Source organism: Anolis carolinensis, chromosome 4 (assembly GCF_035594765.1).
Source record: "Anolis carolinensis isolate JA03-04 chromosome 4, rAnoCar3.1.pri, whole genome shotgun sequence".
Lineage (NCBI taxonomy): Eukaryota > Metazoa > Chordata > Lepidosauria > Squamata > Dactyloidae > Anolis > Anolis carolinensis.
In genome coordinates, this window is record NC_085844.1 from 30,883,932 (window position 1) to 31,021,326 (window position 137,395).

Consider the following 137,395-nt stretch of genomic DNA (forward strand, 5'->3'; position numbering starts at 1 on the left):
AAGCATGCTCTCTTTCCGTTTCTACTAAATGAAATCACCTTTTTTCTGAGTATCATTTTCACCCACTTTCTAAATGTATAACAAGCTCTATGTCATGTGCAAGTTCAGGGGTGGGTCTGGAGAGAAACTACTCTTTTAATTTGTGTCCTTTATATTATATTGCTATAGTCGCCATTTCAAGCCACACCTTGCTGTAAAAAGACTAGTTAATGTTTGATCCAAAGTCTTGAAAGTTTCTAAGGAACTGCAAAGAGAGACAGGGCTTGTCACTACCAACAACGTGAGCAGGTGTTAGAGATATATTTCAGAACCATTTGGACTTTTTTCTGCTAGAGGTAAGAGAGGCTTTTTCTATCATTTCTTTAGAAGATTTAAACAGCTTCTGGGCTTTGTTTTCGCATATTTTCATCAGACATGTTGAATAAACTTCCCCATGCTTATTAAAAAACAAGGTACCTTTTAACATTTGCTTTCTCCAAGATCAGAAGCCAAATTCTTTGTCTGAATCAGGAAACCTTTCACACTACAAAATTATAGTGCTATGATTCCATTTTTACTCATATGATTCAGCCTAAGGAATTCTGTAATTTATGGTTTAGAGAAGACATTTAGGACTTCATCACATGGGCAATTTCACCCATCCTATAACACTTTCACCACAGTTTGGGGACAGAGCCTCTTGGATCCCATCAAACAATATAGAGCTGCTTCTGGTAGGGCTCCGTCTCCTAACTGTGCTGAATTTTTTTTTTTCGTGTCAGGAGCAACCTGAGTTGCTTCTAGAGTGAGAGAATTGGCCATCTGCAAGGACATTGCCCAGGGGACGCCCGGATGTTTTGATGTTTTCACCATCTTTGTGGGAGGCTTCTCTCATGTCCCCGCATGGAGCTGGAGCTGATAGAGGGAGCTCATCCACGCTCTCCCCGGGTGGGATTCAAACCTGGCAGCCTTCAGGTCAGCAACCCAACCTTCAAGTCACAAGGCTTTTATCCCCTAGGCCACTGGAGGCTCCTGTACTGTGCTGAATGCAACCCACGAAGAGGCAAGGAGAACACAGGAGAAAACAGTACAGTAGAGTCTCACTTATCCAACATAAACAGGCCGGTAGAACGTTGGATAAGCGAATATGTTAGATAATAAGGAGAGATTAAGAAAAAGCCTATTAAACATCAAAATAGGTTATGATTTTACAAATTAAGCACCAAAACATCATGTTATACAACAAATTTGACAGAAAAAGTAGTTCATTACACATTAATGTTATGTAGTAATTACTGTATTTACAAATTTAACACCAAAATATCACGATATATTGAAAACATTGACTACAAAAATGCGTTGGATAATCCCAAATGTTGGATAAGTGAGTGTTGGATAAATGAGACTCTACTGTATTTACATTATGTATCTCCACGCCCTCACAATGGATGAGATCTGTAGTAGAGCCATAATAAATAACTATTACAGAACTTGTGAAACATTCCCAGTCACATCCCTCCTTGTGTTACCATTTTCTTTTCACCATTTCAGCAGCGCTTTCCCCTGGTCCCACCATTCCTATTTCCTTTTTTGTTTTACTTCTAGCTTAATCAACTTCCTTCTCCATTCATAGATTTCCCTCAACATGCTATGTCTAGTTTCTGTTCCTTGTATCATATAGAAATGAAAACCAAGCTGTTGTGTTGCATAAATCCAAAGTTGCCTTTGAGCTGAGACAAGAAACTTCCTCTTCTGAAGGAAGCCTTTCCTCATCGGAGGAGGAGGGATGTTCAGATCCAATCAGTTTGTTTGCTGTGGGTTGGGTGAACCTTACAAAGGAAGGCCTCCGAGAATTGTACCTGATGTACGTCATTCCCCCTTGAATAGCAAATCTTATGGTTTGGTTTAGTGCCTTTCTGTGTAATTTTTTTCATTCTAACAAGAAAAAGGGGGAACCACATCCTTGTCAGGAAATGTGGTATGACCGTTTGGAGGACTGAATTACTTATTTGCATGAATATTTGACTCAGCTCTTAAGAGAGAGCTTAACTTTTTCTCTACTCAAACCTTTTGTGATGACATTTATAGGACATAAAAGAGAAGGCTTAAAGATGTTTAAGTTATATGGAGCCCACATACTGTGTCTTCTCCTTCTACTTCAGCAGGTAAGTCATACAAACCCTTCTCTCATATTTTAGGTATCCGATAGACAGGTCCTTAATATGTGTATGTATGTATGTATATATATGATGCTATTCCATCCTTTCTCAATGCGGCTCAGTGAATGATGGGATTTGTAGTTGACACATCTGGGAGAGATTCCAGGTTGGGGGAAGGCTACTTTATTTTCCATATATGCAGTGACAATTACAGCAGTTAGGAAGAAAAGAATATTATACTGCATTTTTGGTTCCATTTATTTAGACCATTTCTAATCAAATACTGGCAGGAAAATCAGTTCATATCCAACATGAGAAGTAAATACTGAAATCAGTTTGAGATTTGGCCTTTCTAAACTTGAGTTTGTTAGCATAGGGAAATTTCCCAGTGTTTCTTCAATGAAGGTAATTGTTAAAGTTGCTTGCTGTACTATACATAGCTTCCATCAAAAAGTTTCTTAGATCTCGTAAAATAAATGCTTTCTAGGTGTTTAGGAAAATGTGGACTTTGCCTCAAATGAATTCTTATTTTGACAGTTACACCTATGGATCACACAAATCCATGTTGAAGTTAGTTGTGAGACTCTGCAGTTTAAGCTAAATGAAATTTGTTTGTGCCAAATAAAATGTGTTAGCTTTTCACAAGTTGCCATTGCTTTCTGCTACGATAGAGTAACATGGCTACCCATCTCCCACACGGAAAAGATTTCATATCATTTGTGAGATAGTGAGCAATTGCTCACTTTCTCTCTGTACTTTGTCTGTTCTGTGGAATTTTTTAAAAGTAAAAAGATAATTTTATCTTAGAAATGTTTATTAATGTCTGGAGCTGGTGCATATTAGCTCAAGAGTGCCTGAATTTCCGACTAATAAACAGTTTGAACCTAACAACACAGAATAGCATGTCGCCATTTTGTAAACCTTTTGTTAAGGGTTTTCAAAAGTGTCTGGAGGCCACACATCCTCCTGCTTGCTTTGCTGACATGATTATCTAGCTATGGAAAGTGTGTGTGTTGAAGGAGAAACAGTAATAAAATCATGTTATTCTGCTGGAAATGCAAGTGTTTGGGAAAAGAGGCCTGCAAAAGGATTGTGCCAAGAACAGAATTGAACAAAATTTCTTTTCAAGTGACAACACCTAGATTTCCCCTGCTATCATGGGTCGTAATGGTGGGAGAAATTTGGAATATGTTCTCAAAAAATAAGTTTTCTAAACTGTTTCTTAGAATATTGATATTCAGTTCAGGCCTATGCTGGTTACTTGAAGAGGCTTCCAGTTTTATTCCTTCCAACGTTTTAGAGAGGAAAAATATGGGATATGTTATTTTCATTTAGAGCCCTGTTTCAAAGATACTGCTTAAATCAGTGCTTCCCAACCTTTGGGCCTCCAGGTGTTTTGGTCTTCAACTCCCAGAAATCCTAGCCAGTTTACCAGCTGTTAGGAACTGTGGGAGCTGAAGTCCAAAACATCTGGAGGCCCAAAGGTTGGGAACCACTGGCTTAAATGATATTGACCAAATGCAGGGCTTGTTTCCCCCTTTGTCTTTGGTTTGAAGGGAGGGACATGGAGTAAAATGTCCTCTGATCTATATTTGTCAGGGTGCCCTACTGGACTTAGCTGGTTCTGGTGGCAGTATACTGAACAGCACTGGGCAGCTGGTCTAGCGGGCATTTTAATTTCCCGGATGCCCCAAGTTAAAATCTAACATTTAAAGAATTGTGTATTATTGCAACACTTCCCCTGAAAGCATGGAGTTAATTTACAACATGTGGAGTAAGGCAAGCTCATGCTAAGTCAAAGGACGTCTCTTGCCTCTTAATGTAATGTTTCTAATTTTGTACTAACTGCGTCATCTAATTTGGGCAACAGAGCCATACGAAGCTTGGCAAAATTAAGCTTTTGGACCATAGCTCATAGCTTCCCATTATTGGCTGGATGATTCTGGAGCGGAATAGTTTGTTGCGGTTAACTGTCTTCAAATTGACACAAGACAATATGATTTTAGATAGTTTTGCTATGTAGCCTACCGGCTCCATTCTTACGACGTAGAACTACTTCCGGCGGGTCTCCGTTGCAAAACTATAGAGGATCCGACGTATGCTGCTGTGGCAGTAACACAGGAAGCATCCCATGTTCAATTGGAATTGAGCATTTTAAAGGTGGCTAAAAATAGTAAAGGGCCAATTGGAACTATATTAGCCAAATGAGGACAGAAGGAGGGTATGACAGTCCATTCAACAAAGGACAACAAAGTGTAAGCTATTAAAGTCAGAAAGGAGATGTTTGTGGATTTTTCAGTCCCAGGAGGCAAATTAATTTAGTTGGCTTTGGGGTCTATCCATCTTGACCTGGGCAAACTGTGGGGTGTATGTCCTGTTCTGCTTCAAGTAAAAAATGTATCGGTCCAGTCCTGTAAAAAACTGGTATAAGTTTGTAACTTGTTTTGACACAAATTTCATACGTTCCCCAGATATAGGGATAGTGTTTCATCAAGAAAACATAGATTGCCTCTGGTCAATAGGGACATATCCATTTTCCAGAAAAAGAAAAGCTGTCTAGATGATAAGTCGAGTGATGAGTGGAAAATATGTTGATTTGAACAGAAATCACAAAGGTTAAGTGAGTAGGAACTTGGCAAAGCTATTGGCTTTAAACACAGATGAGAAGTGTTTTCTTGCTGAGTTCTGCATTACATGAATTGAAACTGTTACTGTACTTGTGTTCTGGAATACAAGCAAAAATGGGCAGAGCTAGAGCTAGACTGGAATCCATAGAAATTCTGGTAGTGCAGCCCTCCTATGAGAGCCAGTCTGATGTAATGGTTTGAATATTGGCCTAGGATTCGGGAGACCAGGGTTTGATTCCCCAGTTGACTATGGAAATCTACTGGGTGACCTTGGACAAGCCCCACTCTCTCAGCCTCAAGGCAAGGCAGGCACATCTGTTCTGAACAAGTCTTACTATATACATACCCCATGATAGGTTTGCCTTAGGATCTCTATTAGTCAGAGACAAGGTAAAGGTTATGTAAAGGTTTTTCCCTGACAAGGGAAAAACCTTGTCTAGTCGTGTCTGACTCTGGGTGTTGGTGCCCATCTCCATTTCTAACCCAAAGAGCCGGCATTGTCCATAGATGCCTCTAAGGTCATGTGGCTGGCATGACTGCATGGAGAGCCGCTACCTTCCCGCTGAAGCAATACCTATTGATCTACTCACATTTGCATGTTTCCGAACTGCTAGGTTGGCAGAATCTGGGGCTACTAGTGGGAGCTCACCCCATTCCCTGGATTCGAACCGCTGACCTTTTGGTCAGCAAGTACAGCAGCTCAGTGGTTGAACCCACTGCACCATGAGGGCTCCAGTCAGAAACAAAGACACACACAAATAATCAAGCCTCCTATATAGGAACTGTTTTCTATAGAAAGTCTTCCATGTAGGCAGAACTCTCCAGACATTATCATCATCACCATTATCATCATCATCATCATCATCATCATCATCATCATCATCATCATTATGTTTATTTATATTCCACTTTTTCACTCCATACGGAGAGAAAACAAGCAAACAAACCCTTTACATAGAAAAGCTTCTACATGATTAATGAATGTGTTGATTTAGAATTCCCATTCTCATATATTTAGGTTGAAATCACATATTATCTTGAGTGTGGTTAATTTTTTATTCTTTTCCCAGTGCTTGCCTTTAAAAAATTATTGGTGATCCTAAGATCTGTATCTAAATCGCATTTTGCCCCATTGGAACCAAACATGACATGACTGTTAAGGAACCCTTTATTTGAAGTGTCCTCTGTCTGAAGTATGTATTTAGCACTGTGATTAATGATTTCAATAGAGTCACTTCCGCAAATCTTTTGAGTTACAACAACATAGCTTAGTCTGTAGGAATATATAAGGGGTCTTGGTTTGGGTCAAAGACCTATTTGAACTGACCCATTAGAGGGCCATCCTATTTCCTGCAGTGGCAATGCTTCGAGAAAGTCCACCAGCAAGAGGTGAAAAAAGAGGGAAATAAGCACCCCTTTCTTGCACTATGCAATCGGTGGCCTGCTTCTTCTGAATATACTAATTCTATTTGGCCTGTTAGGACTAGTAGCTATTGTCAGTGATACCAGCATGATCCATGTGTGCCTTTGGGGTGGGGATATCTGAATTTTTGCATGTTGACGTTTGACAAATCCACAGCTCCGAAAAAACAACCATTTATTGCATAGGGTGTTACTATGAAACAATGCAAATAAAACACTCCATCTATACTAATATAAATCATATAATTTCCTCTAGCACTGAATGCTGGAGAGCTTGGCAAAATTCCTTTTTGACACTATCTCCCAGAATCCTTCAGTTAGCCTGGCCATACAAGATCATGAGATCTCAGGTACTAGTAGCAGCTAACAACCATATCAGGGGATCAGTTAATCCATTCCAGGCTTTAATCTGAACTTTATAAATGCTATCTAAAGTGCTTAATTTTATTTCTCAAGTATGTTCAGCAACACTGACAATTCCTTTAAGGTCTAGACCAGTGGTTCCCACACTTTGATTCTACAGGTATTTTGAACTGAAGTTCCTAGAATTATTGACTATTGGTCAAGGTGACTTGGACAAATGATAATGTATTATTTATACCAATGATTCCCAAATGCTAGATTCCCAAACCTCCAGGTGATCTGGACTTTAACTCCTAGAAGTCCCAGTTGCCTTGTCAGGGATTCTTCTGGAAGAACAGAGCTTGGGAAACACTGATACATATTCTCTTATAACATAATTAGAAAATGGCACTCACTGATATCAGTAAAGTAACTCAGTTCCTGCTGATTATGTCATTTTTGAATTGCAAATCTCTCCCAATTTTATTATTGAATACTAGCAAAGCTAAAAGTAACCAAGTAAGTTGTAATATCTTACTTCCAAGCTCGGGGAACAACTGCTTAACTACAAATGTAATAAGCAATAGAGAGAACTATTATTTCTTACTGTTGCATTACATAATTATTCACAAGGGTCTTTTGCTTTCTCCCATGGAATTAACCTGTAAATTAAGGGATAAAAGAACTAAAACTGTTTTGATGGTAGCTGCATTATTTCAGATATTAATACAATTTGTAATATATTTGTGGAAGTGTGTATTTAGTGGATTGCACACAAAAACTCACCGGACTTACAATATAGAATAAAGGAATTGATCTGTGATTTGAGATTCACCAAGGAGCTGAGTAAGCAATTTGTGATGACCTTTTAGAGAGGGCTTCAAATTTATACCATTATCATATGGGATTGTTGTATGTATTTCGGGCTGTGTGGCCATGTTCCAGAAGTATTCTCTCCTGACGTTTCGCCCACATCTATGGCAGGCATCCTCAGAGGTTGTGAGGTATATGAGGATGCCTGCCATAGATGTGGGCGAAACGTCAGGAGAGAATACTTCTGGAACATGGCCACACAGCCCGAAATACATACAACCCTGTGATCCCAGCCATGAAAGCCTTCGAAAACACATCATATGGGATATTTTTAATTGTTCCCAATTAGTCTTTTAATTTATAGTATTTTCCTGGATTATTGTTTGTTTTCAACTTTAATTATACTCATTAAGCAATCTTAATTTGTAAGAATATCTTTAGTTAATTGTAAGGTGATTTGCAAGGAATCATGCTGGATTAGTATATGTGGTAGATCCATGAATTTTGATGTCAGGATCATCCACTTGCTGTAAAGCATATGAATCCATGATTCTGTATAGCCAAAGATTTTATTGACAGACTGTTGAAATTATCCTTGGAGCAGCTGCAAAACTGCCAAGGCAATAAGGAAAGAGGAAGACCCACCCTCCCTTGCCATTTCATTAAATAATGATTCACGAGGCTTTCAGACATTTTATAGTGCACATAAAACAGTGGCAGTTGGCAGGAAAGGATCTTTACCATAGTCTAAGAATTAAACTTTGAACCTGAGATTACCGTTGAAGGATTAGACTTTGGTCTTTCCAAACAGGAGAGACTTCTCCTTAAGATATGGTTAAGATAGAACCTCTTTAAACACAATCTTTGGCTAAAGAAAAGATAGGTAACTGTGCAAAACTCTCATTCTCTTTGGACGTTTTCACATGGAGCTTCTTCCTCATCGTAAGACATTTCATCTCCATTTCAAGGACGAAAAGGCACGGAGCCCATCACATGAGGTTGCCTACTTCTGGCCGTCATCTGTTGTCCTTCATCCTTGAAAATGGAGGTGAAGCGTGCTGAAAGGAGGGAGTTTAGAACAGGGGAGAGAAATTTGTTCTGAGCTCCCAGTGTGCACCAGAACCATCACTAACACTGAAGCCCGTGGTGAACTGTTTCAGTGACGTGAACAAATGGGTGTTCCTCACCATTTTGCTTTCACTACATTTTCTCCTTAATAGTAATCTAGGCTCTAAATTGTGCTCTTGCTGGCTTTTAAGCATAACACTGTTCTAATGGAGGGAAGGAAAGCCTAGCAGGAGGGGATCATGGCAAAGGGGTTTAAAATCATACGGGTCTAATGAAGGGAAGCAATGCCTTGCAAGAGGGGATCGTTGCAAAGGGGTTTATAATTATACTGGAGGGAAGGAAGGCATGGGAAAGACTTGTCATGGCAAAGGGGTTTAAAATTCTCCTCCTTCCCCCCCCTCCCCAAATGAGATGAGGTCCATAATAATCTTGGCTTTCGATATTGAAATTTTCCCTGATTTTAAAAAATGTAATACGGAGAGGGCGGAGAAAAAGATTCTCTGTGTGATGGCTGGAACGTGAGCAACAATGGGGGGGAAACTGAAAGGGAAAACATGTATGATGGGAAGATAGAACTTGAAACGGGACAATTGGGGATCAAAAAGTATAATTCCCTTCTCTATTATTTATTTATTTACAGTATTTATATTTCACCCTTCTCAACCCGAAGGAGATTCAGGGTGGATCACAGAACATACATATATGACAAACATTCAATACCATTTATAGACAGACAATTGAACATAGATAGAGGTATATATAGGTTTTTTCCCCATCTTCAGCTTCTTGGAGGCTTGTGCTTGGTTTTGGCTATGGGGGGTGCTGTCGCTCTATCTCCCTGCCAAAGAGCTTTGTTCATAACTTCCTCTTTTAGATTGAATCACCGGCATTTCCTTATGGGTGTCTTAATACATCCCCACTTTTAAGCAGTCCCTAGTTATTTATTCACATTTTGCTTTCAAACCTCTAGGTAGGCAGAAGCTGGGCTAAAGGTCAGGAGCTCACCCTGACGCAGGTTTCACACTGTCAACCTCTAGACCAGGGGTCCCCAAACTACGGCCCGCGGGCCAGATGCGGCCCGCCAGAGCCATTTATCCGGCCCGCGCATGCACATTTCTCTCCTCCCCGGCCCACACGCACCTTTCCCGCCGCCGCCAAGGAAGGTGCACATGGGGCAAGTAAAAGGCCAGCGCCTTTCCTCCCTCGCCCCGTGGGCAGCTTTCCTGCCGCTGCTGCCGAGGAAGACAGCGGGAAAGGTGTGTGCTGGTCGAGAGAGAGAAAGGCACACGTCTTTTCCTAGCCCCGTGGGTAGCTTGCTGCTGCCAAGGAAGATGCACACAGGGCAAGAAAAAGGCCTGCGCCTTTCCTCCCTCGCCCCATGGGCAGTTTTCCCACTGCCGCTGCCGAGGAAGACGCACATAGGGTGAGTAAAAGGCATGCACCTTTCCTCCCTCGCCCCACGGGCAGCTTTCCCGCCGCCGCCACCGAGGAGGGCAGCGGGAAAGGTGCGTGCTGGGCGAGAGAGGAGAGAAAGGCGCACGCCTTTTCCTCGCCCCGTGGGCAGCTTTCCTGCTGCTGCCGCCAAGGAAGATGCACAGGGGTGAGTAAAAGGCTTGGACCTTTCCTCCCTCGCCCCGTGGGCAGCTTTCCCACCGCTGCCACTAAGGAAGGCAGTGGGAAAGGTGCATGCTGGGAGAGAGAGGAGAGAAAGGTGCAAGCCTTTTCCTCGCCCCGCCGGCAGCTTTCCCGCTGCTGCCGCCGAGGAAGATACACACAGGGTGAGTAAAAGGCCTTCGCCTTTCCTCCCTTGCCCTGTGGCCAGCTTTCCCGCCCCTGCCACTGAGGAATGCAGCGGGAAAGGTGCGTGCCGGGCGAGCGAGGAGAGAAAGGCGCACGCCTTTTCCTCACCTCGCATGCACCTCCCCCTCCCGCCGCTGCCGAGGAGACAAGCAGGGAGACAAGGCAAGACAAGCAGGGAGTCCGCATGTGCCTCTCTCCCTCGTCAGTCATTCCAATGTGAATAACTGAAAGAATACTCTGCAGCCCTGTTGTGGATTCATTTTTCTTGAAGGCTAGCAATCTCTTCCAACGGTGATTATTGTTGTTGTTGTTGTTGGTCAGGGGTTCTTTATGTTTTGGTGCACAAAAGCAGAAGGGGGGTTGGACTAGATGGCTGAAGGAGTCTCTTCCAACCATGTTTATTACATTATTATTATTATTATTATTATTATTATTATTATTATTATTATTATTATTGGATGGCTATCTGTCAGGGGTGCTTTGATTATGGTGTGGACAAAAACAGAAGGGGGTTGGAGTAGATGGCCCAAGGGGTCTCTTCCAACCCTCCTTATTATTTTTATGATGATGATGATGATTATTATTATTATTATTATTATTAACATTGAGGCTGTATTTGTTCGTTTTTGTTTGTTTTTTACTTGAAAATAAGATATATGCAGTGTGCATAGGAATTTGTTCATAGTTTAAAAAAAAAACCCTATAATCCGGCCCTCCAATGGTCTGAGGGACCGTGAACTGGCCCCCTGTTTAAAAAGTTTGGGGACCCCTGCTCTAGACTAACAAGATTTATTGCAGCTGGTGGTTTAACTCGCTGTGCTAAAGCCCGGCCCATTCTCTAGACAGACAGTCCCCCACATCTCTCAAGGTCCATGTGATGAGGTCCTTTGGCTCATTTTGAACAAAGCAAGTGCCCTGAATTTTCACAGGAACTTAAGCCACAATGTTAAGAGAGGAGATGGAGCAAATAAACTAGTGGACACACATTTGGAGTGACCAAACAAAAATAAGAAACCATTGTCTTGGTCTACAAGTAATATTATACCCTTCAACTATCCCAATTTCACTATGACAATCCAAATCAATCAATTGTTGTCCCATTTTCACCTGCATTTTGAATGACCCTGCTTCTTTCTTCTCTTTTCTCTTAATCCTTAGCTTACTTCTATCCTGCAAACTGGGAAAAGGGAAAAAAGTAATTTGTATTGTGTTCACTCAGTGGGGAAGAGGACAAGTTGGGTAAAAGGCAAAAAAAAATGCTGCAACATCTCTTAGCTTCTGTGTTCTTTCTCGTTGATAACTTTAGTCATCATCATCATCATCATCATCATTATTATTATTAAATATTCAGTGTATAAAATAACAAAAAAGAAAAAAGGAAAACAAGAAAGGGGGGAGATGGGGTTATTGTTAATAGATTATTTCTTCATAGTAGTTACAAGGATAATATAAAATACATTTTTCTATATCTACTATAGTAATGGAGGGAGTGACCATATTTTAATTTTGTTTGCATATGTATGTCCCATCTGCACTGACCATTCAATGCAGTTTCAAGATAGCTTCAAACTGTGCTGACTAAACAATGAATGCCCACAAGAAAGAAAGCCCTTACTGCCCATCATTGCTCTGGGGCTTGCGTACCCTTTGGATCTCAAATTGGTTCCAGGATTTCTTATGTAATCACTTGCACAGCAAAATCACTTTCTTCAGTACCGGTATAAAACTGACTTTAGTGGTAATTGTAGATCTGCCCCCAGTTTTCATCTGGAGAATGTGGGAGAGCATGTAATGTTTAGGAGCCCTGGTGGCGAAGTATGTTAAAGCACTGAGCTGCTGAACTTGCAGACCGAAAGGTCACAGGTTCAAATCCCGTGACTGGAGTGAGCACCCGCTGTTAGCTCCAGCTTCTGCCAACCTAGCAGTTTGAAAACATGCCAATGTGAGTAGATCAATAGGTACCGCTCCGGTGGGAAGGTAACGGCGTTCCATGCAGTCATGCTGGCCACATGACCTTGGAGGTGTCTACGGACAACGCCGGCTCTTCGGCTTAGAAATGGAGATGAGCACCAATCTCCAGAGTCAGACATGACTGGACGTAACCTCAGGGGAAACCTTTACCTTATCTATGTAATGTTTAAACACTGGCCTGATGATTGGGCCATAGAGTCCACGTGAATAACTTTGATTCTTTAAATGTCATTTATAAAGCAAGCAACTGATAGTTGGTGCCCACAGCATGAAGTGGAAGCTATCTCGAGCCATGGTTTCACATTTCATTCTAGAGAGAAAATATAGCTTTCCTGAATAGAATATATTTTTAGATTAATTTCCGTACTATTTACTGATGTATAGATGTGCAGTCAGCTATAGTATTTCTGCTTGAATCACAGTGAATTTTGTGCAAATTTGTAAGTGTTTTGAGGTTCTGAGAACAAATGTGGACTCCAAATGTCTGGATGCAGCCTCCAGGATCTCAAAGATACTGCTGCAGATGTGAATGTAGAAATATTCACTGTGATTTAACAGAAATGCATTATAACTGACTACAGCAGTGAAGACAGTGAGAATCCACACTGCCAGTTATTGCATCGTGATACCACTTTAAGTACCATCACTCCTTCCTACAGAATCTTGGGTTTTGTAATTTGGTGAGGCACATAGAATTGTCTACTATAGAGCATGAATGGTGTCGTTCAACAGAGTCCAAAGTTGCCCAACAAACTAAAAATCCCAAGTTTCCATAGGATGGAGCCATAGCAGTTAAGGTAGAATTATAACATTATAGTTGTGCAGGGCAACACGCAGGTATTTCTTTAGTTTTAAACTGATCTTAAACATACATGAACATCTTAAACTGACCTTGGTAACATTTTGAGGTTAGTCTTACATCTTCATGTTGTACTTCCTTTGAGGCTGCACAGGAAGTTCTTTAACTTTTCACTGACCTTGACCACAAAACACGAAATCAATAGTAGTTCTCTATATAGGAGCGTATATAGATGACCTTAAACTGACCTTAAGAACTTTTTGAGGTTAGTCTTACATCTTAATTTTGTTCTTTCTTTTTTAAAAACGAATTGTTCTTTAGTTCTGTGCTATTTTTGTCCGATTCAATGCTCTGTGTCTGAACATAGATTCAAACTACTGTACTTACAAATTTTGTTTAATAATGTATCAGATGTTTTCTTCTATTTTGCAACGTGTAATCATTATACTGGAACCGCAGTGGCGCAATGGATTAAACCCTTGTGCCAGCTATACTGCAGACCTGAAGGTTAGGTTGCTGACCTGAAAGTTGCCGGTTTAAATCCGTGAGGCTGAGTGAGCTCCCATCTGTCAGCTCTAGCTTGTGGGAGCATGGGAGAAGCCTCCCAATAGGATGGTAACACATCCGGGCATCCCCTGGGCAATGTCTCTGTAGACGGCCAATTCTCTCACAGCAGAAGCGAATTGCAGTATGTTCTCAAGTCACTTCTGACATGATAAAAAAAAATCATTATACTCTGTTATTGGTTCCTAGACAATTCCCTCTTCCATCCACACATAATTGTTCTCATGGAAATAGCAGCAGAAGACTTATTTTCATTTTAAGGAAGTTTATCAAATAATGGAAAAGGAGTTTCTGAACATTTTAGTAGCTTAGCATGTTTGTGTGTTTTATTAAGTTTTGTTTATTTGTATGTATGTTTCATACATAACTGAAATGTATGGCAGGATTGTTTGTGTATGTTTACTTTTAAAAAGTGTTGTTTACATTGTACAGGTGGAGACAGGATTACTTCTTATTTCTATTTTAAATTGTACAAGTTGAATTTGTTATTCTTTTTTGCTGTGTTCCCTTTGAAGAAATCGGTGAAATTTTCCAAAGAACAGTACTGGGAAAATTGCAAAATATTTTGTTTTATTTATTTATTATAAAATATGTGCAAACATTATAATTGTCTGGTATTTATTTCATTATTTCCACCACTGTTTTTGTCTTCATTTTTGTCTGAGGCGGGAAAGGAAAGGGCCTGAGGCTGTTACAAATTGTGTGAGTTATGGGAGTTGAAGTCCAAATGCCTGTGCTAAACACTCACAATAAACAATATAATATAGCTATTTACCAATCAAATTTTAAAAATTCTAGAAACCAAAATCAGAAGTAGCATCACGACAATATAACAATTATCTTTAACTTTCAATTTTAAGCTGTTCATGTGACTGGTGGAAGCATACCATTGAAATCATTACCAGATCCTCCACATGCCTCTATAGTCACCTTACAGTGGAAGCATACCATAGGATGCACAACCACTGTGCTCAGTCACTCTGCCTCAGAAGAACGGCTTGATATGGGGTCGAGCCCACTTTTGAAGTTTTTCTAAAGACAATATCTAAAAATGAAAGTTTCTTTCATAAACATGGAAAATGTTCCCTTTTCTTTATTCATTACATTTTTCATCCTGCTGTTGCACTGAAAGGCATCTAGCAAACATCACTAAAAGCAAATTAAACAATGGGACTACCAAGGCCAGTGCAAACATCCATAGACAGGAAAAGAGTTTAAAATCCAAAAGGAAGGTTAAGAATTGCTGCAAGGCGGTCGGTACACCAAATATGTAATCCAGTTAAGCAGTCTGAAAAAATACCATCATTGATGCTAGCAAAACTTGTTAGGATGTCCAAGACGGCGGGAGAGCAAGCCAGTGCAATTAACTGCAATGAATCACTCTGACCAGGAGGTCATGAGTTCGAGCCCTGCTCGGAGCCTATGTTTGTTTGTCTTTGTTCTATGTTAAAAGGCATTGAATGTTTGCCTATATGTGTAATGTGATCCGCCCTGAGTCCCCTTTGGGGTGAGAAGGGCGAAATATAAATGCTGCAAATAAATAAATAAATAAATAAATAAATACCATACTTCCATCATCTAATCCCCAAGTAGAACATCTACCAAGGTGATCAAAACAGTTCTTGTCCTATATCCTGATCCAAATCTTCTTGAGACTAGTGAGAAAAAGATCACTAGAAAATTGACTTATTTCAGAATAAAGTAGCATATTTATTTATTTTCATCATTTCTATCCTGCCCTTCTCACCCGAAGGGACTCAGGGCGGCTTACAAAACTGGCAGAATTCGATGCCAATATACAACAATACAAAAGAATAAAACATAAGCAATTAAAATAAAACATAAGCATAGGCTTGGCATAAGAAATAACACTATCTGTGACTCTTATCACTAGATCTTAAAAGTCATTTTCTATGTGGTTTTCTGTCAGCAGGGCAGTAGAGCACATGCATTCTTTTTTTAAGCTTCTCTTTTCAATTTCTCTTATCACTAAGGGAGCGGCTATAGCATACTAAGTGAGGAACCAACCTTTGAACAGTATAGGAAAGCACTGCATTTTCATGAACTTGAGTCAGCCACCCATAAAAGATATCATTAGGGAAGTTTTTATGGGACAATGTATTGTAGTGATACTATGAGGCATTACTGCCATACCGCTGTACAGTCATCCTTCCACATTTGCGATTTTGACGTTTGTGGATTTGATTATGCACATATTTGATTTTAAAAGTTTGCTCTAGGTGAAACTCGATGAGCATTTTCCTTCAATCATAATGGAGGATCTAGAGATTATCACTAAGGGATGTTCTTCTATAGCAGTGGTTCCCAACCTTTGGTCCTCCAGGTGTTTTGGACTTCAACTTCCAGAAATCCCAGCCAGCTTACCAGCTGTTAGGAACTGTGGGAGCTGAAGTCCAAAAAACCTGGAGGCCCAAAGGTTGGGAATCACCGTTCTAGACATTTTCACTTTCATGGGGTGTGGGTCCTGTGCTCCTAATCCCAGTGAATGTGATGATCCAGTAATCTCAAAAAGATGGGACAAAGAGCTATTTCAGTAATCACAACGGTAACCTTTTTTCAATACGCTATACAACAGCACTTAGAACAACTGACTGCAGAATTGGCCAGAAGAGAATTGTCCATGTCTTAATCCTACTGTAGCATATGCATGTTGTTGAGCTATCTAGAAACGATGATTACAGGGATATCAATTTTACTTTATATGGAAGTGGAAAGTTGCCATGAAAGTTCAACATCAGGGCCCATCTACCATGAATGTGATTTTTTAACTCAAAAAATTCAAATCCATAATTGGCATCTCTTGATGGTTTTGTCTTGGCTTGCTTCAAACATAAATATTCACAACCGTTAGTCTTAATCATCTCTCTCCCTTTCTCTTCTTTCCTGAAGGTTGATTGCCAAGCTAATGACAAAGTACAGATAGATGGACCTCTGGAAAACAAGGATTTTTTTGTTAAAGAAGGTTCTCAAGGAGGGATGATGTTATATCGGGTAATTTGACTCTTCAATTTCAAATGACCCAAAATTGAACATGACTGAAGAAAATAAAAATGGGCTATTCCTTGGCTTTTTGGCTAAGGTCAAGAATAGCATAGGAAATGAACGTTCATATCACAGGTTCTCAAATAAATTAAAAACTACTAAGGATGTGGGGAGGGGATATGTAAGCAAAAATATAAGTTCTGATTTCTTTCTTTTTTTTCTCCTGGACTAGTTTATATTTCAACCTCCTGTTGTCAGCTTGAGACTGACTGGCGACACAGATGGCATCATAGAAATCGTATCGGATGGAGTTCTGTATCTTAACAAGGCTCTAGATTGGGAAACCAAAAAGGTCCACAAGTTGCAGGTAAAACAAAGATATAAGTATGTTAGTCCACGTGGAAAATAGTATTTGAAGTTCCTCTTCAGTAAAGAGCTAGTTTTATTCCTGTGAACAACAAATTTTGGAATGGAAAAAATGGGAACATTGCACCTTTAGCTGTATGGTTCATGGGATGGGAGTGGTAGTTGGTGGTGGAGAGGTGTGTGGGAGGAAGCTAAGTCAAATCCAAGAGTATCACCTTATGAATTAAGAATCAACAGAGTTAACGAGAAAAAGAAGGCACTTAAGAAGGAACCCTTATTATTTGTCTCTTTGTGCAAAACATGATTACACATTTCTCCATTCCGACAATAAGTAAATCAGGGAAGCCCTGCTAGACTACATCCAGGATTCTGCTTTCTTTCCAAAATGGCTAAAGTTTTGCTAATAATGAATCCAGAAACAGGAAAGAAGACAATCCTCCCTTGCTAAGACAAGTCCCAGAAATTGGTGTTTAGTGCAATATTGCTTCTGGACAGTAGAAGTTCTATTTAACTGTCACCACTAACACAGATTGGAGAAGTTACTGTTTGAAATGACAGTTCCCAGGATCCCTACCCAGCACTGCTGCTCATCATCTCTGAATATTAACAACAGTTAATAGCCATAGGTGATATTAATTGTTGTGCTGTTGTGTGACTTCAAGTCTTTTATGACCTATAGTAAGACTTGTTCAGTGGGAAGTTGCCTTTGTTTTGCTTTGAGTCTGAAAGAATATAACTTCCACAAGGCCATTGGTGAGTTTCAATGACCAAGTGTGGATTCAGACCCTGCTTTTCAGAGTTACCCTCCATTCAAACCACTACACTGCACTGACTCTTGGAACTTCAATACCAATTCCTAAAAAGCTTTGATGGCATCATTAACAACTTTAAAATAGCCAAGTATACTTCTCATGCTATCTAATGTCTTCAAGAGATTCATTTCACCATATTCAGACATTTGTAGAGCATAATGCCTGATCTCTGCCTCTCTATCCTTGCCACACATTTTCCATGGTCCCTTTTTTTGGGCATTGCCTCCACTGACCAATAATAAAGTAAGAATATTGCTTTATCACTTGTAAAATATCCAAGTAACTAAAAACCAATAAACATACAAGCTCAAATGTATATGAGGCAATGACTTTTGGCTATGTCTTTCTTTTCATATCATTTTTTCTTCCTCTCCTCATTAGTTGGAAGGCCTGAATGCAAGTGGGCAGAAAGTGCAAGGCCCATATTTTATCAATATATATGTGGAGGATATCAATGACAATCCGCCTACATTTGAGAAGAACAACTACACTGGAACAGTTAGACAAAACTCTCGCCCAGGTATTTATTTCCATACCTATCAGCATTTCAGCTTAAATTGCTAAGTATTTAAGCTTTCTAGAGCAATCTCCCAGTTCTTGTGGCTTCCAACCCATCCTGCCTAGTTTCTGTACACAATTGTTAGGGATAATGAGAGTTTGAAATGGACTGCATTCAGAAGACTATGAACCTATCACTCACCCCACCCCAATCCTAGAGACTTGGGATGATTAACAAACATGTCTTTACATTAATTGAAAATAGCAGTCTTCATGGTGTTTCCATGTTGTATTTTCAAGAGACCTGGCAGCATAAATATTGAAAGGCTGAAAAAACTGAATGTTTCAGTGATGTTTCTAGTGTAGTAAAAACTTCACTAGCTGGTGGCTTCCATGTTAGTGAGATGAAGTGTCCACTCAACTTGCACTCTGAGCTTTCAATCAGCTATCCAGGGTGCTGAAACCTATCTGTCAAATAGGTTCAGCAACTTGGAAAGCTCTTTTAAAGTTCAGATTAAAGCCTGGAGCAGATTTATGGCTTAATTGTTATGGGAATTACATAATTGAGAGCAGGATACATCTTCACCACACCATCTTGACACCAGACTAGATGTTGAGAAAGTGTATCACCTTCTGTTCTTCTCTCTTGTTATCACAGTGAGATTTCTTCAAATATGCTTTGTAATTAGACATGTGAATTAAATCCATGTTTAGTTCCTCATAATTAATACACAGAAAAGGACTCTAAACGCAAAATAAAATGATTTGCTCTGAGGAACGGATCTTTTCAATCATGTATAGAACCTTGTCTTCAAGATATGACAACTTTTACCAACCCTCTCAAAGTTGGACATCCTATTGTTCTGAAGCAGTAGGTTTAGATATTTCAAACAGGAAACTATGGGTTTTATTTCAGGCAAACTGGCATTGGTGATACTCCCTATCATATGACACCATGTGCATCCTGCTGCCAGTCTTCCTGACCCCTGTGAGTCTCTCATCCATAGCTGTTAATGGATAAAACCTATCAATAGCTCCCAATCCTATAACGTTCCCATCATCTACTTTGATATTATGGGTGCCATCTGCTTCTGTGCCAGTATTGCCAGCAATAAAGTCATATCAAGAGGTTGGATTCTCCCCCTCTTCCAGAACTATTTCTAAGCTTTCCTTTATTTTATTTTTTTAGTTTTTAAATCTGGAATTGTGCAATTGCACTAAAAATAAAAATATTTTAAAAATAAGGAATAGCTATAGTGTGGGAGGGTGTGCAGAAGCATAATTGCGGAACCACAAATTGACAAATTAGCATAATTGGGCTACTAAAAAGAGGTGTGATATTGAGGTTTTTCAACACTATAGCTGCTATGAACAACAATGTGATTGTAGTGGAATAGCATATTTGTGTGATAAAGTCCTTTTACTTGTTCTTACTCATCTTCTAGCAAAGGACAACAACTTCTGTTTCTATTACTGTAATATATTTTAATGTGCTTTTTTGAATCCAAACAGGAAAACCCTTCATGTATATCAAAGCTATCGACCTTGATGATCCCAACACCCTAAATGGACAACTGAGCTACAGGCTCCGTAACCATTTCCCTAACCCCTTCCAGGAGATGCTTTTTCAGGTGGACAATGTCACAGGAGCAATCTCCACAACCAAAGCTGGTAGGTAAATCTACTCTTGATGGTCTCCAAGTTCAAAGTAACTAAGCAGCCTGTCTTGAAAAGCTTAAGCTAATATTAATTAATCATTTGAGTCTGTGCTTATTCTAGCATCTATGCTCTCCAGGTTTGCACCATAAACAGCAGCATTGCAAAACATGTCCAAACCTGCTTCTTGAACTCTTAGTAAAACCTAAACTTGTAAAATTCAATTTTAAAAAGAAATTATAGCTCCCAGAATCTGGAATTCAGTTGGGGATTTTTTAGAGCTATAGTTCATTTTAAAAAACTCTTCAGACATAATGAACTTTTGAGCCCTGCCCTCCTTGATTTTATGAGTTGCCAGGAGTGAAACTAAGAGAGTTGAGTGATATGAGTTTCTGAATTCTCTTTGACCAAAGATATGGTCTCAGCAGATCTCAAGATGGGAAGCTTTTTAGTCCTCCAATAGAGAATTTCCAGCTCACTTCAAATGCTCTGTTCTTGGGCAAGATTGTTTAATTGTAAAGTGGCTTTTCAGATCCAGCTCTTTCTAGATGATTGGTTTAAATCCATTTTAGTTTGGCTTGAGTTCGAGAGGATCAGAGCTGAAAACTGGACCAGCCAAAGGTATTTCTACTGGACAGATTTGGTTTTCCTCGAACCCTCAGCAGTGTTTGAGTCGATTGATAAGGATATATCTCTAGGATACCTGTTTGATCCAGGCTATTTGGCTAACCGCAACCCCTTGTATGAACATGCTCGGGCCCTGAGATGTTCAGGAGAGGCCCTTCTCTTGGTCCCACCTTCATCTCAAGCTTGGCTGGAGGGAACAAGAGAGCGGGCCTTCCTTCTCAGTGGATGCCCCTCAACTTGGGAACTCCCTGCCCAGGGAAGCCAGACTGGCCACCTCTCTGCTACCCTTCTGACAGCAAACTAAAACCTTTTTATTCAGACAGGCTTTTAAAGATAAAGATTTTAAGATCAAGTCAGGGAGTGCTGTGGTTTTTAACTTTGAATATATTTTGATGGTGTTTAACTGGGAATTTTTTTTGGTACTAATGCATTTATGTTAAGCTGCTTTGAGTCTGATTTTGGACACAAATAAGTCTACTTTTCAGTTTGACTCAGGGAGTCTGACCTGTTGCTTGGAGGCAACAATGGACTAATTGCAAGCAAGCAAGCTGAGATTTAATTCTGACACATCACAATTGTTCCTGGTCAACTAAAATTGTGACCAAAGGATAAAGGAGGAATAACCTCTAGGTGTACCTGGATAGTCTGCCAGAATGTATTAATAGTGCATTAAACATTTTATATACTGTATATAAATTTAGGATTTCAGGGCAGTGTGTAGGTAAGGCCATATAACAGGGGTCCTCAAACTTTTTAAGTGGAGGGCCGGTTCATGGTCCCTCAGAATGTTGAGGGGCCGAATTATCATTTGGAAAAAAAATGAACAAATTCCTATGCACACTACACATATCTTATTTGTAGTGTAAACGCCCCCCCCCCAAACAACAACAATTTATTTATTTATTTGCTACATTTATACCCCATCCTCTCTCACCCCGAAGGGGACTCAGAGCGCCTTACAAGTTGTATGTACATACAATATATTACATTATTAGCATAGTACAATATTAGCATTATATATTAATATATTGTATTATACCACTATACCGTAATATTATTAGTAATATTACATTTCATATATAATATATAATATATATTATTTTATTATTATATTATACAATATTATTATATTGTATTATTATTATTATTATTATTATTATTATTATTATTATTATCCACCCTGAGTCTCCTATTGGGTGACAAGGGCGGGGGTGGAAATACTGTAATAAATAAATAAATAAGTTATTATCAATATTATATGTATACACAATATATTATATTATTACCATAGCACAATATTAGTAAATGAAAGAACAATACAATATTTAAAAATAAAAACAGTTTTAACCAACATACTGTAAATCTTTCAGGATTTCAATGGGAAGTGTGGGCCTGCTTCTGGCCAATGAGATAGTCAAGTTAAGTAGGATTTTTGTTGTTGTGTGCCTTCAAGTCATTTCAGACTTTGGGCGAGCCTGAGCCTAAGTCTAAAACTGAGGGCGGGGGCCAGGTAAATGACCTTGGAGGGCCGCATCTGGCCCCCGGGCCTTAGTTTGGGGACCCCTGCCATATAAGAACATCACATTACATCACATATGATGTACGTCTAGATTAAAACTGTAAATCATCAACATCATTTATTTACTTTAAAGTACTATCACTAAATGGCACTTTGTAAGTTAAAAAAAAGTGAAACTAGTTCCTGTCTTCAAGCTTTCAATCTAATTAGGACATGACACAAAAGGAAAAAGGAGTAGCGGTGTGGGATGGGATTAAGTCTAGAAGATACTGCCTCTTCTTTTCTATTTCCAAAGCTAGGACAGTGGCAGATGGGACGGAGGGCCTCTTGTCTGCTTAATCCTAGACATGGTGGAGCTGCGCTTGCCTCTTCTTCTCTACCTATGAAGCCCAGGCAGTGGCAGTTGGAATGGAGGGGGGGGGGGGGAGAGAGAAAAATAAACAGAATAAAAAACATATCCCTGTTCAGTATCCACAAGAAGTTAAGATGTTTGAGATGAGTCCGAGAGGAGGAAACTGAGAATATTTAGCAATTTCCAGGAGGCAATGAGTGGGGAATGGTTTTTGCTCCTTCTCTCTTAGCTATATTAACAAGGAAGTCAATGTTGTGTTTATATGGGAAAATTACTTTTTTGGACTATGGCTGAACTTGGCTTCCTGATTTAGGCTGTTCAGGCTCTGTAGCTGAATATGGCCAAGCGAATGTTACATCTGTTAACATTTTGTTGGATTTGTTTGATTTCTAGGACACCAATATTTAGATCCAGCACAAGAAAGAGAATATGTCCTAGATGTGGAAGTCTATGATATGGCAGGACAATCGATCAATGCCTTCTCTGCTTCCACTGATGTGAGAGTCACGGTGCTAGAAAACCTCTGGAAATCTCCAGGACTAGTAAAGATCAAGGAGAACTCTACAGAGCCTCATCCCATCAGCATTGCTCAGGTAAAATCTTGAAATTACCAAGAAGAAATCAAGAGCCCAATTCTTATTGTCAATTTTCTCCGCTTTCTGCAAGGTCTGTTTATTGCAGTATCATAATGAGACCTTGAGAAAATTGACTGGATTGTTTCAGAAAACATTGAACATTGATTTATTTAGTTCCCAAGCCAAAAACCCAACACCAAGAAAGAGATACCATGAAGGCAGATCCTTCCATTTATATGTATTTTTTCAACTTACTCTTCTTTAAAATGTCAGGTGCAATGGAATTATCCAGGTGCATATTATGAAATCTCATCCAAGGAGACGCCTTCTGTTAAATTGCCTTTTATGGTTGACAACAATGGAACTATCTATGTAACTGAACCTTTGGACAGAGAAAAAAAAGAAAGTGTAAGTATGTGGGAAAGGAATGAGAAAATGTTATAAAAACTGAGGAAACAAAATGTTTGTAATGAAGTATTGTTATTGTCACTCTACACTATGCAGAATATACATTGGCAATTAATGTTGCTGTTGATGTTGTTGTCATGTGCCTTCAAGTTATTTCTGACTATGACAACCTTGAAGTGGTTTTCATGATCAAGTTTGTTCAGAGGAGGTTTGCCATTGCCTTCCTAGGAGGCTGAGGGAATGTGAGCTGGGAACTTTTCAGAATTTGTGTCATTTTACATTTGCATCATTTATTATTATTATTATTATTATTATTATTATTATTATTATTATTATTATTATTACTATTTTACATTTGCATCATTTTGGGGGATTGAATCATAGCTGGACATGTAGATGATTCCTGTTAGAAATGTCAGTGTTCATAAGCTGTCCAGAGACAAAATCACTTAGCAGGAACTTAGTACTGCCAGCATAGTATTGTGCTTTGAGCAATGGATTATGATTCTGGAGACAGGGACCTCATCCCATGATGGGGGGAAAACGGGGGAATTGTCTCCTTACCACAGTGTTTTATTCCATCCCATTTATAAGGGAAATTGATAATACAGTAGAGTCTCACTTATCCAACATAAACGGGCTGGCAGAATGTTGGATAAGCGAATATGTTGGATAATAAGGAGGCATTAAGGAAAAGCCTATTAAACATCAAATTAGGTCATGATTTTACAAATGAAGCACCAAAACATCATGTTAGAAAACAAATTTGACAGAAAAAGTAGTTAAATACGTAGTAATGCTATGTAGTAATTACTGTATTTATGAATTTAGCACCAAAATATCACGATATATTGAAAGCATTGACTACAAAAATGTGTTGGATAATCCAAAACGTTGGATAAGCGAGTGTTGGATAAGTGAGACTCTACTGTATATTCACTTCCATCACATATGATGTACTTTTGTCCATTTCTACTGTAATTCTCTGCATTCTGAGCTATCACTCGGGCAAGTGTAGCCCCTGCCCATCCCGGAAACTTCACAATTGTGGAAGTCCGAAATCTAGGCCTAAAAGGGGGGGAATATAGCCACAGAAAAGTGGTGATATATCAAAATTGCGCAATTCCTGAAGAAAACATTATTTAAAAAATTATGCAAACATTTTATGCAAGAGAATTACTTGTAAGAAAAGGTATGTCAAGGCTCATTTCGATACTGCCTACTGGAACACCCACTCTTTAACTTCATTGCAGCGATCTAACATGGTGGAATACGACTTTTAACTTTAATAATTTTAGATTTTGTTTCATTCTTATTATAGCTTGTTTGTTAGCCAAGATGCAGCTTAAATTTTTCAGAAGTCCATCTGTCATTTTTAGAACAGACAGTTTTGGCAATTCTGCCAGTGTCATTTCACCAAGCTATTCTCCAGTGTCTAAGTATGAGTAAGCATTTTCATGTGAAGAGATTGACTTCTGATTGGGCATGATAAGATTGTCCTGTTCATTAATTTTCACGAGCACTACACTATCTAATTACAATATTCCTTTTACAGTATTCGTTTTATGTATATGCAAAAGAGGAAGGCATCTCACTGTCATATCCAGTGACTGTTAATGTCACTGTGGAAGACATTAATGACAATCCACCTGTTTGTAACAAAGCTTTGACTAAATTCGAAGTTCAGGAGAATGAAGTTGCAGGTAAGAAAACACGACACCAGATAAGTTTTAATGCACATCTTCCTTGGAAATACTTTGGATTTGAAGATTTGTATCGCAAATGCATGTTTTACTCAAGATTTCACATAATACATGTGCCCTTTGTCTGTGTCAGTCTGTGTCAGCATGTTTTACTCAAGATTTCACATAATACATGTGCCCTTTGTCTGTGTCAGCCTGTGAAATTACTTTATTATTTTTTTTACTACAGCTTTTAAAATCTCAGTAGTCATACTGGCTGTTGAGTTTTAAGAGTTGAACTTAAGATTTCACATGATACATGTGTCCTTTGTCTTTCTCTGTGTCAGTCCAGAGCCTGCGAAAGTTACTTTAATTTTTTTCGAACTACAACTTTAAGAATCTCAGTAGCCATATCGGCTGTTGAGCTTTAAGAGTTAGAAGCCTTCACAAAAATTTGTATCCATCTTTGCATGTGTTGATTCTAATATATGTGGGTAATGTTGCTTAACAACGTTTTGAATATTATTTTTATATCCTTTGTCTAATATGCATATTTTTGTACAGCTTTTAATATTGGTAACTGTTCTGCAGAATTTAGGAAACTGCAGAAAAGTCTAATGGCACTTGGTTAGTGCATTGCTTCATTACTTGCAAATTAGATTAGTTCCCATTAGGTGAGGAAATAAAAATCTTTCTCATCCTTTTAGGCATGTTGATTCTAGTACATTCATTGTGTTGCTATTTGAGAACAAGTAGATTTCAACTTATGGCAACATTATGACCTCCAAGATCCCTGATCATCAACTGTTCTGGTCAGATTTTGGAAACTTGGAACTATGACTTCCTTACTTGAATCAATCTTCTTGTTATGCAATCTTTCTCTTTTCCTAATGCCTTCATCCAATGAGTCACATCATTTTATGATATGTCATAATTATGACAACTTTATTGTAATCATTTTTGCTCGTAGTGATTTCAAGCTTGATTTTGTCTAAGACCCATTCATTTTCTCAGTCTATGGTATCTCTAGAGCTTTTATTTCAGTACCACATTTCAATTCAATTAATTTTCTTCCTGTCAGATTTCTTCATTGTCCAAGTTTTACAACCATGCACCAAAATCAGAAATACTACATCTTTGCCTGCTATTTCCAGGTTTTTAAAAATCTTAAACCCTAAACTGCTTAGGGTATGTCTAAGGGACAATCTATCTTAGGAGTCTATCTAGATGCTGAAATATCCAAAAGATGTCTTTTAGAAAGTATCTGGAATTGTGTTGCTGAAGGCTTTCATGGCCAGAATCAATGGTTTGCTGTGAGCTTTCCGGGCTGTATGGCCATACAGCCCGGAAAATTCACAGCATTCCAGTATCTGGAATAGCTTGCCATTGCTATACTTAAATCCTGTTCTGCCCAATGCCTTCTGTGTTTCACCCCAGACTATGAAATGTGGAATTCCACATGGTTGTTGTGAACTGTTCCTATTCTTGCACTATTGGGAATGGTATGAAGATACATCTCCTCAAATAGGCCAGTGTTAATGAGTGCATTATTTCAATGATTTTGCAGTGATAATTTGAATTGTTGTATTATTTAATATGTTTTAAACGATATTAGATTCCTTAAAATATAATTTCATTGGTTATAATCTTTAAAGCCCTATAAAGCTCAAGTCCATGTTATCCAATGGATCCATAAGAGATTACCTATATTTTGAGATAATATATGGAAAGCATCTCAGCACCCTCATAGATACACCTGGCAGGAACATGGGAGAGGTTTCTTGTTGGCTGCTCCCAGGCATTGGATCTCCCTAACAAGAAAAGTTACATTGGTACTTTTCTAGCTATAATTCCATGGGCAGGATTTTCATTTTGGTAGGACTTTGAAGACTGACTGCACAAGGGGACTGGGCCTTGCAGAATTGTGTTTTACTGCCTTTTGTTTATTTGTTGCATTTAATGGCTTTTAAAAATAGTTTTAATTTATGTCTAGTTTAATGACATTTTTAACTTTGTGCTTGGTAGAGTTTATGGTTTTAGCTTTGTTGAGCCTCAGAGTGGGAAATAAAGCAGACTGTTGTTGTTGTTATTATTTCATCATTGTTATCAGACTGTCCTTTACCTTTAGCTATCTTGCCTCCCTGATTAGTTGCGTAGGATTGTTCACTGGAATAGTTTTCCTTATTTGATTTCCTATTATCTCATGTTTATGTGCTGGTTGACTAACTTCAACTTCCTTTGTTGCCACCAGGGAATTACATAGGAACGTTTCAGGCCTCAGATGCGGACAAGGAAGGCACAATTAACTCCAGGCTTCACTATGACATTGTGTATCAGAACCCCAAAATCCCTGTGGATAAACTTTTCCGCATTGACTTCGGAACTGGAAATATCAACATACTCCAAAGTGCATTAAACCGGCAGGAGGCCTCTAACTATTCTTTGAAGGTGGAAGTGACAGATCAAGGTCAGCATCTACTTATCAAATTATTATTCCATTTTCCCCAGTCTTTTTAAGGATTTAGAACAGTGGTTCCCAAACTTATTTGGCCTACCGCCCCCTTTTCAGAAAAAATATTACTCAGCACCCCCTGAAAGGGGGCGTGGCTCAGAGGGGTGGGTGTGGCTCCTGCTGAAGAGACCGGGCTGAGCCTCTCCTCTAGGGGAGGGGCAGGGCCACAAATGGGCGGCCAGGCCTGGGATGGGCGGAGTTACAAGCTCTGAGGCAGGGCTGAGCTTCTATCCCTGTCTTGCGGTGCCTGCCAGGACACAGGGGGCGTGGCTAGAGGAGGGGGCGGGGCCTCTTCCCAAGTGCCTGATGGGGCTGAACCTCTATACCCCACCCCCGTGTTCTAACAAGCACCTCAGGGGAGGTATACAGAGGCTCAGCCCTGTCTTGTGTTCTTGGGAAGAGGCCCCACCCCTAGCCCCACCCTTTAGTCCTAAAAGGCCTCTCAGGAGAGGTATAGAGGCAAAGCCCTATCTCGGGCTCTTGGAAGGAGGCTCCGCCCCCTTCCCTAGCTCCGCCCTCTGTGTCTCAACAAGCGCCTCAGGAGAGGTATAGATCCTCAGCCCTGTCTCGGGCTCTTGGGAAGAGCCACGCCCACTCCTCTAGCTCCACCCCCTGTGTGTCCTAACAGGCGCCTCAGGTGCTCAGCCCTGTCTTTGGCACTTGGGAAGAGGCCCCGCCCCTGGCCCCGCCCCCTTGTCCTAATAGGTGCCATCACCACCCCCCTGGATCACTCCAGTGCCCACCAGGGGGCGGTAGTGCCCACTTTGGGAATCACTGATTTAGAACAAGAGTGAGTGACACAAAGCAGATGACCCAACCTGATTTTGTGCTCCTTCTTTAGGCAGAGGAGCTGCATTGTTGCTCTGGGTGAAAGCAAAGAAGTGCCTCCCTTTGCCATCTGCCAAATATTAGCTGCAATACAATTAGAGGCATCCCTTGGCAGATCCAAGGTGGAGAAATGTACCCCCCTCAATTGGAAGGCGATGTATCTACTCCAGATTTTGAAAACAAAAACAAAAACCCTATCTACAGGATAATGGAAAGAGGGCCTGTATATGTAGAAAGAACAATTCGCTATCCTGGTTGTAGGGACATTTCAAAACCAATACAAGGGCAATAGGCCAGCCCAAGGCTCACAACATAATGTATTGGAGTCTGCATTTTTTAAAATGGGGTTTATTCTACCAGTCTTTATTCTACCAGTCCTAGAGACAGGGCAGTCACAAACTATCATAGGATCTACCAGAGCCTAACTTGAATGTCTATAACAGGCATGTTTCAAACTCCGACCCTCCAGGTGTTTTGGATTTCAACTCCCACAATTCCTAACAGCCGGTAGGCTGTTAGGAATTGTGGAAGTTGAAGTTCAAAATACCTGGAGGGCTGAAGTTTGCTCATGCCTGGTCTATAAACATCTTTCACATTACATCTTAAAACTGAGCAGCTTGTATCCATCTATACTATAGTAACAGACTTTAGAGATACTGAAGGTTGCATGGGAGACATATCATAGCAATGTGTCCCAATCCAGGATCGCTACACAATATATATGGAGATGTTGAATGCTGTAAAACATTCTATGCATACTAATTATTATGATGTCAGTACAACTGTCATATCCATAAGGGATACATTTCTGGAATTTATGTGACCATTTAAAATTGTAGATAATAAAAACATTATTTTTTATGTGATGAACAATGGTGTCACTAAAAAGAGGGTGTAACTTGAATAGGAGACCCTACATAAATAAGTGAAACAGGATAAATGCAACAGTATAGATTGGTTTCGTGGATACAGAAGTCTTCTTGTGTTTGTATTCTTAATAGTTGATTTATGATTAGGTGTGTGGACATATGTCAGTCTTGATTGCATTTCTCATAAGCCTATCTGCATTCTTTGCCTATCTCATATTTCTGAAACTGATTTTTTCCCTTTTGCCAAAGAAATATGTGTGCATTTAGTACATATTTTCCTGAAGGTATTGATTATGTATTTCCCCTATTGGCTAAAATGTATTTGTACACATTTTTAAAATTTACACATATTTAGTCACGCATATATTTCAAAGATAGGCATGATTTGGGCACAATTTTATTTCCTGATATGCACAACAAGGGTTACAAGTGCTGATTTCTGAGGCATGAGGAACTTTGTCCGGTTGCCAGACTCAGGATGTATGAGGTGGATATTTTCATGGGGACATATGGACCTAATACATTTGTCTCTCTTTGCCCCCATTTGCCAGTATGTCATTTAAAGCCTGTTTGATTGAAATGTTTGAGAACCATTATTTTCCAGAGAATGACTTACAGTTGTCAACATTTTATTATCTTCTCCATAGTGTTCAAAACAGTTTGTGATGTACTAATAAATGTCATTGACATCAATGATCAGATCCCAATCTTTGAGAAATCAGATGTGAGTAACCTTTTACTATGTATACTTGTATTTTATCTTTTCTTTTATGAGGAATATGGGTGGGAAAAGTAATACTCCAGTGTTGGCTGAAGTATTCTGGAAGTTGTACTCCAAAAATCAAGTGACTAACGTGACTCATATGACTAATATATTCCTAAACGTAGAGTTTGAAAAAATTATTTCCCTGGACTTTGTTGTTAACTGTCATGAAGTTCAATTCAGCTTAAAGTGTCCCTTTGAATGAGGCACCTTCACATCACCCTGCTTGGGCCTTGCTGATTCACTGTGCAATTTGTCTGAAAACAGTATGGAAAAATCCTCCAAATAGAAAACAAATGAGAACATCCCCCTTCTATCCATACAATTACAATCCTACATTTTTCTCCTAGTCCTTCTCACAATGGAGATAGGAAGTAAAACAATATGGTTTCCATTTGCCATCTGCAAAGGAAAATAGAATAATTTCAGTTTATGAGGTGGCCATTCAGTCATGTCGGCCACATGACCTTGGAGGCTTCTACGGACAACTCTTCAGCTTAGAAATGGAGATGAGCACTAGCCCCCAGAGTTGGGCACGACTACACTTAATGTCAGGGGAAAACCTTTACCTTTACCTATGAGGTGGGAGAGATCTGCAGCCCATGAAAGGTGGGGGGTTGTCCCTGCTCCCCATGCAGTTCTCTGTCCTTATCCTGGATACTTAAAGGGGGGGGTGTACATTTTTGTAGTCTATTTTATTCCTCTTGCAGCTATTGACACCAAGTCTCTATGCACAATATCCATTTCATGATACTAGTGGTTCTTAAACCCTTTACACTTCTGGATTTTAGATTCCCAGAGCTCTGACCATTGGCTCTGCTGGCTGATGCTTCTGCGAGTTGAAATCCAAAACATGTGGACAAGTGATGTTTGAGAACAACAGCATAAAATGGAGCAAAATAAATCCATCGTCATATACATGACCATTCCTTCATTTCTTTTGTTTTTATTAAAATATTTTTTCTTTCTCTTGACAGTATGGAGATGTAACTCTTCCAGAAGACAGACGAGTTGGAACTGTAATATTGGAAATTCAAGCCACTGATGGAGACGAACCATTTACTGGAAGCTCTCAAATTATTTATACAGTCACGAATGGAGACCCAAATAACACTTTTTCTATACGAACAGATCCAAAAACAAACAGAGGATATGTGACAATTAATAAGGTAAATAAATTTTGTTTCTCTCCCCCACCCTGTTTCATAATGAGTAAAAAGGCTTAATTACCATTGGAGGCCCACATGGTAAGTATGGATTATGAACTTTTAGGAATAATCTCCAGACTTGCTTCTTGAAAAGATAAGCAGATAATTGAATATGCCCGGAGTGAGAAGAGATTGAATTGCACTCTGGACCAGTGTTTCTCAGTCTTTTTTTCACCACATACCCCCTTTTAAATACCTTTTGTGACCATGGACTGCCAAAACTTAACTCAAGATTTAAGGCACTAGCCTGTAGCAAATAATTATTTCCATTTTCCCGTGAACTTCCTTCAAATTTAGAGAGAAGGGGATATAAGGTAATTTGTTAATACCCTTATTATAATATTTTGTTTATAATATTTCATTTAAAATAATATCAATACTAATACTAGTTAGTAATGTGATAATAATGGTAGTGATAGCAGAATAATGGCAACAGTAACAGAAATAACTATAACAATAATAATTAATTACACTACTACTACTTCTAATGGTACATTTCCCACCCAGCTACTCTCATATCCAATTTCCACCTTTGATTGTGTTTCATTGAGGCAATAGGTTAAAAAAGATAAATTTTCCAAAATAAGCATAGAAAATTAAGATTTCTTCCATTTCCCTTTCCAGCTTGCTTTCATTCATTCACTTGTTCATTTATTCAGATTTAACTGCAAAAAATTTGTAACATTTCTTCAATCCTTTATGGACCCTGTTTGACGACATCATGGCCACCCAGGGTCCCTTTATTTATTTTTTGTCAAAAGTGTAAACAAGTATAAAACTTTACCAGTTTATTATTATTTTTTAATGATGGTTTAATTTGTGTAATGTTAAATGTCAATGATGTTTGTTTTATTGCTGAATGTATTTTATCTTGTTTATTGTTGAATTTAGGCTTGGCCCCATGTTAGCCGCCCCAAGTCCCTGCGGAGAGATGGAGGCGGGGTACAAAAATAAAGTTATTATTATTATTATTATTATTATTATTATTATTATTATTATTATTATTATAAAACTGATAAAATAGAAGAAACACAAGTAGATAAATAATTTTAGACCAAAAACAGGCAACAGAAACCACATTCTCTATAGCTTTAAACAGGTCTTCCTCTCAAGAAACTTTAAAAAATTGCAGTTGGAGATTCATGACACAGCTTCTCCTTTCCCTTCTTTCTTAGGTTCTTGATTTTGAAACAACTCCAATGTATTACCTGGACATTGGTGCCACAAATCCTGAACCTCTTGTCCTTGGAACACAATATAACTCAAGTTCTTTTACTAAGCTGAGAGTGGCTGTTACAGATGTGGATGAAGTACCTGTTTTCCTCCAAAAAACATACACAGTTGAAATGCTTGAAAATGTTACCTTTGGTACCTTTGTGATGACAGCAAGAGCCTATGATCCCGAGGGAGCCCAGATAAAGTAAGCACACCGTCCCCTTTCTGTTTTCAGATTTATCAAGATTAAATGAGACTAGACTTTAGCCTCATTGGCAAGGTGCTGTAAAGTTTGATGTTATTTGGATAAGAGCATACCGGAGAGTCAAAATATCATTGCAATGATTGTTTCAATTGCAAATACAGGCAGTCCTCGAGTTATAGACATCTGACTTACATCCGAGTCATAGTTAAAAATGGGGTGAGACAACAAGAAGTGAAAAGAAATCTACCTGTAGGAAGGGAAATTCACAGGCTGCTGGGGGCTGGGATGGAGGGTGGAAGACATATTGACTGATGTCTTTTTTAGGATTTTGAAAAAAAAATTGCTTCTTGTGGAAACAAGGATTGGTGAGAAAGTCTCAGTGGAGACACCTTTCCCCCATAATAACTCTTTCAGGAGTGAATTTCTCTTCTGAGAGGTAGATCTCTCTCACTTTCTGTTGTCTCACCTCCTTTCTTAACTATGAGTCATTTGTATGTCAAATGTCTATAACTTGGGGACTGCCTTATTATTATTTTTTTCTTAGGTTTTAGAATTTTTTTCAATATGAGAAAGGAAATAAAATGTAGTAAAATAACAAGTACAGCAATGAGCTACATGTGTATCTATGTAGGCACTGTCTGTAACTACTTCCAGGGAGGCTTTCTTGCAAACTGTATATGTCAAGTGCTTTTAAAAGTAATATCCTCACTCTGTTCTTATATCTCGGTGGTCTTTAGGTACTCCCTGAAAAACAACAACAGAAACTGGCTACGAATCGATCCTCTCAGTGGCTCAATATATACTGCAGCCCTAATGGATCGGGAAACTGAAAGTCCCTACGTGGTCCAGATTGTGGCGACTGAACAAAGTGAGTGAAGAAAACTCTCTTGTAGTCATTGCAGTTTTCAAGTGGGTCTGTGGCAAAATGTCTTCTGATGTGTCCCCTTTTACAATGCTCCTCCTTGAGTCTCCTTCTCATATGTGCATGGTAACAATGTCAGGAAACTGCGGCTGTCATTTTAAATTTTCTACAATGCACCAATGTGTTGCTACATAATACATCTGGGAGAAGGAAAGTAAAGTAGAAGCTTGCAAGTTATGACGGATATGGTTCAGTCATAATGTTGGTCAGTTGACTCTACTTAGGCATCAAATCCTGGGTATGTGATACTAGGCTTGGCTTTTTCTGCATCTAGGTGGGCCTCTAGCTAGGACTGGACCATTACCTGCAATCATCACCAATGGTTGTGTTGGATGGGACTATTGGGAATTGCAGGGTCGCAAGTAGCTCAGTCCTGACTTTCATAAATATTTGGGTATTCATAATTCCCAGAAAAGAGAAATCTCATGCTCTGAAGATGTCTTGGATATAGCGGGAAATATGGATAAGCCCAAATCCCCTTCTCTTGGTCTCTTCTTGAATAACAACTAACAAATGCTAACAACAAACTAACTAACTAACTAACAAACTAACTAACAAATAACAAACTAACACAGCCCGAAAGACATACAACAACCCTGTGATTCTGGCCATGAAAGCCTTCGACAACAAAATGTGTTAACCATTTCTTTCATTGTGAAAAGATTGGCTTATGCTGTGGTATGATATAATTGCTGCTCCTAAATGCAGCCGCTTATTCCCACAAAAATGGTGGGAGCAAGAAAAATGGATAGGTCTAACCATCTCTGATTATGAGTCCTGTAATGTTGTTTTGTCCTCTGTTTCACATCTGCAGCGAGAGCATCTAAGAGCTCCATGGCACAGCTGACACTGAACCTGAAAGATGTGAATGATAATCCTCCACAGCTAGAGAAGGACTCTGTGTTCTTCTGCCACCCTCTCCAAGGAAACCAGAAAGCAAAAATAGATGTTCATGATCCAGATATTTATTCATATATTCCAAAATTTAGTTATGTCCTCTTGGGTGACAACACAGTACAGAATAACTGGAATGTCTCTAAAGACGGTAAGGTGTTTTTGTGTGTGTGTGTGGCTAGAAACACTAGAGAGCCAGCATGGTATAGTGGTTTGAATCTTGGACTAAAGAAAAAAATGCATATACACTGTAGAATTAATGTGGTTTGACTCCCATGGCTGAATGCTATGGAATTCTGGGGTTTGTGGTTTGATGAGACATCAGCACTCTTTGGAAGAAAAAGCTAAAGACCTCATAAGACTACAATTCCTGTGAATCTGCAGTATTGAGCCATGACAGTTGAAGTGGTGTCAAACTGCATTAACTCTACAGTGTAGAGCAGTGGTTCTCAACCTGTGGATCCCCAGGTGTTTTGACCTATAACTCCCAGAAATCCCAGCCAGTTTACCAGCTGTTAGGATTTCAGAGGGTTGAAGGCCAAAACATCTGGGGACCCACAGGTTGAGAACAACTGGTATAGAGGCATCCTAGGACACTGGGAGACCAAGGTTCAAATTCGTACTCAGCCATGGAAGCCTACAAGGTGACAAGTCACACTCTATAGAGCTCAGAGGAAACAAATAGTATATTTCCTCTGAACAAACTGCCAACAAAACCCCATGATAGTTTTGCCTTGGTGTTGTTATTGTCAGAAATGACTTGAAGGTGCACCAAACAAAGAACAAGCCAAATGCACTCTCCAGATAGATATTTCTATTACAAAATGCTGTTCTTTAGCTTCCTTGGAGATCTTGTCCTGAATGAATTATTTATTTTTCCTTTAAAACTTTGCCATAGGGTCACATGTAAATCTAGGCATAATATCATGGGACTCTCATTGAAAATGTCAAAAACCCAAGTGATCCATTCAGACCTATGGTAAAATGAATATGTCCTTCCTCCAGCAGCCTGTTCTACAGGCCAGATTAGGCATGAGCAAACTTCGGCCCTCCAGGTGTTTTGGACTACAACTCCCACAATTCCTAACAGCCGGTAGGCTGTTAGGAATTGTGGGAGTTGTAGTCCAAAACACCTGGAGGGCCGAAGTTTGCCCATGCCTGGGCTACATACTAAAAATCTTGGGATTTAAAGTTGTGTGCACATAAAGTCTTCTGCTACAGAGCTTCAGTGCTATAATTTAGGGATGAGAGCTTTCTAGCAGAGAATTCTGAGTATTCAATAAATTACAAATTCCAGGATCCTGTACTATAAAGCCATTGCAATCACAGGGTAATTTTGCAGTGTGGCCATTTATTTAAGAATTAAACCTGTTTGGTTGAAACCAAGAGTACAATGAAGAACTGCACATTTGCTTGTATTGTGTCAAAAGAGCAAAAGCTGTATATCATCATCCCCTCTTCCTCCTCCTCCACTCCTCCTCATTTGTATTATTTTTATCAGCCCTGTAGTCATTTTTCTGTTTAAAATTCTTGCTTAACCTTTCCACTGTTTGGACTGACAGGCCTGCATGCATACATTTCTCCGAAAAACATTAATCTTGAAGAAAAAGACTATGATATACCGATAAAAATTAATGACAATGGACGACCACCAATGGAAGGAGTTGTCTATCTGAAAGGTAGAGTGAAATTCATATTCATGCTTTTCAAATATTTTCTTTTTTATATACATAATAGAGTGGGTTTTTTTGTTTTGTTTATGATTCCTCTAAATTGTGCTGTTTGTCCTACAGTGAAGGTATGCCGGTGTGTAGAAGGAAGATGCTTCATACCAACGGATCCTTCTCCATTTCCAACAGTGGCAACAGCAATTGGGATCCTGGTTGCTGTACTGATAGTTATTGGTGAGTGGCTATTTTAAATGGATTGCACAGGCTGCACAGGCATTAATAATTGGATTGATGAATAGACAGACACAGCAAACACAGTGAACAGGATTTAGGTCTGAATTGTGCATAGATGAGAAAGCATTGGAATTAGATATCCATTAGATATTTAATTCCACACTGAATGTTGACTGGAAAACAAAAGGTACTTTGACTACTAAAAATATTGCTGTTGGCTTGTTTCTGTATATAACAATGTCATCTAACATTTGCTCTAATTGAAATAGAAAACTAAGACAAACTTTGTAAAGCCTGCCTGCCTAGTAGTTTGAAGAAGACTCTTGGTTGCTTCGAATAACTAAGTATATGACTTTGGATAAGCTTATCTTTCATGTTTGCCTGCTTTGAATAGCTCTTTCTTTTCAGCCAGCAAAAGAGATGGCAAGGAGTATGGTAATGAGGCTTAAACGATTAGCTGGTAGTGAGATGGGTGGGTAATACACCTTTGATTACATTGCATACTTGTTTTACTAAGTTCAATAATATTTGTTCTAGGAGTGCTCCCCAGATGTTGTTGGGTGATACATCTCAGGATCCCCCACTATTGGCTAAGCTGGCTAAGGTTGATGGGTGCTCAGACCAAAAGCATTCAGAGATCCATATGTTATTTACCCTACCTTGAACTATGCTGAGCAGCAGCAACTTTCCAAGTTTTCAAACAGGGGTCCTTTCCAGCTCTACTTGCAGATGCTGATGTTTGCATGTGAATCTTTGGTATGACCTCCAAAAGTTTAAGACCTGTAACTTTGTAGGCAAAGCATATGCACTGTTAGAAAAAGGAACCAATTGAATATCACCCTGGATGTTTGGGATCTGAATACATGCCCGTCTTTTATGGTCCCACCATTCTTGCTTTTATAGCAAACTGCCATTAAGTAAAAGTTCTAGATCTCTTTTTGATTGTGAAGCCCCATCTACACTGACCATTTAATGCAGATTGAACTGCATTATATGGTCAGTGTAAACATATATGATGCACTTTAACTGCATTGAGCTGCATTATCTGAGTCTACACTGAACATATAATGCGGCTCAATCTGCATATCAGTGTAGATGAGGCCTAGTCCCATAGGAACTTGAACCAGGAGCTCCACGAAAGATGAAACAAACCCATCAGCTTAACCCACCTGAGAAAACAAGAAGAGGAAGCTGGGGTGGTATTTTAAGAATAAACAAAATAGCTGCTAAAGAAGAATGGGGAGGAGAGTGGCAGGCTGTCATATTGTGCGTGTGCTCTTTTGCCATTTTAAAATATAAATGGCACATGACAGCAGCTATAAACAAAAAGTGGGAAAAGAAGGCAAACAGTAAAAATCTGAGGCCACAGAATTGGACCTAGGACACTTCGATTCAGGTCACTGCATAGCATGAACAACATCTGGCTTCCAGTGAATTAATGAGCCTACAATACCTACAAGCTGAGGATAAAACAATACAGTGTCATCCCAGGTAACCATCTTCAGAGGAAGTGTGAGGTATACATTTACCAAGTTAACACAAATTCACCATAGTTCCAGCATTCATCAATGACAATTTCAGAGGTTTCCAGAAAAGCTTTGAGGGGAAGGCTCCATGATTCAAAATGTGATATACAGGAGCCCCCGATTGCGCAATGGGTTAAATCCTTGTTTTGGCAGGACTGCTGACTGAAAGGTTCAAATCCAGGGAGCGGGATAAGCTCCCATCTTTCAGCTCCAGCTTCCCATGCGAGAACATGAGAGAAGCCCCCCACAGGATGGTAAAACATCTGGGCGTCCCCTGGGCAACGTCCTTGTTGTTGTTTATTCGTTCAGTTGCTTCTGATTCTTCATGACCTCATGGACCAGCCCATGCCAGAGAACCATCCTTGCATACGGCCAATTATCTCACACCAGAAGTGACTTGCAGTTTCACAAGTCATTCCTGACATCACAAAAAAAAATCTCTATATCCACAGGGGATAGATTCTTAGACTTGGTGTAGGTATATGAAACCATGGATGTTAGCAAACTCTATTGAAATGAAGAACTTCCGGCCCAGGAATACCCATAGAGATGTTCTGGACGACCCAGAAAATGACTAAAGATTACATATTTTGTCAGATCAATAAAATACCTGTCCTGTAGATATGGAGAACATACTGTATTCTATAAACACCACCAATAGCAAGTCAAGGCATGGCAATTTTTAGTACAATGTGTTCAAAACACATGTGTTAAGCTTGTATTTGCAAGCCTTTATCCAGTTTCATCAAGATTTTATCTATTTTGCTGTCCTTGTGAATTTCATCTTTGTAGAGTCAGAAGCCTAGGAAGCTGCCTTAAACAAAGCGAGAATAAGAGTTGCTTTTTGGTGACAACTCCCAGAATCCTAGCATTTTTAGTTTTTCTAACACTGCTTGGGATTTCCAGGAATTGGACCAGGGACCTTCGTTTTCAAAGCATGTGCTCTGTTCCTGAACTATGGCCCTTTCTCTATAAGCCCAACAATATGATGAGCTCAATAAAAATTTATTATGTTTTTTTCTAAACAAAGCATAACTATAAGACTAGATTTCACTGTGCTGAGTCTGACAGGAAGACAAGAGGGAACTTAAACAAACTCAACTCATTTTTTTTCCAAAACAAGACAGAATCCTTTTCCAAAACAAGATAGATTTTTTGAAAATAAATGTAAACACTGACGGAGCCAGGATGACTGACCAGCTGAGGAATATGACTCTCAAATGTGTAAATAAAGATACATAAATATTCGGAGCACTGTGATTCTTGAAAAATTGTTGAAAGCAGCACGAGTTCACCATAACTTGGTTTTACAGAGGAGTAACAGCAAGAAATCTTGAATTAAACCAAGCAAATCAATTTACAAAGGGAATAAGGAAACTATAAGAAATGCTGTGATCAAAAAAAGAAAAGAAAATTCATATAATAATTATACAATGCCAATTCTAGCAAAGGAAGGGGAAAATAAGAGTTATAATGAAATAAACCTAGAATTATAGTGTGTTCTTCTTTGGCCAAGAGATGAAGCAATTATGTAGACTTTGGGAAAAGCAGAGAGATTGAGATACAGTAGAGTCTCACTTATCCAACACTCGCTTATCCAACGTTCTGGATTATCCAACACATTTTTGTAGTCAATGTTTTCAATACATCGTGATATTTTGGTGCTAAATTCGTAAATACAGTAATTACTGCATAGCATTACTGCGTATTGAACTACTTTTTCTGTCAAATTTGTTGTATAACATGATGTTTTGGTGCTTAATTTGTAAAATCATAACCTAATTTGATGTTTAATAGGCTTTTCCTTAATCCCTCCTTATTATCCAACATATTCACTTATCCAACGTTCTGCCGGCCCGTTTATGTTGGATAAGTGAGACTCTACTGTAGATGGCTAGGGAGACAGGTCAAAGCATCCCACATTGAGGTGAAAGCTATCATCCACCATACTTCTATAAGAACCTTATCACATTGGGATATAGTCCATTTCTGAGATTCTTTGAACATGATTCCAAATGGATTCTATCACATGATGTTTGTCCCACTCTGTCGATAATCCATTAGAATTTGTCTGCCAAACATCACAAAAGTGGAGTTTTTGGATTTACTATGTTTTTATATGTTGCTGAGCCACTGTTTTTACATGTGATCAGAAATTCAGTATGCATTCCATTAGCTAAAATCTTCCAAGAATGGTAGTTCGAGACATTTTGAGGTTTTTTCACTGTGCAATATTAGGGAAAAAAATTTAAACTGTGATGTAGGGAGGTATTTGAGCGGATTGGGAGGAGGCAGCCTTCCATGATGTCATGCGTCAAAATGCAGTAGTTTCAAATGGTAAGAATTGTAATAACTGAATATGATGGGGAGAGTATGAATCCGATCTCATGCAATATGTGTCCAGTCCTTAAAAGTACAGGATGCATACTGATATGAATGAATTATATCCCAATGGGATAAGGTCCTAAGGATATAGAAGTAGAGTCACTTTTTATGCCTCTATTTCCTTGATGTGAGCTTTATTGGAGTATTTTGGGCAATTTTACTTTGAATTCAAAAGACTTGATCAATATCACACTGTTAATGATTTATTTGGTCCATGGTGGTGCAGTGGGTTAAATCGCTAGACTGCTGAACTCATTGACCAAAAGGTTGGCAGTTCGAATCCAGGGAGCAGGGTAAGCTTCTGCTGTTAGGCCCAGCTCCTGCCAACCTAGCAGTTCGAAAACATGCAAATTTGAGTAGATCAATAGGTACCATTTCGGTGGGAAGGCAACGGCGCTCCATGCAGTCATGCCGGCCACATGACCTTGGAGGTGTCTACTGACAATGCCAGTTCTTTGGCTTAGAAATGGAGATGAGCACCAACCCCCAGAGTCAGACATGACTGGACTTAATATCAGGGGGAAACCTTTATCTTTACTAATGATATATTTATTACTTACAGTTATATCTCAACTTTCCTTAAAGGAATAGGCATATCATTAATCCACATTTTACCTTTACAATGGGAGCATCTACACCAGGGGTCCCCAAACTTTTTAATCCGAAGGCCGGTCCACAATCCTTCAGACTGTTGAGGGGCCGGATTATCATTTGAAAAAAAAAAATACAAAGAAATTCCGATGCACACTGCACATGTCTTTTTTGTAGTGCAAAAACAAGAACAATGAAAGAACAATACAATATTTAAAAATAAAAACAATTTTAACCCAACATAAATTTATCAGGATTTCAATGGGAAGTGTGCTCCTGCTTCTGGCCAATGAGATAGTCAAGTTAATTAGGATTGCTGCTGTTGTTGTTGTTGTTGTTGTTGTTGTGTGCCTTCAAGTCATTTCAGACTTTGGGAGAGCCTAAGTCTAAAATATATTTATTTATTATTTATTTATTTACTGCATTTATTTACTACATTTGTATCACAGCCTTCTCACCCCAAAGGGGACTCAGAGTGGCTTACAAATTATATGTACATGCAATATATTATATTATTAGCATAGCACAATATTAGCATTATATATTACTATATTGAACTATACCACTATACTGTAATATTATTAGTAATATTATATGTAATATAGAGTATATAATTAATATTATTATATGGTATTATTATTAGTGTTATATTGTATTAGCATTATATATTACTATATTGAACTATACCACTATACTGTAATATTATTAGTAATATTATATGTAAAATAGAATATATAATTAATATTATTATATGGTATTATTATTTGTGTTATATTGTATTACATTATAATATTATTATCAATATTATATGTATATACAATATATTATATTATAAAACTGAGGGCGGGGGCCAGGTAAATGACCTTGGAGGGCCGCATCCGGCCCCCGGGCCTTAGTTTGGGGACCCCTGATCTACACTGTAGAGTTAATGCAGTTTGACACCCCTTTAGCTACCATGACTCAATACTGTGGAACCCTGAGTGGTTAAGGTGGAAAAGGAAGGGACCTGAGGCCAGGAATTATGGGAGTTTATTTATTTATTACAATATTTATATCCCGCCCTTCTCACCCAACAGGGGACTCAGGGCAGCTTACAATAAAACGCATATATAAAAATTATACAGTGCAATATAAATCAGTTAAAATTATTATTAACTTACATCAGTATTCATAAAACACATTATAAAATACAGGTAGGCATTGAAGTCCAAATCCACAGAAGTTTGCCCATGCCTGCACCAAAATATTTTCTTGCTCAGTACTCCAGAAAACAAGTTTTAGTTGTCCTCACATTAAATAAGGCAAACATATCACCATGGCAGGGACTGTAATTTACTAGTTTCTGGAAACATGCGTTGCCTACAAGAGGATTTCAGGCTCATCACAATGTGTTACCATTTAAAGGGTCAGGTAAATAGTAAAGGGAAGGAACTCTGCCAGAGAATCTGAATAGTTGCTGCCAGCCAGAACAGACAAAACTGTGCCAGGGAACAAAATATTCTGAGCTGAGATAAACTAGATTTCTACGCAACTAGGAAAATTGTCAATGAGTCCTTCCAGACAGGCCATATATCCCAGGATCTGATCCCAAGTTTTCTGCTTTAACCTGGATTATATGAGTCCCTACTGCCAGATAATTTGGGATAAACAGAAAACCTGGGACCAGATCCTGAAATATAGGGCCTGTCTGGAAAGCCCCATATCACCAATAGACAGAACATGAAAGGATAAGGAACACTTCTAAACTTAACTGATTTGGTATGTATTGTATGTAGCAGTTCAGGATATGTTGAACAAGATCTCTTAAAGAGGTAAACTGTATAAATACCATGAGCTTCCCTGGATATTATATCATTTATCTTCTAATTTGTAAAGTATTGATTTTGAATATATTGCATTTCCAGTGCTACCCAACTAGAGGCTTCTTCTATGCTGACATTTTATTTGTTTATTTATTTATTTCCAACATTTATATCCCGCCCTTCTCACCCAAAGGGACTCAGGGCGGCGTACAAAATTTGCAACAATTTGATGCCTACACATAATTAAAACAGCAATGAAAATCCAATTAAAACAATTAAAACAATTTAAAAATATAAAACATATGATTAAAATCTGGACATATAATCCAGATTATCAAAGCAGATAATCCACTCTATCTGCTTTGAACTGGATTATATAAGTCTATGTTCCAATATAATCTAGTTCAAAGCAGATAATCTGGATTGTATATGGTAGTGTAGAAAGGGCCTTAGTCTCACTAAGTAGTACTAGCTGATTTAACATATTCTGGATATTAACAGTGAAAAAAAGTTCTGAATCTGGGCTTTACAGTTTGTCTTAGACACTACATGTTCCATATCTTGGACAAAAGATTCAGTAGATTCAATGGGACTTAATCCCTTGTAAGCATGTATATAATTGCAGCCCAAAATTCACTTAACAGAGAGTACAAAGAGAAAATATTATTACTTAAGAGTACATAGATTTGCATAGGATTGTACTGTGGATCTTCTTCATCTGCAAAGATGGGTTTTCTACAAAGTTGCCTTTCCAAGACCAGCACCCTCCAGATGTCCTGGACTCTGACAGTTGTCTTCATGTTAAATGAGGCAGATGGGAGTTGAAGCCCAACACATCTGGAGGGGCCTCAGTTGAAGGAGCATGGCTTATACTAAGATTTAACACCTCAGTTTTTGTTTTGTTCTTGCAGGTGTCATTCTGGGGATTGTGTTCCTCCGACTCAAACGCAAAAGCCAAAGTCAACAGATCAGCACCAAGGCAAATCCTGCTAGCCGGCCGAATTGCAGAGCTTGACGTAATTGTTTTACTGAAAGAAGCTTTTTTTTTTAAAAAAAAAGACCTTTTATTTCTTTCTGTTGTTGACATTGCTACTGCTTCTGACCATCAGCAAACATTAGGCGTTTCACCACCAATATGCAGAGTTTGATATCTAAACATTTTTAATGGACTAGAACCCCAAATGTCCTATCTAGCCATTATGGCTGGGGGTTCTGAGAATTGTAGTCCCAAATGTGACTTATGCAACTAGATTTATTATCTTACTCATAATCTGCTTCTTCAGCCAGGAAAGCAGACTCCCACTAAGAACAGGGACGCCCACCCATTGTGTCATGTTGGTGCTACAGAGCCAAACTTGACATTAGCATTAAATGCATATCAGCATTGAAAAGTGCATTCACTTTATTATTTAAATATCCTCCAAGGGGACTCTGCACTGTGGTGATTAGTAAGGAGGTGGCCTTGATTTCTTTTGGGTACAGGGAGAGTGTTATTGAAAATTAATCAACCACAACATTCCCAGACTCACTCCCTCTTTCTCCCTGTCAAAGAGTCAATTTTTTAAACAATGCACAATGAATTGTTAAACACTTTTATTGTCATGGACAGTTTGGCTCTTAAGCAGAAATGGGTTTCCTCCATTGAGGTGGGGATGATGTATTCCTCCTCCTTTTCCACCTCCTCCTCCAGTCCAGTCATAAAGAGCTTCACCTACAAATAGGTCACACTTAGTCTGGTGAGTAATTGAACAAGCAATAAATGGAACTAAGCAATTAGCTTTGGCTAATGAATATTTCACTGCCTATTCTAATAAAGGAACCTGCGAGCATTGGACAGAGATGGGCTTGAATTTTCAAAAGCTATTTTAGAGGTGGACAATAAACAGAGAGCCAAACTTGATGACTCTTTCAGTGCCTTTCTTGTTCCTGGTAAACTCAGGTCCATTGGGAGGGAGTGGGGTGATGAACCCACTTTTATATTCTGCAGATTCTTTCTCCGCGTCATATTAAAATTACATGCCAGTATGTAATTCTGTGCCCCTGGTGGCACAGTGCATTAAAGTGCTGAGCTGCTGAACTTGCAGACCAAAAGGTGCCAGGTTCAAATCCCGGGAGCGGAGTGAGCGCCTGCTGTTAGCCCCAGCTCCTGCCAACCTAGCAGTTCGAAAACATGCAAATGTGAGTAGATCAATTTGCTCTGACGGGAAGGTAACGGTGCTCCATGCAGTCATGCCGGCCACATGTCCTTGGAGGTGTCTACGGACAACGCCGGCTCTTCGGCTTAGAAATGGAGATGAGCACCAACCCCCAGAGTCGGTTACGACTGGACAACGTCAGGGGAAAACCTTTACCTTTATGTAATTCTGGTGTTCCCATTTCCCCAACCTCCCTTTTCTGCATGCTTAAAAATATAGTTGATAAAGAAATGTGGCTTCAAAAGAGCATTTTCAACCTTTCTGGTTGGCACAGCAAAAGTACTAACACAGTATGCATTTGAGTTCAATGAGATTTGCATTTGGATAAGTATGTTTAGAATTGCATATCCTACAGGCTGAGCAACCACATTATTTCACATAGGTGGCTAAGATAGTGACACCTTTGTTTTCCAATGGTTCAATATACACAAACTTTGTTTCATGTTTAATTTTTTTCTCAAAATATCTGTGTATAAAATTACATTTATATAAAGTTTATATAAAACATAAATGAATTTTGTGTTTAGGCTTGGGCCCCATCTCCAAGATATCTCAACATAGATATTCAAATATTCCAAAATCCAATATTTTGGATAAGCCCAGCACACCATCTTAAGAGTAAGAGTAACACACTGAAAATTGCTCCTGACTAAATGTGCTGAAAATATTGGTCAAGGAAACCTGCATTAGGAGATGCGTCATAAAATTTGTGAAACATCCCCCCCCCCAATTCCCCACAACATTTATTTTCCTCTCTCTCCCATCCTGCCTGGTCATATAATCACCATGAAGACACTTCTCAGCTGTCCTCCATTATTCACTGACCACTATATGGCTATTAAGATTTGTGTTCAAGAGGAAGTTGGGTTGTTAAGAACTATAGGTCTGTGACAAGGAGGAAAATAATTCTGACCTCTGCAACAACCAGAAAAGGACAGACAGAGGACACATGCTGGGCTTGTATGTGTGGCCTTAAAGGCATACAGGTACCTATAAGAAAATAAACTTCATTTTTCTGAAGATGATAATATCAGTTCCCTATACAGGTTAGCTGGGGCCCCTGGTGACACAATGTGTTAAAGCGCTGAGCTGCTGAACATACAGACCAAAAGGTTCAAATCCCGGGAGCGGAATGAGTGCCCGCAGTTAGCCCCAGCTCCTGCCAACCTAGCAGATTGAAAACATGCAAATGTGAGTAGATCAATAGGTACCCGCTCCGGCAGGAAGGTAACGGTGCTCCATGCAGTCATGCCGGCCACATGACCTTGGAGGTGTCTATGGACAATGCCGGCTCTTCGGCTTAGAAATGGAGATGAGCACCAGCTCCCAGAGTCAGACATGACTGGACTTAACATCATTGGAAACTTTTACCTTTACTTTTTATACAGGTTAGCTAGGAAAAGACATTCATTTGCTTACCTAAAATACTTAGGATATGAAATATTACTCTTTACCTTGTGAGGAACAACACTTGTTTCTATGTCAACTTTTCTGGATCCTAATACTTTTCCATAAGATTTACAAATGGCTATGTTGCTGAGTTCATAAATGGGGTGCCTCAGTGTATGATCCAGCAGTCACCCGTGTTAGGTTACTTCATTTGATGACGTCCTTAGTCACCTGTTTTGATTCCAGTCCTGTAAGCTCAGTATTCACCATATGGATTTGCTACATAAGTGATTAAATCACTTTCTTGCAAGCCAGTCTTTCTCATACTTTTTCCCCGGGATCGAGTTCACAGAACTTCTGCATAAAAAATTACTATATCTAAGTTCAAAAATATTTATTTTCCCCCAATCATGATCTTTTGGGGAACGAGGGTTCTAGGGAACCCTGCTTTAGAAGCCATGCTTTAAGCCACAATACGACACTTTTTTTTTGTTTAGACAAATTTCAAAATGATTGAGAGTTTGTTCAGATTTCTAATTTACCAAAACATAATGTGCTACACTACAACCAAGGACCCCCATTAAATCAAAAATCTCACTTGAGAGACAGGCTTCTCTTTTTCTGCTCAAAATCTTTTCCTCTCCTCAGTTGCATTTTATTCCGTGGGGGAAAAGATTCGTATCTCTTCTATTGAGTTCCTTTCTTGTTTTGTACCTTAAATACTGGTTTGTTCCTTTTCATTTGTAATGTTGCATAAGATCCTTTCTCCCTTTAATTTTAATGTCACTCTTAAATTGTATTATTTTCTGCATTGATTGTTTTTGTGGTTGCAGTATTTTTTATTGTACATTGCTTTCAATAGCTTATAAATTTAATAAACAATCCAACAAACAAAACTAATGTGGTGAGTTACTACATTTTGTGTGTCATACATCAGCTACATAGCATGTCTTTTTCTATGGTGGTTTGAATGTGGTTGTTCAAGAATTTCTTTTATTGGATGCTGCCTATGATGTCAATAGAAACAACCAACACAACTACTTTTTTATATTTGTGATGTATCACAGTCTCCTATCTTACCTTCTTCCCAGGAAAAGAAAAAAGAAAGAAAGAATAGTAATGGTGCATATCACTAAAGAAAACCTATTGCTTCTGGGGAAAAAAGAGCCCACTGCTTATTCTTTTCTTATTTACATTTAATCAAATCCTTGGAAAGGAGTATGCCCTTCTTCCTCTGTGTTGTTGAAGGAAAGGGGATTAGTTGGAAGGGAAAGTAAGACAGATGTCCTCCAAAGAAGGCTTAGAGCACCTTCAACAGTCAAGCAAGTTCCTCATCCATCCACTATCCCCATTCATGCAGGGACATGAGAGAAGCCTTCCACAAGGATGGTAAAAACATCAAAAATATCTGGGCATCCCCTGGGCAATGTCCTTGCAGACGGTCACTTCTCTCACACCAGAAGCAACTTGCAGTTTCTTAAGTTGCTCCTGACACACACAAAAAATCCATCCACTACAAGTGGACTTTATATCAACCTCTAAAGCGTCTGGAACAGAACTTGAGAAAGTTACCTTTTGGGAATGCAACTCTCAGAAACCCATGACCATGCTGATTGGGGGGTGTACTCAAGAACCAGGATTTTTAGCATTCAGATTACACAATAAATTATAGAGGAAGTTATTATTTTTTTATCATGTCAGAAGCATATTGAGACAAGTTAACAAGTTATATGTTAATTGAGTTTTTATGATTTACTGTATTGTTTTGGTTAAGGTAACTGTTTGTATAACTGGTGGTTTTTACTGTCTTTGTATTTTAATGTGTTTTAACTAATTTATTGTTTTGTATTTCGGGCTTCTGACCCGTGTAGCTGCCCCGAGTCCCTGCCGGGAGATGGTGGCAGGGTAGAAAAATCAAATATTATTATTATTATTATTATTATTATTATTATTATTATTATTATTATTATGGTGTGAGAGAATTGGCAGTCTACAGAGACATTTCCCAGAGGACGCTTGAATGTATTACAGTGTTCCCTCACTACTTCACGGTTCACTTTTTGCGGATTTGCTGTTTTGCGGTTTTTCAATAAACTCTAAAAGACTATTATAAATTATAAAAAATTACAATTTGCAGCCTAGGGAAGGGAGGAAGGAGAAACCAAAGGGAGAGAAAAGGAGCCCAAGCGGCAACAGGAGGAGAAGGAGGCGATTTATCAACACACGATTGGTTGATGAAGACTTAAAATAGTGTATAACTGCTAAAATAATGTATAAATATTAAAATAAATATAGTGTCCCTACTTCGCAGATTTTCACTTATTGCGGGTGGTCCTGGAACCTGACCCCTGCGATAAGTGAGGGAACACTGTACCATCCTGCTGGAGGGCTTTTCTCGGATCCCTGCATGGGAAGCTAGGGCTGGCAGAAGGGAGCTCACCCCATCTCACAGATTCGAACTTTCAACCTTCAAGTCTGGGGTTGGTGCTCATCTCCATTTCTAAGTGAAAGAGCCGGCATTGTCCGTAGACAACTCCAAGGTCATGTGGCCAGCATGACTGCATGGAGCACAGTCATGTTTATTTTTACCCCACTTTTTCTCTCCACAAGAAGACTCAAAGCGGCTTAAAAGCATTTCAATTCAATTTAAAATCTAAAAATATACAAACATTAAAACAGAATTAAATATAGATGGTATTTAAAAGTTCACAGTTAAAATCCATGGAAACATAAAGCTAAAAACCTCACCCCCTGGCTTGATCTGAAAAACCTTCTTTAAAATCCTGCCTGGAAAAAAGATTTTTACCTGCCGCTGGAAGGAAAGCAGGGAGCGAGCCACGCTGGCTTTCCTTCTTTTTGCAGCCACTCCTCCACCTTGAGTTTTTGAAAACTAATTTGGGGACTGTAGTGCCTATAATTCCCCACATAGCTGGTTTTTATAGTCCAAGAAATACATTCTGAGCTCTAGCTTAAGAAAACTGTCAGGCCCATTGCCTGAGTAAATATGTGAACCCAGCCTCAGAACAATAGACTTTACATTGGGAAGTACAGTAGAGTCTCACTTATCCAACACTCGCTTATCCAACGTTCTGGATTATCCAACGCATTTTTGTAGTCAATGTTTTCAATACATTGTGATATTTTAGTGCCAAATTCGTACATACAGTAATTACTACATAGCATTACTGCATATTGAACTACTTTTTCTGTCAAATTTGTTGTATAACATGATGTTTTGGTGCTTAATTTGTAAAATCATAACCTAATTTGATGTTTAATAGGCTTTTTCTTAATGCCTCCTTATTACCCAACATATTCACTTATCCAACATTCTGCCGGCCCGTTTATGTTGGATAAGTGAGACTCTACTGTATGTATAAGAAACTAGACTTCACCAGAGCAAATGATGGAATCTGCAAGATAGCCAGTTGACAGAATTATCATGGATAAAGCTGGATAACAATCCTTTAAAGAAAGGTTTAAGTGTAAAAAAGTATTGTCTCCTTTTGTGATACTAGGCTGCATACCTCAAAAATCCACTTTTATGCCTGATTTTTAAACTTTTTTTTCTAACTTTAGCCTTGTCACAGACTTTCTGCCAAGCACAATATTGTAATATAACAGACCCGCTGATGGAATCATCTGAGAATGTGTCCCATGACTCTGTTTCTGAGACAGCTTCTTTGAGTTTCCTTTCTTAGGCAGAAAGCCAAGTACAAGAAGGCTTGTACCAGTTCTGTTGGGATTTGGATTGTTTCTCTTTCAACCCTAAGTGAGAAGTCTAAAATTCATCTTAGGTACAAATTAAGTGGCTGCTACTACTTCTTGGTAAACATATACCAGTTTTCCATCTGGTAGAAGAGAAATTGTAATGCTGTTCCTAGAATGGGGGAAAGGAGCACGTATTTGGTTTAGAAAACGTACAGTACATCTGTGCTATTCATAGATTGTTGACCATAAGAGTGACCTATTAATAATCATGCCAGTTCTATGCAAATGGAACAAGTTTGGGGTGGATTGCATACACTTAGATTTTTAAAAGAACACGTCCAAATTCTGTGCCTTGTATCGCTATAAAAGACTAAAATAGTCATTTGCATACATTTGGATATTTTATACAATTTTATTTTATTTTCACTAATCATTCAACAAAATACTGTAGGCTTTGTTCTTTTCATTATAAGGGTTAGCTCTTACCTCTCTTGCAACTGACATTGCCTATACATCTGCAACACTTTTTTAACTCTATATTTACTATCAAATAATGTTTACTGTCTATATTGTGCACAAAAAAATCATGCATTCATAAACACTGGGAGTGGTAGGAAAATGTCACATTCCACACCCTTCCATTGTTGACACTGGACTTTATCATATGAACTTACTATTCCACCACAGTTGTGTTATTATTAGTAATAGATACATACTGTGTTGAGCATCTTTGATATCACACTTTTCTTCAAGAGCACAACTGCTTCCGTTTTTTCAATTCATGGACTCATGATTTTCCAAGGAGTGGATGAAAAGTCTTGAGCTTATCTATGAAGGAGCTACTGTGGGATGATCAAAATATTTTCTAGGTAAGAGCAACTTTTCATCATACTTTTCCCAAATTTAATCTGTACAAGGTGCTGATCTCTGATGGGAAAATATCAGAAAAAACGTTGAGTCCCCGTAGAGCAGTGGTTCTTAACCTGTGGATCCCCATGTGTTTTGGCCTACAACTCCCAGAAATCCCAGCCAGTTTACCAGCTGTTGGAATTTCTGGGAGCTGAAGGCCAAAACATTTGGGAACCCACAGATTGAGAACAATGGCAGTAGAAAAAACTGTGTTGTGGTTCACACTGTCATTTTCCATCAACTTTCATGCACTACTTCTATTCCCTAATTCTTTCATTTTTATTTGTAGTGCAATTGCACAATTACAACATTAGGCCAATGTAAATATAAAATATAAAATGAAAGGACAGTAAGCAGGTTGAGAATGGCAAAGGGGAAAGGAGTAGAGGAGGAGAATCCTGACAACTCTTTACTGCCAGTTTTCTGGAATAGAAGCAGAATTGTACTGCTACACCAAGATAGCCAATGAGAACATTGCAAATTTGGGAGATATTGATGGGTTTTGCCGATTCAATAGCTAGCGGCAGAATAATCATGGGGAGGAGGAAGACCAGCAGCTGGATGCACACAGCACTGTGCTGCAAAGCTGGTTTGCCTGCCTCATACAATAAAATCCATTGTGTGAGAATTAGCAAGCAAGTGCTATGAAAGTTGATTGGCGTGCAATCTCATAGCCCTTCACATTTTTTCCTTTCTGATAATTACCTTGTTTCTTTTGTGTCTTTTCTTTTGAAAGTCTTGGAATAGTCTGTCCATACATGTTGTTTTACCTTTCTTGAATTTCTGCATGAAATCCATTTTAGTCTGGATTAAAAAAAGGTTTTCCCCTGACATTAAGTCCAGTCATGTCTGACTCTGGGGGTTGGTGCTCATCTCCATTTCTAAGCTGAAGAGCAAGTGTTGTCCATAGACACCTCCAAGGTCATGTGGCCGGCATGACTGCATGGAGCACCGTTACCTTCCCGCCGGAGCGGTACCTATTGATCTACTCACATTTGCATGTTTTCGAACTGCTAGGTTGGCAGGAGCTGGAGCTAACAGCGGCCACTCATGCCGCTCCCGGGGTTTGAACCTGGGAACTTTCGGTCTCCAGCTCAGTGCTTAAATGCACTTCGCCACTGGGGCTCCTTAGTCTGGATTATGCCACCTGTATTCTTCAAAGACAGACTTCTTGACGATCACACATGTTCTTCTTAGGGGAGTTGGATTAGATGACTCTTGTGATCTCTTCCAAAATTATGAGTATATGATTCCAATTGAAGTTTAAAAATCCAATATTCATTTCTTATTCTTCTTGATCTTTCTCTGGATTTTGGAACAGTTAATCATGCTACTTTTGTGACCTGTGATTAGGCTGCACAATTTCAACCTCTCAAATCGGGCAAGCAATTTACATACTATACATATTATTATAACTGTAAATATTATTTATTTGCTAAGTCATTATGCAAATCTAGCACGTTAATACAATCAGCCCTTGGTATCCACAGATTGAGCCGCCTATGGCTCGAAGCATTCAGAAAAAAAATCCCATAAACAAACCTCGATTTTGCCATTTTATATCAGAGATAGGATTTTACTTCATCATTGTATGTAATGGGACTTCAGCATCCATGGATTCTGATGTCCACTTGTGGACCTGGAACCAAACCATAGTGGATATACCAATGGCCCACTATAATTGCAATTTACCACTATGTTTCAAAGTTTTTTTTATTTTTTTTATAGTAACTCATCAGTTAACTAAAGAGCGCAATGCTCTAAGTACTATACATTTTAAATCCTTGCTTGGTTAAAAAATGCAACATGTGTCCTTTGGCCATCACTAGCTCTCAGTGATAGTGGTGTTGCTAACGTCATTGTCATTACCTCATTGAACACAGCCACTTGAAACTTTGCATAGTATTGCTACAACAAGCAAGTCATAAAGAACAAAAGACTCAATGCAATACTATTGTATTGTAGATTTTACCCTGCTTTGAGGCCTTCTTCATTGCAGTGACCTTACTGTTTTTGTGCAAGGCCTTCTGCTAAACAGACTTCAGCTACCGTGTTTCCCCGAAAATAAGACCTCCCCAAAGAATAAGACCTAGCAGGGGTTTGGGGGGATTGCCAAATATAAGGCCTCCCCTGAAAGTAAGACCTAGCAACTAAGGCTGCAGCAGAGTTCCATTGGGAAGCATGGCTGCAGGGCAGAAGCAGCAGGGAGGGAGGGAGGGAGGGAGGGAGGGAGGGAGGGAGGGAAAGTGCTTGCTTTCTGTGCCTCCCTCCCTCCCTGCCTTGCCTTTCCTTGCCTGTCTCCCAGCCGCGGCTTGAAAAACCTTCCCTGGCTGCTGCTGCGCTGCTGTTTCTTCCTTCCTTCCGTCTCCCTCCTGGCCATGCTGCCTTGCTTCCCAGAGGCTTCTGATTGGCTCCTGGAGCCAGGGCAAGGGAGGGTGGGAGGGAAGGGAAGAGGGCTTTCGTGCTGCTGCTTTTGCTCCTTAAAGGTACAGGACGCATTGGGATTCTCCTCTCATCCTAACTGATTATTTTATACTATTATTCTATTGCCATGTTATTATCATCATATTCTGTTACTATTATTATATCCCATTATTATATTATCCTAATAATATATTTTAAATCATTATATTATATTTTTCTATTATTATTATTATTATTATATCATTATATTATTATTCTATTATTATTCTATTATATTTTCATATTATTATATTATTATTCTGTTATTATTAAATTCCATTTTATATTACCCTATTAATATATTTTATATCATTATATTCTATACTATTATTCTATTATATTATCATATTATTATTTTATTATTATTAGCATATTCTGTTATTATTATTATATTCCATTTTATATTATCCTATTAATATATTTTATATCATTCTATTCCATTCTATTATTCTATGATATTATCCTATTATTATTATATTATTATGCTATTCTGTTATTATATCCCATTATTATATTATCCTATTAATACCATATTATTATCATATTCTGTTATTATTATATCCTATATTATATTATCTCATTAATATATTGTATATCATTATATTATTATATTATCATATTATTATAGTATATTATATTATTCATCATTCATGACTACATTGAAACTAGAATAGAGAGAAATCAGCGTGGAAACCTTGTGAAACCTAAATTGCAAGAGGTACCATAGATTGTTGTACATGGAAATAATGGTGGTAACAAGAAATTCTTGATAGGATTCATAGTTTGTCTGGTTATGCTGGTTTGTGATGACAACTACTTTACAGTATATAATAAATGTTCATGTTGTTGTTCAACAATAAATGTGAGCTCTTCTTCATGGAAAAATAAGACATCCCCTGAAAATAAGACCTAGTGCATCTTTGGGAGCAAAAATTAATATAAGACCCTGTCTTATTTTCGGGGAAACAGGGTAGACTTTCCACCATTAAGGTGCAGAGTTTCCTACAGAGTTGTATCATTTAATTAAGAAAATAATTGATAGAAGATGGTCATGAATATAAAAATGGTCAAGGGTCTGTATGAGGAAAAGAGTCTGTACCAGGCTATACGAGGAAAAGGTTAGGAAACATGGTATGGTTATTACCTTGGAAAAGAAAAAGTTAAGAAGTGATATGATAGCCATGTTTAAACATTTGAAAGAATGTCATCTTGAAGATGGGTTAAGCTTGTTTTCTGCTGTTCTAGAGACTTGGATGCATTCAAACCAGAGAAAAAAGGAAGCCATTCAAAACTTAGAAAAAAAATTCTTGATAGTATGAAATGTGGAATATACTGCTTTTGAATATGCTAGAATCTCCTTCTCTGAAGGATTTTTAAACAAACTGGATAGCTATCTGTCAGGGGTACTTTGTTGTTCCTGCATGGTCGGGGGCAGGCTGGATGGCCAACTCTATGAGTCTATACAGGCTTGTTTCTACCAAAACAATTAGACAGAAGAGTGACTTCATATTTTTCTTGTAACTCCACTCCCACAAGTATTAAATACTTACTTTCTATCTCTCAGTCCATTATTTTAATGTTCTGGCTTATGGTTCTGTCTCATGCAATTTTTCTCTTTTGGTAGAGTCTGCATATGGTTCTTCTCTGGGTCCTTTGTTGCTTTCATTTTATATCCATTGTTGCTAGGTAATCTTATTTAGTGTTATGACTTTTACGTTGGTGACACACAGCTTTATTGCTACACTCCACAAGTTTCATCAGACACCGTGCATCATGTTATGGTACGTCTCAGCAGTTTCAATATGGATGTTTCATTGTCACCTGAAACAGGATCATCAGCATATATTCAGATGACCATTTCACATTTTCCTATTGAAGGATCTGGGCAATTTAACATAGTTACATTGCTATTAATATAAAGATTCAACAGGAGGTTTTAACAAGTCACCTCTAGTCTGACTCTTTTTGTTATACACATTTCCTCCACCAATCCTCTGTGCTAATCCATGTTTGTATAGTAAATGAAGAGTATTGATACTGATCCCAGCAAGCTTGCCCTAAAAGTGATTCCTATTAATTACATCAAAGGCTGAGGAGAGGTCAATGAATGCAGCAAAAAGCCATTTGGAAGGACTCTGGTTGTTCTTCATCTCTGAAACTTAATATAACACAGATGGAATTGCTTGTTTTCCCACTAAATCCTTTCCCCAATCTATATTCTTTATCACTGCTAATAATGTTCTTTTTCATTTTGGTGAGGAAGCACACAAGCATTCCTAGTTTTATTATTGACTCTGTTTTTGTTCTTTATATTGAAACTAAGTAAAGTCATGTCACTTTTTCTTTGTATCTCCAGACCATTTCAGGCTTTTTCTTTTGCAAAGACCTTTGCTGTTCTTGCTTTACTCATTTATCATCATGATTACTGTAATTCTTTGTTAACCGGTCTTCCATTAACTGGTCTTTCCCTCGTCATTTCTTTCCAGATTTCTGCCACTTAGATTATCTTTTCAGCATATCCTTTTGATCACATCATGCTACTTTTAATCTTACTTCAGTAGAGGTTAAAGCCTGCATCTTTTAGCTTCTCCCTGTTTGTAAGTCCTCATTTCTCATTGTTGTTTTATTCAGGAACTGTGTTCATTAAACTCCATGTTCCCTACCCAACCTAGGTGTTTTTGCTCCTCCGCTCAACTTCAACATTCATTTGTGGCTTGTCTACACCAGGGGTCCCCAAACTTTTTAAACAGGGGTCCAGTTCACGGTCTCTCAAACCGTTGGGGGGGGGGGGGGGGCTGGACTATAGTTTTTTTAAAAAAAACTATGAACAAATACATATGCACACTGCACATATCTTATTTTGAAAAACAAAAACAAAATGGGAACAAATACAGCCTCAATGTTAATCATCATCATCATCATCATCATCATCATCATCAAAATAATAAAGGGAGTTGGAAGAGACCCCTTGGGCCATTTAGTTCAACCTCTTCTGCCTTTGTGCACCAAAAGCACAAAAAAGCACCCCTGACAGATGGCCACCCATCCTCAATGTTGTTGATAATAATAATAATAAACACCTGGAAGCATTTGACTTGTGATTTTGTGATTCGAAATCCAGCATATAGATCTCATTTCCTGTGTTATACTTTGTGCCAATAACAACAACAACAACAACAACAAAGAGAGTTGGAAGAGCCCCCTTGTGCTATTTAGTCCAACCCCCTTCTGCCTTTGTGCACCAAAAACACTAGCAAAGCACCCCTTAATAATTAATAATTAATTAAATAATAATAAAAATGCCATTATAAATAAGCAAAGCTTTGGAAGGCATGCACCAGGTGAAGGAGGAGGAGGGAGCTGCCGCAGCGGGGGCCGGATAAATGGCTTGGATGGGCCGCATGTGGCCCCCGGGCCTTAGTTTGGGGACCCCTGGTTTACACAAATAAAAAATCTGAACTCCACCTTGAATCCGGCTGTGGCACTCTACACCAATGATTCCCAAACTCTAGTCTTCCATGTATTTTGTACTTCAACTCCAAGGAGGCTCAGCTGCCTTGTCCAATGATCTGGGATTCTGGGAGATGAAGTTGATAACATCTGAAAGACCACCATTTGGGAAACACTGGTCTCCGTAATACATAGTGACTTCTGTTTAGGATCCCGAGTGTTTTGCCTTTACCCAGACTTTGCTCTACTTAAGCAAAGTTGGGAGATACTTTGGTATTTGTAGCATATCTACTGGCTTGGTAGCTGTCTGGACAGTGGGATTGGGTCCCTTTTGGCCTGATCCACTGTCCATAGGGTCACCACCCCCTTCACCCTTCTCCTGATTTCAGAATGGGTTGGCAGTGTGACCAGCAAGAAGGAGAGGCTTGATCATAATCCTCATTATGATTTCAGCAGACACAAAGGCCATTGCCAGACACTCACAGGAAGCTCCATGGATGTCAAGGAGCAATGGCAGTGGCATGCAAACAAAGGGACAGGGCAGCAAAAGGATGGGCTTGATGATCTGGGCACATGGCTCTGGATTTACTAGGCACATGCTGGATTTGGGGCAACTGCAGGGAAAAAATATTCTGCATTATTTTTTCCCATGAAAACATAGCCTCGAAATCATTTACACACACATGTATATCTATATAGACTATGCCTTTACTGTTTTTAAATCTCAGTTAAAGTCTTTTTTTAAGCCTTTGGAATTGTGGTTTAAGTTTACCCTTCTAATTTTGCATATTCAGAGCCATGTGCTAAACATTTAATGCGGCTCAAAGGCTGGGATGCCATTGCCATCTTCCACATGTCTAAGTTTTCTTATGGAAGCAGTTGGTCACTTTTGCCTGCTGTAGATCTACTGCATACAATTCCAAGTTGAAAGCATTTAGTTATACATTTGGTCATATCATATCATAAGCTATCACTTGTGGCCGAGTATGATTGTCTTCCAAGTGTAGAGTCTTGGCGGTGGGTCGGTATGTGACTGTAGAGACCTATTCTGGATCTGCATGGTCTATTACAATGAGGCCATAGTTTTCCAGATGGAAGATGGTCCCGACAAGGGTTTGCTTGACACGCCTTCTCTTGGCACATTTTCCCCTTTCTCCCTCTATTCGTGCCTCTTCAAAATCCATAGCAGTCTTGGTATCTTGATTCAGTTAAGCCATGCTGCAATTCTACACAAGGGCTGCACAGTGGTATTAATGCATGAACTACATGCAACATAACTTTAGCACAGGATGTGGTTAATTTAACTAATTTACAAGACCATAAAAATCATCCAGCAGCGTGCAGAAAGGAACAAGAAAGCAATCCAGCAAGGACTCGGTGTCACAGTGGATGATGAAGCAGCAGCTACCCCTGTGGCCGGAATCGAGCATAGCCTCAGGAAGCCTGGAAGCTAGAAAATGTTAAATTGCCTCTGTGTCTTCGTCTCTGTCTATATGTCTAATGGCATTGAATGTTTGCCATGTATATACATTGTGATCCGCCCTGAGTTCCCTTCGGGTTGAGAAGGGCGGAATATAAATACTGTAAATAAATAAATAAATAAATAAATAAATGGTTTTGCCTACTTTTGGAAGGAGGAGTGGCTTGTTGGGGACTTGGAGGTCCACTTCTACATAGGAAATTAGTGGATCCAAATCACCATTGTATCTACTTAAAATTAGGATTCCTGAATTGCTGTACTAACTTGTTTTGTACCTGAACACTTTTTTACTTATGCCAACTCTATGGAGAACCTATTATGATTCTGAGAGCAGGCAACATCTGTTCTGGGTGTGTGTGTGTGGGGGGGTGCCATTGCCTTTTTCTGGTTCTGAGACAGTGTGACACTGCTAAGGTCACTGGATAGTTTTCCATGACAAGTGGGATTTCAGACTTTGGTCTCCAGGACTCACATCAAAACAACTACACCATGCTGGCTATCATACACAATGCTGTTTCTCACTTAGTCATCCTTTCCCAAATTATATATGTCTCTTTCTATTGAGATGCCCTCCAACATTCCCAGTTTGGAAGGAATAGTCCCTTTTAATCTTCTAATATCCCACTTTTTCAGTTGCTCATAAAATCCCCTGGTTTCTATCTGCTCCTCCTTTTGTTGTTGTTTATTGGTTCAGTTGCTTCTGACTCTTAGTCCTCACCTTATTTCAATCACAGCAGATTTGTCCTTCTCAGTAGACTCAGGGCAAAGCAAACTTCTGTAGCTTCCCCTAAATTGTCTGATTTTCCTCATTAATGACATTTGCCACCTTGACCTCATTTTGATATAACTTGGCCACAGGCCTCTTTATTTGCATTTGTGAAATGTTGGGTTGTGATGTGTGGTTGCGTCCTTCAGTTCATTTCAAAACATATTCTTTTTAAGTAATTTTTATTAAGATTTTTGAATGATACAAATAAAATGAAAGGTTAGGACTATGCTTTGCATTTTTCTCCTCAATCTACAGCAGTGTTTCTCTTGGCTGGCCCTTTAAATCATTCAAATAGTGTTAGTCATGTTCACAGCTGCAGACAGAGCTTATAAAATTATATGCTTTCCTTTCTAATTTGTTGCCAGATATCGTTCTTACAGTCTGGTTGGGTATCTACATTTTCCCACAGTTGTTTTTATCTTTTTGTTTCAGATACTTCAGATATCATGAGTCGTGCAAGAAAATAATCAGACTATCCTGTCCCCTTGCAAAAATTCTTCTCAAATGCCTGAACAGACTTGTTTTTGCAATAGTTATCAAAGAAGTTTCCATAGGAGAAACAAAATAATTTGGGCAACCTTGAGACCTTCAAAGCTGTAAGACTGGAAAGTAGGCTTACTGAATAGGGTGGGAATTACATTTAAGTAAGCCCAGAGTTTCCCAGTGAGGAGTAAGCAATGCAATGTTTAGTTGTTGTCTGTTCATTAGAAGTCAGCTGTTTGGTAATGGAGACTATTTATGGGTGAGTGGATTTTTGATTGGACCTAAAGCAGCAAAAAAAAGTCTTGTGGCATGAACAGATTGAACAAATTTGTTTCAGATCAAAGTTTCGTGAACTCGCTCCATTTGCAACAACTGGCTGACAAGTAAGTTATCTGCTGTAATCAACACTACAGTCATGCAAAATGCCCATATTAAGTTGCGAGTATTGGGTTAGTCGTTGGCTGATCTCCAGCATGTGCCACAAATCTCTAATATTAAACCTGAATGTTTATAAATGCTTGAGAAACTTGAAGCATTTACCTGAAACGAATTGTGCCAGTTAGTTAGTTCCCTTGTGTTTGCAAGCATTTCCCCACTCTTTGAAGGACAATGCAATTTTGGAATTTGTATTCTGGTGAGGCACTAGAACTCTTTGGCAGACAAAGCTGAAGGCTTTGTAAAACTACAACTCCCATGATTTGATAGCATTGAGCCACTGGAGTTAAATTGGTATCAAAGTGTATTCATTCTACAGTTTAAATGTCCCGACTGTCCAGTAAATGGCAAAGCTTGATTAAGTCTGTTGGTACTTACAATTTTGGGTATCAGAAGACTACTTGAGCCATTTCATGTTTCTTTCTTTGCATCTGGCATCCTCTTCCTTTTGGATGTCACTAAAGGGAACCTAACAAAAGCCATTGGATGGCTAATTAAATCGATTCTGCTCTTGGTTTGATTTATTTAAGGAAATGAGCACAGGAGCTACAGAACAGGAAGAATGTTGAAGTGCATCATGCAGCTGTGATTCATTTGTTTTGCATGAGAATTTCAAGAAACCTTATGGAATTCATTATTATTGCTGAAGGATGCCAATGCCGTAATTGCTGGCATTTTCATTGACCCTCAAGAAGCTTTTTTTTTACCACACAAGGAGACAAAATTGGGAGGGGATCAGACATTGGCCAAGTTTTAGCGTTCAGGGCTGCAGCTATAAAGAACAGAGGGTGAAATATGATTTCAAACTATTGATCAGATGTGACATGATATGTGATCATGAAACATGACCAGACTTCTGACTTTTCCCCTTAAGGTGCTCCAAGCAATATCCAGATAGCGTTGTTGTTGTTGTTGTTGTTGTTGTTGTTGTTGTTGTTGTTGTTATTGTCATGTTTATTTATATCCTGCTTTTTCTCTCCACACGGAGACTCAAAACGGCTCACAATTAAAAGCATAACAATACAACTTAAAATAAACAAATATTAAATCAGTATTAGTAAGGTAAAGGTAAAGATTTCCCCTTGACATTAAGTCTAGTTGTGTCCAACTATGGGAGTTGGTGCTCATCTCCATTTCTAAGCCAAACAGCCGGCGTTGTCCGTAGACACCTCCAAGGTCATGTGGCCGGCATGACTGCATGGAGCGCTGTTACCTTCCCACCTGAGTGGTATCTATTGATCTACTCACATTGACATGTTTTTAAACTGCTAGGCTGGCAGGAGCTGGGACTAACAGCGGGAGCTCACCTCACTCCCTGGATTCAACAAGTCAGCAAGTTCAGCAGCTCAGTGGTTTAACCCGCTGCGCTATTAATAAATATTAAACATCATTAATATTAAAAACAATTCAGATTAAAACAATAAAAGCATATAAAACCATAGTATCCCCTGACGATGTTAAACACCTTCATCTTTAAAAGCCTGTCTGAATAAAAAGGATTTAGCCTGCCACTGGAAGGACAGCAGGGAGGGGGCTATTTTGGCTTCTCTGGGAAGAAGGGAGTTCCAGATTTGTGGGGTAGGAACCAAGAAGGAAGGCCTGCTCTCTCGATCCCACCAACCGAGCTTGAGATGGAGATGGGACTGAGAGAAGGGCCTATCTTGAAAATCTCAAGGTCCAGAAAGGTTTGCACAAGGAGATGCAGTCAGTCAAGTAGCCTGGACCTGAACTGTCTAGAGCAGTGGTTCTCAACCTGGAGTCCCCAGATGTTTTTGGCCTACAACTCCCAGAAATCCCAGCCAGTTTACCAGCTGTTAGGATTTCTGGGAGTTGAAGACCAAAAACATTTGGGGGCCGCAGGTTGAGAACCACTGGTCTAGGGCTTTAAAGGTTGTCACCAGCACTGATTAGGCCGTTCTGGTTATACTGATTAGGACATTCTGGGGGGGGGGGGGGAGTTTTAAAAAGCCTTTTCCAAACTCTTAAATTTGAGTCCTTATGCTGAGTCTACTTCAATTCCAGAAGGTGGACAGTTTCATTGCTATGACAATTACATTTACTATACACTTACACCAAGATCTGGCATCTAACCATGGTATTGTTGTTATGGCCTTCCAGTATGAACCTTCAAACCTACCTTAAAATCCATCTGGCTGCATCAAGGGATGGAGTTCTGTGTTGCTGGTGAACAGGATACTGAAGAATAGAACAGGATACTTCCACTTCAAAGTCAACAATCAGCAGTAAACAAAACAGAAGCCGGCCCCTCGTGAGCTCAATCTGCAACTTGTTGACTGTAGTAAGAAATAAATATAAACAACATGCCTTCTAATAGTGAGTTAGAGTGGTGTAAGTCTATGATTCTATTATTCTAAGTCTTATAACATCAGAACCCACTTTTTGGATTGTTGCAGACTTAGATTTCTTTTCTGTCTGCAATGGACAAATTCACCAGGTGCTTCAGCATGACTATGGCTAACTTCCACCAGAAACTGACTAAAGAATCCTGTTGGAGAACCTAGAGATTCATAGAACTCTTTCTAGGAATCTCTAGATCTACTAGCATGAATCCATGGAGGACCTAAAGATTCCTAGAGGGAACATTTTAAACAAATCTGCAAACAATCAAATCAACAAAAGTCAAACCTGCAAGTGTGGAGGGCTGACTATCAACGTTTTTGTTTTATTTTTGCTTTATGGAGAGCTGTTTTTCCCCTGATGTCCCCATGTTTCTGGAAATAGTTTGCTTGGATGTGAATTAAGGGATTCTTAGATCATCAGTCATACAAAAGTTGGCAGAATGCATTTTCAACTCACAGCGCATTTATTTTATTAATCCCCTTCCATTTATCATGATGTGAGGTGGGAGACGGAAAAAAAGTCAAATGTTAACAAAGAGGACAGCATGCAAGTTACATAACAGACCAAAATAATAAGACACCACATAAAATGTTTTTCTTTTCAATTTTAACAAACCTACAGTTTGAATGGATTATATATCACAATGGGATAGTATAATCCAGAACAGGGCTATTTCCCCCTGCCAAATAGAAAGCTCTCAATCATAGATGAAAAGGTCACTGAATTTAGAATTATTGCCCACATTCTGCGGAAATGTGCTCTAGCTCATCTATTACATAATCTTTTGGAATGCCTGAAAACATATTAAAATGAAGGCTATTGTCTGATTTTGTGAGCAGCAGGAATGAATAACACTGGAGCACATCTGTCCCTAAAGACACTTCATCTGCAAAAGCCCTTATTTAGTTCATTGGCCCTGGTCCTGGGGAACAATATGCCTGAAGGACAGTCCTGAGATATAAGCTGAGATCTTACACACAGTTCTTGGTGGTTGTTTACTCACAAATGTGTCATACTTGTAATGTAAGGAGCTTCCTTAAATGTGAAACAACTAGTGTGTTTGAGTACCAGAGAGTATTTGTCTCTAGCAAGATAGCAGCCTGGCTGCTAGACCTAGTTTCAAAGGTCTATTTCACAACTTCACAACAGCCTGGTTGTGAAGTTCAAGAACATGGAGCCATCCACTGTGATAAATGCAATGTGCAATTGAATAGTTTTATGGTCTCATCCTGTTGGGAGATGTAAGTGATAGGAGTGTATCTTACAAACAGAGGATTTACACTTGGCAAGCAGAAGGAGTACAAAAACTAGTCCCACCTTTAGTCCAAAAGCTAAATTAGTTGTCTTTGATAAAAGTAGCTTTACTCACACCTATATAAGGTTATAGTACATCTCATGGTAAGATAATGTGCAGACATGTGTTCATCAAATATAGGGGAGAAAGAAAACCAATTAACAGTAAAATGGAGGAGAAAACAGAAAATGAAAGGAGGGCCCTTCCACACAGCCATATAACCCAGGCAGAAAATCCCACAATATTATCAAGGCAGAAAATCCCACGATATCTGCTTTGAACTGGGTTGTCTGAGTCCACACTGTCATATATTCCAGTTCAAAGCAGATAATGTGGGATTTTATTCAGCTGTGTGGAAGGGGCCAAAGAGGCAGAAACTAACCAACTGAAAATTACATGAATTTGTGCCTAAACTTTCAAATAGATGTGCAAATTAGCAACTTCTGAGCAAGGAATGGGTGCCCACCCTAACAGATTTAGCTCTTCTTACATTCTTTGGCTGATACTAGAGTTTTTCATAAGATGCAGATATGGGTGAAAGTATAGGGAAAATCTGATCCATTATTGGACAATTCCAAAGGAGATGCCTGACGTGGTATTCATTCCCTTTAAAAAAATAATATAGCACATTGATATATTGTTGCCAGGGATGTGACATTATCCCACCCATTCAGTAGGAACAATAGCAAGAAAGGGACACTGTGAAAACCCTGAAAACCCTTTTCTTACTCTTGTTTCGTCTGAATGGGGTGAGACAACAAAAAATCCCTGGCGACACCAAATCCCTTGTTCCTACTGAATGGGGCGGGGCAACAATGTGTTATATTATTAGAATTAAAATAGATGACGCCTTCACACTTTATACTCCAGTTAAAAGAAGAGTTTTTTTAACAGGTGGGTTTATAGACTTCTTTTTTTTTTTCCCCTTAGGTCAAGCAAGATCATTCTCATTAGCATTGTTCCGATCTCAGATAATTCTGGGAATGGTCCCAAGTTTTCACTAGCTGACAAAATTTACTGGCTGCATTTAATATTCTAGATTGTGGCCATACAAAAGTGCAAGTTCTACTTGCCAGAGAATTATGTCTGACAAAAGGAAAGATATTTCCAGGTCTGTCAGACATAGTCCTTGAGATACATTTCCATATTCCGTGGGGGTCAGACCTGGGAAATATGAAGCTTCATTTCCTTCTGCTTTTACTTCAGGCTAAAATTTTATGTACCCTTAATAACACGATGAACTATAATGAACACAAGTAAAGGGCAAGTTTTAAAGAAAGAATAAAGGGAAGGCATTCTACCACTTCATCACATAACTTACAGTAAATTCCACTGAGTTCTACTCTTAAAATCTGGTATTCTGTGGGTCCACTACATTCGTTTTAGTTACAGTGCAGTTTTGGAGTCTTTTAAACGTGGAGGGCAGCATTTTTTCCAACGTATCAGGAAGAGGTGAGGAAATGGATTTTTCTCAAAACTCCAGATGTTTAGCCATCGACCGGTCTGACCAATTTGCTACCCACCTTCGATGGTACTGCCCTATCTCCTTCGCCTACCGTTAAGAGCCTGGGTGTTGTTTTGGATTCGCAGTTGACAATGGAAGCTCAGGTCGCTGCTGCCAGCAAACAGGCCTTTTTCCACCTACGACAAGCGAGGCAACTGGCACCCTACCTATCTGATGAGGTGCTGGCAACAGTCATCCATGCCACGGTCACGTCTAGGCTGGACTATTGCAACGCCCTGTATGTTGGCCTTCCAATGTCCACGACCCGAAAGCTCCGTATTGTTCAGAATGCGGCAGCCAGACTACTCACAAGAACACCCATGAAATGCCACATAACACCAGTGCTGCAGCATCTGCATTGGCTTCCAACTGATTACCGTGGTCTATATAAGATGCTAGTTCTGACCTTTAAAATCCTTTACGGTCAGGGCCCATTGTACCTTAGGGACCGTCTCTCCTTCTCCCATCATCGGAGGTCGCAACGACCATCCCAACGAGACTTACTTTATGTACCGGGTCCTAGAGAAGTGCACTTTGAAAGGACCAGGCGCAGAGCTTTTTCTATTTCTGCCCCTGCCTTATGGAATGCCTTGCCGCCCTATATGAGAGCCATGCGTGAGTTAGGGCCTTTTACCCTAGCACTCAAGACATGGCTCTTTACTAGAGCTTTTAATCTATGTTAATTTTATTAATATTTTTATGTATGTATTTTTATCCTTTACAATTTTATCTTGTAAATAGCCTAGAGCATCGTGGATGGAGGGCGATTAATAAGTTATTAAATGATGATGATGATTTCGAATGAAGTAGCACTCGATGCTCTCAGGCTAGAATCACCCAATTTGTGGGAGGAGAAATTGGGGGAGGAGTCAAAATAAACTTTTTTGGGCAATTTCTGGCATTTCCTTTTGCTCCCCAAGCAGGAAGGCTTGGTTGTAAGCTACCTCATAATGCTTCTACTTTGAAAAAAAAAATAGTACTTTTTCCTTCCTTCTATGATTTGTCTGTGTCCTGTGTTGGGAGGGCTAGTGCTGTTGCTGTTCCAAATGGGATTCCCTCCCACCCCTTCTCTCTCCCTCTCAGCTGTTGGGAATTGTGGGAGTTGAAGTACGGAAAAGCACCAAGAGGGATGGTGGGTGGGGCCAAATGCCTGCAGTGTGGAAACCTCTTCATTGAAAAATAGGCAAGACAACTGAGTGCACTAAACAGTGTGATCCCAAGGTAAGGAAAAACTCCTTTTTAATACGGAATGGAGTTAGACTGAACTCTCTTCTTCTGAACACTTCTGAACACTTCCCACTGTAATCTGATGAAGTCCTCGTTTTCCTCCATTTCTCTCTGACTAGTAACTGCTTGGGTTTGTATCAGAGCATACCAACAACTGGCGGCAATGGGACTCCAGCATATCTTCCCAACTTTCTCTTTCCTCTCTAGACTTCATGTTGGAAATAAAGCAACAATTCTGTACTGAGTATCCTCTCATCTCTATGTGTGCATTGCTATTCTTAGGCTTTACATTCTTCCTCCTTTTTCTGAAATCACATCCAGGTTCCTCTCCCCAAACCAGCCCAGGCACTTTGCATTACATATACGAAAGCCAGCTTTGGGGACTTCTGTGACCAAATATAAGGGTTTCTTTTTTCTTGTCCTCGCTTTGAATAACACTATGTAACAAAGAGTTGTTGTATGTCTTTCGGGCTGTGTGGCCATGTTCCAGAAGTATTCTCTCCTGACGTTTCGCCCACATCTATGGCAGGCATCCTCAGAGGTTGTGAGGCATGGATAAACTATGTAACAAAGTTTGGAAAATGTTCTGTTCCTAGTTTGAAAGTGAAATTGAAAAACCATAGCAAAATGTGCTATAAGACACAAAGTTTTTGCAGTTTAATAAACCTTTTCCATGGTTTTTATTATAGATAGAACCAATTAGGAAATGACATTTATAACAAACATGGAGACATTTATAACCCAGGAACAAAAATTATGTACATTGTGTTATTTTGATTTATCCTAAAGCATTCTGAAGACTACTTCCCTGGGAAATCATGTAAAATTCCCAGTATTATGATAAGGGCAGTGTCATGTCAGTAACTATCCAGCATTACATTTGTAGCAGGGATTTTACTGTGGCAAAGTTGCCTGAAACATTTGTGTCTGAAAGCTCAAAACAAAACAGCAGCCAGTTTGGTTCCCAATGAAAAAAAATAAAAGCCCTCTTTGAAGCTATTTTAGGATTATGCCAAATACAACAAGATAACCCTCTAGGGAACATTATTAAGCTTTGAGAAGACAGAAATCTGCTATCTAGTTTTCTTATTATAATTAAATTATAATGAGAAGGCTATCACAAACTAACCTCAAGGAGGTGCTTGGGAAGTATGAGCTTTCAGCTATTCCACAATTCCTCTTCCTTCTACATGGAAACATGTGTTCTGTCTCCTCGTGTTTATTTTTAAAATGACACACAAAAATGTGCAAAAATACCAAGGAGAGGGTAAGGAACTCCAGAATGCAAACAGAACAAATGAAGATAAAATTTAAAAACAATTACATGAATCAAAATACTCTTTTATCCAATACATGAAGTAACACTTTTGATTCATTATGACAATAGCAACAATAAGATTCCTCTAAATAATTTTTTCAAAGATTTCTAAGTGTCATTGGAAGATGGAGAGCATCACAATAATAATAATAATAATAATAATAATAATAATAATAATAATAATAATAATAATAATTTTATAATAATAATAATAATAATAATAATTTTATAATAATAATAATTTTATAATAATAATAATTTGTGGGATCACAAACCTGCAAAAATATTGGAAAATGACCATGCAAAGATACTGTGGGACTTCCCAATCCAGACTGACAAAGTTCTGGAACACAACACACCAGACATCACAGTTGTGGAAAAGAAAAAGGTTTGGATCATTGATGTCGCCATCCCAGGTGACAGTCGCATTGACGAAAAACAACAGGAAAAACTCAGCCGCTATCAGGATCTCAAGATTGAACTTCAAAGACTCTGGCAGAAACCAGTGCAGGTGGTCCCGGTGGTGATGGGCACGTTGGGTGCCGTGCCAAAAGATCTCAGCCGGCATTTGGAAACAATAGACATTGACAAAATCACAATCTGCCAACTGCAAAAGGTCACCCTACTGGGATCTGCACGCATCATCCGAAAATACATCACACAGTCCTAGACACTTGGGAAGTGTTCAACTTGTGATTTTGTGATATGAAATCCAGCATATCTATCTTGTTTGCTGTGTCATAATAAAATAAAATAATAATAATAGACTAATTTGTTTCATGATATGTGCACAAATTACAATCACATTCTGCCATGAAGTTCCTTTAGTTTAATTTTTAAAAGTACTGCCAGTTTGATGAATTGAGTACTCAGAAATAGGTAATTTCCCAAGTGATTTGTGGGAATCAGGGGTCAACATAGAAGTGACATTGATTTGGCCGTGAATGGGGAATATGTACTGAAGGGATGTACTGAGTCAGGTGATCACTTCTATGGCAGATACTAGAGCAGGGTCAGCTCCCAGATGTTCTTCCTTGCTTATAGACTAGGCATATAATTCTTCTTCAACAGCCATGCTAAAACCGGACTTTGACATAGAGTATCTGTTCATGTTTACGATGTAAGTTTCCATAAGCTGATGACTCTGCAAGGTATTGTACTTTTCTCTCGGTAAGCATCATCAGCGCTGGCAGAGACTGCTGTTCTAGGTGGAAATGTCTGACCCTAGAATCATAGAATCATAGAATAGTAGAGTTGGAAGAGACCTCATGGGCCATCCAGTCCAACCCCCTGCCAAGAAGCAGGAAATCGCATTCAAAGCACCCCCGACAGATGGCCATCCAGCCTCTGCTTAAAAGCCTCCAAGGAAGGAGCCTCCACCACAGCCCGGGGGAGAGAGTTCCACTGTCGAACAGCCCTCACAGTGAGGAAGTTCTTCCTGATGTTCAGGTGGAATCTCCTTTCCTGTAGTTTGAAGCCATTGTTCCGTGTCCTAGTCTGCAGGGCAGCAGAAAACAAGCTTGCTCCCTCCTCCCTATGACTTCCCTTCACGTATTTGTACATGGCTATCATGTCTCCTCTCAGCCTTCTCTTCTGCAGGCTAAACATGCCAAGCTCTTTAAGCCGCTCCTCATAGGGCTTGTTCTCCAGACCCTTAATCATTTTAGTCGCCCTCCTCTGGACGCTTTCCAGCTTGTCAACATCTCCCTTCAACTGTGGTGCCCAAAATTGGACACAGTATTCCAGTTGTGGTCTGACCAAGGCAGAATAGAGGGGGAGCAGGACTTCCCTGGATCTAGACGCTATTCCCCTATTGATGCAGGCCAGAATCCCGTTGGCTTTTTTAGCTGCTGCATCACATTGTTGGCTCATGTTTAACTTGTTGTCCACGAGGACTCCAAGGTCTTTTTCGCACACACTGCTGTCAAGCCAGGCGTCCCCCATTCTGTATCTTTGATTTCCATTTTTTCTGCCGAAATGAAGTATCTTGCATTTGTCCCTGTTGAACTTCATTTTGTTAGTTTCGGCCCATCTCTCTAGTCTGTCAAGATCATTTTGAATTTTGCTCCTGTCTTCTGGAGTGTTAGCTATCCCTCCCAGTTTTGTGTCATCTGCAAACTTGATGATCGTGCCTTCTAACCCTTCGTCTAAGTCGTTAATAAAGATGTTGAACAGAACCGGGCCCAGGACGGAGCCCTGCGGCACTCCACTTGTCACTTCTTTCCATGATGAAGATGACGCATTGGTGAGCACCCTTTGGGTTCGTTCGCTTAGCCAATTGCAGATCCACCTCACCGTAGTTTTGTCTAGCCCACATTTTACTAGTTTATTTGCCAGAAGGTCGTGGGGGACTTTGTCGAAGGCCTTACTGAAATCCAGGTAGGCTACATCCACAGCATTCCCTGTATCGACCCAACTCGTAACTCTATCGAAAAAAGAGATCAGATTAGTCTGGCATGACTTGTTTTTGGTAAATCCGTGTTGACTATTAGCAATGACCGCATTTGTTTCTAAGTGTTCGCAGACCACTTCCTTGATGATCTTTTCCAGAATCTTGCCTGGTATCGATGTGAGGCTGACCGGACGGTAATTGTTTGGGTCGTTCTTTTTTCCCTTCTTGAAGATAGGGACCACATTCGCCCTCCTCCAATCTGCTGGGACTTCTCCCGTTCTCCAAGAACTCTCGAAGATAATTGCTAGTGGTTCTGAAATAACTTCCGCTAATTCCTTCAATACTCTTGGATGTAGCTGATCTGGCCCTGGGGACTTGAATTCGTTTAGAGAGGCCAGGTGTTCCTGGACAACGTGTCTCCCTATTTGGGGTTGGAGTTCCCCCAATCCTTCGCCCATTCCATGTTGCTGAGGTTGAAGATGGCTTTCTTTTTGTGAGAAGACCGAGGCAAAGAAGGCATTGAGCAGTTCTGCCTTTTCCCTGTCCCCTGTCGCCATCACCCCATCTTCTCCTTGCAGAGGCCCTATCGCCTCCTTTTTCTTCCTTTTTCTACCAACGTAAGCAAAAAAGCCTTTTTTGTTGTTTTTTATGTCCCTGGCAAGCCTGAGCTCATTTTGTGCTTTAGCCTTGCGAACCTTTTCCCTACAGGTGTTGGCTATACGTTTGAATTCTTCTTTGGTTATTTCTCCCCTTTTCCACTTCTTGTGCATGTCACTTTTGAGCTTTAGCTCAGTTAGAAGTTCTTTGGACATCCATTCTGGCTTCTTTGCACTTGTCTTATTTTTCTTCTTTGTTGGCACTGTTTGCATTTGCGCCTTGAGTATTTCACTTTTGAAAAACTCCCATCCATCCTTAACTCCCTTGTTTTTTAATATTGGTGTCCATGGAATGCCGCTCAGTAATTCCTTCATTTTTTGGAAGTCAGCTCTCTTAAAGTCGAGAATGCGTGTTTGACTTGTCTTAGTTTCAGCATTCCTTTGTGGAAGAATTCCTGTGGAAGAATTCCAGAAGAGTTGGAGGTAGACCTGCAAACCATGACCGCCAGTTTATGCCTTGATATCTGGTCCATTTCTGGATATATCTTAAGACAGGCTCTGTAAACCATATCTTGTTGTGCATAAATCCCAAGACAGAAAGCACACAGTGGTACACCAAATTGCAGTTCAAAAGATGAGCAGGCAAGTTCCTCCAGCTGCATGGGAACTCATGACCTTGTTCAGACAGATCTGGGATGATAACATAAGTCTTGAATTACATCTTCTCTGTTTTCTGCCTACAATTTCACACATTGAAATCTCTTGTTAACCATTGTTTTGGAACCGTTGCCTGGAGAACACAGGGGTCTGGCTTCAACCGGGCCAGTTAATTTGACATTAAACCTTAAAAACACCAGATGCACGTAAGTGTTGAGACAGGATTTCCAGATGAAAACCATAGCACTGCTAGACAGAGGCCTTAAATTGAGGCTGAAGGCACAAACATTTTGGCATGTTGTCCTCCCTAGTCACTTTTTATTGCAGACTGGCTAAAAGCCAAACATCATTAAAAATGAGTGTTTAAGCTTTATATGTACAAATATATTTGTAATCACCATAGCTGGTCAGACCCCCAAACATCTCCTCCTTGCTGGAGGGAAATGGGGACATGACAAAGGCAATGAACAATATGTTGGGCAAGTAACATATCCACTCATGTGAACTGTTCAGCATTCACCCTATAAAGCATGATTGATTATGTGGATCGTTAATGCAAGAGGAGTTTGTTACAGCTGCTGACTGGGCTACAAAATTATTAATTTTTGAGGGCATAGAGCAAAGGGAATTAGACTTCATGTGCATTTCAGAATTAAGGGAAAACAGAAGCTTGGGACCGAACTTCTTATCTACTTTTTTTTGTGTGCTCAGGGCTCTAGTATTGGACACAAAATTTTCCATGGAGAAAACTAACACTTTAGACAATAATTCCTGTAGAAAATTCATATATCTCCTCAATCCAAAATACATGTGTCTATTCATCTTGGACTGCCAAATGTTCATATTTATATAAGCCATATAATATAGATCATAGAAGCGGTTGATTCATTTCAGCTCTTAAAAAAAGGGTTAGATATGAATGTAATTAATCTGTGAGTTTTATTGTAGCTTTTTAAGACAAATGTTTGAACCCTTCATTTTTTTCTCTCTTTTCATTAGAATTACAAGTTGCGTGCTATACTGTTACTTTTCAAAGGAAAAATCTTGCATCTACTTGGTAGTACATTCCAAACATGAGACAAACAGATCTTCTGTTTCTAAGAATGAGGCTTCAGGTCTAATGTAGAATCATAGACTCAAAGAGTTGGAAGAGACCTCATGGGCCATCCAGTCCAACACCCTGCCAAGAAACAGGAAAGTCACACTCAAAGCACCCCTGACAGATGGCCCAGCCTCTGCTTAAAAACCTCCAAAGAAGGAGCCTCCACCACACTCCGGGGCAGAGAGTTCCACTACTGAACAGCTTTCACAGTGAGGAAGTTCTTCCTGATGTTCAGGTGGAATCTCCTTTCCTGTAGTTTGAAGCCGTTGTTCTGCATCCTAATCTCCAGGGCAGCAGAAAACAAGCTTTCTCCCTCCTCCCTATGACTTTCCCTCACAATTTATACATGGCTGTCATGTCTCCTCTCAGCCGTCTCTTTTGCAGGCTAAACATGCCCAGCTCTTTAACCGCTTAGGGCTTATTCTCCAGACCTCGCCCTCCTCTGAACACTTTCCAGCTTGTCAATATCTCCCTTCAATTGCGGTGCCCAGAATTGGACACAATATTCCAGGTGTGGTCTGCCCAAGGCAGAATAGAGGGGTAGCATGACTTCCCTGGATCTAGACACTAGACTCCTATTTATGCAGGCCAAAGTCCCATTGAATTTTGTTGGCTCATGTTCACCTTCTTCTCCACGAGGGGCCCAAGATCTTTTTCACACCTACTGTTGTTGAGCCAGGCATTCCCCATTCTGGATCTTTGCATTTCATTTTTTCTGCCTAAGTGGAGTATCTTGCATTTGTCCTGTTGAACTTTTTGTTTGTTTTGTTCCATCTCTCTAATCTGTTAAGGTCATTTTGAATTCTGATTCTGTCTTCTGGAGTATTGGCTATCCCTGCCACATGTGGCCTTTGTTCACTAATTTGGGTCATTCCTTTGTCATTAAAATCTCTTTCACAAATGGCCCTGCATATGAGAGAAGATGACCATCTTTTGAGAGTGCTTTGATTGTGGATTCCGGTGTGGCAGTGAATAGGACTGGATACCTTTGTGGTTTCTTCCTATTATATGCTTCTAAGAAGAAGCAGGGTTGGATCACTTTGTCTACTCTCAATGCTGTTGGATCTGTCTGTGCCAATTTCTGTGGAGGATATGAAAGTGAAGTCAAATCCATTTCTTCCAAAATTCAGAAAGTTCTTCTGATTTTTTACCTTAACTACACAGCCAACATGGCCGTTAATGGTAGAAGTTGTAGTCCAAAGCTGGTGTCCTCTTCTTAACTTACATTACTATAAATACCATTATGCAAGCAACAAGACATTCTTAGAAGTTGTACAAAAGTTACATCCTATTCTGTATCATAAGGCCTGAATACCCTCAAGGCGCCTGATTCTGTCTGATCTTGGGAACTAAGCAGAATCAACCTCGGTTTGTACTTAGATGGAAGATCACTAATGAATAATAGGAACTGTAGACTGTGTTTCAGAGGAAGGAACTGGCCAAACCATCTCTAGGTACTTCTTGCTTAAGAAAGCCTTTTGAAATTCATCATAACATGACAGGTGACTTGAAAAAACACACAGAGAGCCTCTGCATTTCTTCTTAAATATTAAATAATGTCCTTTGCAACACCATGAGTCTCAGAGCATCATTTTATCATTGTTCAATTACGGAACCCCCGGTGGTGCAATGAGTTAAACCCTTGTGTCGTCAGGATTGCTAACTGATAGGTCGGCAGTTCGAATCCGGGGAGAGTGGGTGAGCTCCCTTTGTCAGCTCCAGCTCCCCATGTAGGGACATGAGTGAAGCCTTCCACAAAAATGGTAAAGCATCAAACATCCCGGCGTCCCCTGGGCAACATCCTTGCAGACAGCCAATTCTGTCACACCAGAAGCGGCTTGCAGTTTCTCAAGTCACTCCTGACACGAAAAAAAAAAATTACAAATGGCTTCAGCATATATTTATTAATCTTGAAAAGTGAATTTTAATACAAGATGCATGCCATATGTAAATGCATACATTTTGTACATTAAAAATGACTGCCATTGTTCACAAGCAACTGTGATGTTATACTGGAAAATGTAATAGACCCTGTCTACACACACATATTAAACCTTTAAAAACCAGCTTTTTTAAAAACAACAACAAAATAATATGATTTCAGCGAATCATTGCTTCTGTAGTGGCCTCAGAAAGCACGAACTCCAAGGGAAAACATGAAGCATTGGAATGCACTAGTAATTCCGAGATTAACTTTGGGGCAATACATTTCAGATAAGGATATAACAACAGACCATTTTTGGATTTCCCTAAGAAGATTACAAAAGTTAAATTCATACGTCCATAGGCTTTTGCCTGTAATGATCAAAATACAATTTTACCAATACAGTTTTTAAAGTTACATTTTGAGGGGAAACGCCTATTGTGCAGTGTGTGTGTTGTGTGTATATTCATTTAACCACTTGTCGCAACTTGCAACATAAAACTTTGTCAGAATGTTATTAAACTGGCATATGGATGGCAAGCTTTGTTAAACATGAAAGCAAGTGTTTAAATTACATTATTTGGAAGGTCAAGGTTTTTATTACTTGGAAAAGTTAATAGTTGTGAGAACTCTTATTTCTTTTAATGTATTAAGAACATTCCTAGAATCTGCCTGATGTTGTTTGGAGGCTCGGCTACTGAAGCTTACTTTGAAGGGATTACAAGATAAACATCATGTCTTTCTAGTAGTGGAAAGTTTTCTGTTGTCCTTTCATGGACTCCAGTTACTTGGGAGATGTTACTGGGGATTTTCTAGACATTGCCTCCTTAACCAAAAGATATACAGTTGTGATCCTTCAGCTCTCAGGGCCCTTCAACACAGCCCTATATTCCAGAGTATCAAGGCAGAAAATCCCACATTATCTGCTTTGAACTGGGTTATCTGGGTCCACATTGCCATATATTCCAGTTTAAAGCAGACAATGTGGGATTTTATTCAGCTGTGTGGAAGGAGCCTCTGTGAAAGGTTGATGCTTCTTTGAAGAAACAATGGCCCAGAGAGAAACATTGACGAGGGAAAGAGAATGCAACAAAAAGATGATGGAAATCCCAGGAAAGAAATATCATTGGAAAAAAGAGATGAAGCATTTTAATATCTCACCTAACTATGTAATCCTATATGTGAAAACTCAGAAGGAAAGTCAATTGAGTTCAATGAGGTTTACTCTGAGGTAGGAGTATCCAATTAAATGCACAATTCCAGAGGTTAGCCAGAAGAGATAAGGAACTATTTTTAAACAAGCAATGCATGGAAGTGGAAGAAGACAATAGAATAGGAAGGACAAGAGACCTCTTCCAGAAAATTAGAAACATCAGAGGTAAATTTCAGTCAAAAATTGGCATGATCAAAAACAAAGATTGCAAGGATGTTTACTTCTCGGGGGGAGAGTAATGGCCAACCTCAATAAAATAGTGAAGTAGAGACATCACTCTGGCAACGAAGGTCTGTTAAAGCAATGGCATTCCCTGTAATAACTATGGATGCGAAAGCTGGACCATAAGGAAGGCTGAGCGAAGGAAGATAGATGCTTTTGAACTGTGGTGTTGGAGGAAAATTCTGAGAGTGCCTTGGACCACAAGAAGATCCAACCAGTCCATCTTCCAGGAAATAATGCCCGACTGCTCACTGGAGGGAAGGATAATAGAGGCAAAGATGAAGTACTTTGGCCACATAATGAGAAGACAGGAAAGCTTGGAGAAGATAATGATGTTGGGGGAAAAGGAAGGAAAAAGGAAGAGGGGCCGACCAAAGGCAAAATGGATGGATGGTATCCTTGAAGTGACTGGCCTGACCTTGAAGGAGCTGGGGGTGGCGACGGCCGACAGGAAGCTCTGGCATGGGTTGGTCCATGAGGTCACGAAGAGTCGAAAGTGACTGAACGAATAAACAACAACAGGGATATCAGAGGCTCTGACATGCATTTTGAAAATACTGGTTAATGGAAATCCCATTGTTAGAGCAATATAATTGTCTAGTAATCACAAAAGACATTATTGTAGTACAGGCCATAGCAGTGACTAGGTTATCCATTTAAATATCCCCCCCCCCCAAATAAAATCAAAGAAACAGCATAAAAATTGTGATTTTTGTAAAAGGTGATAACTTTAGGGACATCCCTTCAAATAGAAAAAGCTAGAAAGCTGTGATCTTTCTAATTGACTTACTGACTCTGATATTACTACTAATAATGGCTATAGTTGATTATTTCATTTCAAGGTGCCTCCTTCTTTGTCCTTAGTATTTGGCAGAGATATGCTGCTTCTGAAAATGGACGTTCAGCTTAGCTGTCATTGCCAGAAATTCATAAAATTGTGGGGGTTTTGCATATGGCACAGTTACACTAACCTGTCTAAGAAGACCTATTAATAGAGCGAATTTCCAATGATCTAAGCTGTTGACGAGCCATACCAGAAGGTACCTATGAACTTTTGTTGTTCTCCAATGTATGCTGCAGTGTGCATCAAGCCAGAAATAGCACATTAAAAAAACTCACAAGAAAGTCTGGAACAAGTTATATTCCTTGCAGAGCTTGAAACCAAGACAAGGAAAATGTGGAGTGATTGTCAGGACATCCCTAATGCTGAATCACTTTTAAAAAAAATGGAAGCACATGCTCCAATGCAGTGTGCCCATGGGGCTACCATATTTGACAAGATCTTCTTGGTGGTAATGACCTGGCTTTGAAACTTTCTTATAGTAGAGATTCATTATCTCACATCCTGTTATCATTCAGAAATACATTAAATGTATGTTTCTTTTTGTGGGTTTTCAAAGTATAGCTAAGCGGGAGTGTCCTGCCCCCACACTAGCTATTTATTTGGAAGGTGTCTGTGATGCAGGGAACAGATCGAATGCTACACATTTGAAGTAAAAACAATTTATTAAATAACAGATCTCAAACTTGCTGTCCTCCAGAGTTTTACTGCCAGTCTTTGTGAAGGGAATTAAAGTCCTTGAAGCACAACCACAGTTCTAACTGGATGTTACTTTAATTGGATCTCAATTGGATCTCAATCTGTTATATCTCCAATGTGGCTTTACTTTGTGTCTTTACTTTCATATAGCTTTGATGTAACTTGCATGACTTGTATGACTTGCATGACTTTAAAATGACTTGTGTGGCTTCAACATGACGTTCTATTTTGTGGTTCTACCTTTCTTACGTTTCACGTTCCGATACCACACTGCCTGACTCCTCCTAGAAGAGCCTTGGCAAAGGCTCCACTCCTGAGAGAAGTCTTAAAAGGACAGGACAAGGGAGGTTTCAAATACAAGGAGGAAGAGGCTATGTAGACTAATCCCACAAACTATACATGAAATACTAATTTCCTCTAACTAAATGAGGGCTTAACAGGAATAAACAGTGAGAAATCTTGCGGAGGCACGAAATAGTGTCTGTGCTTTTCTTGATTTTTCTATTATATTTCATAAAATCAAATAAATATGTGATGTGTATGAAAGGATTGTTTGGGGTTTGCATGTAACATTTAGAAAAGTTGGCCAGTATCCTGTTTAGCAGTTACAAGATAATAAACTGGAATTAGAATCTCATAACTGTTGGGGATACATATTTACAGTCGTGTACAACCAAACATGATCCTAAAATCCCATTTCTACAGCCTGGAAGCATTCCCACTAAATCCTTTCTGAGGCACTGGAGATCAGGATAATAGGAAATTATATCTGTCTTGTAGATCACATTGGTATGAGCAATTATTGCAAAATTCCCCAAAATCTCTCCAACTGCTTATTCTTGATGTTCCCTGGATCTTGAAAAGTTCTGTGAATCTCATTACCTGGTGTCTTAACCTCTTGCATCTTCAAAATGCTTTGGTTGGAACACTGCCAGGTTAAAAGTGAGGTTTTTTTGGAGGAGGCAACTTTTACAATACAGAGCTCTCTTGTCTGTTAGGAACTATAACTCGCTGCATTTCTTCAGCTAGTAGTGCCAGTGGCAATGGTGGCAGGTGGTTTCTAGGAGTTGTCATCTAAAGAATAAGTTCTGATAGACTGAATTATTATGTCTTCACAAGAAGCTAAAAGAGTTAAATATCTGCAAAGAGGCTGCTTATGAATATGTACGGTAATATGTTCATAGGGCCTCTCTCCTTGTTTGAACCTAAAGGAATACAAGATTAATTGCCACAAAATCCCTCACTGCCCTCCTGTTTTATTCACAAATGCTCTCAACATGCATTTCTTTTATATCATCACTATCTTGGCAAGTGTTGCTGACATTAGGGAAGGAAAAATAAGGAAGGAGAAAGTTTTTTCATTGTTCAAAGACACCCCAGGAATCTGTGGGATGAATTCTGTAAGCCTATTAGTGGTGAAGTGGGACACGTTGTAAACTGCTCTCTCCAAGTTGAAAATATTTACTCGTAAATATTGAGAGGACAATGAAATCTTGAGAAGAGTGGGGCTCATGTCAGCCTAGGCCCAAAATTTAATTGCTAGGGGAAGCTCACGGGGAGAAACATGTTTCTCTCACTAGGCAGCCAAATAGTTTTGCACCCAAGTCATATTTTAAGCTGATTCATTTGAGACCTGCCCCTATAACTCTATCTAGCCACATGCTCTCCAGCAGCAATGTATTACTGGGTGGTCAGAAGAATACTGGGGGACAACATTTTGTTTTTCAACTTGTAGAAACACAATTACCTCTCTGCTTAGAATCTTGGCTCTATTTGGCTTGGTATGTCACACATTGTATAGGCTTGTTTAAGAAAAATGAAGAAACCTTGAGTTATGCATCCATAGTACTCTATATTTAGTAAGGTTACTTAAATGCACCTTAACAGCTAGCAGCTGCATTGGGTGAACAAGATCTGTTGGCTGCCAATTGGAACTCAAGGAGGAGGGTATTTCCAGCTCCTTCTCACTACCAATTTCATTTGCTGGTGGCAGATGTCTGAGACTTGTCTTCCTTGCACCCCATTGGCAACTAAGCAGATCTCCTTTGGCTAATGCAGTGGCTTGCTTTCAAGGTGGGCCGGGAGAGCGAGGTTGCACCAAGAGACCTAGACCAGAATTCAGGAAGGGACATCAACACACCCAAGTGACTCTTACATATATGGATGTACTTTCTCATGTGCTCCAGAGATTAGCATTCCCTTATCTACTTCTTTCACTGTACTTTTAAACTGAAACCTTCTTCTGAATTCTTGACTACATATGGTTCTACAGATTTGTAGTTGGAAGTCTATTATATCCTAGCTTTGGCTACAGTTGCTAGGATTGATAGTGATGGTCTCTGACAGTATATGGAAGGTCACATAATTCCCATCTTGATCTAAAGCATGTTATCTACTGATGAATTTCTACACAGAAGTAATTCAGCATAGGTTTGACATTTTTCTTGTGGTACTTGAGGCCGTCATCAGCAGATCAAGTCCTAATTTTCTTATTTTCAGAGACAAAGAACTCTTCCAGACAAGCCTTAAATATCTCAGGATCTGATCCCAGGTTTTCTGTTTATCCCAGATTATCTGGCAGTGCGGATTCATATAATCCAGGTTAAAGCAGAAAACCTGGGATTAGATCCTGGGATATAAGGCCTGTCTGTAAGAGCCGTAAGTGAGGTCGAAAAGTTTTTAACACAAGTAGGAGTGGAAAGGGCTGAACTTCAAACTAGATTTACTGTACATCCAAGTATCTCATAATCCTGCTCTGTAAATTTTAGGCATTTAAACATCTCTCGTAACACCCAGTGACATAAGGTCTATTATCTTGCAACCAGCTTCATTGCACTTACTTAAAAGGGCATTGTCAAGCAAGTTGCATTTGATTTAGTGGATAATCCACTTTAAAAATGTTCCAAGCCAGTAACAAATCTCCTTCCTTCTGCCCAAATTTATGTTTCTTTTAATATATGGATGCTGTTAGGACATTGTAAGATCGGAAAAAACATTCATCACACAAAAAGAGAGATTCAAAACAGTCCTGAACGGAGGTCTCTCATTTGTAGAACAACCAAACCTTGAAAACAAATAAAATCAACCAATTTGGGCGATGTCCACTACTATCACCACCATCCCCAATGTTTCCCCTCTTTTCAACATCATAGATAATTCCTTCATAACATGACCCTATTTTCTCTCACTTCTGTCTCTTCTAACACCAAGCTGGAGTTATGATTAGATTCTTAGGAGGAGAAATTTCCAAAGAACTAATGTAACAGTCTTCAATAACTCTACGAAACTGCCTTATACTGGAGTTTACCTGTTGGTGCAACCAGACGATATTGTCTAAACCAGTCATGAGCAAACTTCGGCCCTCCAGGTGTTTTGGACTTCAACTCCCACCATTCCTAACAGCCTATTGGCTGTTAGGAATGGTGGGAGTTGAAGTCCAAAACACCTGGAGGGCCGAAGTTTGCCCATAACTGGTCGAAATAACACTTTTCTGAGCCCTGCGGGAAGAAATATCTTTTATGTCTTGGATAGGTAAACTGTGGATGCCATGGGTATTGCTAAATGACAGCGCCTGTAGTTTCTCACCATTTGTCATTTTTGTGCTGGAAGCCTGATATTTGGCTTCAACGTGATGTGCCACAGATTGAAATTGGACCTTCCTTTTCTGTTGCAAGACATATCAGTATAAATAAGTAGCTTTACCTCTTTTTCCCCCTATTTTTCTGTAGCTACAGTGTGTCATCGAGATAGAACCTTTTCATGCTAACACTATAATTCTATACAAACAAATGAACAGAGAGAAGGAATGTTGCTCTTCAAAACACAGGACCATTTAATCAAGTCTGTTTTTTTTAAGACTCCGGGAAATAATTGTAAACAGCCTCCCCAAGTAATGGAACAAATTCAAGCAAAGGCCACAACCATTGGCAAAATCCACGTGATATTGTGAGAACTCATGCTCCTTTAGATGAATCTGGAAAACCCTGATACTTTGGCAATTTACATCTCAAATATTAGACGATAATTATTTTAGTGCGATAAAAACAAACTCAGACCTCCACTGTATGTATTATTAGCTAGTAAGTACAATAACTCTTTTAGAGACATAAACAAACTACATTACTAAGATATGACATGCCTCCCAGCTAGGGATCCTCAGAGGCCAACGTATTTTCTGCCATTTTTCAAATTGCCTGTTATTTTTTGAAAACCAGGGCTATTCCCTTTCTGCAAACATTAAACATTCACAAATCAGAGCTCTACTCCAAGCGGATAAGAGGTGGAAAGTGTTCCAAATGCATCTTTTGACAGGTCTTTACAAACAGTTTTAAAGCAATGTGAACGGCCAATGCCAAAAAATTCCTGGGCGAAAAGAATTCACTTTCAGGGCCACTCTTGCCTCCATCTTAGGGCTGATACTTATCTCCATTAAGTATGTGGCTGACTGGGTATTTTTGCTTAGTCTGGACTGCAACATTCACATGGCCTGTGTAATTTGATCCTGCTCTTGGAAGTGAAAACCAGATTCATTTGTATCACAAATATCCTTAACATGAGATAAGCAAGAACTTGCAAAATCATAGTTTACCCTCCATTCTCTTTAAAAAATGAGAATGAAGATCCAGTTGTCAGGCTGGATCCAGTTTCTGAAACCAGATTATGTGTTTTGAATTGGATTAGATGAGCCTACACTGCTATATAATCCAAAGCAGATAATCTGGAGTTCAGAAACTGACAGTGTAAATGTGGCCCCAGTTCCAGCTACAGCAGGTTCATAAAAGCCCCATCTGTTCTGATAGTTGAATGCAATTTTAAAGTAGCACTGAAAAAAGTAGTTTCACTATGCAGATAATTCCATAGGTAATCCTGACACATCTTTGAGGCCTGGATGGTGATCACACAAGCCACAGAGTACTGGTGCACATTAAGAGATTTCATTTGCGTGCTTTGGTGGGAGTTTGTTCTCTGGCTGCTGCAGCTTGAAGCTAGCTTTGAACTGTGTTAAACAGTCAATATAGATGGGCCTAAGCCAATAAAACCCATATAAAGTTTCACTTACTATCTGGCTCTAGGATGATAGTTTTATGCTGAACATGGAGGTCTGATTGAAAATCTGGTCAATCAGGTCAGCCTATTAAATTCCATTTCCACGATTAGCCAATCCTAGAGTGCATCTATACTTTAGAACTAATGCAGTTTGGCACCACTTTATCTGTCTTGGCTCAATGGTATGGAATCATGGGAGCTGTAGTTTTACAAGGCATTTAACCTTTTCTGACAAAAAGTGCTGCTGTCTCACCAAACTACAGTTCCAGGATTCTATCGAATTGAGCCATCGCAATTAAATTGGTGTCAAACTGCATTAATCCTGTAGTGTAGAGCTAGCCTGATGGGCCACTAGCTCCTACTTGTGAAAATCACCCATTATTGTTTTAAAATTCATACTCCTATTGAGGCAAAGTTTGTCAACATGTAAAGAACTCTATTACAATAACAACAGCCATGAGATCTACCATCCTCCTAGTCTATCACACGAGGCAGGCAAAGTAGCATTGCAGGTGGACTCTCCAGTGATGGTCCCTATGGCACAATGCACCCATTTACGTGCCCCCACCAATTGATTGTCCTGTTCCCAACCTTGATGTCCCTTCCCTTGATGGTCCCTTCCACTTCTGTGCTTGGATACCAGCAGTAACTTGATGGCAGGGGACAGAATTTTTCTGTTTCTTCCCAACAATTCCCAAATTGGCTGATGTCCTTTTATTGCATACATATCTTTGCCATTTTGCTTTTAATGCTGAAATTGTGCAATTGCACTAAAATAGAATATTAAAAATTAAAGGAACAGAAGTAATGCAGGAACATAGGGTTATGAGGATTTTTATAAAGATGCAAAGTAGAAGCCCACTTTTTATAGGAACTTGCTCAGTGAACAAAGATAGAAAATCTCTGTCCCCTCCTCATTTCTTCTTTTATTTTTTTCAGTTTGGTAACTTAAAAAAACCTTAGTAAATACAAGCAGACTAACAGCTTTAGACAGATGGCCCGCTAAGATAAAAATGGGACAAAATCTTCTCTGGGGAATAGCAATCCCTTGGTTTCTCTTACACCACAACAAAAGCTGAGACCGCCTGCATTCCAGGACTGCAAACCAAGCAACAGTAACTATGAACAAGCCATCCTGAGAGAAGTGTTGTAAAACAAAGTTCCTGAAGGAGACACTCAGAAAGCCAAACAAGCATTAAAGAGGATGGGTGAGGAGGATTTATCTCTTGATCCCACTGGAAGCACAATTGTGCATAAATTCAAGATGAGAGACTACATAAAGCACAACTATTCAGACGTAAGAGTAGTTATCCAGGTACAAGTTGCTATAGAATTATGATGAGTGTAAAAAAGCAAGAAAGGGAATGAGGCCTTGTTTGAATATCAGAATAGCATTTAGATTAGTTTCCAATGAACTACATTCCCACAATTATTACTAAATATAACTTAGGAAATTAGCAAAATGTTCAGACTTCTGTTTTCTGTAGTTACTGAAGATGAAAATCAGCAGCATCCGAGGTATCAGTTTAGAACAGTGGTTCCCATACTGTGGTCCTCCAGCTGTTTGGGGCTTCAAATCCCAGAAGCCCCAGCCTGCTTGGCCAACAGTCAGGAATTCTGGGAGCTGAAGTCCAAAACATCTGGAAGGTCAACATTTCGGAAACACTGGCTTAGACTATTCTATTTTCAATGGCTGACACCAGTGCAATGTTAAGGACTTCTATGGATTCCAAAAAAATTCCCTTTTAGCCAAAATATCTGAAAAAGACAGTACCTCAGATCCAAACATTTCAGCTCTAGCTGAAATGTTTAGCCACTGATGGCTCAAGTTTCCTTGACAGGACCGCAAATTTGTAATTCCTGGAGAGTGTGTGCAGGTCTGTTACTGTTTTCCATGTGTACTGAAGATGGTATGCTGTAAGTTGGCATTCACTGACATAAAAAAAAAAAAACCAACAACACAGAGGCAATAGGGATGTTTTATTTAACATCACATGCTTCCCCCATCACACAGAGGAAGTGTTGCCCAAACAGGGCAGAAGTGTGCTGACTACATTGGATGGCTCCCATGTTTAGAGAGAATGAGGGTGGGTACTCCACCAGAAATCACACAACATCTTGTGATAGCTGACATGGGGCTCCGTCCCCAAAACAAGCTGGAAGTGTCCTAAAACACTTGTTTTGCTAAGTGTGATGAGGTCCTTGGACAATTTGCGAACAATTTGTCTTGGATGGCTTTAAGAGGAAATTGAATACATTAGAGGTTAAGGCCATCACAGCTATTGGTCCGGATTGCAATATATCACTCTCAGTATCCAAGGCACTTTGCCTCTGCTAATAAATTGCTGGAGATACTGAGATGATTCAGGCTTCCTGTGGGTAACCTACTAATGACTGTGTGAACTGATGTTGGAGAAAATAGGTACAGTATTTGGTCCAAGCCAGTGATAATTTTTTATGTTTTACTGCACCAATATATTAATGAGTGAACACTGAATTTGCTAAGTGAGATGACATGCTACAAATAATAGCAATATTTGTCAAATATTACCTTTTGACAATGTTGCTTTTGCATAATATTGATGTTATCAACACTGTTGCTTTAAAAAATGTAACTCATGGCAATGTTGCCACAATTTTAGTCTAATAAGTAACATTTGTGACTACTAAAGCCCTTTTCCCTGTGGGTAATATTTGGGGTTAAACTGCTGAGCTGATGAACTTGCTGACTGAAAAGTTGGCGGCTTGAATCCACAGAGCTGAGTGAGCTCCCACTGTTAGCCCCAGCTTCTATGTCTATGGACAACACAGGCTCTTTGGCTTAGAAATGGAGATAAGCACCAACTCCCAGAGTCAGACATGACTACACTTAATATCAGGGGGAAACTTTAACCTAATATTTGGGGAGCTCTTGAAAAATTGTTTACACTATGTATATAAAATACACATACAAACTAATACAAAATAACTAAAAAGAAACCTATCGCTGTCAAGCAATGCCATGAGCTAACTCTGTTATAATGAATCACAGTAGCAAGTCACCCAGTGGAAAGTACCAAATAGCTTTTAAAAATAACTTTCTAAGCTCTGAACTATGTAGTGATCATTGTCAGCTGTAATGTGATTAGATGATTAGAGGACAATATTTTTCCCTAGTGTCCCTTTGATCAAAGCAGTTCCTTCTTTCCTTTTCAGAAACAGAAGGCAAGTCCTTCCAAAATAGGAGCTGACAGAGAAAAACTTTAATTCATAAGTGGGGTGGCACAGAGAGCAAAGTATACGAGCAAAGAGGGGCTATTTTCATTTGTCTGATGACCACAAGATGAGTGTACACACTTGCAAGGAGCAACCATGTCTGTTTTCTAGCAACTTCAGCTCCTTGAAACAAATGTCTCCCACTCTTAGGACATGATTAATTCTGAAGAATCGAAATGTGTAAGAAACCAGGTGGAACTAGTCATACACTCACATGTTTCTCTCCTGGACTGTGAGTCTATCTTTGGTTTTTTTTAAAAAATTGATATAATTTTATTTTAGTCTTCTCTATGATAGGCAAGCCATGCCACCTGTGATCTACCAAAATAAATGCAGCCTAGGTGTCCAAGACTGTGGCCTGGTATGAGCAAGATATTCCCATGTTCCCACTCATGTATATTTTCAGTTTCATGCAAAAGCTGATCCACTGATCTTCAGTCTAGCCACTGTGCATGAAAGGTGGGCTGCATTCAGCTTTGAAGTCATCGGCAGAGTTTGAAATGGTTACTAAAATTGAACATTTTCCAAGCCACCTCTTCAACAGAGAAAGCTAAAAGCAACTAGACATGTCTACAGAGTTTGTGGAACTTCCTATTGCTTGCAAAGAAGATTCCTGCCACAGATGAATTCATTATTAATAACTCTGCACTTGAAATGAAATCATTTGTTGACCAGATTATGTCTCTTCCCTGAGTATAAAAGTAACAAAATCACAGCTTTCTTTTCTCCTGTTAGGAATATGCTGCCCTCTATCTGTTTACCCCCTTTTCTGATTTCTAACATGCAAAGAAACAAAATTCCAAGAAATGACTACACATTGCATGGTATACATACAACAACATCAGACATTAGAAGCAATAATTTTATATTTTTGCACTTGTATGCACATATGCGCGATTTCTTCTCAGTGTGGTCCCCCAGCCATACACAACATATTTGTACCTACCATTTATATGAACATAACATATGTTTACTAACAATTGCTGCACACACCCACAATAACTTCATCTGTAATATGTACTTGCCATAACGGAACTGGTTCTTATTCCAGACCATGGAGTTCCAGGGGGACTTTCCATGCTTCCATGGGAGATTTTTATTATGAAGACTCTGCTTCATTCATGAAGGTTTACATTGGTAGAGTTGTCCAGATTTATGTAGAGAGCCTTGCAGACATATATGATGCACCTCATTGACTATTCCATAATTTATTGTGTTACACCTCGGGACAGAAATGGATATAATTAGCAATGTTATGATGTATACGAGATATTTAACACTGTAAAGAGAAAGTGTATTTTTATTGTGGTACAAAAATTAAGAAAATAATCTGAACTGCCATTTGTGAGCTTCACCAATATCTACCCTCCTTTGTAATGTCATTGTTACAAAAGCTCTGTGCTAACCTCTTGCCTCCCCACAAGGCATCTTAAATCTAAGGGCCATCTAATTCTATCTTATGGACGCCTGATGGGATAAAAGGGCACATGAAATTGAATCAATGAACCAAGAGCAAAGGGTAAAATTGGAAGCTATACCGATTAACTCCGGCTCCATCCAAACTACCATATAATGCAGTTTCATAATGCAGTTTAACTACATTGAACTGCATTATATGGAAGTGTGTACTCATACAATGCAGTTCAATGTAGTTAAACTGTATTATGAAACTGGATTATATGCAGTGTGGGCTAATATAATGCAGTTTACCTGCATTGAACTGCCGTTAAACTGCATGTATATTAGACTCTGAATATAGTAGATTCAATATACAGTAGATTCTCAGTTAACTATCACCTGTGAGGATTGGTGAATGCCAGATAAATATAGTTTCTTGTTGCTTGAGAGTTACCGGTAAAAATAGACTTAACACTATACCCGATACTATACAATACCATAAACTGTATTGACTCGATAGTAATATTGAAATACAGTAATTAAAAGCAAATTAAGACAAAACATTTCTGCTAAAAATAGATTGTATTTTAATTTTTACTTAAAATATTATTTTTAATTTTTTGCCAGTTGCTTGGTGGAGGCTCCTTCTTTGGATGTTTTTAAGCAGAGGCTGGATGGCCATCTGTTGGGGGTGCTTTGAATGCGATTTTCCTGCTTCTTGGCAGGGGGTAAGACTGGATGGCCCATGAGGTCTCTTCCAACTCTAGGATTCTGCAATTTTATTTTTCTAGTTCCCATGTTTCATGTTCCAGTTAACTGAGGCCCCTTCCTGTATAGCTGTATGAAATCCACATTGAACTGGATTATATGGCAGTCTGGACCCAGATAATCCAGTTCAAAGCAGATATTGTGGATTATCTACCTTGATATTCTGGGTTATATGGCTGTGTGGAAGGGCCCTAAGAGTCTACTGTACCTTACCTCCTGAAGTCACCTTGAGTGAAGTACATTTTTATGCAATTGCAGTGTCTCATGCTCTTAGATGAAATTTACTTGTTTTTAGAAAGCCTCCGAATGTATTGGAGAGCATATCCAAGCAAGCAATATCATGAAGATCGAGATGCTGTCCAAACAAGTCTGGGATAAAGTTGTATAGAAGCAGTAATCAAGATTGGGTTGTATAAACAAATCCCAAACCATGAACATCCCCTGAAGCATTGCTAAATCCATTATTACAAAAGGGAAATAATACGGATCAGCTGTGACTTTTCCTAGAAAAGGCTATTCACTAAAACACAGTGCTTGGCTGAGGAGGGTATTATTCGGAGAGGGAAAAAAACAAGATGGCAATAGTAACTCTGAAGGGGCTGGAGAGATCTGCAGATGAGGCTGGAGAACATCTCCATGGGACAATTATCAATTGAGATTTGTGGGAAAATGGCAAAAAGAAAGCCATAGCTGAAGCAAAACCATATCAAAGCCCATTTGGAGTTTGCAGGAAAATATGTGAGAGATACACCAAACATAGGTGCAAAATGTTATATATAACTGAAAGCCAGAAACAGTCATTGTCACAGACCAGTAACAAAAAGCACATGTTAGGATCCACAGGCAAAAGAAGAAACAGGTCTTCATGTCCTTATTCACAGTAGCATGTATTCTTTAACCAGTTTGTTGTTGTTATCCTATTTTATGAAAAGCCCAATGTGTTTTATTGTCTGGCCTTCCTCACGGGCTACACATTCAGTCTAACAACAGCAGAAATCCACATGTAACTCCACATAACATAAACACTTGAGTTTTTCCAAGAGTTCTGCAGGCAGACTTGTGTTTTTGCAAGCAGTGCTTCCAAGTGATAACTTAGACAGTTATACAGCGCCATCTGCTGGCAATTACAAGAACTAACATACAGGATTTTCTGAATTAAAGAATTTCAAACAAACCAGGCATGTCTGAGGATCTTTGGTCTTGGTAAAAGCTGGTCTTTAATTCCAGGAGCCCTGGGGATATCAAGTCCATGGATGTTCAAGTCCCCTTATATAAAATGGACCAAAAATGATTTTCCTTATATAAAATGGAAAATCAAGATTTGCTTTTTGGAATTTTTAAAAGGAATATAATTTGTTTCGGGGGGGGGGGGGGGGGGAGGGTGCAGTGTGCTAAAGCGCTGAAGTGCTGAACTTGCGGACTGAAAGGTCCCAGGTTCAAATCCTGGGAGCGGAGTGAGCACCCGCTGTTGCCCCAGCTTCTGTCAACCTAGCAATTCAAAAACATGCAAATGTGAGTAGATTAATAGGTACTGCTCAGGCGGGAAGGTAACTGTGCTCCATGCTGTCATGCCAGCCACATGACCTTGAAGGTGTCTATGGACAACGCCTGCTATTCGGGCTTAGGAATGGAGATGAGCACCAACCCCAGAGTCGGACACGACTGGACTTAATGTCAGGGGAAAACCTTTACCCAACAACCTATAATTTGTTTAATCTTGTTGTAATCACGTAATTTATTGATCTAAACCCCATTAATAGTCCCAACTAAATAGTCAAATAAATCAATACAGCAATGTCAAACCTCTGAGTAAATTTTGCTAAGAAAATCCTGTCATAAGGTGTCTATGCATGAGCTGACATAACAACAACATAACTAAATTCTATTGATTCCGTATATAGGATAACCATTGGCTCTAATCCTGCATAGAAGAAATGTTGCATGCGTTTGTTGATGTAAAACAGGAATTAGACATTCATTTGTAAGCTGATTTGTTTTAGTGAGCCTAATAAACTCATTTGTGCTATGCTAGGAATACTGTAACTGCAATATTATGTGCCCAGGATCACAACCAGAGGTTATGTTTACATATAGTGCCAGATCCAGGAAACATTTTCTTAAACAACAAACAAGTTCCGACTATGTGTTGTCAAAGGCTTTCATGGCCGGAATCACTGGATTGTTGTGAGTTTTCCAAACAGTATGGCATTCTCTCCCAACGTTTCGCCCACATCTATGGCAGGCATCCTCAGAGGTTGTGAGGTCTATTGGAAACAAGGCAAGTGGGGTTTATATATCTGTGGAAGGTCCAGGGTGGGAGAAAGAACTCTTGTCTGTTTGAGGCAAGGCTGAATGTTGCAATTGGCCACCTTGATTATCATTAAATAGTTTTGCAGCTTCAAAGCCTGTCTGCTTCCTGTCTGGGGGAATCCTTTGTTGGAAGGTGGTAGCTGGCCCTGATAGTTCATGTCTAGAATTTCCCTGCTTTCTGAGTGTTGTTTTTTTTATTTACTGCCCTGATTTTAGAGTTTTTAAACACTGGTAGCCAGATTTTGTTCATTTTCATGGTTTCCTCCTTTCTGTTGAAATTGCCCACATGATTGTGGATTTCAGTGGATTCTCTGTGGCTCCGACCTCATTCTGTATTGTCCATACAGACCACAGATAAGGATTAAAATGTATACATTAGATATTTTTCATACACACTTTGTCATTGTCTGCACAACTCTGAAGTTCTGTAAAATATTCATGATGTAAATAAACTTTGTCCATCTCAACTGCTGAAAGCAGTGCTGGAGCTTGGTAGCTTCTTTGACCAAAGTTATTGATTGTTATTTGTTTACCTTCCTGCTCAGTTTTGGGACTTATTCTAGCTGCATGTCTCATCTGGAAAATACTGAAGGGCTGATGTTTCAGCTCGTTAAGTTAAAACTCAGTAGTGTCATGCTACTTTGTTACAAAAATGCTATGAAGCATGACAAAATATGCACTGTGTATGTGTGCAGTGCACAACTAGGAGCAACCATGCAATGAATGCATTATATGCAATGTACAGGATATAACATACAATGCACAATGTGCAATGGCACCATACACTTAACTTTCATAACCTTCAAATGAATATATACATTACACATTAGCCAAAAACATGCATCCCCATACTTAAGGGAACATAAATATGTATACTACACTGATAGGATCACAGTGATTGTGTTTTGTTTGGTTTTTAATCATGATGTGAGCTGTCTTGTCTCAGTTCCCAGATTCCAGGGAGATAGATAGAGATAGATAGATAGATAGATAGATAGATAGATAGATAGATAGATAGATAGATAGACAGACAGACAGACAGACAGACAGACAGACAGACAGACAGACAGACAGACAGACAGAGGTAGATAGATAGACAGACAGATAGATATAATCCAGGTTCAGTACCTGGGTGATGTGCCAAGTTGCCCCTGCATTACTCAGACACATGAATAGAAAGTGGCTATATAATGTCTGCCAACATCACCATAGAAACAGATAGGGTCTAATAAACTTGCTGGCTTTTCAGATCATCATTCTCTTTCAATTGGGAAGATCAGAAGCCTGTGTGATTTACTGGTAAATGCTTAAAACAGTCATTTCAAATAACATCAATGGCTGAGGAAAGGACATGATACATTGCAGAGAGTTTGAAATGGTTATGAGATCAAATGAGCTTCCTCTGCACCTAAGGCTATGTTTGCAAGGGATTCAAACAGCAACAGAGAAAGGAGGATTCTTTTAGAGGTTCCTTATAGCTAAACTGAATTCCTTAAGTATTTGATAAATTGGCATGAAAAAAAAGAACAAATCAATTAAAAAAACATTATTTATGTCCTGGTTTTAATCCTTAAAAGAAGATCACAAAAATGCTTAGAAAAATACAAACAAAATGCCAATTTAAATACAATTATAGTAGCACAAAGAGCTGGCTCAGTCTGAGTAAGACAGTTAGCTCTGGTGGAAGATGAAGGTTTTTTTTGGAGAGAGCAGCATTTTCTGCCTCCTGGGTGTTCCCTCCATTGGAAGACATCTCCTGGTATAGTGGTTACCTCTGTATCCACTAAGCCAGGCATGGGCAAACTTCAACCCTCCATGTGTTTTGGGCTTCAACTTCCACAACTCCTAACCAGCTGTTAGGAATTGTGAGAGTTGAAGTCCAAAACACCTGGAGGGCTGAAGTTTGCCCATGCCTGCACTAAGCCCTGGCAGATGCCAACAAGTGAGTTAAACAAGGTCATCAGTACAGAATTTAGCAGGCAGTCTGTCTGAGTGCAGCCTGTACTCAAGGAAACACTGGAAGGGCAGACCTTCAGTAAGACCTTCAAGAATAAAGCTAAATCATTGACTACTAAAGGCAGAATCATCCAGGCCATAGTTGGGTGTGAAAGCTAAGGAGAGAAAAAGGCTGAAAGGAAGAAAATGGATTCATTTTGAAATATCTTGTCAAAGTCCTTTGTATACCATCTTTGAGCAATACAAGCCTCCCCTCTCACTATCAGTGAAGATCATTTAACGGAGATGGTCAAAGTTTGGATATATAATGAGATATTGGAAAAGATGACAATGTTCATTTTAAAAAATAAAATTGTCCTGAAATGAGGAAAAAAATCTTGGAATAGTCGCCATTGTCTTTAAAAGAGTGTCATTCTTTTTTTCACAGACAGGGAAATCTGAAAGTGTTTCCAAGAGTAGTATCCAAGATAGCAAAAATCCATAAGCTTCTCCCAATCTCTGGTAGTAAAAATATAGGCAAAATCAAGGATCTCAGTTAGGCCTCCACAGCTTCCCATTGATGAATTTGTATATCTGTATGGGCCAGTAGCAATATAAACCAAGAACACATAATTAGAACTGTTCATTTGAATTATTGTTGGTTATTTATTTATGATTGGTGGGAAGATTTGTATTCCTTTGGATGTTCCTGCATCCAAATTCCTGAACCGTTGGAGGAAGTGCAGGTAATAGGGGCCTCTTACTCATTTTTGATTTAAAGTGTTCCAAAAACAAGGAAACAGAGGTTTGGTCAGAAGTTTTGAAAATAACCGAGGTCATCATTAATCAATTGATTTCCTCTTGATACTGTCTATCTTTAGAGATAATACTAGATTCAAAGTGACTAGCAAGATTCAAAGAGGTCAGAATACTTTTTGGTATCTACAAGGTTGGGAGTACCTAAAATGGAAAAACGTGGTGTTACTGAATGCCCAATTTTGTAAAAGGAAAGCATGGATTACCATACTTCTTACAGTGGTTCCCAACCTTTGCGCCTCCAGGTGTTTTGAACTTCAGCTCCCACAGTTCCTAACAGCTGACAAGCTGGCTAGGATTTCTGGGAGTCGAAGTCCAAAACATCTGGAGGCGCAAAGGTTGGGAACCACTGTGGTTTAAAAAGTGAATCTCTGCAATGAGACAATAAGTGGAACAGAAAAACTCCTACAATTTGCACGTTTGGAGTTCTCCTCCAGAGAGCTCTAGTGACCAAACTACAAACCCCAGGATTTCAAAGGATATAGCCATGGCAATTAAAGTGGTATAACTGTGTTGTCTGAAAGGACCCCTGATTCACTTGGAAGCTTCTCAATAGACTATCTACACATAAATAATAATGAAGAGAAATAAGTATCGTAAGTCCTGATCATTCTATGTATCTCGAATTTGAAAGCCTTCGACAACACATATCTCGAATTCGTTACTTTTTCCTTTAACAACTGTTACCACCAGATGGAGCCAGATGTGCGAAAACCACAAAGATGTCTTGACTATGGCCATACCAGGGACAAGGGAAAGGAAGAGTCCCACTGACTGGTAGATTTCTGTGTGGTTTATGTGGTTTACAGCAGGTATAGGCAAACTTCAGCCCTCCAGGTGTTTTGGACTTCAACTCCCACAATTCCTAACAGCCGGTAGGCTGTTAGGAATTGTGGGAGTTGAAGTTCAAAACACCCGGAGGGCTGAAGTTTGCCCATGCCTGGTTGGCACTGAGCAAAGATTTCTGATATTCTGTTGCACAATAAGAACAGAAACTCAATTATCTTTCCCATACTTTTTAAACTGTAATGTTGAAATGAGAAAAGTTAAATAAGAAATCCTTGGGCTAAATAGGGGCGAGTTTCTGCAAGGAAGAATTATGTACACTTTTCACTTCTAGTTAAAAACATCCTTGGGCTCAGAATTTTTAATTCTAAGTTGAAGTTGTTTTTTTCCATTTGGTTGATTTTAGTGTACTAATTGGGGGGGGGGGGGGGTTGGACAAACTGTTGTTTCCAGCTAGACTTGCAGGGATATGACTGGGAAAGGAGGAATATCAGCAAGAATAAGAATTCTAACATCCTCCTTCCCCAAGCAATTTTAACTTTAATCCCCAAACTTTTAGAAGTTTGGCAAATTAAAGCCTCAGTTGAACATTTAGAAATACAATTGGACATGCAAAGAAAAAGGGGCAAGGAAAGTTACCAGGGGGATGTGAACACAGCAAATAGAAGAATTCTAGGCATGTATTATTTGTAGTATCTCACTTGGCAATGCTAGAAATGTGTGGACTGAAAGAAATTTTATTTGGGGGAGCAGAAATCTTACCTGGAGGGATAATGTCTCTATTTGTCTCCCCCGTAGGTTTACCCCTGTAGGATAACCCTTCTTAGTTACTAAGAGCATGTTAAACCAAAGCCTACATACATGACTTTAATGAATAAGCCCCCGGTGGCACAGTAGGTTAAACCACTGAGCTGCCGAACTTGCTGACTGAAAGGTCAGCGGTTCAAATCCGGGGAGTGGGGTGAGCTCCCGCTATTAGCCCCAGCTTCTGCCAATCTAGCAGTTTGAATACATGCAAATGTGAGTAGATCACTATGTACCGTTCCAGCGGGAAGATAACGGTGCTCCATGCAGTCATGCAGTCCACGTGACCTTGGAGACATCTACAGACAACACCGGCTCTTCGGCTTAGAAATGGAGATGAGCACCAATCCCAAGAGTCGGACACAACTCGACTTAATGTCAGGGGAAAACCTTTACCTTTAATGGATCGGAGTGGATCAGCAAATAGCAATAAAACCCTCAGCTTTACAAATGAGCAAAAAATTATTCCTGTGGTGGGACGGAAACGCTGAAAAACAGCCTCCAAAGGACTGAGCATACAGAACACTGACTTTGGTGTCAGAGAGTAGGTCTTGGTTGCAAAAACAAGGGAAAGAAAAATAGAATGGACTGTCCTTGAAAATCCATTGATGATTGGTTGGCTGGAGGAACCTCAATAACATTCCCTTCTGTATTCGCCCAGTAGCATTGCTTTTGGCAACATTTTATTTTTACTACAAATCCATGGCCCCTGTTATGAAGCTGTTGTTTCTGCTTTCCAAAAAGAGAAAACACTGCATGGCCACAGATCTTGGAAGAGTTACCTTTTTGAGATTACAGAATGCTGGCAGGGTATTCTATGATATTTAACATTAAAGCTCTGTATTTGTTCTCCCATATGCTAAAAATCACATTGTTCTACTGACAATACAGTACTTTTGCCCTTAGCTAAATTTTGTGAAGGACATTTATTATCTAATGACACTCTCTTTAGTTTTCTGATTATCTCATAATCAGATATTTTATGAGTAGAACTGGGCCCACTGGAGAAAGGGAGACATCAAAGACTAAACCCGCTTTGATAAAAAACCATAAATGAAGATGAAGGAACCAGAAAATTAGAGCAAATGTAATGGAGTCATTATGATATTGCCTGCCTGGATTTCCTTTTAAACTCAATTAGCTGTTTTGCCAAGCACGTTTGCTGACATTGCCCAAGAATCAAGATGAAATTAGCTGTGTTTGGTGGTGATTGTTGTTGTTGCAGCTGCACTCAGGGAAAACAGCCACGTGTAAGGTTTGTCTATCCCCTCTCCCTGCACAAGAGGGATGGGGAACCATATTCAGCATATAAAAAGAGTTTCTTCTACATTTCAAGGTTTAATCCATAATCCTGTACACATTTCCCTGGGAATAAATCACTCTCTGAGTCAACAATCTTCTTGGAGTTTGTGCTGTTATACTACAATCCTAATAATGCTTACCAGGGTAGGGATGGGAATCCTGCAGTCTTTCTGATGTTTCCCTGTATCAGGAGCGACTTGAGAAACTGCAAGTTGCTTCTGGTGTGAGAGAATTGGCCGTCTGCAAGGACATTGCTAAGGGGACGCCCAGATTTTTATAATGTTTTACCATCCTGTGGGAGGCTTCTCTCATGTCCCTGCATGGGGAGCTGGAGCTGATAGAGGAAACTCATCCCACTCTCCCTGGATTCAAACCGCTGACCTGTTGGTTGGAAGTCCTGCCGGCACAGGGGTTTAACCCACTGCGCCATCGTGGGCTCCTTTCCAGATGATGTTGGATTGCAACTCTTAACTGCACTAGCCAGCATACCTAGTAGTAGGGAATGCTAGAAACTGCAGTTCAGTAATACATGGAAAGCTGCACCATTTCCACTTCTGTCCAAGGGCCACTAAACAACAACAACAAAAAACTTGATCTTGAGTGAATATGATTGACTGTAAAGCTCCTGCTTTATAGTCAGTCATAAGGGGAACAGTGGAAGTTTGCATTAGTTCTTCTGGAGCTCATGAGGGGCTGCCTCTCCAGACAGCCCATTCCTACGAAAGAAAGAAAGAAAGAAAGAAAGAAAGAAAGAAAGAAAGAAAGAAAGAAAGAAAGAAAGAAAGAAGAAGGGAAGGAAGGAAGGAAGGAAGGAAGGAAGGAAGGAAGGAAGGAAGGAAGGAAGGAAGGAAGGAAGAAAAGAAGGAAATTTAGGCTTGATCGATCCACGAAAAATTTGATTCTAAACTCGTTTCAAAACTAGAGGGGGGCAGCTTTTCGTTTCTGATGGTATTTCCGAATTTGGCCCCCCCAAAAATTCGAAATTAACGAAAATTCGTTATTTTCTAAATTAATTCGTTAATGGCGGACGCGCATGCGCAATTCCCAAAAACAGCACAGAGGGAGAGGACTTTACAGGACTCTCCCACCCTCATTTTTTGAGTGATCTTCTTCCAACTTGGTACAGTGGTAGAACACATTTAAAACTGATAGCTCACCAAAATTTGGAACGTTTCCCTTATCCTCTGATTTTTGGCGAATTTTCATAGCTTTTATAATAAACCATTTTTTAATAATTGCAGAAATCTGTTCCTGGTTTGAAAGTCTTATTTCCTGTTAAATTGGGTTGTCTTTACTGTGAAAGTCATTGTTCTACTTCAGAAACTTTGTTTTTGTGGCTGAAACTTTGTTAAATTGGTGTGTGTGTGATATATACTGTGTATATATATAATATATAGTCCCTGCATAATGTGTGTGTGTGTATAGGTAAAGGTAAAGGTATCCCTTGACGTTAAGTTCAGTCAAGTCTGACTCTGGGGGTTGGTGCTCATCTCCATTTCTAAGCCCAAGAGCCAGTGTTGTCCATAGACACCTCCAAGGTCATGTGGCCGGCATGACTACATGGAGTGCCATTACCTTCCCAGAAACACCCAGAAAATGGGAATTCCAGACAGGAAACAATCAGGGCCAGCTAATACCTCCCAACAAAGGATTCCCCCAGGTAGGAAGCAGCCAGGCTTTGAATCTGCAAGGCTATTCAATGCTAATCAAGGTGACCAATTGCAACATTCACACTTGCCTCCCACAGACAAGAGTTCTTTCTCCCACCCTGGACCTTCCATATATAAACCCCACTTGCCTAGCTTCGCACAGACGTCAAAACCTCTGAGTATCAGGCCTGGCAGGCAGGGAAGGGCGAGCGAGCGAAGGGAGGACAGCCGCCGGAGGAGGACGAAGCAGAGGGGAAGGGGTCTCGATCCGCCGCCTCCGCCCGCCTGGATGCGCCTTGCGAGGAGGAGGAGGAGGAAGCGGAGGAGGGGGCAGCAGAGGGAGAAGCAGAGGCAGGCAGTGAGGGAGGCATGAGCAGCGCCGCCCGCGCCCCTCGCCCGCCTTCGCCTTCCGCCTCCTAAGCGACCCTCCCTCCCTCCCTCCCAGCCCCATCCTCCCCGCAAGGCTTCCGAGGAGGAGGAGGAGAGGACGCCGCCCGAAGGAAAGGAAAGGTCGGTGGGCTCTTCGGGGGAGACCTTGGGGAAGGTCGCGGGAAGGGCGGGAGGGGAAGGGGAAAAGCGCCCCATTTTCAAGAGCCACTTCGGGAGGGAAAGAGGGCAACCAAGGGGGGACCTCCCTCTCCCCCTCCTTCCCTCCTGGAAGAAGAAAGGAAAGACACGTGGACGCACCTCCTTTCCGACGTCCGGGCCTCGCCTTCCTGGGCGCTGACACGCGAGAGCCTCCCTCTCGAAGACAGAAACCTGGCCCAGTCCTTCCTCGGTAGGCTATTGGGAGATCACCCTTGGGAGGTAATAATAATAAATTATTATCAGCTGCTGAGGCGAGGCGGCGGCGGCCATTTCCCCCCTCTGTCTTCCTCCTCCTCCTCGGCCTCCTTCCCCCTCGCCCCCTCCCATTGGCTGAGCCCGTGACGCCCCTTTTGCTGAGGGGCAAAAGGGAAGGGCCTGAATGGTGGGAGTTTGGGTGCTTTGCAAAAGCTTTTTTTTCCTAACGAAAAAAACGACGACATAACGAAAAACGGCCTCTCGCGATTCGAAACCGCGATATCCAGACGTGTGACAACCAATGCTTCAAAATTGCTTCAAAACAAACGAAAATAACGAATTAATAACGGTTAACGGGGAAAACGAATTATTTGAGCAAGCCTAGAAATTATTTGTCTGTATGCATCCCTATAGGCCCAGGAGATGCATTTTGTAATAATAGAGAGGGAGTGGATGTCACTTTTTCTTAGGAAAACAATCTCTCCTCCCAGGCATAAATTGGCCAAATCTACCCAAAGCATGGTAGAAATATCCTTCACACTGTGATGATTCATGGGCCATGTAGTCCCGTTCCTAGTGCTGTTGTGACAGATGAAGAGGAAAACTTGGGTTTTCCACCATTTCAGCCAGAAAAGGAACTATCCCAGCCAGAAATGGAGCCTTTGCACCTGCAGGAGGTTTGTCTTCCAGAAATCTGCCAAACAAGCCCTGAGTCAAAATCTCCCCCTTTTTCTCGCCGTAATTATTATCTCCAGCAAAAAGGAGTGCAGCAGGCTAATCGCAGGAGCTTGAGAATTGCAGCAAAGCATTCAGATGATTAAGCCTGCTTCCATGAGAAATTTTAGGGAGTCATACATCTGGACACAGAGATTGACTTTCGTTTCTGGTTCCCCAGAGAAGTGTTCTCTGGTGGGGAAACGAGGCCCTATTTAGGTTCCTTGCTCCCGAAGGAATCTTGCGGAGTCAATTTCGTCAGCTACCGGAGCAGCGTGTGTGGACAGCTACTCCTGCTCTCAAGCCTTTGTTCCTGTTCCAAGCCTTCGTTCCCAGCCTTGCTTTCTCCCCGGATCTTGCCTTGTTCCCGGACCTCGCCAAGTAATTACCACGGATCTTGTTCTTGCTCCTCGTTTCCTTGTTGCCTTGAATCAAGCCTTGTGTTCCAAGAATCAAGTTATTTCCTAGCCTTGCTCAAGTTCATGGACTAAAGGACCTTGTCATCTCCCCTCACTTGCTTGGCAAGTGAGTGTTTCGGTTATTGGATTACAACTTTGGACCTTAATATTTCATATTGGACATTGCTTCTTTGGACTAATTTTGACCTTTCCTGAAAGGTCTACTTCTGGACTATTTCCTATACTTGTTTTTATTAACTTTATATATTTCCTTAATAAAGATATTAGATAGATTCTGGCCTCTGTGTATGGTTATTGGTGCTCTGCAGCCTGGGTCGTGACACACACATACATTTTTTGGAAAACATTTTGGGAAATTCTACTAAATTTTTGGTGGAAAAAGCTTCTGTACCCCCTAGAAGGCATTTTTGGAGCATTAAAATCTCAGGAGAAGTAGCTGGGAATCACATGTGACCTGTATGCCAAGTTTTTCCCAGCCATGATGTGAAGGTACAGATCGTAGTAGCTGGTAGCTCCCATGTCAGTGGGCAAATGAATTTGCTTTGTGATTTAGTCCATTAAAAAAAACACAACTATACAAGATACTGATCCTTTATCATGGGGACAGGGTTCACCTCTTTGGAAAGTCAATCTCCAGTTCAAACTAAAACTGGGTTGTTCTCCCCAGTGATATCAGAGTCATTAGCTGCAACTATTTACAAAGACTTAATGGAAAGCTCCTCTGGAATGTCTTGAATAAATATCAAAGCTTACCTTTTGGACAACAACTCCCAGCTCTTCTAAGATTTGGATATTTTCTGGTCGTGGAGTTCAAAACATTAACATCTTGACATTCTGATGAAAATGCATCAAGTGTGATTGAACTGACCTGATTTTCATAGAATCAGGTCACAGAGTTGGAAGAGACCTCGTGGGCCATCTAGTCCAACCCGTTTCTGCCAAGCAGGAAAATTGCATTCAAAGCACCCCTGACAAATGGCCATCCAGTCTCTGCTTAAAAGCCTCCAAAGAAGGAGCCTCCACTACACCCCAAGGAAGAGAGTTCCAGTGACCAACAGCTCTCACAGTCAGGAAGTTCTTCCTAATGTTCAGGTGGAATCTCCTTTCCTGCAGTTTGAAGCCACTATTCTGCTTCCTATTCTCTAGGGCAGCAGAAAACAAATTTGCTCCCTTCTCCCTATGACTTCTCCTCACATGGCTATCATGTCTCCTCTCATCCTTCTCTTCTACAAGCTAAACATACCCAGCTCTTTAAGCCACTCCTCATAGGGTTTGTTCTCCAGACCCTTGATTGTTTTAGTCGCCCTCCTCTGGACACATTCTAGCTTGTCAACATCTCCTTTCAATTGCGGTGCCCAGAATTGGACACAGTATTCCAGGTGTGGTTTGACCAAGGTGGAATAAAGGGGTAGCAAGACTTCTCTGGATCTAGACACTATACTCCTATTTATGCAGGCCAAAATCCTATTGTCCTTTTTTGCCGCTGCATCGCATTGTTGGACACCTGGCTATCGAGCCAGACGTCCCCCATTCTCTAGCTTTGCATTTTGTTTTTTCTTCCTAAGTGGAGTATCTTGCATTTGTCTCTGCTGAACTTCATTTTATCCAATCACAAGTAAAACTTTAGTCCTGGAAAACTGGTGGGAATTATACCAGTTGAGGAAGTGATGGGGATTGGAGAAGATGATATCCTCTTTCCTAAATGATCATCCAGAGAACAAGAGTTGTGGGGGGGGGGGGGGGGCGCAAACAGGACTGATGGGTTGTAATGAGGCATACACATGTGACTGCTAACCACAGACTGCTATGGGCTCTGCAGTGGGAAATTTGATCTGGGTTGTAATTTGAGCTTCAGAAGAAGTAGCCAAGCTGTTGAGCTCTATTTCCAAGAGTTTCAGCACTGCGGATAGTTCATTTAAAATTCAGACTAAACTCCAAAGTGGACTCCTTGCCCCACTGACTCCCCACCTGTCAGTAAAGTCTCCTTCCTTTTGCTTTTGGCAGTTCCACCTCGAGGGGTCGGATTTCTTCCACTCAGATCCTAAAACTGGTTTTGCTTCATTTAACAGGTTTGTTTTCCTGTCATGGAGCAACTTGGCCTCTCTGGTATGTCCCCTGAGGCACAGTTATTTTCCTTAAGCTGGCTGGTCTGGAAAAGAGAACCACCTTCCACCTATTTCCAAGAATTTCAAAGTTACTGAAGATTTAACTATTCAAATGGCAGAAGTCCGGTGGTCCTTTGCCATACAACTGTTCATTTCAACAATAGATTTCCAGGAAGGTTTTGGTGCTTAAATGGTCTCAAATGCTCAAATAATTTAAGCTTTCTCCCCTTTTTATTTACTTATTTATTTACAACCTTTCTACCTTACTTCAATGGGCTCAAAGCAGAGCATGCAGCTCTCTTACTCATTTGATCCTCACTGTCAACTCTGTGAAGTAGGGCAAGCTGAGGGATTGTAACTGACCTAAGCATATGTAGTGAGTTTCACGGCTGGGTGCGGATTTGAGCCAGAGCCTTTCTCATTCTGATATTCCAAATGTTACATAGTCTAAATTTAGAATAAGAGAATCACGATGTTTGTATGTGGGGGGGAGAGACAAGCCTGTCCCTATACATATGTCTTCAGGCTAAATAAAACAGCTTTTCTGTTATAATTTATACATCAGGAAAGATGTATAATCAAAATCATTTTGACAATACCTAGAAGTTATAAATGACTCATAAGCTGGAAATTTTAAAAAAATAAGGCTGCAGATCCAAAGCAGTCATACATTAAAAATCGATGGGATGTATTTTGGAGAAAATATGTATCTTTAGTTTGCATTTAATCATTTAACATTGCAACCAAGCTGTTCTCACCCAACAGAGTACAGGGAGTGCACACACCCCTGTTAGGCCAGCTCCACTGGTGGCCAGTCTGCTACCGAGCACAATTCAAAGTGTTGGCTTTGGCCTATAAAGCCCTTAAAGGTTCTGGCCCAGCTTACCTGTCCGAAGGTATCTCGCTCTATGAATCACCTCAATGGTTAAGATCTTCTGGGGAGGCCCTGCTCTCAGTCCAGCCTCCTTTGCAGGCGCGACTAGTGGGAACGAGAGACAGGGCCTTCTCAGTGGTGGCCCCTCGGCTGTGGAACTCCCTTCCCAGTGAAATTAGATCAGCTCCTTCCCTCCTGACCTTCAGAAAGAAGCTGAAAACTTGGCTACGGAACCAAGCCTTTGGAGAACAATCAGTGCAATAGGCAGCAAAGAAGTAACCGTAATACAATTGGAATGACTCCTGGACTATGACTTGGATTTGTGCGATTTTAATAGCTTTTTTTGTATGTGTCAAGAGCAACTTGAGATACTGGTGTGAGATAATAGGCCGTCTGCAAGGACATTGCCCAGGAAACGCCCGGATGTTTTACCATCCTGTGGGAGGCTTCTCTTATGTCCCCGTATAGAAAGCTGGAGCTGCCAGACGGAAGCTTACCCCTCTCCCCGGATTCAAACCACCGATCATTCCATCAGCAGTCCTGCCGGCACAAGGGTTTAACCCATTGCACCACCAGGGGCTCCGTTTTAATAGGTGATTTTAATGAATTAATATGCTATGATTTAAAAAACATCTTTTAATGATTTTAATATTTGTATATATTATATTTGTTTGTTATTTGTATGTCATTCTATATTGCCAACTTGAAAGCTGCTCTGAGTCCCCTTTGAGGTGAGAAGAGTGGGGTAAAAATATAGTGAGAAAATAAATAAATAATCTTCTCTTATTTTCCCACCAAAATATTTTTCTTGTGTCATTATTGAAGCAGTTTGGAATATCACGATGCAAAAAGGACTTTGCAGCAACTGAAAGAACAAAGTGGTGGTAATAAGCTTTTGTAGACTTAGGGTGCATCTCCAGTGTAGATTCAATGTCATTTAATACTACATTAACTGATGTGGATGAATGCTATTGAATCCTGGGATCTGTAGTTTGGTGAGACAGCAGCCCTCTTTGGCAGAGAAGGCTAAAGAAGTTGAAAAACCAGTTCTCATGATTCCATAGCATTGAACCATGGCAATTAAAGTGGAGTCAAACTGCATTAGTCCTACAGTGGAGATGCACACTAAATCTACTTCCTCAAATGTGTGTGTGTGTGTATGAGTGGTCATTTGATCTGCCTGTCTGAAAGCACACTCTTATGCTGACAGTTTTAGCTTATAATTCCTATTCATGTCACAGACTGAGTATTAATATTTCAAGGGCAGCTGCTTTGGGTACATGAAGCTCCTAGATGCTTATGCAATTGCCTTTCTTACCTATGGCAGCAATGAAACTTGCTAGCTAGACCCATCTGGCTTATTTTGGCTGTCAGGTTGTGCCAAGCGCATGTTTATTGTAGACCTTGGCCCCCAGGGACACCAAAAAGCAGCCCTAGACACTATTCTACCATTCGCTTGGTGAGGGTGAACAAATTCATGCACATGTCAAATAGTTTCAAAGAGCTTCTCTTTGGTTTCACTCCACTTACATAATGAAAATTTCCCTGTGTCAGATAAATGCCAAGAAATAAATATTTGTTTGTGCCTGTGGCAAAGAAGAGAGGTCACCTTTTAATGTGCTGACAGCTATTCAAAACGGATTTAAAAGGGAAAATCTTAATTAACCCAAACGATTGCTTCCTGAATACTCACTCTAGCTCTTTTGTCTCCCGTTTTACAGCTTCCATACACAAGTCTCCCAGACATTTTAAATTTAGTTTGCTGCAACAATATATGTGATAGCAGGATGAATAAAACAAGCAAATGTAAAGGATTATACTTTTAAGGATGAAGTTACCAAAGGTTATCAGAATTGGGGATATAGAGTCATAAATGATACAAGCTCCATTCCCCAAATGTTAAAACATTCTGTAGATGTTGACTGCACCTTTCTGAAGCTCCATTTTTAATTTAAAAAAGAAAAAGATGAAAATATCCTGGATTTACAATCGTTTTCTAGTTTATAAAATTTTGAAAAACAAATGGAAAACCACTGTGACATTATAATGACGGTAGTTTTTAAATATTCTAATTCTGTTCCTTGTTGAAAAATGGCCCACTTTGAATGATGAGCCTATGTGAGGTGAAAAGGCAAAGCTTGGCAATGGGGACAAGCTCAATGGGAAAAAGCTCTATGGAAAGATCATGCATTCAATAGTCCAGATGGGGGACACGGTGGTGCAATGGGATAAACCCTTGTGCTGCTGAACTGCTGACTTAAAGGCTGGCAGTTCAAATCTGCAGGATGGGGTGAGCTCCCTCTGTTAGCCCTAGCTGCTGCCAACCTAGCAAAAAGACACTTCAAGCAGTCACGCTGGTCACACAACCATGAGGTGTTTATGAACAACACAGGCTCCTCAGCTTGGAAATGGAGAAGAGCACCTCCCCCAGAGCCGGAAATGGAAGGAGAAGCCTTTGCCTTTGTGTATGTGTGTCTCATTGTATTTCATTTTAATAAGGCATTGGATTGTTGATATGCTGTAATCTGCTCTGAGTTCCCGCGGGAAGAAGAGTGGAATATAAATACATTATTATTATTATTATTATTATCATCATCATCATTATCATTATAGAATAATAGTTAGAAAAAACCACACTGGCCATCCAGTCTAACCCCCTCCCATGCAGGAAAAGCCAGTCAAAGTACCCGACAGATGGCTGCTCAGCCTCTGTTTACAAGCCTCCAAGGAAGGAGCTTCCACTACACTTTGAGGCAGAGAGTTCCACTGCTGAACAGCTCTTACAGTCAGGAAGTTCTTCCTAATGTTCAGGTGGAGTCTCCTTTCCTGTAATTTGAACCCATTGTTCTGAGTCCTAGTCTCCAGGGCAACAAAAAACAAGGCTGCTCCCTCTTCCTTATGACACCCTTTCACATATTTATACATAGCAATCACGTGTCCTCTCTATCTTCTTTTCTCCAGGCTAAATATACCCAGCTCTTTAAGATGCTCCTCACAGGGCATGGTCTCTAGACTTTTGATCATTTTAGTCGTCTTCCTCTGGACATGTTCCAGCTTGTCAACGTCCCTCTTGAATTGTGGTGCCCAGAACTGGATACAGTATTCAAGCTGAGGTCTGACCAAAGCAGAGTAGAGGAAAAGCATTACTTCCCTCGATCTACCACCTCATCAGATGGGGTGATTTTAGCATCCTAGGATGCTTTCACCCTGCCTGGGGTGACAGAGACCATGCTCCAACTGGGGTAATAGTGTTGCTGGGTGCTTTGCCTGGCCGTTGAGCCAGCACAGAGTCTTCCTGCAATGGTTCCACCTCGAGGGCAATGGTGATGCTTTCCCCATGTGATGGGGAAAGCATCGTCGAGAGGGAGTTGCGTGTGGGGTGACAGATTCACCCTGCTGCTCCCTCTTTCCTCCCCAGAGGAACGCTTCACTGGGGTTTTTGGTCAGGTTGCTAGACACTTTTGATGAAGCTCAAAATCCCATTGGCTTTTTTAGCTGCTTTATTACACTGTTGGCTCATGTTCAACTTGTTGCCTACTAAGACTCCAAGATCTTTTTCACATGTACTATTGTTGAGCCAGCTGTCACTATCCTGTATCTATTCATTTCATTATTTCTGCCTAGGTGAAGTATCCTACACTTTTGTTTGTATATTTTTGGGGTTTTCTGATCACCAGGTAGACCACAAATATCTTACCTGTAAGCGTCTGTTTGTATATATAGAAACAAGTGTGGGTGTGGGTGTGTTTGCACATATACACAATAATATCTAATACATTTTTCTTTGCTTTGGACTTTATCACGTGAACTTGCTATTACACTACAGATACATCATTGAGGGTGGATGAATACGGTATTGAGCACCTCAGATATTGCACATTGCTTTATTAATGCAATTATGCTGTTTCACCAAGAATACCTTCTACACATCATCATAATTCCACCTTCCTGCACCACTGCTCCTCCTCCTCCTTGCAATTGGTCAATTCCAGCATTAAAACAAAAACAAAAAGAGGCATACACACATGTATATATGTATGTATGTATCTCTATCTATTTTCCAAGATGGCTCCCAGAGAGCACTGTGAACCTCGCCTGTGATGGATCTGGACCAAACGTGGCATACATACCCAACATGACCAGCAGAAAATACTAGAGGGTTTTTTGCGTGGGTGGGGAGGTTGACCCTGGATGGTGGGGATTACAGTTCACCCTGCATCCAGGGAGAACTTGCAGAGAGCACTCTGAACCCCATCAACTATGGATCTGACTAAACATGGCACACATACCCATCATGACCAGATTTAAATACTGGCAACGTTTGAGGGGAATTGAAATTGGATGTTTGGAGTTACAGTTCACTCACATCCAGAGAGCACTGTGAACCCAACAGATGATGGATCTGGACCAAATCTGGCACACATACCTACCATGACTACCATACAAAATCAAGTATTTTGTATTGTTTTAAACCTGTATTTATCTGCTTATGTTTTATTATTTTGTATTGTTGTGTATTGGCATCGAATTCTGCCAGTTTTGTAAGCCGCCCGGAGTCCCTTCGGGTGAGAAGGGTGGGATAGAAATGATGGAAATAAATAAATAAATAAATAAATAAATAAATAACATAAAATAATGGTGGGGTTTGGGAAGCAATAACAGAGAATGATGGGAGTTATAGTTCACCCATGTGCGATAAGCACTGTAAACTTCACCAATGATGAATCTGGACCAAACGTGGCACACATACCCAACATGATCATCATAAAATAGTGGTGGGGTTTGGGGGGACTGACCCAGCATGATGGAAGTTACAATTCATCCACATCCTTGCGCATTTTCTAATGGATCCAGTCATAAAATCCAAAACCAAACAATGACTATTTCTAATGTTTATCATTATAAAATACCTCACCCCACAATTGCCAGGTACTTAAGCTAGTTTAAAATAAAATAACAGGCAGCTTTGGAATAGTGAGAATCTCATCACTTCTGGATTCATCACACCAAGGTAGGCGATAGGAACATTGCAAGTTTGGGAACTATTGACAGGTTTTCCGCTTTAGCAGCTAGGAGTCGAGAATCGACAGCAGAATGCACGTGATGTTGTGTAATGGTGCTATCACCAAAGATAACAGTCCATCTACAGTGATAGTTAAACTGTCTTGTATGATAAAGTCCTTGCTTTTAAATGGAGCTGTTTTCCAGTTTTATCTGGAAACCCAGATTTAGTGTTCAGATACCTTCCAAAAATCTACAGGACGCCCACAGAGTGTAGATTTGTTTGGTAAGACACTTGTGCTAGGACTGGAACTTTGCTGTTTGCCTCCTAGCAGATTGCACCACCTAGTTTATCAAAAAACTGTTGTAAGAGCAGAAAGCCCTTGCTAAGCCTGTATTAGACATGCCTGCCCTGTCTTTGACCCAAAGCTTATGTCAATATCTTCAGAAAATTAGTTACTGCGGCAATAAAATCCTAGTTGGCTATTCTGTTTCATCTCTATGTTCAGTCTTTTTTTAAATTGTGTCATTCAGTAAAAGCAAAGAGACCTGCCGCACTTCAAAACACTAATGAATGCATTATAACAGATTTGTTATAGCTGTGGGGCCCTTCATCAGAAGCATAATGTCTGAGGTAGTACTGTAGTCCATGAAATCAGAAGGAAATTAAATACAGAAAGTAATGATGGTGGCAATTAAATTAACAGTAACCCCCACAAAAGTGTTGCTGATAACACAAACATCCTGACATGACACCATAGTTTATATCACTTTCTGAGATCTGCTGAGGTCCTCTGGAGATATTGGTAGATGTTGTCATTTTTCTGTGCTTGTGTGGACAGAACCAGGTGCTTCTTCCATCTCCTCTGCTTTCCATCAGTGACTGAATGACCATGAAGGCAGGATATTGCAGAACCATGATATATCCAATGGCGTAATAATTGGTTGTTGCAGTGGAGAAAGGGAAATACTGACCTCTGTTGCAATAGGAAAAAGATAATACCAACTCCAAAAAAGACATACTTGGACTTGCACTTCTGTATGACACTAATATGACATTGGCCATTCTGTTTTAATAATCTGTTATTCCTGTCCAAATTTCTCAAGTCCTACAGTGTTGTAGGAGTTTTGTGGCCAGTGTTCATTTGCTAACCCTGGTAGAAACAGAAAGGTACCATCCTGTTGAGGGTGAGTCTCCTGTCTAGGGTCCTCTCAGACTCAAAGCCAGCCCTGGTAAAAAGATTATAATCCCATTGGTTTAATATAAAGTGATTAAGACATCACAGTTGCCTTTCCTATCCTAAAGACTATACTTCCAGAATCCATTCTGCAATGAAGAATTTCACACAGCGATGCTAAATTGAGAACTAGTCTATGATGGATCACCGATCAATAGAACAGCCTGGACTTTGCTCTTGGCTCACGTGATGTTAATATTTTTATTACGTTTTAATTGTATTTTAATGTGTATTTTAAATCTTCTTTGTATTTTGTTTTAAAGGCATTGAATTATTGCTACATTGTCAAGCTGCCCTGAGTCCCCTTCGGGGCGAGAAGGGCAGGGCAAAAGTATAGTAGATAAATAAATAAATAAATAAATATTTTAAAAAGGACACCTTAGATCTGCAAATAGGCAGATTTCGTAAAATAGAAATTAGCTTTCTTCTATGTTGATTTTAATTTTAAGGACATGTGCTACATGTGAGTTGAAGCCTAATAATTTGGCACTGTTTTTTTCCCCATATCTCGCTATTAGGTAAAACCTGTCCATAGTGTCCAACCCCACAACATTCCCATCATCTACTTTGGTGTTATAGAACAACAGTGATACAGGAGCTGGGGTTACAAGAATATGCAGTTGTACAATCACCAAACCACAAATTGCATGATAGAAGTGTGATATCAAAGATACCCAACCAGACACATTATCTACTATCAATTACTGCAGATTAAGAGCATGTTCTGTGACGAAGTCCTGGAAAACAGGAGGGTACAATGGACTTGCACTAGAGCATTTGATTTATTAAGTTATTTCCTGATATACATCTGAGGTTCTCAGGGCAGGATAAATATACAAGAAGCCCTTCCAGATGGGGCAAAAGTATTGGGAGGTTGTGGGGCTTGTTAATAAATAATAATAATAATAATAATAATAATAATAATAATAATAATAATCCTCAGCTGCTGTAAGAAAATCGCACAGACATACTACAAACAGAGGCACAACTATATGGCCCAATTGATTCATTGGAACTTATTCCTCAAGTACCACCTCCCAGCAGTAAAAACTGGTGGGATCACAAACCTGCAAAAGTATTGGAAAATGAGCACGCAAAGATACTGTGGGACTTCCGAATCCAGACTGACAAAGTTCTGGAACACAACACACCAGATATCACAGTTGTGGAAAAGAAAAAGGTTTGGATCAGTGATGTTGCCATCCCAGCTGACAATCACATTGACGAAAAACAACAGGAAAAACTCATCCGCTATCAGGACCTCAAGACTGAACTTCAAAAACTCTGGCAGAAACCAGTGCAGGTGGTCCCGGTGGTGATGGGCACACTGGGTGCCATGCCAAAAGATCTCAGCCGGCATTTGGAAACAATAGACATTGACAAAATTACGATCTGCCAACTGCAAAAGGCCACCCTACTGGGATCTGCGTGCATCATCCAAAAATACATCACACAGACCTAAACGCTTGGGAAGTGTTCGACTTGTGATTTTGTGATACAAAATCCATCATATCTATCTTGCTTGCTATGTCATAAATAATAATAATAATAATAATAATAATAATAATAATAATAATAATAATAATAATAATAATAATTTTATTTCTTACCCACCTCTCCCCCCGGCTCAAGGTAGGTCACAGCACAGTTAGAAACACACAAATGCTATAAAAATTCTACAAACACACATTAAAATTTAGTTCCATAAAAGATACAGATGAAAGCATTTTGTGAAATACACATTAATCACACAGGACTGAGACCAGAACACGTGACATGAATTTAAAATTCATACACACACACACACACACATGCTTTGGATAACATAGGGAAGGGTTAACAGCCCTGTGAAGTTTGTTTTGTTGTGTGTACCCCTGTTCGGAAGATTTCACCACACTTCCTGTCCCTGTGATAATTAGATTTTGAAATACTATCTTTATTGTGGAAACAAGGATTGGTGATAAAGCTTCAGTGGAGACACCTTTCCCCTATAATAACTCTTCCTTTCCTAGGAGTAGATTTCTCTCACTTCCTGTTGTCTCACCCCTGTTCTTAACTATGAGTCATTTGTAAGTCGGATGTTTGTAATTCGGGGATTCCCTATAAATACATTGTGACACATTTATTTTTAATGTTTTTGTTATGTCATAATCATTTTAGCAGTATATTCCTAAAGAAAGGAAAAGAAGGAAGGAGAAAGAAAATATCAGTGTTCATTCTGATAAATGGAAATGTAAGGAGAGAATAAAACCAAGCAGAAAATGTCTGTGCCACAGGCCACAAGCCCATTCCAGAAATTGCCTGTGGAACTTCCCATAAGTACAGAAAGAAGAACCAAAACAACTAATAACATTTATGACATTTAGCCCAGACTGTACTGTATTGGAAACTTCCAGGAGAGGGGGGAAAAAATCTCACCCTGCAGGGGGCTGTGAAAATTGCTGCTAATACTGGAAATTTACAAGAAAAATATTGGGAAGGGAACAACATCACGTGGATGTTCCTTCCCACATAACTACAGCTATAACCCAGGCAAGGCTTTTGGCCATTCTGAAAAAGCTGTTAAATATAAAATTATTCCCAGACTATTTTCTGAAAATTCCCAGCACCAACATTATATTCTCATCTTTGTTGGGATTCTTTTTAATATGACATATCTATTCTTTTTCTTTCCAAAAGCAATTATAGCACTACAGTGGAATAACACTTTCGCACTTAAGAATGCTACATTTTGACATTGTGCTAATTCGGAGAGAAGAAACTTTGCCTTTAAAATTATAGCAAATCATGACTCAGGGTGCATTTAAACTAGGATTAATGCAGTTTGGCACCATTTTAACTGCCATCACTCAATGCTATGGAATCATGGGGGTTGTAGTTTTACAAAGGATCTATTCACACTACCCTTTTGGATTGTGCTATTGTGACAGCAATTGCTGGTAAAAGGAAAGGCATGCAGGATGTCTCGTGGCACCCCGCGCTCCCTTCCCCCATTACATGGTGGGGACGGGACAGAGTGCATAGGCACCCTATCCATCCCCATCAGATGGGAGAAAGGGTGGCAACGCGCATTGCCCCACCGCCCTTTCCCCCATCATATGGGGGAAAAAGGGAGGTAAGTGCGGGTAGCTTTGGGAGGAATTCAGAAGAAGCCTTTTAATTTCTTCCTTTGTGCTTAACATCAGGAAGTTTTGACAGATGTTGTAATAGGAAACAGAATATACAGCCTCTTGAAATCTGTGTTGCAACACAGTTGGTGAGTCTGCATGCATTTGATGGGTGGATAGGAGACACTTGAAATAACAATACGCAATTAGCCAAATGGATGAGATAAAATAAAGTTACGAGTGTCAGCTAGGTGCCAAACAGCATCTATGATGAAAAGCTGTTCAAATGGCGAGAAGGCAGTAAAGAGTATCTTAAAAGAAGTGTCAACGGCAGATCACTTGCCTTAATCTATTATTCAGCATTGAAGCTTGGAAATAACCTTGAGCTGCCACAGCAGCTATCAGATCCTAGGAGTTGTAATCCAAAAAGGTAACTTTAAAGGATAAACAGAAAATTAGGGAGAAAATGTTCTTGTAGGTGGCAAGAGGTCAGAAAAAACATTCCTTCACATTGTTTTTAATTTTTTTTTTGCTTGTTAACAGCACAGTAATGTACTGTGTAATTAATGTAATGTAATGCACAGTAATGGTACGTCAAAACGGTATGATGGACGGTACATGGAGGCCAATAACTTTGCTCCTCAGAAGCAGAGGATCACAAAGCATTGTTCATGACTTCCATGTGCACAAGCCCTTTTTTGGACAGTGCTTTGTGATTCCCTGTACGTCCTTTATACTGTATAATTATAGTGCTAAAATTATTATTTATCCACCATAGCAACATCCAATGAAATAAGATAGGGAGCTTTTTTTGCTTTAGAATAGTCAAGAATGCTTCAACCTAAACAGGAGGCTTATAATTATGAAAGTTGTTTTCTATGAATGTTTCAAGTAAGTTAAAAAAAAAGATGAAGCTATAAATGGATTTGAATAGATTTGACTGTAGTGAATATTTAGAATTCTCTTAGAGAGTGACACAACCTTGAGCTACACATTTGTAACTGTTTTGCACTGAACCTCGCTGAATAGTCCCTAGTGTAGGAGACATATATGTACATACTTACGCATATGTCTCTGTGCCTTCAAGTTGCCTGTTGACTTCTTGAGACCTCATGAATGTCATAGGGTTTTCTTAGGCAAGGAATACTCTGAGCTGGTTTTGCCAGTTTCTTTCTGGCAAAACCTGATATTCACTGGCAGTCTTTTTTCTAACCATGGCTAATCCTACTTAGCTTCTAAGATCAGACTGGATCTGGTGCCTTTAAAGTTAAGTCGTATTTATTTAAATATTATAAATAAAGCAGCAATTTCTCCCACCCTCAAGCTGCAGTGATGTCAAAGAAACTTCCAACATTGCAATTGCTATCAGGAGAACATTAACAATTAAAATTACAATGAAGATCTGCTGAGCAGTAGTATCTTAGTTAAACCAAAGCAGAAAAACATACAGAAATGTGAAGAAATATGTCCACAAAGGCCTGAATGTTTTAAAAAGCACTAGATCTTTTCTGATCTTGGAAGCTAAGCAGGGTCAGCCCTGGTTAATATTTGGATGAAAGACAGTTAACAAATACCAATTGCTCTGAGTTATATCAGCGAAAGGAACTGACACAATCACATCTGTGTATTTCTTGGCTAAGACAGTCACATAATAGTTGGCAGACTCAAAACGAAGGAAGTGGTGGTGAGGGAATATGATACACCAATATTTCATGGATAAACTTATGCTAAAGTTAAAATCAATTAGTCTTAAAGGTGCTGCCGTATTTCTTCTTTTTTCCTCTTCTTTTTATGTTACAAGAGACTAATAGACCTCATAGGTACTTATCTGAAGGTTGTAGGCCTCCACAATACTTTAGAAATACTTAGATGGATGAGTAAGTGAAGATGAAAGCCAAGCAGTCCAGATTTAGGGAAGCAGAATTCTTAAGGACCAGCAAGGGTTAAATGAAAAGCAAATGACTTTCTCCTGCTCCACCCTGTTGCACTTTACAGTAAAAGCACTGAATGGTAGAGAGTTCCTCTTAATGCAAGGCATATACAGAGCCCCATGCTGTTAGTTGTATTTCACTTTAAAAATACAATGCTCTTTCCTGCAACATGGTATATTCCAACACAAGAGATATAATGCTAGAGGGAAAATGCTGTTTCCTCCATAATCTGTTTCCATTATTACTCAGAAAAGGAGCTAGCCTGTAGCAAAGTTTAGCTTACATAAAACACTAATTCAATTCCTGGTTGTCACAACACATAGCATTGTTGACTTAGCTACAACTTGAGCTTTTATGTCATCAGATGCGCTTGCTAAAGGGTAGATGAAAGGAAGGGAAAAAACATCAAGCACTCTCTTATTTTTAGTTCAGATATAATTTAGATTATCTAAGAAATTTAACAGATCAACCAAGCATACTCTTATGAAATGTCATGGTATGAGTACGGTGACATTTCAACCACAGAGGGAAAGCAACTTTCAAAAGTGCATCTTGATAAAGGGGAAGTGAAGGAAATAGGGGAAATCTCAACAACCCCATTTTACTGTAGGCATCAATACTGTGCATGGTGCAATTAATTCAAAGCACTGATCCTGGTTTATAACTGAAAAATAGAGCCAAAGAAATTCAATCATACTTTGGAATAAATTCTCAACACAAGAAAGCTTTGCATATGATTAACCTTGCTTAATATCAATTCTCCTCACAGGGAGACTTATCATTCTGTAAACGGAGAGGCTTTTCAGATTCCCCTCACCCCCCCCCCCCCCCCATGAAAGAGAGCTGTCTGGCAGGCACACAAAATACCGTCACTGGGAGACTTGGTAAAATTAGATGCCTTCTGGCATTTAGCTCACTAATCTCACTATCTCCTCTATGAAAAGTCAAGAAGCAAATTATACCAGAGTACGAAGCTATATAAACGCACAAGGTCATTTAAGGTCAGTACTCTAGTAGATTCAACAAGTGTTTCTTGAGGTCAGGCTGGAACTCAGTTTACATATTGTGTGCATATATATCTACACACACACACCTCCTCAGCGTGCAGTTGTTCTGAAAACATGACTGAAGTATGACCCATTTATCCTACTAAAGGGAGTGGCCAGGAAACGACACCTAGCTAACAGAGCTTGTTAACTAAGCCATTTTATTTTAAGTCAAAAGATTGCGTGAATGCACACAAAACAAGTTAGACTGCAACTCGCTCATAACTAAAATAAAATAACCACTCATTTAGTAGGATAACACTGGACAACACAAATTTTTATGCCTCAAATGTCAGAACTGTTTGTGTATTTTACCTGCCGATTCAAAAAATGGCACCATTTTTCCCTTATCAGCTCTAGTTGTGAGAGACAGAACATACACCATATACCAGTCGTCAATTGCTACTCCACAGAAAACCATGATTACCACATCTAAGAAACTGGAGCTGATGTGGTCCATCTAAATGCAATTTTCTGAATCAGCACCCTAAACAATCCCAGGAACAAACCTAAAAACCACTAAAATAAATACATGGGGTGTGGTGTGGTTTCCAGACTGTGTGAGCAGTTTTTTAAATCATGTCAGAAGCAAATTGAGAAAATTCTGCAAGTCGCTTCTGGTGTTCTAGCAGTATTTTCTCCTGACGTTTTGCTGGCATCTTCAGCCTTACAGCCCCGAAACCACACAACATCCTAGTGACTCCAGCCGTCCAAGTCTTCATCTATCTATCTATCTATCTATCTATCTATCTATCTATCTATCTATCTATCTATCTATCTATCTATCTATCCATCTATCCATCTATCCATCTATCCATCTCTGGATGGCTGGGCTTTGTAACTGGAGAGTTGGTATAAGTTTGTACAAAAATGGAGTGAAAAATGAGGACATGGTTACAAAGAACATTTTGCTCCAGTTCAAAAGTTAGTTGTTTGTTACACAGCAGTTTGCTTTAGGACCTGCTGTTTAGTCCCAGAGAACACAATGCCCCCTGGAAAAAGAAGTGTTTTAATCTATTATATCAGAAGAGAATACACAAACAGGGAGTTTAAAATTCTATCTATGAGGTAACAACAACAAAAAGCTGAAACAATAGATGGGGCAAGGAAAGATGGTATGTTTCAACCCCAGTTCTGCCCATTTGTTCGGACACAAACTGACTTGAGTCAGACCATTTTCACAATGCCACACATTAATTTTTCAAGGAGAGTCATGCTAGTCTAGTTCAGCATAAGGAGGAAGGAAAGTGAGAGAAAGGATCTTAGCAGCACATTTGAGACTATATATTTCAGCACAAACTTTTGTGGACTCTAGTCCACATCACCAAATGCATTTTCATTTTGCCATTAAAATGTAAGGTTTATAGCATTTTGGTCTCATCTGACACATGGTCACATACATTTCAGCAACTAACAAAAGGACACATCAATTAGGGCCACAAACAACTGCAATGCATAGATGTTTGTATAGTAATAGTTTTATTGAAGTCTACTAAAAAGAAACTTGTTCTTAGATTGTATCACTTGATGTTCAGAAAGCCACAATATCATAAACATTTCATTTCCCCAAATACATATTTTGTGAGTCTGTCTTCAAATCCTGCTTATGTTCACCTTTTATTTTACAACGTCAGCCCTCAAATGTTGAACATACAGAATCAGAGCTTAATTTGTTAAGACTAGTGCCATACCAAAATGAAACATTTACATGTACTATACACTCCACAAGTAAAAATAGCAAGGAAGCCTGAATAATGTAACAGTTCTATTTTAGGTATCTAAACAAATAAAATAAAAAATTAAAATTAAATTTGACCTATCCAGTTTTGTCACAAATATATTAAGAATTTAGGTGTGCGGTAACAGACACAGATAAAATTACGACTTTCCTTGAACATAGAAAGGGAAGACCACCATTTTTATTAAGGCTCCAGATAGGGCTTAAAACACTGTAGGATTTCCACAAAGATAAATACATTATAAAGTAAGAATGCCCTATGTCAGGATGTCGGTGTAATAATCTATTCTCAATAACTGCATGTCAATAATTTAGACAATTGTGACTTTTGATGTACAGAAAAGCAAAGGGGCATTAATGCTAACAAACATGTATAACAACATATATAATACAGTACTTGGTGCGCTATAAAAAAAAACTACATTGCCAAGAATATTGAAATCCTTTCGAACCTTTTAACTCAGAAATTGATTACATGTGTTGCCATTTAAGTGGAATGCTCATATGGTGTCTGTACAGAGAAACATAATTGGATTTTAAGGTTTTCCCGCTTGTGTTTCACAACTAGATGAAATACTCAGCAAAAAATTGAATTACACCCACTTGTTCAAGAATAGATTAAAAATAGGCTAGGCAATTAATTTTGTTTAAAATATGGGATGTTTTCAAATTCAAATGTTTAAGAACATTTTAAATTGGTAGTCAAGAAAATGTTTTAATTTGTCTAACGATTTAAATATGAATTGTGTTCAGCAGAGATCTAAAGTTCTGAGACATGCAGTTTTATGAGAAGAGGTTTAAGGTTTAAGTGAGTGTTCACACTGGAAGTTAGATTTAGAAAATGTCAATAAGAGGTTTAAGCATACAGCATGCATACTGTCCCTCTTACTTTACCTATTTACAAATCTTATTACATTGATTTCTTCAGTAGTCACCATGGGAACCAAACTAGACAGAGTCATAAAGATGTTTTCATTTTGTTATATTTGAAACATCTAGAACACAAGATCAAACTTTAGTTCAACATATGTGACTGCACTAGTTTACAAAGTCAGTACTGTCTGCCAAGATTTAACACAAGACCAAAGACTCATGACTGGAAACAGATTTGGTACACATCAGGACTGTTGCTTGCAGAGTACAATGCTTTGAAATATGGCCTGATTGAAGACTACACCATATTTCAGAAAAGGTAAGAGTTACAATTTCATAATGCAAGCAAAGGTTTTTTTGCACTTCCCTCGGTTAAAGGTCCCATTATTTATTGCCTTTGAACTGTGCAAAACAGAGAATTCGTCATTTGATGCAACATTCATTCTAATATTTGGGACAGGATTGTGATATTTATGGCTTAAGACTTACTACTTTACTCATTTTTTTAGCTGTTTCAACTGAGATACTCAAAAGAGAGTAGCTAGGTATTATACCAAAACATTCACCAACTTGTTATAAACTTCTATTTAGCTCCTGAAGAGGAGACAGCAAAGGTATCTCATAAATATAAAAGTCATCAGCTCAGTTGAAATTTAGATTTACAATGAAGTCCCCACTCAATGTTTGGTATTGCTACTAAACACCTACATATACAGATATGTACACGTGGCAACATATACAAGAATTTTGCCTTGCAGCACATCACACTGGTGTGAGATTTTCACTTCCACCAAGTAATCTCATATCATAAGCCACTGTCCCAGGAAATAGTTTAGTGCAAAGTTGTTCTAAATTGTTCAGCTCTCTTAGTAATAAATTAGTTCAATAACCCTCTGACTCTTCTCTTGGGCTTTTGCAAATTGTATTTGCTCTAGCTCAAAGTCCAATGGCCAGAAATTAAGTGAATACATTTGTTACAATCCTATGTTCATTACTGGCCATTTTGTTCTGCGAAAGTATTCGTTCCCTGGCTTAAAATTTAGAACTCTTCATTCTGACATGCACCTACAACATGGGAATTGAACTGCACTACTATAATTGTGATATCATCCCTGTACATCCGAGCCAACTCTTCTGGAAGACTGAGCATCTTGGATAGCCGGTCATGGTCAACTGTGCCAAACTCATTGTTTCCCACAGCATGGCGTATTAAGTGTGTTGCTGCATTCTGATCTTCATAGGCTGAAGAGACCCGAGCTCTCCTTTCTGTTAAAAGACCATGCATCTGTCCCAGCGTTACTTTGTAACCTCCAACAGCTATTGGCTGTTGGTGATGGACACCAGTTAGATACTCACCTACAATTCTAACCACATCCTGCCTGTGCATTGTTTCCCACAAGCCATCTGTTGCCAATATCAGGAATTTGTCCTGAGGTCTTAATTTGTGATATATTACCTCTGGCTCAGCTGTGAGGTATGGAGGAGTATGATAGTTTGGTGGGATGAACTTTGTATATTCATTGTCATTAAGCTGATCTGGGCCTGACTCTATCACTCTCTTCTGAAGGTCAATGCTCCATTTAAATTTGACATCCCCAAAAGCTCTGAAAGGCATCAGCAGACCTAACAGCCGATCCTGTTTCACAACACTCTTTTCTTCAGACTTTGGATGCTCTACTTTCAATCGTTCAATTTCACTTTCATTCTGTGCATTATGATCATGAGACAGAGCAACAGCGGACCAAGTTCCATCCTCTTCTTGGACACCAAGCATGGCCCTGCTGTCACCAGTATTAGCAACATGCAAATCAACACCATCTACATGAGCCACGCAAGCAGTTGCACCAGAAAAGGCTACACGCAATACCAAATAATTGAGGAAAGAATTTGGATCTCCTACTTGAGCTTCCAAAGAAATGTCATTGTCAAGCCGCTTAAAGGCATTAATTAAAGCCTCTTTAACGTCAGTTGTCTCTCCAGTATTAAGGTCTATGAGCTCCTGCCAGTATGTTCGCAAGCTGTTAAAATACAATTTGGAGGCTTCTTTACTAAAATAGTCATTCGGGTGCTTGTGCCACTGTAAGATGGGCAGCAGTGCTCTACCACTCTCAACAGCATTTTCTATTTCAAGTAAAGTCTCATGGGGTAACAGAGAAACAGCTATGTAATAAAACAGCCTTTCACTGACAGCTTGTGCACAAGCACACCCTGCATGGCCATCAAATACTCCAAGTAGCATCCCTCTCGTTTGCAAGCAAGTAGCTGCGCTCCTTCGATCTTCTATTGGTGCATTGGCAGGAAGCTGGTTGCTATCAAAGCCAAGGACAGAACTTACATTTTTACCATCAAACTCTGGAACTTTAAAACTGTACTCATTTGCTTTCAGGATGCTATTGACCTGTGGAGGTGTGAGGTAAAATCTCTGTGGTGTAGAAACATAGTTTCTTGCATGAATCAACTGACTGAGGTTCTCCTTTGGTCTGCAAAGCGTTGCCAACTTTTTCTGTGGGGCATATCTCATGTGTTGGTGAGTCAGGTGAGGTGACAAGCAACACAGATGTTTATGGTGACAGTAGCATGCAGTATTGTATATCCTGCCAATCTCACAGTTGCGAATTAATGGAAGTAATAGCTGAGTCGGTGCTGGCATGGCATCAGAGAACAATGGCAATCTGGAGCTTCTGACTGGAATTGCTGGAGGGAAAACATAAGCAACATGTATGCTTAACATGGGTTTTTTTCCACCAAACAATAATATACCACAACTTTAATCGAAATAGTGTCTTTGCTGACATGATAACTGATTGCAGGAAGCAGGGTGAAAATTATGGACTAATCTACAGTCAAGTGTCTTTAAGAGAATGATATCTCAGTCTACATTGTTATACTTTATAAAGAAGTGTAAACAGCTGACTTGTATTTATAGTCTTACTAACCAAGTTAATCAGAGCATGCTAAAAATCAATTAAAGGGTAAAGAGCTGCTTGAAGAAAGGCCCCCTATTTAGATTTTAGATAAAAGCATTTACTTTGCTCTATCCAAGTCAATTTGGTTATTTATATTAATATGTTTCATTTTTCCTAGACCACTTTGTATCACATTTATATATTTAAACTAGTACCAGGCATGCTTACACTTAGAAATAATTCTCAGTGATGCCAATGACATATCTTCCAAGAAGGTACAGAATAATGATCTTGGTGGTATTTTGATTTCTCATCAGCTTTTTAAAAAGTGTTATAATATATACTATTGCTCAAGTTTAAGTGCCACAAAACTTTCAAGGATTCCAAAAGTTTTATTTTACACTAACTAGATGATAGCTATGAACGGCCTACATTATCATTTTTCATTTAAAGTACATCTTCACAAAGCACACTAGTTTACTAGTCTCTATAGAATTACAGCATGTTCTGAATTGGTCTCACATGCTGTACAAAGAATACTGCTGTTTTCACTTTAATCCCCTGTACAACCCAAAATATTTGTCAGGAGAACTAGGAAACCACCCAAAGCCTATTTTGGGCTGTTACAACTAAAAAGGTAGGGGAAGGAGTTTCTTTCTAGCTGGAGCAACTACACCACTTGGAATTTTGGCTACTCACTTTTCAAGATCCAAGGAAGGAATCTCTTTTAGTTTGCAAGAACTGAGTATAGATTCTGCACTACTGACAAATGGACCTCCAATTCTATTGTCTTCAACTTGGCATATTTATTTTTAGTTGATAAGTCTGATTTCATCCTAGAATCAGTTTTCTAATGACTCTTAAGCCAATATTTAACCAGAGTGTGAGGTACCATTAGGCAGGAAAAGCAACAAGTTTTAGGGGGCACACTGATATAAAACAAAATAAGTTTAATTTCTTTACCCTCATGCTCTAAGATGTTTTGAGGCACCTCTGCATCAGCTCTTGTTTCCATATTCTGCCAAAATTCCCAGAACCATCCTACCCTTTTCTGGGTAAACTTCATAGACTAGTTATTTTTAACCACCCTCATACATAAAAAATAATTCAACATGTTAAGGGACAAATTTATTTGACTTTCTTTTTCAAAGAATAGAAACATTTACCTATTATTTTTGTTTTGAAGTGACTCTAGTGCTGAACTGTTCATCTAGCAAATATGTGTGTGTGTGTTTTGAAATACACACAAAAGATAGCTTCAGTATTTCTATTTTAATATTTTGCACAGCATTTAGCAGCTTATGGATTTATTTTACAATTCAGCATAAGAGCAGGTAGAAGAAGAGCAGAAATAATTTGCTTCCTTACAAAATATACCAACTGCATCCTACTAGTCTGTATTTCTAGCTTTAACGGCAGTGCTTGTAAGATAGAATTCTGCCTATTTCACACCAAGTATCAACAGCTGTACAGACTCAGCTTCTTTCTATTTCCTCTGATCTTATTCTGCTTTCCTCTGCCGACAAAGATTCCTTTTCAAGTTCTGGAACTGATGAGGTGTGGGCTAACCATCAGGAGATGTTTTCCGAATGCTAAGTGCTCAAAGATATACATCTCATGGCCACCATGGCCAACAGCCCCACAAGTGGAAATGATACTCAGCCAGCACCAATGTCGGATCGTCAGGTTCCTACTTCTAGCTAGTGACAAGCATACACTCTGCTTACTACTAAGGATGGTGAAAATGTGTGACAATTTACTAAGGGCATTAAAAGGACAGCCAATTTAGCAACTCAGCAGCCATTAAAATAAACCACGCAAATGAAGATCCAGTTAGCAACTGCAGACTTAAAGAGTCTAAGTATCCATTTAACAAAGACATCTGCATCTGTATGTTTTACTATACACAATTTCAAATCAAAGAGTAATGCAACTGAGAATGACTATGTTTTTAAGCAAGTATGTTTATGGATTATACATCAATCAGTATGTTCAATTGCAAAGGTTTTGAAACCTGATTTAGGAGAACTATTCTGCATATTATAGGTTTTCATGCCTAGCATTCTGGCTTTTGTTTTAAAAACCCAACTCCTTCAAAGTTTACATTCTAAATAGCAAGAATGTTTGTAACCAGATACATAAGAGCACTAATTTATTTGTACAACTCAATATCCTGAACAAATATGAATTGAGTTATTCTAGAGAAGAAACACAATTATGCTTATGTCTTTATTCTATTTTAAATCTCAAACCACTTTTATCAGATTCAAATTCCAACCAAGTCTATTCATGTAGAGTGTGAAATAGCCAGACAGGAGGCAACACACTCATCATGAGTTTAAACTGGCATATCCACTATTCAGTGATATTACATAAGTGACATTTACTTGGTACACACCCACATTAACCCACTCTCCTCCCCACAATTTCTGTTTCTCTGAAAAATAAGAGCACAAAAGGTACCTACCAATCCGCCTGGGCCCAGGACACACACACATTCTCCTGTCATAACAAGAAGCCGTCAACATCCACAAAGCAGTAGCCCAGGAAAAGCAAGGCAGAGAGTTTATTAAAGAAGGAGGAATAGGTCTCCAACATTGAAGGGGGACAGAAAAAGAGACAGAAAGACAAGCAGTTTGTTTGTAGTGACAAGCATTACGAAGCGGCAAATGCAGCACAGCCATCTCTCAGCAGCATTGTTTAATCCTACTGCAACCCCAACTCACTGCTTTCCACCCCTCTTGCTGCACAATGTAACACCCAGAGCATGCAAGATTTATCTACTGTCAGTCAGAACTGAACAACAACAAGCACACCTTTTTAAAGGAGGTCTGAAGTACTGGTCTTAAAACTACACATACATAATATATATATATATACATAACTGAGGTCCTTAAGGCATTTATATAATTAACCAAGAGCCAATCTTTCCTTTTGCAAACCAATCTTCCTGGGATTGTCTTGCTTCTTGTGTTCCCCCAACCTATTAATCATGTACAAGTGCAGAATATTTTTGTTACAGTATCTTCAGGGCATGCCTTTGGTATTCAAACCATGCACCTGTGATTCCTGTACTGCACATAATTATGAGAAGTGGATTCCACACTGTTCTAAGTGCCCATGCTGCTTCACTGACAATTCAAGAGGTGGATGGAAACCAGCATATCCTCATCAACTGTTCGGGCTGCAAGAATGGCATCATACTTGCAGCAAATGGGGTATCTTGGCAAGGAATTAAAAGTCCTTTTCTGGGGCCACTACCTGTGCTTCCAACCATACACTGCGGTGCAGAAGCTGGCCTACATTAAAGTTTATTGAGACCCTATACTCATATAGCTCTTGTTAGACTATAAGAGAAAAGAAAAAAATAAGATACTATGATTAGGACAATGACTAGTCTAACAATAAATAGATTAAAATTGGCATTAAAACTTAGTATATTAATTGACACAAGAGAGGTTTCTTTCTAGAGATTTTTCTAAAAACTGAAGAAAGCAGGAAGAATTTGAAAAGATATTTATTTTAAAAAGGAATATCATTTAAGAATATCCTGCTATCAACCAAAATCTGAATACAAAGGACAGCAAACATGCTGTCTGCTGCACTTGTGGGGCACATATTTTTTTAAAGTTAGTGCATGAAAACTTTCAATTAAAATACTACCAACTAGTTTCTCTGTGCAGTCTGCATATTGAACAGATAAATTCAGCGCAATTCCACCCGTAGAGAAATGTGGAGCTTGTTTCCAAAAGCCATGAAATCCATCTGAACACATTTTACAGGAATAAAAAAAACGTGCTGAGGATATGCATTCTTTTGCTATAAAATGCAGTATTCCAAGCCCTCTCTTGAAGTGACTGGATACATTTTAATAGTTTTCATTTGTACATATTTTGCTCCTATCCAACAATGTGCTAACATACAAATTTTTATTGGTTATTTTTTTTTTTTGGAAACAAACTCTGCAAATATAAATTGCAGAACTGAAGGGACCCCAAAGATTATCTAGCCCACCTCCCTGTTACTACAAGAAATCTATAGCTAACACATCCCTAACATACTGCCATCTGATTTGTTTAAAAACCGATCACTGTCAAGCAGCTCTTTGTGGTTCTTCGTTTTTAACTTAGGGCAAACCAAAAGGGTCTCTGTCATAGAGGTTTATTGTTAAGAGCTGTTCAGAAGAGGTTTGCCATTACCTTCCTCTGAGGTGGAAAGAATGTAAATTGTTGAGGGTCACACTGGCACAGGTCCTAATGTCAAATAATTCTTCCTAATGGTTTGTTCAAAATATTTTTCTTGTAATTTGAATCCATTGCTTTAGGCCCTTCCCTCTGGAACACATGAAAACAAGTATTGCCTGAAACAGCCTTTTTTTAAAAAAAAAATAAATTTATATTAGTGTTCCTTTCAACATAAACATACAATAAAAGTGAGACAGCCTTTCAAATACTTTAAAATGACAATCACAATGCCTCTCGGTCTTCTTTTGTTTAAGCAGACCAACTCCCTTACCTATTTATCAGACTTAGTTTTTAGATCTTTTGCCATCTCTGTTGCTCTCCTCTGAAGACATCCCAGTTTGTCTAGTCCTTCTTAACTTGTGGTGCCCAGAACTTGACACAAGAAGCGAGCTCTAGTCATCATAGTTCTGGTGCTGCACCTTGTACTGCATTTGCTTGGGGTGGGAGGCACTGTATTACTCTACTGACTCTGGCCAAGAGAAAAAATGCCTCAAAACTGTCATTACTTAGGCTATTCATTGTATTCACACTTGGATGCAGGTAACCAGCCATGATTTCATTGGATAACAAGCCTAGTTTATATCTAGGAGAAGAATCGCATACAGAGACTATATGCCCATCAAGTATTGTGAATGCTGGAAAGGCGCAATGCTGCTTCCCATAAAAGCTACTCCCACTTACCTTCAGGACTTTCATGCAGAGCCTAACTTCGCTTTCAGGGTCCTAAAGTACAGACACACCTCTTTTGCAATCCTTTAAAACATGCAGTTTCTATAAAGGACCTCACTAATCTCACTAACTGGAGAACATAAATGGGGCCTGGATTACTCAGGACCTGTGCGAGTTGAGATGAGGGGGCTAATCTGGGAGTGGGACATGTAAATTTTCCATCGCCAGCTCCAGGAACTCTTCAATACACACACATATACACACACACAGGAATGAATTTTGGATTGGGACAGGTAACTCCCCCACCCCCAAGCTCTCATCCATTAGGACAGGTAAAACCTCCCTCTCCAACCACCCCCTTTCCAGGCTGTAATTGGTTATCTCAAAATACATATGTAGGGGTTAAACTGGGATTGGAAAAGGGAACTCAAGGGGTGGGGAAAGAAGATTTACCAGTCACACACACCTCTATACATATATCTATGGAGATGATTGATAAAGAGACTGATGGTGGAAGGGAAGATTTTCCTATCACTTACACACACACACAATTTCACCTCAAATAGATAGATATATAGAGGTGACTGATAAGAGCCTGATGTAGAGAAGGAAGATTTACCCATCACCTCCATATACTGTATAAATAATCTTATCTCAAATAGATAGAGGCTATTGATAAAAGACTTATGGCTCACCCCCCCCCCCCCTATATATAATCTCACCTCAAATAGATAGATAGAGATGACTGGCAAGAACCAAACGGTGGGAAGGAAGATTTATCCATTACCTCTCTCCCCCTTCTCTCTATATATGTAATCTCGCTTCAATTAAGATATTGAGAAATTATTGATAAGAGCCTGGAAGTGGGAGGGAAGATCTACCCATCACCCCCATAATCTCTCATATATACATACACATATAGATTTATATAGAGAGAGGGGGGAGCTGATTGATGAGCGTCGGTAGTGGGAGGGACGACTGACCTGTCCTCTCAGCATACACACAGACACACTCATATACAATCTCACTTCTCTGTATGTATATTGAGGTGATTGATAAGAGCCTAATGGTGGGAAGGAAGATTTATGCATCACCCCCATATACTGTATATATATTATCTCAAATAGATAGCTAGACAGGCAGAGGTGATTGATGAGAGCTTGATGAGCTATATATAACCTCACTTCCATTAGATAGACAGACAGACATATATCAAGAAATTATTGATGCGAGCCTGGAAGTGGGGGGAAGATCTACCCATTCCCCCCCCCCTCTATAACCTCATCTCACATACACAGACACAGACATATATATATATATATATATATATATATATATATATATATTTGGGGGGGGGTTTGATTAATGAGAGCCTGTCCCCTCAGCATACCTGTCCCCTCAGCATACACACAGACATACAGAATCTTACTTCTCTACTGAGGTGATTTATAAGAGCCTGGTGGTGGGAGGCCACCTCAATGCCAGGTCCACCCCATCACCTCAAACATTATAACCCGGCCTTCCTTTCCTTCCCATTCACACCCAGTTTGAGGTGAGACAGCTTCAAGGCAGCAAGCTTGAGCACGCTGCCCGCCCACTTGGCGGCCAGTTAATAGCCCGGGGCCTGGAGGAGAAAGGCTGACACATTCTCCGGCTGCTCTTCACTTCGCATTCCCCCAGGCAGGCATGCAGGCAAGCGTCCAGGCACTCCCCTTCACGTCATGCTTATATACACATACATATACATATATATATATCACCCACACGAAGACACTGACCTGGCCAGATTTGGGGTGGGGGCGGGCCCGGTTTGGACGGCGCCTTTTTCTCCCTCGTTGTCTTTTATTTCCCACTCAGTGCCAGCCGCCGACCAAGGAAGGCGAAGAACCCATTTCCCCCATCCCCGCTCCTCCGACGCTTTCTAACCCGCAGCCAGCACCTCAAGCTCCCCTCACAACAGACTGGAAAGAAAATGAGAGCCTTTACACCACGGCTGCCGTGTGGCGTTGTGGGCGGTTCTTGTGACGCGCCCGGCCTTATAAAGCCTCTGCGCGGCCCCCATTGGCTGACAGCGCAGCGAGCGGGATCACGTGATGCATCTCGGACTATTTACTCATCCTATGTCGCGCGCTCTCCGCCGCTTCATAGTCCCTTCGCACTAGAGTCTTAAACGCTTGGTAATCACCGGCGGTGGCGGAAGGATATCACTTTCTTGTTCTCCGCCTCTGCGTGTCCATTTGTATTACTGCCCTCAGGCTCGCGGCTCCTTTGTGGCCGAGCCGTTGCAGAGGATGCCTCGTGCTCCCGCCTTTCTTCTCAGGTCTCTTGAAGCCGTCAAACGCCTCAAAGGGAGGGAAGGCGGGCTTTCGGGCGTCAACGCTTGGATTGGGCTGAGAGGAACTTGGCCCCGCCTTCTTTTTCCTTCTTGACCAATTGGAGAGCCTCGCTGTGAGGAGACGCAGCCCGCTTTTTTTCCTTCTGGGGAGAGAAAGGCAGAGGCGGTTGCGCTGAAGGGATGCGCGCCCTTCCTTCCTTCCTTCTTTATTTGCCCTCTGCTCCTCTTCTCTTTTACAAGGTCACTGACACATGAAAGGAAACCTTCCCAGAATATGACAACACAATAAATACCACACAGCAGAATACATTATTGTGTCAGAAGGGAATTGAAAATATACTGTAGTTATAATCCATCAAAAAACCACAAAGTTAAAAACTTGGCATTATTCTAAATGTCCTTTGACCAGTAGCTGGCCACTTGGAGCGCCTCTGGTGTTGCTATGAGAAGGTCCTCCATTGTACATGTGGCAGGGCTCAGGATGCATTGTAGTAAGTGGTCTGTGGTTTACTCTTCTCCACACTTGCATGTCGTGGACTCCACTTTGTGGCCCCATTTCTTATGGTTGGCTCGCACCTTCCAAGTCATCCAATCTTCTGTGTGTCCAGGAGGGAGTCTCTCATTTGGTATCAGCCATGGCTTGAGTTTCTGGGTTTTAGCCTGCCACTTTTGGACTCTTGCTTGCTGAGGTGTTTCTGTGAGTAACTGTTGATCAGGCATGGGCAAACCTTTTTGCTGTGGGGCCAAACTGCGGGACCGGTCAAAAGGGCTGGGCCACGAGAGAGGGGGCCGTTTGCGCACTGGGTGAGACAGGCCTGCAAGGGGTAGGGCCCGAGAGTGGGCAGGGCCGGGCCGACGTCATCCTCAGGTTGTCTTCCTAACATAAGGATGGGGCTGCTTGCCCCATCCTTTTGCTGGGAGGAAGGTGGGACACGCGGCAACTGCCCCGATCCTCCTCCCCAATCCTCGGGCTGTCCTCTTGGCATTATGCCAGGAGGAGGGCAAGACAGGCAGCAGCCGAGAGTGCTCCAGAGGGCTCCTTGTGCTGTCCTCCTGTCTCCCAAAGCAGTTACTATACTCCCAACTCAAGGATGGAAAACTGAATGTTGGTGGGCAGGAAAAAAGATTTAAAGATGGGCTTAAAGTTAACCTTAAAAACTGTGGCATAGACACCGAGAACTGGGAAGCCCTGACCCTTGAGCGCTCTAACTGGAGGTCAGCTGTGACCAGAAGTGCTGTGGAATTTGAAGAGGCACAAATGGAGGGTGAAAGGGAGAAACATGCCAAGAGGAAGGCACATCAAGCCAACTCTGACCGGGACCGCCTTCCACCTAGAAATCGATGTCCTCATTGTGAAAGAACATGCGGGTCAAGAATGGGGCTCTACAGTCACCTATGTATCCACTGCCAAGATGCTATACTTGTAAGGCCATAATACTCGAACAACGAGGGATTGCTTAAGTAAGTTACTTCCTGGCGGATATCAGGTGGTGCAATACTGGCTAAGCAGTATAATTTCTCCGTTGGTGTAGGGTGTAGATATCCTGTGATAATGCGGCATGTCTCATTATGAGCCACATCTAGTGTTTTAATGTGGTAAGATGTGTTCAACACTAGGCATGTGCATTCAACAGCAGAGTAGCAAAGCGCAAGGGCAGGTGGCTGCACTGTATCTACTTGTGATCCCCAGGTTGTGCCAGTCACTTTTCATATGATATTTCTTGCACCCTCGTTTTGCTTGATATTCAAGCAGTGCCTCTTATAAGTCAGAGCACGGACCAGAGTAACTCCCAGGTATTTTTGGTGTGCTGCAATGCTCCAGTGGGATTCCTTCCCAGGCAATCCTCAAAGCTTGAGATGCTTGTCAGTTCTTACAGTATCATAAGCTGCTGAAAGGTCTATGAAAACAGCTCCTGTAATCTGCTGCTTTTCAAAACCATCTTCTATGTGCTGAGTCGGGTTCAATACTTGTGATGTGCAGCTTTTCTCTTTCCTGAAACCAGCTTGCTGTGGAGTCATAAGTGGGCCTATTTTTTTTCCATAATTCTATGCAAAATGAGTCTCTCCAAGCTTTATAAAGATGGCACATGGAGATTGGGTTATAGCTTTTTGGATCATGATGGTCTCATGGTTTCAAAATGGCTATGACTCTTGCTTTCCTCCAGATTTTAGGGATCTGACAGGATGCAATGCAGTTGTTCTTCAGCCTCAGCAGCCAGCACCTTGCTTTTGGACCAAAGTTCTTAATTTTTTTCCATTGTAGCTCATCCAGGCCAGCTGCTTTGCTATTTTTACATTTGTTGAGAGCCATTTCCAAATCAGTAGATGTGAAAGGTTCATAAAGGTGGTGGTTCTCGTTATCTGGTTGTCTAACTATTGATATCCTTCTTAGTTTGGTTACAAGTCTGAGTTTTCCCATTCATCAGAAGTTGATGCACTATCTGGTCTGCTTTTATGTTGCCATGGGTATGAGTTTGTGAGGATACAGCACAATAACACTACAATATGTATGTTAGTTATGTATGTAAATATGTTGGTTTGTACCACAAAGGCCCTACATCTTGCATTCTCTTTCCTTTGCCAGGAATCAGATATGGGCAAACTTTGGCTCTCTAGGTGTTTTGGACTTCAACTCCCATAATTCCTGCTGGCTGTTAGGAATTATGGAAGTTGAAGTCCAAAACACCTGGAGGGCCAAAGTTTGCCCAGGCCTATGCTAGATACAGAGACGTCAAACTTGTGGCCCTCCAGGTGGTTGGGCCTTCGTTTCCCAGAAGCCCCGGTCGACTTGTTCAATGGCCAGGAATTCTGGGAGTTGAAGTCCAAAACACCACTGAGATAGAACAAGCAGCAGGAGGTGTGTGGCAAGTTTTCAGGAAGTTAACTCATGTTCAATCTCACTTTCTAGGTTGAGGATAATGTTACATAATCTTAGTTATATTGTAAAACTTGCTTTCATGCGATGGCAAGAGCTCAGCTTCTGCCACCTGAGTAATATTTCTGAAGCGTGAGCAACACACTGATCTGAGCTTTGGTTCATAATTCTCCAGATCCATCTCTATGACATGACTTCAACCTGCAGGCTCTTTTCTTCAAACAGATTGGAAGTTACATAAGCATTGTTTTCCCTTCCCTTCCAGTCACTCGTTGCTTTCAGCTTGCCTCAAAATTTTATGAAGCTAGACATGCAAACAAAAAGCTCAGTAAAGAGTTAGCCATATAAAATGCCCAGGGAACAATTTGTAACAAAGAACTTGATTCAATTTAGAATAGATGAGACTGCAAGAAGACATGGAGTTTTAAGTTTCAGATCGGATGGCACATCCTGCACAATTCACACTGACGTCTGTCATGAAGAAACAAGTAGCATATCTTGTTGTATTTAATTATTTGGGGTGCTTTACACAAATGAAGCAAAATATAAAGAAAGATTTAAGGATATTTGAGCAACACTTATCCTGAAATGCTTGGAATCAGAAGTGCTCTGCATTTTTTATTTTTATTTTTTTAATACAGGCAGTCCCCAAGTTACAAACATCCAACATACATCTAACTCAGAGTTAAGAAGAGGGGTGAGACAACAGGAAGTGAGAGAAATCTACCCCTGGCAGGGGAACTCACTCCTCAAAGAGTTGTCATGGGAAAAAGGTGTCTCCACCGAAGCTTTATCACTAATCCTTGTTTTCACAACAAGCCAAATTTTAAAAATCCAATTTTCACAGGGACAGAAAGTGAGGTGAAATTTTCTTAACAGGGACACAGACAGCAAAACAAACAGCACAGGGGTGTTTACCCTTCCTTATGCTATCCAAAGCATGTGTGCCCTGTGGAAAAGACAGTCACAATGCTATCCCCTCGATTGGGAAAATAGCTTAGAAAGAAGAAGAAATGGCTGGAGTTACACTTAAACAATGTACCTATTATAACTTACATAAAAATTCAGTGTAAGAACAAAGCTACAGAATCTATCTTGTTTGTAACTTGTGGACTGCCTGGACTTACAAAGTACTTACAAGCTTGGAAATGGGCCCTAAGCCTAAATAAAAGTTAATTTGTTTCATATACACCTTATATGCATAGTTTGAAGGTAATTTTGCACACAATATTTTGCATGCAACAAAGTTTATGTATATGCAGGCATGTAGCCGGGGGGGGGGGGGGGGCTGAAGGGACTTCAGCTCCCCCCCCCCAAATTCTTAGGGTGGCCCGCGAGAAGGCCTTACATTTATTATTTAAATGTTTATTGATATCATGATCTGATCACCATGCCCAATATATCCCATATGCATGGGGGTATTGGGATAACGATACAAAAGGTTTGCTAGGGTAGACCTCCTCCCGGTCAGACTCAGCCCTCCCCCCCAAACCAAAATCCCAGCCCCTCCCGAAACAAAATCCTGGCTACGGGCCTGTATATATGGAATAATCAGAAAGCAAAAGTGTCACAATCCTAACTACCTTTGTGGACAATTTTGGAATTTAGAGAATTTCAGATTTTGGAATTCCAGGTAAGGGATACCCAGTTTATATCACACAAGCAACATGTTGCTTGAGAAATTAGAAGTACGCCCCACTGAGTTTAATGGAACTTATTTTCAACTGAGGATGTCTGAGGAATCTGATCTTTATGAAAATACATTTTGATTTTGTACCTTACTGAATGTTACAATAATTTTTGGCTCTAAAAATCACAGAATCTTAGATTTGTAATAGAGCGCATGGGCCATCTAGTCCAATTCCCTGCTATGCAGGAAAAGCACAATCAAAGTACCCCTGAGAAATCTCAGTACCTGCCATGCTGAGTGAGCTACATGGAGGAGATCTTTTCATTTGACATGTGCTTTGCTCTTGAATTATTAAGGACTGCTTCATTGTGTATTGTGTCCCTGGATTAGATCATGAGGAAAGTGCATTGTAGTTATTTGTCATCCTGCATTCTCCACACAGGCAGAATTTGTATTGAATCAGCACATTTTATAGAAGCTGAGTCACACTGCTGGAAAATAACAATATGAAATACAACCCACAGCTTCAACCATCTGTGGCTTGGACATATTTTTTAAAAATCCCAAAAGAAATCCTTGATTTTGCCATTTTATATAGGGGACACTACTTTACTATGCCACTCTATATAATGGTACTTGAGTATTCAGATTTTGATATGCAAACCTGAGTGGATATTAAGGACTTGCTGTACCAGACTGCAGCTCAAACTGCTTGGATCAAAAGTGTAATGTGTCCTCCCACTGCAGTTTGTTTCAGTGAATGGAAGAAATTCAGTATACCCATTTTCATGTTGGGTAACAGTGCAGGAGTCATGCAGGGAAAAATAAGCAATCAGGCTGATGGAGCAAACACATCTAAAGGCTATAAGCTGAAAGAACTTAAATTAACTCCTGTTGACATAAATGCATTTTTCAAAACAAGGAAGTGTAAGTGTAGCTTATGTTCTTTTAGGGTTTCACAGTGCTTAAATTGCAATAGAAAAAAACATGCGCATGATTGTTTGGGGTCCTCAATCCCTACATCTCCTTTCATGCTAGATTTACAAGAATGTATATTTGGACCTTTCAGTCTCCAAAATGAGATTCCCAACTGAAATCTGGTTGCCTGGAGAAATGGGACATAAATATAAAAGAGATTCAATGGTGGATCAAACCAAAGTCCTATCTAGATTGGGTTGTTAGTTCTGAATCACCCCAGCCTCTGAAGTTTCCAGATCAAATCCTATGGTTCCAGATGGTTTCATTAAATGTAATGCATTAAATACTAATCACATCTGCTCAGGGCTTCTCATTTAAATACATGCACATGGCCCTTCAGCAGAATCTGAAATCTTAGCTAAAGGAGCATGTCCCAGAACAGTCCTGCCCTACAAAATGAGATTATTCCTTCCAACTTATTCAGGGAGATGGGAGAAGGAACACTTCATTTATTCTACTTGCTTTGAGCCAGCAGGTAGACACAGATCACAATGGAGGGTGAGCTCTGGCACCACAATGAATTGGATGAAGGGAGGAAGTGAATTAAGTAAATACATAGATGCCTTGGAGAGTATTTGCAGGTGCCAACAAATCAATTTTGTTGTTAAGTACTATCATGCCATCTTTGACTTATGGTGCCCATATGAATAAGTAACATCCAAGACACCATGCCATCAACAATTCATCAATTAAGGTTTGTGAATTGTAGCTGAGCTGGACATTTGCATAGACTTTCCTTCTTGCCTGGAACTGTAGAACATGGACTCTCATCCTTGACCTGGAGATAACCCATGAAATCTGGAGGCTCAGGACTGGGCTTATCTAGACTAATATACTGTTTGCAATTTGGCAAATCAGTTGGTGACAGGAAAGTCACTAGTAGGATGTTAATATAGTTGTACTGTCCCTTTTGTACTCCTGAACAATACATAAGAGTCGCACTGCATATTGGTGGTGAAATAGATACAATACTTGAGGTGAGATACAGTGATCCTGAATGATATCCATTGATGCCTACATCTAGCATGAATTTCTCCTATTTTCTTTTGGAGACATTGGAAGTCACATTTTCTGGAAGTGAATTTCACAGTATAACTGTGATGGATGGAAATAAACTTCATTTGTCCTGAAGCTCTCACCAGTTTGTTCAGTGGAAGGCCCCAAGTTCTAGTATTATTAGAAAGTGGGAAAATTTCTCTTATCTGCTTCCTTCACACCTTGCAATCCCTTTATTATTTCCCTGCTGAGATTTCAAATTGAACTAAGGAGGGGAGTAGAGATGTCTTCCTCTTCCTTCCAACTCCGTTAGTCCCTGTGTTTTTGCAGCTCAACTACAAATACAAGCTCCTTTTGCATTTGTGGACCTTGACCTACTTTGCTATTCAAAATTTAAATTCACACCATAAATGTCTAAAATTCCCTATCCCCAAAAAGACACAGAGAAGAGAGGAGTGTTCAAGCCAAGAAGAAATAGGTTTGTCTTTTTCAGTCCTAGTTCTCAATCCCCTATATGTGTTTCCTTCCAAAGATAATCTTTTTGTGTGGAAAAGGTTCCCCCCTGCACGTATCATTTTGCTCAAATAAGCTGTGATGAACGGAAGGGTGGTGGTGGGGGAACCAAGTGCAGATGCCATCTGCCCAAGCTACGTCATTTAATATATTATTTATACCTAGCCATTAAAACAAGCTTCGACTCAGCCTGGTTCAGAATATAAAAATTATACAAGAACATACAAAGGAGCCAATATGTGGTTTGAGCATTAGATGATGATTCTAGAGACAGGATTTGAATCCCTGCTCAGACATGAAACCCACTAGGCCTTGAGCAAGTCACATTCTCCCAGCTTCAGAAGAAGGCAATGGCAAACCTCTTCTGAACTAATTTTTCAAATAATATCTCTTGACAGGGCAACTCAGGGCCATCACAGGCTGAAAACGATTTGAAGAAACACAGCAACAAAAACATACATAAACACACAAAAAGTTATGTTTAGATATAAATACAAACATTAAATGAATGAGTGACTGAATTAATGAATCTCTTAAACGCTGGAAATTAAGGTGAGTTGCATCCCTGAGAAATGTGGGAAAATGTGTTTTACTCTCTTCTCTCACAAAGAAAGGGGGCAAAGGCTGTGTGCTTCCAAAGGATGTTTACAGCAGAGACCAGAATACTGAAACAAATATTCAGCTTCCTGGGGAGCAGCTGTGACTATGGACTTTATTGTGTCTTCAGCAGCATTGTACGATGCTTTCACCCGAGTTGATCCACAGAGCTCCACCAGAAGTGGGAATATATTGTGTGATGGGCAATGTGGAGCTCCATGGATCAACTGGGGTGAAAGCGTCCTACAACGCTGTTAAAGACACGTATGATGAAGTCCACAGTCACAGCTGCTCCCCAGGAAACTGAACATTTGTTCCATTCTTCTGTTCTGTGTTCCATTGGAAACAACAGGACCAGTGTGGGGTGAAGCCATGTGGCGATGCTTCCCCATATGTCATCACAGGTGAGGCGGGGTGCCAGGATTACTTAGCTGATTCACCACAGAGGTGAATGTGATGAGCTCCAGTGATTTTAAAAAGGAGGATTTGGGTCTAAGTGTTCTTAGAAAAGCCAGTGTGGTATAGTGGTTCAGTGCTCAAATAGGAATGTGGGAGGCCAGGATTCTGATCCCCACTCGGTCATGGAAACCCACTGGTCACGCGCAGGTCACACAACCCCAGCCTCAGAGGCAGTCAAAAAAATATCACCAGGAAAACCTCAAAAATGAGAAATGACTTGAAGGCATACAACAACATGACATTAGGCACTCTTGGGGAATATTCTTGTTAGTGTTTAAAGAATAGGTAGGAGGGCATACATCAAAGAGTGGACAATCTATGGTCTTCCAGATGTTGCATTGCCTTGTACCTAGTTTACCTTTCATTAGGGATTATAAGAGCTGCAATCCAACATAACTAGGAAAATTTACCCAACTTTGGGTTAAATGACACTTTCCTTGCTAAATGGCAAGATGTCATTTTATTAATCAGTACATTTTAGTGGTTTGGTGCCCTATCACACCTGTTCCGGCAGGCTTTTGATTTCTGTTATTGATGTTTTTAAAAGATGTTTTTAAGATGTTTTTACATTGTTAGATTTTAGCCTGTTCTTGTAAGCCGCCCCGAGCCCTAGGGGAGTGGCGGAATGTAAGTTTGAATAATAAATAAATATCAAGCCTTCTATATACTTGACAATAATCCTGTACAGGGGAGAAGTGACATTTAACATTCCAGATGCTTTGTGTCTGTAAATAACTGCCTATTCCTATCTCTCCTTATCTTATTTACATTTCTCTGTCCAGACAAAACGTATTTGGGCTGGCAGGATATTACAAGCAGCATCTGAGATAACAAAGTTACATGTAAAGCTTGCTTGCTTCATATTCTAAAATATCTATGTGGCTCAGAAAACAAGAAGATATGGAAAAATGGGTCGTGTGACTCCACTCTGAATGCAAAACAAACAAAAACAGTGCAGCAACTCACGTCTGTCATCAGAATGGATATGAAACCTTTTGTTTTAGTCAATGCTCACTATTTTGCTATTCTCCTGAACAGCCGAACATGCTGGATCACATTCCTTAAAAACAAAAACAGATTTCTGTATTTTTATTTCAACAAATATTGCAAATATACAGCAGCTTGCAAAACAGTATTTTCAAAACAGAAATCAGTATTTTCCATACAGAAAACCTAATCTCAGGTCATACTTTCTCCTCATGAATTCAACTAAAGGTTACCATTTAGTCTAAAAAGTCTCAAGAGTGTTGTCTGCCCAGGAAACATTTTAGTTGTTTCAAATTTAATGTAACAAATTTAATGTATTTAACACATTTCTGTCGCCTTTGATGCTTTATTCAAATTATCCTTTTAAGGAAAGGGTGATAGGATCAAGTTATTTATTTATGTCTTGTTATCAGCATTTTGCTCTTATTTGGGATAAAATGATGTTCTTTGCAAAACATGTAAAATTTGCTTTTTTGACTACAACTTCTAGGCTGGCTTGAGATTCTGGGAGTTCTTGTCCAAATGCAGAATTTCCAAGCCTTGTGCCTTTGCATTACGGACATTTACAATTGGACAAGAATACAGAACAGTCAATTTTTGCAGTCAGATTAAAGCTACAATCCCAGTAAGTGTGCTTAATACAGATTAAGTTCCATATTTAACTCAGTGGCACTTAGTTTAAATAAGCATGGTTAAAACTGATGTGCATAAAGTGATTTTCTTGAAGGAAGTGCCTTACAACCAGCTTTTATTACCATTCATCTTAGTGCAGCATTTGATATCTGGCAGGAATTTCTCCAGTGTCCTGTGTTGATACCTTTTCCAGTAAACATGAAGCAGAATTGGTATTTCTTTATTCTATCACCATCCAGCCGTCTTCTTTTCTGATAGGATTTTTACGAAGGTCTTGAGAGGAAATTAGTTCTTTCCCCCCTTTCTTTTCATCAGATGGCATCCAGCAGTCTCATTTTAAGCTAGTGGCCATAGATAACTGGATGAGGGTTAAGA

General features: G+C 39.7%; 2 protein-coding genes and 2 long non-coding RNA genes across 10 annotated transcripts; 2 read left to right on the forward strand and 2 right to left on the reverse strand.

Annotated features, from left to right (window-relative positions):
- Window positions 1-264: 264 nt before the first annotated feature.
- cdh17 (cadherin 17) lies at window positions 265-44,566 on the forward strand. Of its 3 annotated transcripts, none has more exons than XM_016992810.2 (18): window positions 265-335; window positions 2,068-2,144; window positions 16,455-16,556; window positions 16,780-16,914; window positions 18,107-18,245; window positions 19,736-19,894; window positions 22,771-22,970; window positions 23,226-23,360; window positions 24,916-25,063; window positions 27,294-27,509; window positions 29,899-29,975; window positions 30,992-31,183; window positions 32,398-32,642; window positions 33,380-33,510; window positions 34,379-34,609; window positions 36,021-36,137; window positions 36,252-36,362; window positions 43,578-44,566. In XM_016992810.2, the coding sequence occupies exons 2-18, from the start codon at window positions 2,091-2,093 to the stop codon at window positions 43,679-43,681; spliced, it is 2,496 nt and encodes an 831-aa protein (XP_016848299.2). In that variant the 5' UTR covers window positions 265-335; window positions 2,068-2,090; the 3' UTR covers window positions 43,682-44,566. The 3 variants fall into 3 exon arrangements, with proteins under 3 accessions (XP_016848299.2, XP_016848298.2, XP_008106580.2); XM_016992809.2 differs by lacking the exon at window positions 265-335 and adding an exon at window positions 1,716-1,843; XM_008108373.3 differs by lacking the exon at window positions 265-335 and having other exon boundaries at window positions 1,734-2,144.
- On the reverse strand, window positions 44,245-59,406 carry LOC134298824 (uncharacterized). The gene is made up of 2 exons (XR_010005914.1): window positions 54,884-59,406; window positions 44,245-44,377 (listed from the first exon to the last, which is right to left on the reverse strand). It is a non-coding gene; the product is annotated as an uncharacterized LOC134298824 (long non-coding RNA).
- Window positions 59,407-59,807: 401 nt separating this feature from the next.
- Window positions 59,808-62,282, forward strand: LOC134298823 (uncharacterized). Its single transcript, XR_010005913.1, has 2 exons — window positions 59,808-59,898; window positions 62,069-62,282. It is a non-coding gene; the product is annotated as an uncharacterized LOC134298823 (long non-coding RNA).
- A 53,765-nt stretch (window positions 62,283-116,047) lies between these two features.
- On the reverse strand, window positions 116,048-127,332 carry pdp1 (pyruvate dehydrogenase phosphatase catalytic subunit 1). Of its 5 annotated transcripts, XM_008108369.3 has the most exons (4): window positions 126,796-127,332; window positions 124,304-124,438; window positions 122,572-122,606; window positions 116,048-119,892 (listed from the first exon to the last, which is right to left on the reverse strand). In XM_008108369.3, exons 3-4 carry the CDS (start codon window positions 122,600-122,602, stop codon window positions 118,238-118,240), a joined length of 1,686 nt encoding a protein of 561 aa, XP_008106576.1. In that variant the 5' UTR covers window positions 122,603-122,606; window positions 124,304-124,438; window positions 126,796-127,332; the 3' UTR covers window positions 116,048-118,237. The 5 variants fall into 5 exon arrangements, with proteins under 5 accessions (XP_008106576.1, XP_008106575.1, XP_062836253.1 ...); XM_008108368.3 differs by lacking the exon at window positions 124,304-124,438; XM_062980183.1 differs by lacking the exon at window positions 122,572-122,606.
- Window positions 127,333-137,395: the final 10,063 nt, after the last annotated feature.

Excerpts from the sequence above, each read along its gene's own strand:
- cdh17 (XM_008108373.3), top strand. The coding sequence starts at position 2,055 with ATGACATTTATAGGACATAAAAGAGAAGGCTTAAAGATGTTTAAGTTA. Across the intron at positions 19,895-22,770 it reads AATCTCCACAACCAAAGCTG|GACACCAATATTTAGATCCA; the intron begins GTAGGTAAATCT and ends TTTGATTTCTAG. Across the intron at positions 36,138-36,251 it reads AGGAGTTGTCTATCTGAAAG|TGAAGGTATGCCGGTGTGTA; the intron begins GTAGAGTGAAAT and ends TTTGTCCTACAG.
- pdp1 (XM_003219492.4), bottom strand. The coding sequence starts at position 122,788 with ATGGCTGTGCTGCATTTGCCGCTTCGTAATGCTTGTCACTACAAACAA. Across the intron at positions 119,893-122,571 it reads TCCTGGGCCCAGGCGGATTG|CAATTCCAGTCAGAAGCTCC; the intron begins GTAGGTACCTTT and ends TTTTCCCTCCAG.